At 36.7% G+C, this 144,179-nt stretch overlaps 1 protein-coding gene across 1 annotated transcript; it reads left to right on the top strand.

Moving 5' to 3' along the window:
* The first annotated feature begins 28,808 nt into the window (after window positions 1-28,808).
* LOC150091396 (uncharacterized) lies at window positions 28,809-132,815 on the top strand. Its single transcript, XM_090383651.1, has 4 exons — window positions 28,809-28,960; window positions 74,687-74,865; window positions 91,645-91,966; window positions 132,546-132,815. The coding sequence occupies exons 1-4, from the start codon at window positions 28,859-28,861 to the stop codon at window positions 132,615-132,617; spliced, it is 675 nt and encodes a 224-aa protein (XP_090239777.1). The 5' UTR covers window positions 28,809-28,858; the 3' UTR covers window positions 132,618-132,815.
* Window positions 132,816-144,179: the final 11,364 nt, after the last annotated feature.

The raw sequence follows: 144,179 nt of genomic DNA, 5'->3' as shown, positions 1-144,179 counted from the left end.
AGTTCTGTTATTTTCAAAAGAATTATACAGTTAATAGTGGGGGAGAGGAGGGAATGCAGGCATCTGAAAATGTCTGCATGCCATATTCAATGCACAGTCTAGAATTACAAATTACCTTTGGGAAGCCATTATTCTGTTAATAATTCCTCAAGAAATCTATGATTTTTCCCATTATAGGTAGCTGCCAGGTGAAATTGGGGGTTAATTCCATGATATTCTGCAGAAAAGTTTCCTAAAACCAGTTGAACTTAACATGGAATGACCTAATACATAAATTAAAATAATATTCTATGAAATATTATAAAATAAATATTGCAGTCACATAAATGAAAAGAAAAAAAGAATCTTTAAAATAATATCCATTAAATTCTAATGAAAGACTTGAAGTACTGCAGTAGGGTACAGTAAATTAGGAAAGACAAAAATAACCCTGGCTCTATGTTGTACATTAATACTGTTAATTAACGAGAAATAAGACATCAATAAAAAATAACTAAATGAAAATATATGTATATCATCCACTGTACTATAATCATCTTTTTTGTAGATAAAGAGTAATAGCAATTAAAATAACGTTCACTGTTGTTACTTATGTACAGGTGCTCATTAAGTACAGTACCCCACCATTCACCCACATAACCATAAAACATTATATGCAGGGTGTTTCGAAATTACACAGGACAAATGTAGGAGCCTATGCTACAGATAAAAATAAGGGAGAAAAAATCTCCTACAAACATGTCTAAGTCTATTTTCAAGATATTAAACAATCATAAAAATATGACTATGTCAAATGAGTTTTAAATAGTACAAAACATATGCACCAACCATGATGCGAATTAAGGTTGCTATGTTCTATCATAACAATTATTCAGTACATACTGTTACAGTATGAGCATGACCCTGTGGGCAGTATCAACATGTCTTGTTTCAGGTTCCACGACTGCCTTGTTGTTTACAGTACAGTACTTATTAAACTGATATTATGGTAGACATTAAAAATTAGTTTACTTTTGTCAAGCTAACTGATATGATTTTAATTTACGATGAGATTCCTAAGTATACCTGAAAAATTTCCAACTTGACAAGAACTATCTTTTCAAGGGACACAAGCACTTCAAACAGGGATCATATTTCAGGGTTTTAGTGTTTCTGGACTCTGCTTCTGTTATTTCTGTAGTATTTCTTAAGTGGTGCTTATTCTTTGGGGATGGGGATGTCTTTGGGTGAAGAGCCAAGAAAGACCAAAATAAACTTCTCCTCCTCCAGGGGTGACGTTTATTTTGGTCTTTCTCTTTTCTATTTTTATATTTATTTATTGTTGTTTTGATATACGGTGGTTAGGTTCACAGGTGCAGAATAGCACCTTGCCTTACCGATAACCTAGCTAACAGCATTAATTTGTTGTTTATTTTGTGGTTCAAGTGTTTCCCAAACACTACTTGCCAACAATTGCATATGGAGAACTCCCTAAGTGACTGCTTTTATACTGAATAGAATAGGATGTCCCCTAGTGAAAGTAACTAGAGCTGACTGTTAACTCGTAATATTCTTGGGTGGAGGGTATGTAAATTTGTATTTATGTTATACCTATTTAACTTGAAATTAAATAAAATATGGGTTAAATTCGGTTATTATGCAAGAAACTACCGAAACATTAATGGTTTCATATACAGACTAGTTGACTGAAATATCGAAATGTGGCACACTGAGAAGATATCATTTCCCACATATTGATTGGCTGCCATTATTATAGTAAATTCAGCAAAATAAAATAATACAGTAAATTAATCCATTCCTCTATGGGTCATTTTTGATACAATACAATATACAATATTCAGGGCCATCACTAGCAAAACTAATGCTGGAATAACAAAGTGGTTGTACAGTCATCATTATCATCAGCCATTCTTAATCCACTGCAGGATGAAGGCTCTCCAGCAACTTTCCAGTTCCTTCTGTTTTGTGCTGTGGCCATCCATTAACTGCCCACGAACTCTTGAATTTCATCTGTCCATCTCTGTTTTTGTCTTCCGGGTTTTCTTTTAGCTCCTTTTGGGTACCATTCCGTTATTTTCTAAGTCCATCTCCTGTCATCATGTCTTCAAGCTATGTGTCCTGCCCAAGTCCATTTCAATTCTTTAGTTTTGATAAGAATGTCCTTTACTTGAGTTTGCTGCCTAATCCAAGTGTTTCTCTTCTAATCCAACAGTCTGATTCCTGATGTAATTCATGCCATTCTTCACTGTGTAGTTTTCAGCTTCTCTTCCATTCTTTTGGTGAGTGCCCAAATTTCACTTCCATATGTCATGGTGGGGAGTATACATTGGTTCATTATTTAAAGTTTCAGACAAATTGGGATATTGCTCCTCAGTATGCGAATATATTTCCTGAATTTATTTATTTTTATTACACAGAGCATTAAAACTATGATAAATGAATTAGCTTTCGGCTGGGTGGCAGCCTTCAACAGTGACGAGTCTTCCACGAGGGCATTCATCCCATACTACCCCAACCTGTCACAGCAGATCGGTAGAATCCTAAGATCGCATGGGGTAAAGTGCATCCAACTCCCAGGCAAGAAACTGCGTTCTCTCCTTTCCAACATAAAAACACCCGTCCCCACCCTTCTACAGAGTGGTGTGGTCTATCGCATCTCTTGCCGTGACTGCACGAGCTGCTACTTTGGAGAGACTGGTCGTCGTCTCGAGAAACGCCTCTCAGAACATAAAAGGGCGATCCGTTTGGTGGATGTAGAACACTCAGCTATTGCCGAGCATGTCTGGACAACCCACCACGACATCGACCCACACTGCGATGTCGTGGTTGTAGACAAGTCCCACCATTACCTAAGGCGCACCTGGTTGGAATCGTTAAGTATAAAATGCTCGGATACCTCGTTGAACAGGAACAGTGGTTGTCAACTTAACCCCATCACAGAAACAGTAATTCTGTCCATGGACAAACGCTGGCCACGTCACCACCATACGTCACAGCCACAAACATCAACAAACAATTAACCACGTGTCTCACGCACCATCCTGGCAGTGCATCTCTATTCTAACTGCCATTCAAAGTATTTTAATCTGATGAAGGCTGCCACCCAGCCGAAAGCTAATTCATTTATCATAGTTTTAATGCTCTGTGTAATAAAAATAAATAAATTATGAATCCAGAGCACGCAGGCGTGTTTTATTATATATTTCCTGAATGCTATCCACCCGAAATCTTTTTTTTTCTCAAGACTTCCAGCCATTTATTATTATTACAGCTAATGACTTATCCAAGATAAGCATGAATATACCTTTTCAATTTATGCTCCTACAATGATTATATCCCTTTCTGTGGCATACTTGTTCATCATTACTTTTGCTTTAATCATATTCATCTTTAGTCCAAAATCCTTACCAGCTCTGCATAACTGATTAAGATTTTCTTCTAATTTTTTGAGATCATGGTTTATAATCACAATGTCATCTGCAAATCATAAATGGTTTAGGTACTCTCCATTCAATTACATGTGCTGTTTTCTTTTGTCGGCAATGCAAGACATCTGCGCTGTATATAGACATCCGATCTTGATGTGCCGTTAGCTTGAATGTTCCATTATTTCGACAGTCTACTCTATTGCTTAGGAAGGGGTTTATGCCATACAAACATCATAGCTTCAAAGATTTTTGCAATGACTAGAAAGCATATTTCTCTATTATATTCATGTTGCTACCAAAAATGTGAATTAAACATTTTTTACTATTTTTATCTCTATGGCACAAATTGTCTTTAAAAACCATTATTTTATCAGACAAAAAAATTTTTTCTACAGTCATTACATCAATAGCATATAATACTTTAGAATTTCAGATAAATTTTTACAACATTCATTATAGGTCTATCAAACTAACACTTTATCCACAAATATTTCTAAAAATGATACCAAATACACTTTATGCACACACTAACAGATTAATAGCAGGTGCAAGCAGAGGTTAAAGTTATTTTTGCACTGCTTCTATTGATACATGCAGCATCCTGGAAAGCAAGGTGTTGGAAGTTACAATGCCTACTGGGTGTTTTCATGTGACAAACAAATACACTGGCTGTGCTGGAGTGGTTAACATGTTAACCACCATTTTATGCAATTTCAAGCTATTAGTTATGTAACGATGACATCTACATTACGTTACCAATCAAAATGATTATATAAAATTTTTGCTCTTTACTAAGAGCAAAAACAGGTGCATACGAGGGGGTATCAAAAAGTTCGTACCCTTACCTAGAAATAATAGCCCTAGAAAGGTGAAACTTCACAGGAACTTTAATCCTTTTTTTATGTACTCTCCATGTATAGTAACACATTTCTCCCATCTATGGATCAGTTGTTTAATGCCTTGATCATAGAAGTCTGCACTTTTTGTCTGAAAACACGATTCAACTTCATTGATGACTTCCTGAGATGAAACAAAGCGGCATCCACACGATGGTTTCTTCATTTTGCAAAACAAGAAGTCTGATGGCGTTAGGTCAGGAGAATAGGGTGGGTGCTGCAGTATTACAAATCCAACAGTTGGCGAGAACATTGCATTAGACATTGCTTTTGCAAAGGCCTCGGCAATCAAGGAATGCACTGTGCGGAGACTTCGGAAATGCTGTGGGCAGACCCATAACTAAATCCCATTGTATTTGCAATGAAATGAATCGTCACACGTCTGTCACTCAGTACCAGCTGCTCAACCTTTGCAACCATCTCGCTGTCTGTGGATGCTGATGGCCTTCATTCTTTTGGCTTGTCAAAGACATTTGTACGACTGCACTAGAACCTCCATTTCCACTTTTTTACAGTGTCACAGGATTGGCAATTCTGCCCATACACAGCTCTCACTTCATCAATTTGCTAAGTTTTCTTGCCCTGCAAATGCAGGAACTTGATCATTGCTCAATACTCCACTTTGTCAATCAAAGCGTCCTTCCTCATATACCGGGCTCCACCTATGGTGTACGATCACCTACAAGAATGAAATTTCACATGTTAGTTAATGAATATATAGACAACTTATATTAAAAATGGCATCTTCCTATTGATGTTTTATATAGGTCAGAGTACGACTTTCTGATATCCCCTCGTATATACTCAGAATATAATCAGGTTATACACTAATGCAAACAAATTTAAACCAATGTAAACAAACTTGATTAATTTAAAATACAGGTTAAGTCCTTCAACCCATGCACGGTACTGAGTACTATAGGTTTTGATGCCTTTTGTGTTTGGGGTTTTCATAAAAAAAAAAAAAAAAAAAAAGTCATCAAATATGGATATTTTAGGGATATCTGAAAAATGGTACCATTTCAAGCAATGGAATGAATTTGAATATGGTGGATACAAATGTGTATAAACAGGACAGGAAGAAGAGCAATGCTCTTGGTTAAGAAGCCCATAGAATCAAAGGCAGCACACCCAGTTGATGTAGATGGCCAGTGTAATGTTAAGTCAGTTTGGAGTGACATAAGCAATGGAAAAAACAAAAATTTTTGTGGATTTATTGAATGACCCTTTTCTACAACATCATGTCAAAGAGGCAACAAGAGAAAGTAATATCACTGATCTGATTATCAGCATGATTATTCATGCAATAAGAATTTACCAATAAAGGAACAACTAGGTGGCAGTAATCACAATATGTTAATGTAGGATTTACTTAAAGATGTTAACTGCTATCAAAAGTAAAGGGAAAAAACTTTGCTTTTGCAAAGGTGACTATAATAGTCTTAATCTGTTCGTAAATATTTTTCAGGCGGACTAACTACAAATTCTAATGGGAAGAATTCAAGGAAGTAATAGTAAAAGCTACTACTTGTTATGTCACAACTAAGAGATATTGTTCAAAGTTCAGACTAATTAGATGTGAGATGGAGTAGTAACACTAGTGGCAGTGAAGAAAAATGCATGGGATGATTATAAATTATTAGAGGGCACAGATACATACAGTAAGTACAAACTAGTTTGTAATCAAGTCACCCCAGGGGCTCACATCTGGTGAGTACATGGGCTTGGCACACCCAGGGTCCTGAGCTGGATATCATCATTCTTCTCTTTCTTGGTGATTCCCTTCTACTTCTGACTCTTGTTCTCTCTCTCTCTCTCTCTCTCTCTCTCTCTCTCTCTCTCTCTCTCTCTCTCAGGGTAATTCAAATTTTTTTTTTTTTGGGCTGGTGCAGCATAAGCCTCAGGCTTCCTTGCACCTTATGACTAATAACAATAATAATAAAAAATAATAAGTCATTAAGGGGTTTAAACAAGTTAAGGAAAATTACAAGAATTCTTTGCTTACGTTAACACTAGCAGGAAAGGGATGAACCACACTGACCCACTAGATATGGATGGCATAACTACTGATGATCCTGTTCAGGCTGCTGACAGACTGAATAAATATTTTGCACGTACATTCATTCCTCATTAAAAACTTTACAAAACTGTTCGGCCTTTTTATGGACGTTCTTTTTTTTTTCTTACAAAAACACTCAAATTAAAAAACAACAACAACAACAACAACAAAAAAAAAAGGCTTGAATTTAAGTATAAGTTACATTTTTCATCTCTCTTCTGCTGCTAAGGGATTGGGCATGTTCTAACTGCTTCAAAATTGTATCCTTATTTTCCAGGACAAAATTGTATCCTTATGTGGAGAGCATATTAGGAAGAAATCAAAATCCAACAGCAAATTATGACTTCTTCAAAATCAAAACCAAAACAAACTAAATATAAAAGGAACTGGCGGTGATGTTCACTGCATCAAATTACATGGCAATATCATGCAGCCTTTTCCTGCACATGTTGTACAGTAATAACTGTCATCTTAACACTAGAAAATTGTGAAACAGCTCATTCTAAACAACCACAATAACTACTTTTTACTAATACTACATACATTTCATGTTTACTGATTGCCAGACCATACAATTTTGTCAGAGAGAGAATGACATCAATTTACATAATGCACATGCCATTAACACACTCTGCCTACTTCTGTTTGGATTTAACCCAGAAACAATATGTTTGCCTAGTTTCATGGAAACCTTTGCCTAGTATTATGACAAAAGGTCACATTATTCAGAAATGCTACAAATAAAGACAATTTTTTGGTATTATTCCTATGAACATTCTGAGAAGCTGAAAGAGTGTGAAAAGTTGAAAATTCAATTATCAATGTTCATATTATTGACAGTCTACGATATTATGCAGTTCAGAGCTTTTCATTACTTAAGAACTACCCTCTGCTATCTTTTTTTTGCTTTATTCATCCAGTTATGGTTCAATTCAAAGTACTACAGGTGGTAATAATCTGTCTACTAGGGTGACACCTTGGATTATACAAAATAGTTTTTCCATGTCACAGCTCTATTCATTATGGCTTGAACAAACATTCATATCTGTTTGCAGCATTTTATCACACCTACCTATTTTGCTTGTAATGTCACAGGAAATTTAAATGTTGCATTTTTTTTAATGTCATATCTGTCTTTGATGCCAATATGTATTTCTTCTATTCTATGGATTTTGCATTCCATATATGAACTTTTTGGTTCTGTTTTTAATCTTCTAAAGGATATTTCAACCTCAGACAGGGCTTATTTTCTTTAATGATGAGTGGCAAAAACTCCTCAGAAAACACGGTATAAGGCAATAGTCAAGTCGCACCTTGAGTACTGCACACAGGTCTGGAGACCTCATTTTAGGAAACATGTAGAGCTGCTGGAATGAGTAGGAAGGGCAACGAGACTGGTGAGGGGAACAATGGGTTGCTCTCACCAAGAAAAGCACTTAAGTTCTACAAATTGCAGTTCCTACAATTTGTAGAACTGATTGAGAACTGATGGTGAGCTGATTGAGATGTATAAGACCTTGAATAGCTTCAGAAAGCTCAGTGCTGATGCGATTCTTCCTCTTGCTTAAATTCTAAGCAAGAGGAAGCAATTTGAATTTAAGTTCCCCTCAGGGGGCACCTGAGGGGGATTTAAATTCAAATTGTAGAAAGACAGTTGTAGAACAGATGTGTGGAAATTTGCCTTTAGCCAGCGGATGGTTGATTGCTGGAACAAACTTCCATCTGTCATTGTAGAAGTTGATAGCTTAAATAGATTCAAGGTAGAACTACACAAACATTTGGACCGAATGGATGGGTGAAATGAGAAGGCTTTTTTTTTTTTTGGCTGATGCTGTATAAGCTTGCTTTCTTGCATCATATGCCACTACTAATGCTAATATTCCTCGAAGCAGCACTCTTTTTTTCTCATCTTTATAGAAATATCCTGGGGTTTATTACTTACGACAATGACACCATCCTGACAGTTCAAAATTTTAGCAAGCAGTATGAATAACTTCCTGTCATTTTGGTGCCAGAGAATAAAGATTTACAAAGCTCTATAGAATTTTAAATTAGACACATCCAAAGTTTCAGATTCCATGGTTATCATGAAATATTCCTTTCTTTATGTATGTAGCCACTATCTATACATCTTTGGCTTCTACAAATTTGAGGGCCATTAAGCTTGAAATACTGGATTTCATGTTGGTGCCAGGCAAACTAAAGCAGTCAGTGTTACATTTCGACTTCTGCATCTCCAGAATCTCCATATTCCTACAATTTTCAAAAGCTTTGTGAGGCTTCAGATGAACTATTTAATGGCAGATAAAATCATAGTGGTTGACAGTTTCAATCACTATGATTTTATTTTTTGATGTGTTCCATATCCAGCTCTTTGATTGTCTCCTACCTTATGTTCTATGATCAACAGATGCAAAGAGTATGAGAAATTCTTCTTGAATAATGCATTTAACCATTTCAGATACAGATCCTGATTTGTGGAGTCACAATCTGAAAGAATGCCTTAACATCAAGAATGGAATTTTATAATCTAAGCATTCAGAGTCAGTTGCTTTAGATTTAGAAAGACTATAAAATTCTGTGAGTCACCAACTATCAATCATTATAATTTATTCCAGTGATAGTCCAATTGGTGAAAGCAGAATGCTTTGCTGATTTTCCAGTTTGAGGCCAAGTGGGGATCCTCTTCAATTCTCTTTGTTCAGTAGACACCTTGAATTTTATTTGTTCAAGCAACGCACAGTTCTATTTTTGTGATCTATATGGAATTTTCATGCCTGTATGCCTGGACTAAATTATAGCTGATGACTATTTTAATTTTGTTCTTATATTTCTATTTTTAGAATTGCACAAAACCTGTGCTATGTATTTTTTTCTTTATTTATAGAGCCCTCTACATTCTTTGTACTGGGGGATCACCTCTCGCAGTTTTTCTATATACAGTAAACCCCCGCTATTCGCGGGGGTTACGTTCCTGAGAAATTCCGCGAATACTGAAAACGCGAATACTGAGTTATGGCGCCCATGGTAATAAAAGGGTTCCGTTCCAAAGTATGAAATATATAACAAAAATTAGTCTAAAATTTTGTCTGTACGTATTATGTGTATTTACCTACATAATATGACTATGTACATAGACAAACGTAGAGAGTAAGTACATAAAAAAAAAAAAAAGCATAAGGTATCGAAATGAAAATAAGAAACAATTTATTAAATGTAATACTGTACATATTTATTAGACATTTTAAAGAAACTTTTCAAAAACATATCAAGAACATGGGTTGCTGGGCGAAAAATAACCATATCGATTTTTAAATCTTTCAAACCAGCCTTTGCTGGCTAAAAAACTTATCCCGCGAGTGCTATCACCAGTTTCACTAAAGTGTAGTGTTGATAAAGGTGTTTTGCCTTTTCACGAATGATAAGTGAACTTAACGGAATTTTATTTTGAGTTCGGTCTTCTATCCACAGATTTAAAGCCTTTTCCATTTTTTCTAATTTCACATCACGAGTTATAGAGCAAATTTTTGATGCAATTAGCGCGTTTTCACGGACACTACGGCGGATTTTTTCTTCCGATTTCTTGATTGATCGTACCGTTGACTCATTGATTTTATAATGTTTTGCCACTGAGGAGACACTTTCACCATTAGAAATTTTGTCTAACAATTCAATTTTACTCGCTAATGTCATCACCTTCTTTGATCTTTTCACAGTTCCCTTTTTATTCGCGGCCATATTTTTGTAGGATTAGAAAAGAACTTGTCCACAATAAAATCACTTTCTTTTAACTTTAACACGCTCGAAAAAGTCTGTTTACATCAACACACTGCAAAATGGTAGATTTTTCACTTTTGTAAACGTATCAATTAAAAGCAAGAGATGAAACCTTCTATGACAAGCGCATTACACATACTGAACAAGGATTAGCTTGAAACATCCGCGCTCGCGATTTTGTCACCCCCCACCCATTGAGCGCAGGACACTTCCTTTTTACACCTTTTAAGTTATTTTTACTCATTTTTAGAGAATAAAGCACAATTACAAAATGAGGAGGCACACTTGATACACATAAAGCTGTGAGCGTGTAGCAAAACGAATAAACAACACCATAAAGGCAGAGACAACTCTATTAACACCTCACTAGCTCACATTTTACATTTCTGGGGGTTACTACCATAAAACAATAAAAACAATTTCCAGTTGCGTTCCTGCTAGTGGAATCTGTTATAAACTGGTAGTGAACTCTATCTAATTGCATTTGCGATAATACCGATAGCTGTAATTGTGTTGGTTTTTAAGTTATTATGGTGAAATGTGTTTCCCCTTCACTGCTATAAAAAAATAAATACATTTTCAGAATCTTCTCTTCATTTCTATCGTGTTGCGTTCAGTTGGGGTGATTCCGCGTTCGACTGCCATTTCTTGTAAACACAAAGGCGAATCGTGCATATGCGAATTCAGTTGGTGTTATATACAATATCGTTCCCCTAAATTGTGTAAGATTGAATTAGTGTAGTGTAAACACGTGTTATAAGACGACTGACTGTACTACTCTGTGGACTGGGCAAAATGATTTTAGCCACACCCATGTTTTTTTCATGGCGGAAAATGTTCCGGCGCTTTAAAATTCACATTTTTTTAGGTTTAAATCAGCGACTGCGAATACGCGAAACCGCGAATACAGATACCGCGAATAGCGGGGGTTTACTGTATATTATATTTTTTGAATCAATAAATTAAGTTTATATATATATTTGCAGCTTCCATTCAGCAATTTTAAGGTTGTTTCAAAATTTACTTGCTTTCAAATTCTCCAACCTCCCAGTACAGATCATGCAACATCTTACTGTCATAGTCCCATTTCTTAAAATTAATACCTAAAATTAAAATTAACAAACTTCATTTTAATTATATTTTAGCATGGTCATTAGTAGCACTTTATATGTGAACAGAAGGTTGTTGCAGAAAATGGCAGTATAAGGATAAATGAGGAAGAGGAAAAATTGATTCTGTGAATTTTTTGAGTTAGACAGTGAATGGATGCTGACATTGGGGCATGTGCTTGGTCTGGTTTTGAAGACAGTGGAGAAATTACAGATGACAATTCAGAAATACAGTGTCCAGGGAAGTATCGTTAATTAACCTCACTATTCTCTTTTGAATAGAGTCTAGAAGCTTATGAAAGAGATCTTGGCATAAAGGCGCCTCCGTAGCCAGGTGGGCAGGAGCAGCAGTGCGTAGCACATGCTTCTTGATTAGACCGGGGTTCGAGCCTGTGACCACCAAATACGGAGGATGTGGAAAGGTCAGGGAATGACCACCGCATATCCCCGAAGCAATATGGCCTTAGTTGCTAATGCTCCAAATAACAAACAAATCTTGGCATAAACACATCACATCTCTCCAGATGTGATGTGTTTATGCCAAGACAGATTAAAAATAAGGGTAATCCCTAATAAACATATGTGATCTTATTTAGAAATCTGTCATCGACATGGGCATAGGAGCAATAGACTTTTTTTCTTTTCTTTTTTTTTTTGAGAGACATAAGACAGGACTGGATTTTAGAAGAGCTTAAATTAACTAAGTTTTCTTCATCCTCATTGGAGAATTACCAAGACTTGGCATTTAAGGAATTGATGGTGGATATTAAAGCAGTTGAGGTTTTTTGTGCAGGGCAAAGTTACTCATAAACTAGAAGGTGAAATGTAGTGTGTTATCATCAGCAAAACTATGAATAGGATTTCTAATCAACAGAAGAAAGTCATTAATATACAAGAGTAAAATAGTGGAAGAAAGAGCTTACCCTGAAGAATACCAGCATTACTTACTGGAAAAGTTAGAAGACAGAGCTGTCTATCATCAACTGCAATGAGCAGGCAGGGAGAAAAATTGATACCAAATTACAAAACACAGTTGGTAATCCATAAAATGGTGCTTGTTTAAATTGTTTTTCCAAGCATGATCACATGAAATGTCAAGAGCAATTGCTAGTTTCACAAAACCTTTCCACTGAATTTATTTAAAGTAATATAAGCCAATATATCAAAAGTGGATCAACAGTGATAGAATCAATATCGGCAATCATCAGATTGCCGATATTGATTTCATACTGATCAGATGAAAAGTTTTGAGACAGTAGCTTCAGAGTTGCAGTTCACGGATTTCTCCATTATTTTGGAAAGAATACAAGAAGATTATTTTGGGGTAATACAAGAAGACAACAATTGGGAGGATGGGATTTGTCGCACTCTTTAGGAACTGGCTGGATGTGATCAAATTTCCATGCAAAAATAAAATACCAGTCGAATAAAAAAGCATAAAAAGGTGACAGAACAGGAGCAAGCTCATGGGCAGAGGTTTCAAGAACAAGTGAAGATATGCTATCAGAAGCTTTCTTGGCATAAAGATTGTTCAGAATTCTTGTAATATCCTTGTGTTGGAAATGACAGGAGGTGATTTACCAAGATTGCTCGTAAACTACCTCGGGCTGGTTTACCAATCTGTTGCCAATAGCTTTCACAAGAGACCACAATGCTCAACTATTGTTTTGACAAGAAGCAGTGTAGGCAGAAAATGAAACTGGAGATTTGTATGCAAGCTAATTGCAATATGCTACATTCTCATCTTGAACAGCCTTAGCAAATTTATCGGAACACAAGGTTTAGAAAAAGGATAACATTTTAGAGTGAAATGAAGAATAAACAATTTCACCCCTACAAGAATAATTTCACTGACACAATTTGAACAAACACAGGGATCAGAAGATTTAAGATATAAAAGCATGCAGAATATCATCTGAGTGAGTTCGATTCCTTTTTTTCTTCAGAAAAAGCAGAATAGAAATCATATGGATATCATGTTTGCACTGTTGTAATGCCAGATGACACAATGCTGAGAAGGGTCATGAGAAGGAGTTTCCACTGGAGAAGAGGCCATCACTAAATTGTGATTTTAGGTGTCTAGAAGATCACTAACATTAACTGTGTACGTACTTTAAAGTGAGGAAAAGATCAAGAGTATTGAAATGGTTAGAATTATCAGGTATTCTGGTAGGCAAATAAACAAGTCAGCATTAGTAGTGGCATATGATGCAAGAAAGCAAGCTTATACAGCATCAGCCAAGTTGTGCAAGGTCATTAGTAATCATAAAAGCCTAAAAATCTCAATCAGCTGGGCCTGCATAACTAGAAAATTGAAGATAGCTGGAGTTGTGAACATTAAAATCAAGAAGGAAAATTATCTGATCTTTAGGAAAGTTGGACTAAAGAAAGCAAAGTTTCAGGTTTGCTGAGTTGAGAACTATAGAGAGAGAGAAGCCATTTTCACCATTTATGGTTATCTGAACTAAATCTAGTATGTAATAATACTATAGTTTCTAACATCTTTCATGTTTGAATTTACATAAAAAAATGAACCTCTCAAAGACTCTCTAATTTATTTTATAAATATATGTCAGTCTCAGATCTAATTACAGCAATGTCCATTTCTATTTCTGTCTGCTATTTTCTCAGTTCACTTAGTTGTTCTAACAGAATCTCAACTATCAGTTTGTGACTACCACTCATCTCATTTGTTATAATTAATCATGATACGATACCCTCTACTAGGAGGTGTTTATGCATATGCTTGCTCTGATATTCATTATCAGACTTCTATTTGAAATCTTATTTTTCTGATCTCTTTTGGCTAGAAACATCTTCACCTAAATTATGTAAAATTTATTTTCTGCTTCTGCTGCTCTCCCAACTCAACCAATCACTCAGAACCTTTTTACTTTGTTTCCTTTATTCATTCTAAATTTCTTTACAGTTAAATTGTCAATTTAAATATTACAAAACACCAACTGGTTTCTATTGTCTAGTTGAAAATTAGATGTGCCAAGGCCTTTGACATTACTAAAGACCTAACATATGTTCATTTACCTACAAGAATACCACATAATTCAAGATACATACCCAACATTCTCTCTTTTACCTACCAATCCTGAGTATGCAATGTTGGGTGTCCTCCATATACATCAGAACACAACTTGGTGATGGTTTCTTTTCCCAGTTGAGTTCCACTCCCATGGCCATACAATGATAAATGGGATTGTGTGTGATTTCTATTCCTGTTTTTCCTGGTTGAAATACTGTTTTAAATCTTTTTATCTTAATACTTGGTCACATCACATCAATGAAATTGCTCTTATAGGAAAGAAAGCCTGTATCAAAATCACAGTTTTCTAGATGTGCTAAGAATAAACACAATACACATTATGTTGGGTATACAAAATGTTAATGCACTAACATTTCAAAAATTATAACGCAAATTAGTTTAATCTACTATAAAGGGTTTTATAGGTAACATCAGACCTTCAGAAACTCGTGTAACCAAACTCTTTTGATAAAATGTGGTTATTTCTTCTGTTCAGCATGGAGTTAAGATGAATTACTGAAACCTTATTAGGATGAAAAGTGGAGACAATAACAATTCTGTCATTTTGCTATTTTTGCCAGTCCCCCCCCCCACCAACTAGGGCTCAAGTTGGTTGTATTAACTCCATGCTGGATAGGGCAGACTTCAGCACATGGAGGTCCAATGACATCACTTACAAAACCCTTTATAGCAGATGAAACTCTGTAAACTCCATTGAATCATTCTAATAGGGAATCTGCATTATAATTATTGAAACTTTAGACATTAAAATTTTATGTATACCCAGAGCTATGTCTATTGTATTTATTCTTAGTATGCGCCTGCATGTGTTTTTTTAATGATATTCCCAAACACAAAAGGTATAAGAACTTACAGTATTTTAATACTGTACATGGGTTAATGCTACAGTTAGCAGTTTCTATTTAATATCAATAAAAACTGATATAACTGCTAAGGCTATTTACAATAAGAATAAAGCATAGCGCAAGTGGCTTGTGTCAAAATCTCTGCATTCATTGTATGCCAACTCTAAAGTTTGCACCAACTATAAACAAGGTACTTGAATTAATAAATCCAGATAAGTACATCATTTGATTTTCATAGCCCTTTGGGAAGTTTAGAGGTAAATGAAGTTCTATGTTCCTGACAAGATTAGGTCCCAGTATATGAATCTTCTATTGCATCATATATTACTAATTATCAATATGTATTTAATCAATTATCTTTTGCAGAGTTAGCTCACAAATCCAACAACTTGAACACATGTTCCACAAAGAAAACAAGATCATTTTGGCAAGCTATGTGTATCCTCTGTGATACCAAAAATCATTTCTTTCTATCTCAATGTAGTGCATTGTTATGCGAGTAGACTATATTTCCTGCATAATCATTTCCTTCGCTCACACCACACTTAGGAAATCTTGCTCTCCCTTCTATTTATCAGCCTCCAATGACTGTCAACATAGATTTGATTAGTGAAGAGATGCACTGCTGATTCTTCAGCTTATGTCTGTAGACAAATTCTATGAAACATCTGAAGAAGAATTTAGTTGCTCTTGGCATTTCTAAGGTTTTTATGAGTGTTTATCATTAAAAAGGGTTTTCAAGCAGGATTTCATCTTATAGTCTTCCTTCAAATGTTTACACAAATGGCTTACTGGTATTCTCTTTGACCACTCACTATGTCTAATGGTAGAGAACATATGTCTTTTAACTTCTCAGCTAATGCTGGCGTTTCCACAAGTTCCATTCTTTCATCTACTCTTTTTCCTTTGTGTATTAATGAAAGTGCTCTGCTGATGAAAGTACTCTCTACTTCAACAACAATTTTGCAAACACCCACCAACAGTGATATGCTGGATGCTGGGTAATTCTCTATTAATGAGAAAAATTAACTTCAGTTTTTCTAAAATTAACTCCTGTCTTTATTTCTCACAAAAAGAGAATCTGCTACTCCCATGCTAATGACCTCTAATCTCTCTTGGCATAAGCATATTGTAATTAACTGCTTCCTCTCCTGCTCTTGACATTACTTTTCTTCTGAGCAGCTACTAACCCAACCAAATCTGCCAAGGCTATTGTTCCTACATCTAGGATGATACTCAAAGAACCTCCCTTAAACTATCAAAAAGAGAGCAGTCATTAATTAACTTTTCTCTTACAAGCTCACTTCACATCTTAACACACAGACAGTTTCTGCTACATGCCTTTAATATAGATTTTATTATGAACTATTATTCAGAATTAGTATCTGTAGTCTCCCCTCTTTCTTCCAAACCAGTCTGAACACATTCAACTAATCAATATCTATTTACTTTTCAACTTAGCAAACTAATTTTTCATTTGTTCATAACTTCCACTTTTGTTCTTTGGAACAACCTTTCTTCTTATGTATTTCCTGAAATAATTTACAAAAATTCAGGTCCAATGTCAACAATTATCTTAATCATTCATGATGCCAGATAATACTATAGATTCCAATGACTTCAACAACTCAAGCATGTACAGCATATTTTGAGAAGTATGGTATTTTGAGAAACATTCACTTAAGGTGGCAACACTACCAGACAAATGGTGGTAGTGTTGCCACACCTTGAGTGAATGTTTCAACATGCACTGGGTTAGCCAATACACTGTTCATTGATATTTTTCAAACGATGTAAAATGATTACTTTACTGACTGACCTAATAAAATTTGTAGAAAAAACTGATGGGCTTTCACAGAAAATTATAACATAGTGCATGCAATGAGCAGGGTGGGGGATGCAAAATCGGTGTAATGCACTTTTGACACTGGAATTGGTTTTAGGAGATAAGCTGCTGACTGGGATCAAAAATATATCCACTGCAATGCAATAAGACTTTGATCTTTTAGCCGATACTACTTTTCAATTATTGCCATATCTCAAAACATTAGTTGACACATATAGAATTTATAAAAAACTAGGTATCTAAAAATCAGCAGTCAATCTGATTGTGTTTGAGATAAATGATTTTTTCTCAACACAAAACCCAAAAGTATATACTTTCAGTGGAATACCTGCACTCCTCACTGTTAAAACTTCTTCACTAAAAAGAATGGACCCATGTACCCAACAATTTGCATTTCAAACTGATCAGCATAGTAGACCTGTCCAATAATGTGCCTGTTATAGTCCGACAGAGGAAACTGAAGGTGCTCTAAAAATGTGTGTAAATGTTAGCAGCAAACAGAACAGTAAGTGAATGACCACCTAAGCGTGTGCAGTGCATTCAAAATGCCCACACAGCTGATTAACTTTGAAAGAGGTCGCATCATTAGACTGCCAAAAGCAGGATGGTCAATATAACAACTCAAATTTTGATGGTTAGAAACCACTGGTAACAATGGATACAGGATGGCACATTGATTTTCACCAGAACTCTAGTTATATCAGAATGCCATCTCTGGCTGTGACTGAGTTGGGGAGCAGGATTAGCAGACAACTACATGAAGATGTGATGCACTGATTCTTGACGTCTTGCCTTATCTGCCATCCCATTATCATCGGCATCTACAGGAATAAGGCTGCTCAGGAAGAGCAATAGTACTGTGTTGTCTTTAGCGACAAATAATCTTTCTCTTTGGGATCCAGTAATGGATGCATGCACATCTGGAGACATGAGAGGGACAGAAGTGATCCAGTGAGAAAGCATTGACTAAGAGCAAAATATGGGACAAGGAATTTTTCATGTATGCTAATACAACAAAGAAGAAAGGCTAATCAGATCAGGCCTTTATACACTGGCTCTGAGAAAGTCTTGGATAACACAGGTGATGTTGTGGATGAACTGAATAAGTACTTTGCATCGGTCTTCACTGATGAAAGATCCTTCATGCTGAGAAGAGGCTGTACGAGTGAGGCTGAGCCATATGAAATTAGTGATGTCGTAATTATAGATGATTGTTTATTAGAAAAACTTTTGAGCATAAAGGCAAGTAAGGCTCCCGGAGTTGCTACTATACCCTGTAGTTTTGAGGAAGAGCGTAAGGGAGTGTATTGAACCACTGAGGTTAATTGAGGGCATCTTTGGACTCAGAGAAGATTCCTTTGAATTGGAGAAGTGCCAATGTATTGCCAATACATAAAAGCGGTTCTAAGAGTGAAGTTGATAACTACAGACCAGTTAGTCTGGCTTCAGTGGTAGTTACAATATTAGAAGCAATGATTAACAGTACAATTTAGGAATATTTAGATAGACATATCATTCTGAAGGACACATAACATGGCTTTGTTAATGGTAAATTGTGCTTAACTAACTTAGTAGGCTATTTTTACACAGTTACTCATGAGCTGGATTTACGGAACAATTTTGACATTTATTTGGATTTTAGCAAAGAATTTGACTCATTCCTTCATGAGAGGTTACTATATAAGCTTTGAATACGTTGGGATTACTGGTAAAGTTCTACGATGGATTGCTGGATATTCACCTTTATATTGACATCAGTCACGCAGCCCTCTAATACTGTTGCCCAACTCATATTACTACAAGTATGTATGACTCGATGTTCACGAAGACAATTTTCATCTTTTCGACTACCTGCCACAAAGTTTGGACACTTCTGTTGCTGTTCACAGAGACCATACTTCAAACTGATGCACACTTTATTTTTGTCAGTAAACACTGCTAAATTAATAAACAAACTTAAACATTTCTTTTCTACAATAATAGCTGTCCCTTCACTTACTTTGCATTCAAAGCACACATCCTTTTAAGTGTGGGCCATTTTATCCTTTTAGACCATTTCAAATTTCAATGACAAGCAAGAGTATAATTTATTCAATGTGCTACATTTCTTCAGACGAACAAATATGCATAATACATATATTCCATCAAAAATATGTATTTGTAAATTTAGTGTCAACAAAGATTCACTTAAATCTTTAACTTCTTTTAACACATCATACCAACTCTCAATTTCATTCATTAATAGATATGTAGGAGATTTACACATTTTGGAGATAAAAAAGCATTTTGAAAATTTCAATGTACTACTAAGAAGGCTTGTTAGATATAAATTCTACATCAGAGACATCCAATGATTTTGGCTAAATGCCAAAAAAAAAAAAAAAAAAAAAATGCTAATTTGTGATAAAGAGCTGTTATTGTGGCCTGTTTTTATGTCTGAAAATTTCTTCTGGTAATTTTTTTAATTCACTTGTATAATTCTTTTTGTGTAAAAGGAGATCTACCACTTGATTAGAATGTTGAGTTTTCTTCCTCCTCCCAGTTCCCTATTTACTTTATATAAGGATAGACTTCATTTATCTCCTTTAAATTTGGTATTACTGATTTTAAAATAAATTTTAGCCTCCCTCCACAGTTTCTGAAATTCTTGGAGTCAGTGACTGCAAGAATTTCACATTAATTTTTAAACAACTTACTTTAAGTTTGCATATGGTTCAATAGCCTTTCTCTGTATTAATATTATTTGCTATGAATGGCTACATATCACCTCATTTCAAATAAAACGTGAGATGTTTATTGAATAATATTAATACATGCAAAATTTACATACCCATACCATTAACATTAGTATAATTATCATTACCATTCTTTCTCCAACAGGATTTAAACTCAGAATTCTCCAAAAGATACATTCAAAATTTGAACTGCATTGCAGAAACTAAAGAAAAGGTTTACAGATGGTGTGACGCTGCTTATTATTTTTTTTTTGAGTACTTCAACTACTTTGATCAGTGCATACATACAGTCACGAGCCAATCTGCATGTAGGGCAGGCAGAAAATAACACAATAACTCATGAGGAGGAGAACCCACTTCACTTCAAAAGGCCTTTAAGAATTTCTCCATTTTCCAACAGTATCATTTTTTAAGGGCACAAAGGGTGATACTGTTGTACATGTTAGCACTAATGACAAGGGTAGGAGACTGCAGACTTACTTAACAAGTACGGGTCAATGTTAAAAAAAAAGTCACGAGTTAGGGCTAAATTTGAAAGTGTCTGCAATTCTGCCTAGACATGATAGGAGGGAGTATACAATCAGAGCCTTGTTAAATGAATTTGGCCCTGGAGAGATTGTGCAAGGCTCACGGGATAGAATTTTTCTCAATGTGGTCTGTGCTCGTTAACAGGAGAGATTGTTTCTACAGTGATGGAATACACTTAAATAGAAAGGGTGCAAGAATTGCCAATGCTCTCGACGCAGTGTTAGGTGGGTCAGAAAACTGCTAGCTTGGGGGAATCACAGACTAATAGAAGCCGTAAGCAGAGGTGAAAGTGATTCTTGAACTGCTTCTACTGAAATGAGCAGCAGCCAGGAAAGCAAGGTGCTGGGGGGGTCATCATAGAACAAGTAAATACATGGGCTGTAGTATGGTAACCAACAGTAAGAATAGGTGCATGTACACCAATGCTATAAGTACAGCAGCGGTTCCCAACCGGTGGTTCGCGAAAGTGTTCCAGGGGGTTCGCACTATAAATTTTGTAATGGCGGCTGCTTAGTTTACATAGATAAATTATTGTAAACTACAAAATATAACTAATAATAAACAATAAAGTACAGAATTGGCAAAGAAAGAAACCATGTCTCTCACAATTCTTTACTATCTTACAGTATATCATGTAGAATAAATGTTTTCCATACTAATTTTTTTTTCATTCTCAAGGATCATTGTTATGTATAGGTCCCTTTTTTTTTTAGAACTTATAGTACTTAGTAATGTGCATGGTTTGAAGGTTGAAAAGATGAAAGAAGATACTTATTGACTTGAACTTCTGTAGATTGCAATTTTCAGGAAATACATATGAAGGAAGGTTGTTTCAGAAAACAGAAGTTGAATAAATAAATGAAGAAGAAAAGTTGATTCTGTGAGTCTGAACTAGGACAGTAAAAGGATGTTGACTGGTTGTGGCACATGTTCGGACTACTTTGAAAGAGAGAGTGGGAATTGTAGAAGCCAATTCAGAAGAACAGTGCCCGTGTAAGTATCTATAGAAAAGGCATGCAACAGAAACAAAGTCTTTTTGAGACAGAGAGTGGAAAGACTTTGTTAGAGATGAGAGATTAATCTGAATGGAATCTAGAAGCCTGAGAAAGGTTTTGGGGGCACACCCCAGATGTGGGAACAATATTCCATGGTAGGCCGGATTTGCGATTTCTACAGTCAACAACTGTTTGGAAGAAAAGTAACACCGAGAGTGAAAGAGAAAACCCAGTTTTTTTAGATGCAGAGGAAACAGTATTTGTAATGTGCTTTATGCCAATAGAAATTAGGAGTCAGGGTAATCTCCAAGATCTTGCATAGAAATAGTCATCGAAGATAAGCATAGAAGCACAAGAATCCTTTTTGCGAGATATAGGACAGGACTGAGTTTTAGGATTGAAATTAAGTTGTCTTTGCCCCACTGGAGAATTACCTGGAGATCAGAATTTAAGGATTTGGCAGTGGATACTCGAGAAGTTGAAGCTGATTGAGCAGGGCAAGGTTTCTCAAACTGGAAGGTGGAATGACCTTCCAGTTTGAATTATTTTCAAATTCCACCTATAATGTACAAAAATGTACAGCAAAAGACCACCTGGAAAATTATGAATGGCACTGTGGAGTCCATATTGTAAACATGGCCATGGACACATTTGCTTGAAGGGGAGGGGAAGGAAGTTTTAAGATGGGGGGAAAAAGAATTCATTACCAAATCTTTTATTATGTTTTCTGCCTTTCTGAATGTTTTTTTCTTATTTTTATGTCTGCAGTAGCCACCTATTTTGAATAATGTTAAAGCTGAAGTTTTGCATTAGTGGGGGGGGGTTAACATTAAAAAACAAATCTAATGTATTCATATATGAAAAGTAATGTTTTATCTACTGAATGTGTGATTTTATACTCCCCAATCACAATATTTTTACTTTTGTAGTAATCAATTTTCATTTTATTTAATTATTACCTCTATATATTAAAAGTATAACAGAATTCATTAATACAAAAAAAAAAAAAAAAAAAATTTTTGAAATAATTTTCAGCAATACTTAACACAGCACAATGAAATAATTTTTATACCCCAGAGAAAATTTATTGACATGGGATTTTACTTTACTTCATACTGAAAATTATTTATAGGCAAATGTATGCCTCCACTCATTCAAAGCTACTATGAGATAAATGAAGAACAACATTATGAAACAGCAATGGAATTGGAATTTGTTTAAAAAAGATGCAATTCAGAACTGTCTGTAACTGATTAAATTAATAATTATTAACATTAACAAAATTATTGGTTTGCTGTTTTTAAAAAATACTGTATTAGTGTTGGCAACATGATGTAAGGAAGCAAAGCTTATATAGCACCAGCCAAAAATAAAACCTACCCATTTCATTTGTTAATAATCCGAATAAACATTCTTTAAATTTATTCACACTACCTACTTCTACAGCACCATGTGAAAATTTGTTCCAATTATTCTTTGGCTGGATGCAAATTTCTGTACATATATTCTGCAACCATCCTTTTACAATTTACATCTTGTTGTGTACAAATCAAGATGCCAGTGGCATTTAGTTTACTTAACCTGGAGCTGGGATTGCAGGATCTTCATGTTTTCTGTGATTTCTCCAATGAAACTTTCAGAAATATCTGTTAGTTATTGTGCAAACAGGAAAATGTAGGATAAATTTAAGGCTATTCCTGATACTCTCTATACCTTTTGTGTGTTTGCCATTTGCATAATAATTAAGATGTCATCAGCACTTAGTTTACTAACCTTTAAACCCAGTTGTGGGAGTGCAGATCAGCATGTTTTCTTTGATGAAAATTCCAGAAATCCCTATTAGTTATCATTCAAACAGGAAAAAATTGTAGGATCGAGTTAAGACTATTCCCAATACTTGCTGAAAAATATAAGACCTTAAAATTAGCAGCAGCTCTCATGTCCAGCTATTGAAGTGTGTGTTTTACATTCTATGGCAGTACTTCCAATTGTTACTCCCCGGTTGCATTGAAACTAGACATAGTAACAGAGTATAGTATAGTAACATATAGAGCAATGTTTTTCAACCTTTTTTAATAATGGCACCCCTAAGTAATTTATTTTATTTTGTGGCACCCCTACTCAATTTTCTGCCTGTTAGATCCAATTCTCTCTCTCTCTCTCTCTCTGCATATATATATATGTCATATGATATTTATTATAATAATATAATTATAAAAATTACATTTCATAATACAAATTATATATATATACAGTATATAATTTTATTCTTTATATAGAGGTACTAAGTAAACATCAATTATAGATCACCACAAAATTAAAAAGATACTATACGGTACACCTTTTTATAATGAAATAAATATATAAATTAAAAAATAATTAGCATTAGCATTAGAAGAGGCATATGATGCAAGAAAGCAAGCTTATGCAGCATCATCCAAAAAAAAAAAAAAAAAAACACTTCCATTTCACCCCTCCATTCGAAACACCTGTCCAGCCGAGCCTTAAATTTATTTAGGCTATCAACTTCCACAACAAGGGATGGAAGTCTGTTCCACCAACCAACTATCCACTGGCTAAAGGTAAATTTCCACACATCTGTCTTTCCTCAATCTGAATTTATGCCTTCTCAGGTGATTATTCTGAGCAAGAGGAAGAATCCCATCAGCATTGAGCATGCTCAAACCATTCAAGGCTTTATATACCTCTATCAGATCACCTCACCGGTACCTAGTCTCCAGACACTGTAATTTGTAAAACTTAAGCCTTTCTTCATAAGAGCAACCCTTTGTTCCATTCATTAATCTTGTTGCCCTTCTCTGTACTCATTCCAGCAGCTCTACATCCTTGAAATGAGGCCTCGAGACCTGTATACAGTACTCAAGGTGTGGAATGACCATTGTATACAGGTCTGGAGGCCTCATTAATAAGTTTAAGTAACTTAAACCCAAATTACATGGTACCCCGGTTGAAAACCACTGGTATAGTATAGTACAGCATAGTAACAGTTTTTCGACTGGCATTTCACTTACTATCGGTCAAGATAAAAAGGGAGATAATATTCAAAACTCCCATATAAAGCGATGATAAAAAAAACATATATAAAGTGCTACAGAGAGAAGTTTTATTTTTAAAAAATTCAAAATATGTTTTTAATATAAAAAAATTCATTTTTTTACTTGTGTTCATAATTGATTGAAAATAAAGTGACATCAAAAAGTAAACATTTTTTTATTATTTCTTTCCAATTTCTAAGGTCATAAATGGGGTACATTTTTTGAGTATGCATGTGATCCTCAAAAAATATTAACACAGCCAGTTAAGGGTTAAATATACAATTGCAATTTACAAAAGCCCATTCTTTCTTCATAAGAATATTCTTTTGTTCTCCCTAATCTTGTTGTTTCTCTGCCCCCTTTATAACAGATCTATACTGTACTTAAAAAAAATGGTTTCCAAACCTGCATGCAGAAATAAGCTATGCTCTTTACCCAAAAGCAGAAGAATTTCAATTCTTTTCTTCACATGTGAGCTTCCCTTAAGGCTAATAGATATTTAACCATGGAACTATACAATACAGAAAGCAACTTATTTAGATACACTGGGGCATTAACAACATTAAAGGGCAAAAAAAATATTGAGTCAATAATTATTGGCAGAAAAATTAAATATTTATTGACATGTAGAAAGTATAAGTTTATGTAAAGAGATGTTTTCATTAATTGCATTAAGCCCTTATTATGCATTAAATTGGGATGGTCACAGCAAATAAACTGTTGACAATTTGTGCTGCTGTTTGACGATAGTATGTTCGTCAAAATCTGGTTCATTCAACGTGCCCCGTGGTTTTTCACCTATTTGTTTTGCAAAAAAAAAAAAAAAAAAAAAAAACCAGATAATTTTGAGAACTAAACAAAACAATACTGGCATAATGGGGAATTAACCCAAAGGCACATTGTAAAAGCAGTGTGTAAACAATAACATGATGAACAATGGTGACTGATGGAACCCTAAAAGAAAGATATTCGTATTTGGCTCCATTCCGTATTTATATACATAAAAAAAAAAAAAAAAAAAAACTTTATCAGGCAGAAAATTATGCAGTGTACCTTTTCACGTTGAGTTCACCATAATATATCTCACAATGCTTTTCAAGAAAAGCTTATTCTTTATTAAAAATTTTGGAACTCTCTGTTGAATAATGTCAAAAATTAAACCTCAAAAGTAATCCCTCCTCCATCCACTTAAAAATTTTGATACAACTACTTATAGATTAATATAACTTTAGCTAATCATTAGCTACAGTAATATATTAATTGTTATAGTTTTAAAGATCAATTTACCTTAACAAACAATGGTTAGGTTTCAGTGTATTAAGAAAGCTGACTGACAGGTGTCAATTACATTAAATGTAACAATAAAAAGCAGAACCTTTACTACACTCACAGAACACCAAATTATTAGCATTAGCATACCCTCAAGCTGGCTATTTTCTGACCCACCTATCTCTGCTTCGATAGCATGGGCAAATATTCTTGCACTCCTTCTATTTAAGGGTATCCCATCCCTGTAAAAACAGGGTCTCTGTTAACAAGCACAGACCACACTGCGAAAAATTTTACTCCATGAGCCTTGCACATTCTCTCCTGGGCCAAACTGATTGACATGGTTCTCAACATGTACTCTCTCCTGGCAGAATTGCAGACACTTTCAAATTCAATCCTAACTCTCAACTTTTTCCCAACATTGCCTTATACGTGTTATGTCCTCAGATCTTCACTCTTAATATCATTGGTGCCGTGTAAAACAATAACACCTTTTGTGCCCTTAGAATGTGATATCTGCTCTTCAACATTATCTACTTTTGTCCTGGCAGAACGACTCTGGTCCTATTTCACCTATCCTTCTTGCACAATACACTTCCTATTTCCCTGACAATAGTTGCCAACAATAACTGTCTTGGGGAATGCCACTGTATTGTTTGATGTACAAGTGTGAGCCTTATTAAAATGGGTGGCCAATCAAGCTGAGAGCTTGATTGGCCACCCATTTTAATTCCTTAGAGAGCATCAATCCTACTCTTCAAGCTCTCATAAACACCCATTAGAACGTTGAATTGGCACCTAATTTCTTCACACCAAATTGAAGATTTGCTTTCCATAACTAATGAAAATTCTCACTTGATTTTTATAACTGAAGCAAATTAAGCTACATCTGGTTATACAAGGTGTGCTGAAGTTCCCACTTTTTTTTTTTTTTCATTAAAAAATAAATACAAAGTACTTACCAGGTTAGAGCACCACGCTATAATCCTCAAAGTAGTTTCCTTGACTTGATGCGATGAGTCCAACGATTCTGCTACACTGATGAAAACAATTAAAACTCTTTTTTCTTTTTCTTTTAAACCCTTCAAGTATCTGCTACAATTTTCCTGGGTCTCATCATTAAATTTTTTTTCTAGATCTCATCATATCTCTACCCTTTCAGTGCAAGTCTAATTTCAAGAACAAAAAAAAGAAATCACAGAGCAATGTCTGAGGAATACAAACAGGACTCAGCAATGTTGCTCTTAACTGTTATACATTCATGCTTAAGTGAACAGGGCCACTTAAACCTCAAGAACAACATGATCATGTTTTATGATGCACACAGAATTCTGCATTATGAACTTGCTCTACCAAGCAAAACTATAAATCAGTATTTCTATAGTAGGTATTGGAAGATGGACTATGGGAATGTCTGGAGAATGGTTGCTACTCATATCAATCTGAAAATATGATTGGCCAAGAACAACTTGGCTGCAGTTTCCATCAGTTGCATTACTCACATCCAGCCCCTTGATTTCATCTTGTTCCCATAACAAAACATTACCCATTTGTCATTCAAATGGGTAATGTTTCATGACTTTTCATAGATCCTGAAAAACACTGAGAATATGCTGAAGCCAATTATTAATATGGGTTCTTGAAATGTGTTTCAAGTGTGTCAATTGCTGAACTCTGTAAAAATGTTGACATGTAATCCCTCATGCATGTCAACACTTTGAATACAGTCAGTGAACTTTGTTTACACCTACTGGCTGTTAAATAAATTCAATGGCTAACTACAAATTATATGATATATTTAAGAAGAGGCTCAAAAGTGTTAGATTTACATACACTTTGAAATGGAAATAATCTATAAGAGATTAAAAACATTAAATGTAACACTTATGCTGAAAATATGATGGCCCCAACTGACACTTATTTGACTGTATTTCAAATGTCACAATAACTGAAAAAACTTGGAATAATGATTATATGCTATCCCATTATGATATCAGAACCAGTGGTTAAATATTGTATTTTATCATTATTCATTTAATAAATTTCTTAAATTTATTTTAACTTTAATAAATATGTAAACAAAGTTCGTTGGCACAATCAAATGATATAAATAAATAAATACATACACACACACGTATATAAATTAGATGTAATGAAACATGGAAGTCATTTCACACTAGTTTTTTGACAAGTCACATCAGTTTACTATACAGCCAGTTAATACCACGTAAAAATGTGATCCCATTTGATGACTGGTGCCGATCCCAGGAATTCTGTCATTTGTTGACGAAATATATGACGGTTATAATACCAGACACAAACATTTAATTACCACAGCACAAGGCTTTCTTATTTCACATTAAAACACATCCCTGTAGTGCTGTAACTGTACATTAATAAGTAAACTAGTTTAATAAACTAGTTTAATTTCTCTCTAGTTTTTTGTTGGTAATAGTATTATTACACTTCTGCATTGTGATTTAGCACCACTGCTTACATGTCACAGTATTCTGGCAACGAAATAAATGCTACCTAAATATAATGTGAATGAGTTCTTTTTAACAACTCCTAAAACATTGCAAGGGTCATGAGTTTACGATTTTATGCAGACATGGCCAATTGTTATATAGTAATGATTGTTTCGTTAAGATCAGGGATTTAATTAACATGCAAATCGACTGACTTCAAAGTATTTTAATTTAATAAAGTCAGATAACTAAAAGCAAATGACAAAAATGCAACTTTCTTATAAACTGAAACAGTTTTTCTAGCATACATGTCAACATTAGTGAATAGTATAAAAAATCTATCAAATGGCTAAAATATTCACTAACCTACAGTAAATATAATTTTCTCCAGTTATGATGTTAATAAATTTGCATCTTGAATCGCAAAATTATGCTGTTAAAATATATTACTCTCTACAGAAGCAAACAATTAATTCCCCACATCCCAACACTTCAAACATTTCTGTTTTAGCCACATCGTCTGTGGGTTGCGCATTTGTAGTTGTTCACAGAGACATTTTCGCAATACACAAACATTCCGATGTATAATATACCTATCCTGTATAAAATTCATAACAAAAGAAACAAATATAAGATACCATTCTTTACGATTATTTTGACCTACACATAATCTTCAAGAAGATATTCAGTGTCATACGAAACTAACTTTGAGTTGTAAATAAGGAAAGTATTTCAGAAGTGAGGAGCTAGATAGATTCTAGCATCTGTGGTTAGGGCTGTGCTTCAAAAATGGTTGACAAGATGTTAGATTTTCGAATGAAGGAAGATGGTGTGGATCTTTTGCATCCCGAAGTTCTCCCGTTGCAGACTCTCCTTTGTTTATTGAAACAGGTAATAATATTGTTATACCCTTTGCGAACATTTCGCCATTTTGCGATTAAGTGTCAAATATTATTGAAAATGGATTACAAAAATTTTGTAACCTAATATCTATTTCACTGAAAATGTTTTAGAATTGGTTTTATTTGTGATGTTATTATTAATTCTGGCAAATTTAATGAGAATTGATTCTACATGTTCAGTAACTTTATGGATGTGAGTACCATTGATGCGGTACAAACAATTGAAAATTCACCATCAAAGTGTTCGAATATCCGAAAAAGAAGAAATATTTTTTTTGCTGTGTATATTAATGTTTTCAAGTAATGAATGCACGTTTTTACTTTTTCGCGATAATTACCCATGTATGGCGAAAAATGTGAGTGAATACGAACAGCTCAAAAAGTATAAGATATATTTTAATTGATCGAACCGGTTCGAAATATACTAAAATGTTTACAAACATAAAAGAAAAACGTTTTAAAAACTTAATTTAGTATTAGTGTTAAAATGGCTGAACAATGCAAGTAGGCATTGCTTATTCCTCATCTGACATCAATTATATATATATATATATATATATATATATATATATATATATAATTCAAAAATAAAAAGTGATATGAAACAAAATGTTTCTATAGTTTTTTATTTCATAATTTTTTCCCATTTATTTATTTAATCCCACTTGAAAGATTACCAAGAGCAAATTTTATCAGCAAAAAAAAAAAAAAAAAAACCTCCCACACCTCTCCACCCCCTACAGTGGTTTGCGTGGTTCTTTATTGAATTGTTCAAACCATCAATTTTCATAAAAAATATATGAAAGTTTACTCAACCACCGGCTGGCTGAAGGAAAATTTTTTCACATCTATTTTCAAAGAACCTTCCTTGATTTGAATTTATTCCCTATCATGTGTGTAATCTCAGGAAGAATCCATTCAAAACCTCAATCAGATCACCTCTCAGGTGCCCAGGTCTCTAGCTGCTGTTACAATTTGCAGAACTGAAGCCTTTCATAATAAGAGCATCCCTTCTCTGCACCGATTCCAGCAGCTGTATATCCTTCCTGAAATGAGGCCTCCAGACCTGTATGCAGTACTCGAGATGTGACCAAACCATTGCCTTATACAATGGGATAATCACCTCTTATCACTGCTAGCAAAATTTCTGTATATCATTGACAAAACCCCATGAATTTGCCTGGCTGCCTGTTTGTGCTGCTCAGAGAACTTCATATCTGACTTCACAATTACTTACCCCTATTTTTTCATTCTCCACTTCCATGAATGTGGCACCAAACAGTTGGTATGTTAATCTGAGATTACTGTTTTCCATATGAAGTACCTTTCATTTCTCAATGTTAAAATTAACTGCTACATACCAGCCCATCTGCCTAATTTTTATAGATCCTGTTGCAATAGCATACCTTGATCATTTCATTAATCATGCTGCCAATTTTTTCATCACTGCAAACTTAAAAATTAAGCCTGATATGCATTCATCAGTATCATCAATAAATATAGAAAATGGACCCAGAATTGAACCCTGAGGGACTTCGCTAATAATAGTAGTCTGTGAAGAGCAGTGTCCATTGATAACCATTTTCTGTTTTTACCAACTCAACCATCCCTTTATTCATAGCAGTCACTTGCCCTTAATGCCAAACTGCTCCAATTTGTACTGCAGTCTTTTATGTTTAATAGTATCAAAAGCTTTTCTGAAATCCAAGTATATGATATGAAAATTATTTCTTGCATCCAGTTACTGTGTTGCTGCATCATAGTATCCACTGAGATTGGTTAGACAAGATTTCCTCTTAACAAATCCATGTGGCAATTGAAGTATAATGCACTACTGTCTAGATGGTCCTCCATTACTTTAACAAATGACTCCATTATTTTTCCTGGAACAGCAGTTAAGCTGACAGATCTGTAATTACTCATGTCACTTTTTGATACCTCTTTGTGAATTGGGATACACATTTACATATATCTAGACTATAGGAATAGGCTATGGGTATAGGTTTGCTTACCACTTTTTCTGCCTCCAGTAATATAATTGGATAGATCCCATCCACCCCGGGTGCCTTTTTTTTATGTTTTGCTTCAAAAATTTCTCTTCCACTTCCCTCTTAGTTGTTACAAAACCATTTAGCTCCCTGTTAGAATTTGATAAACTTCTGGCATCCCTTTCCCTAAAGAATTCCTCATGTGTGAATGTAGATGCAAAATACCTATTCACCCTGTCAGTAACCTGAGCAGGATCATCAAAAGTAAAACCATTGATATCAAGTGAACCAATGTGATTCTTCCTTCTAGTGTTTACATAAGTAAAGAAGTCTCTAAGACCTTTTAACACCGTAATCAGATCCCCATACATGGTTGCCAATTTTGCTGCTTAAAGAACTCTTGTAGAAATATTTCTTTCCATTCACAACTAGTTTTGTTGCTCCCCTTGTACCTTTCAGGCAAATTATTTTCATTGATACAAGGCCTTCACACTTTATTCAAGACCTGTTCTGACCATGGATTTGTATAGCATGATACTTCTGTACTCTGTTTGCTTTAACTTTAATCCAGACATTATAGGAGAGACTGTTTTTACAGGGATGGGATACACTTGAATTGAAGGGGTGCAAGAATATTTGCTGATGCTATCGAGGCAGTGATAGGTGGGTTGGAAAACTGCTAGCTTGGGGGGATACACAGTCTTATTAGCTTAACTAGTGAGAGAGAGAGAAGCAGAGGTGAAAGTGATTCTTTCACTGCTACTATTGGTACATGCAGCAGCCTGGAAAGTAAGGTGTCTGGGGCTTCAGACCCTGTCCAACGTTACCCCATCTTTGCGCCGTGGAGTCAGACCAGGAACCCAGTAGTTTTAGTGGCTAACATGGAGGAATAAATACATGGGCCATGTTAGGGTAAACTTGCACGTACACTAATGCTAGGAGCATTGTAAATGAATTTGAAGCTGATGAAGTCATCAAATGCAGACATTGTAGGAATACTGGAAACATAGTGTCACTCAGATATAAGTGATGCTGCTGAATTTGAATATGGGAAGTACAATGTATACAGGAAGGACAGGAGAGGTGGAGAGGTTATGCTCTTAGTTAAGAAATGTATTAAATCTAAAGCAGTGCATCCAGTTGACATTAGCAAGGGCACATGGTGCAAGAAAGCAAGCTTATATAGCATCAGCCAAAAAAAAAAACACACCCCCTTCTCATTTCACCCATTCACTCACTCCAAATGTTTGTCCAGTTCTGCCTTGAATCTGTTTAAGCTATCAACTTCAACGACAGATAGAAGTTTGTTCCAGCAATCAACCACCTGCTACAGGCAAACTTCTGCACATCTATCCTACAACTGCCTTTCCTTAATTTGAATTAATGCCCTCTCAGGCGATTATTCTGAGCAAGAGAAGGATCCCATCAGCATGCTCAAACCATTCAAGGCTTTGTACACCTCATTCAGATCACCCCACAGGTGCCTACTCTCCAGACACTGTAATTTGCAAAACTTAAGCCTTTCTTCGTAAGAGCAACCCTTTGTTCCATTCACTAATGGGTGACAGGTGCCATGTTAAGTCAGTTTGGTGTGATATAAATACTGGAAAAACAAAAATTGTGAGTAGGAGTGTGTTATAGGCCTGTTGACTGTGATGAGTATACAAAACAGCTATGAAGAGAAATAGTGGGCCAGCAAATCAGGATATCTCATAATGGGGGAGGATTTTAACATTCCAGATATTGACTGGAATTTGTGGGTTGGTCACTTACACACTAGCAAGACCTTTGTGGATTTCTTGAATGACTTTTCAACAGCAGTATGTTAGAGGGACAACAAAAGGAAGCAGTACTCTTGATCTTTTTATCAGCAGTGATTCTTCATGCATTAAGAATCTGCAGGAAAAAGGCCCACTGGGTGGCAGCAATCACTGTGAATTAATCTGGAATTTAATTAAAGACAACTACTGTAAAGGGAAAGGCTTTTGTTTTCGTAAGGGTGACTACAGAGGTCTCAGACAGTTTTTAAATTCTGTGCAGTGGAACCAACTGATGATGTTACCAACAGCAAATTCGAAATGGGAATTATTGAAAGAAGCTACATTAGTGAAGTTCCCCAGGGTTCAGTGCTGGGCCCATTGTTGTTTTCAATATTTATTATATGAATATCAATATTGATTTGTTTTCGATGACATTGATGAAGGTATATCAGGCTTAATGTCTAAGTTTGCAAATGATATAACGGTTGGAAGGGTGGTTAATGACACTCATCAGGATGAGCAATATCTAGGACAATGGTCGATAGTTGAGAAATGGCAGTTAAAAGTTTAATATTGAAAAATCCAAGCAATGCATATGATTAGCAGTAACCCCAGAGGAACCTATAGACTGTGGGGTACTACTACACAGGGTAGTGGAGAATAAAAAAGACCTGGGGGTAATTGTGCAATCAGACATGAAATTCTCTGAGCATTGCAGACATACTGCCTGAACAGCTCATGGAGTTTTGTCAATGATATATAGAAACTTTGCTAGTAGGGTTAAAGAGGTGATTATTTTATTCCTTTGTATAAAGCCATGGTTAGGCTGTATTTTGAATATCATATATAGGTCTGGAGGCCTCACTTTAAAAAGGATGTAGAACTACTGGAATGGATGCAAAGGGCAACCAGTTGCAGGAAACAAAAGGGTGCTCTTACTAGAAAGACTCCAGTTCTGCCAATTGCAGCAAGTGTCTCAAGACTAGACATCTGCAGGGAGATCTGATTGAGGTGTTTAAAGCCTTGAATGGATTGAATAAGCTGTATATTAATGGCATTCTTTCACTTGCTGAGACTAGACACATGAAGGGGCATAAATTAAAGTCGAGGAAGGATGGTTGCAGGATAGATGTGTGAACTTTTCCTTCAGCCAACAGGTGGTTGATTGTGAGAACCACCAACAATCCACCACCCACTGATTGTTGTGGAAGTGGATGGGTTAAATAAATTCAAGGAAGAACTAGACAAATTCTTGGAGGGTATGGATGGGTGAGCTGCTTAAGTTTTTTTTTTTTTTTTTTTGGCTGATGCTATATAAGCTTGCTTTCTTGCATCATTTGCCATTACTACTATAAACAGATATACATCATAGAGATAAACTCTCATTAGTCAGTTGATGAAGTATCACCATACTGTTTAGCACTAGCCATTGACAGCTATTTTTTGATGATATATATTATCTTATCTGCTCTGACAGATGCAGAAAAGGGAACAAAAGGGCGATTTCAGTTCTGCAAATTGCAGCATCTGGAGGTTAGGCACCTGTGAGGTGATTTGGTTGACATGGATTTGAATGGATTGAGCAAGCTGAATGCTGATGGAATTTTTCCTCTTTGCTCAAACAGCAAATGGGGGGGAGCATAAATTCAAATTGAGGAAAGATGTGTAGAAGTTTGCCTTTACCCAGTGGATGATTTATAGTTAGAACAAACTTCCATTTGTTTTTATGGAAGTGGGTATTTAAATAAATTCAGGGAAGTGCTAGACAATTATTGGATGGGATGGATAGGTTATATGTGAAGTGCGTTGGGTTTTGGTTCTTTTTCTTCTTAGCTTGCCTTGCATCATGTACCACCACTACTACTAATAATAATGTCACCATTAGAGTTTACAGGAGTACAAGGTAAAATCTGTTACACACTATCAAACCATTCTTTAGTGTATGTGTTTGATATTGACCTTCAATTTTGCATCTACAAATAATAATCAAAGTCTTAATGAGGATTTGAGTTTATGATATTTAACTCAAAATTTAATGAGTTAATTTAATACAGTATTAAGTAACTGAGTCACTTGCACAAATGACTAATAGTGTAAATCAGAATATAAACAGCAGTAACAGTTTAACCAGTAGGACAATGGCTAAAAGAATTTCATGTGTGTGTGTTTTCTACTTTGGGTATATGTAGATGATCAAATCCAGATGCAGGTGTTTCCTTCCCTCCACCTCCTAACCGTCCCTTAATTTCTTTTTGCAGAAAAATTGAACAAAGAAATATATGAGAGAAATATATTTAAAAAATGTCACTGGGAAGGGACTTTACTGATGAAATAAAGTAACCACTGAACATTAAACTGAAACCTTATTTTTGACCCTTATGATTAACCTCTATGACATTTAGGTATGACATAGTTTGAGTGGTCAGTGCAAAGGTGCAGTAACACGCAGAGTTTGAGTAGACCATGGTTCAAACCCATATGACTGCTAAATATATTTAATGATTATATTTATTGCCAGAATAATTAATTGTAAACTTCTTGAACCTAGTTGTTAGCTCAGAGTATTAACAAAAAATATTTTGCAATTCAGTTGGATCACAAATATCACGTACAAGTTGATCACAGAATCCAGCATATCTCCAGGTACATGTTTTTACCTCCAGGTGAAAACATTGTATTGTAGATATACTAAATAGCATTAGTAGAGGGATATGATGCAAGAAAGCAAGCTTATACAGCATCAGCCAAAAAAAAAAAACTCCTTCCCATTTCACTGATCCATTCGTTCCAAATGTTTGTTGAGTTCTGCCTTGAATTTATTTAAGCTATCAACTTCCACAATAACAGATGGAAATTTGTTCCAGCAATCAACTACACGCTGACTAAAGGCAAATTTCTGCACATCTCTTCTACAACTGTCTTTCCTCAGTTTGAATCTATGCCTTGATTCTCTTCCTCAGATTTGTAATCTGAGAAATAGGAAGAATTCCATCCACATTGAGCCTGCTTAATCCATTCAAGGCCTTATACACCTCAAACAGATCACATTGCAGGTGCCTAGTCTCCGGAAGCTGCAATTTGCGGAACTTGAGCCTTTTTGTAATAGCACCCCTTTGTTCCCCTCACCAGTCTTGTTGCCTTTCTCTGTACTTGTTCTAGCAACTCTACATCTAATATTTAAGCACATCAGCAATCCTTAACATCAGTAACATTCTTTTTGAAATTTCCTTGAAATACAGTTGACTTCTCAAAAATTTAACCTTTAATCTGACACTTTGCATATTTCTGTTTTTTAAATTTATAAATGAAATCAAATCCTGCCATGTACCCTTTTTTCCCCCCGCCAATGTTCTCTAGACAGACACTATATTTTCTGGTTTCATTTCAATATACTATGAAAACAGAAAATACAGTCTATTTATCTTTCTTCTATGCAGTTTCCATTCTCATGTGGTTCCTGTGCTATGCCAATGACACGTGTCTGATCTTGTTGTAAACCTTGATTTTGCTAGCTGTGAACAGATGACAATTGCATGGCCTTGTATGGTGTCTGGCAGATGGTTTCTGGTTTCATTCGGGAGATCAGTGACCTTAAATTCTAAAAAAATACAAAAACTATTATTAGTTTTTCTTATTTATTTTCATTCAATAGTTTTTAATTAGGTTTAGCAAATCATAATTAACAGATTACTGTTCTGAATTCAATAGAAGAGCTAAAAATTAATTTTTTATAGTAAAAATAGGGATATAACACAGACAAAAAGGGATATAACACAGACACCTGATGGATGTCTTTGCTAAACTGAGGGTGTGAGTGGCAGAAGGTTTTATTTACTATAAAGCATCTGATGCTTTAAATATTACTGTATTTTAAATTTATAAATGAAATTCCATGACCCTTTTTTTCTCCTACAAATATTAGCATTAGTAGAGGCTTATGATGCCAAAAAGCAAGCTTATACAGCATCAGCCAAAAAAAAAAAAATTTCCCATTTCACCCATCCATTTGCTCTAAACATTTGTCCAGTTCTTCCTTGAATTTATTTAAGCTATCAACTTCCAACAATGACAGATGGAAGCTTTTTCTTGCAATCAACTACCTGCTGGCTAAAGGTAAATTTCTGCACATCTGTTCTACAACTGTCTTTCCTCATTTTGAATTTATGCCCCCTCAGGTTTGTAATCTGAGCAAAAGGAAGAATCCCATCAGCATTGAGCTCAACCCATTCAAGGTCTTATACACCTCAATCAGATCACCTCACAGGTGCCTAGTCTCCAGATGCTTCAATTTGCAGAACTTAAGCCTTTCTTGGTAAGAGGATCCCTTTGTTCCCCTCGCCAATCTTGTTGCCCCTCTCTGTACTAGTTCTAGTAACTCTCCATCCTTCCTAAAATGAGGCCTCCAGACGTGTATGCAGTACTCAAGGCTTCTGGCCTGACCATTGCCTTATACAAGGGGATAATCACCTTGGTTTGCCTGCTAGTAAAATTCCTGTATATCATTGACAAGACCCCATGTCCTGCTCTGGCAGCCTGTCTGCACTGCTCAGAAAACTTCATATCTGACTGTACAATTACCTCCAGGTCTTTTTCATTCTACCACACAGATGGTACTACACTCAGGGTGGTAGAGAATGAAAAAGACCTGGAGGTAATTGTACAGTCAGATATGAAGTTTTCTGAGCAGTGCAGACAGGCTGCCACAGAGTTTTCTCTGGGGTTACTGCTACCCATATGCAGTACTTTACATTTGTCAATGTTATAAACTTCAGTTGCCACTTCTCAGCCCATATGCCTAACTTTTCTAGATCCTGTTGCAGTAGCATACTGTTGTCAACAACCCTGCGAACCTTTGTATCATCTGCAAACTTGGACAAAACAACAATGGCCCCAACACTGAATTTGGGGGCTCCACTAATAACATTAGTCCACAAAGAGCAGTGTCCAATGATTACCACTCTCTACCTTCTCCCACTCAACCATCCTTTTATCTATTGAAGCAACTTGCCCTTAATGCCATACTGCTCCCATTTGTGCAGTAGTCTTCCCAGTTTCTACGGTGTCAAACACTTTCCTGAAATACAAGTACAGTTGGGCCCACTCTTATGGCAGGTTAGGTTCCAGATCCCCACTGAAAAGTGAAACATGGTCTTTTTTTCACTTGTGAATGCATATAAAGGCCTAATAACATGTTTACACTATCATATGTTGTAAACAGTCTGAATAACAGACATTAAAATGGCACCCGACACCCTTCTCAGATTCGGTTGCTGAACGTGTCATGCCGAACATAATGAACTTGAATATAATTGAAAACTGCTGCATTTGCAGAACGCTGAAAAGCGAGGCTCTACTGTATATGATGTCAAAATTATTTTTTGCATCCAGTTCTTTTGTCAACACATCGTAGTATCCAATCAAATTGGTCAGACAAGACTTCCTCTTAAAAAAAACCCATTCTGAATTATTACTGCAGTTTTGTCTAGATGATCCTGCAATACATAATTGCTGCAGAAAAGAAGTTAAACCAAGAGGTCTTGTAATTACTCGCATCACCCTTTTCAATCCCCCTTTGTGGATTGGGGATACATTTATACATCTCAGTCTGTGGGGACCTCCCCTGAGTCCAAGGAAGCTCATAATTATGGCTAAGGGTTTCTGTTTTCATTTCAATATATTATGAATTATGAGACATTAATTTTTTTTGTGTGTGGAATTTAACAGATACCAGGCAAGCAAAAGCATCTATCTTTCTTCTCGGCTATTCTATCTTTCAAAAAATAAAGCCTAATCATACTGCAGGGGTTGGCCTTTATTACTAAATTAAAGATAAGTATATAAGTGGCAGACTTGGACACAGCAAGGAACGTTTACAGCAAAAATATTGCTTATTAAGAGTTTTTAAGAATGCACATAAAGGTATTGTGAATTATTTTTAAATAACTGTTTTTCTTATATTTATTAACAGTAATTACTCATCTTTAATATTTTTTAAAATTTGACTTTGTTGAAAGATATTTGAGACAGTGTGCTTATAAATGTTAGGAGTTAGTACTATAGTTACCAGTTTTTTTGGGAGGTGGGGGAAGTGAAATTTGCATCATCTTTTCATTAGTATTCTTTTTTAAAAAAAATTCATATGTAAGGCAGTACATCTGATTTTAGCCACTGTACAACTGGTTAGGTAAACTTGTTCCTATATATCATTGACATCTATACATCATCTATATATAATTGACATTATCTCTGTGCAGCCTTACTATACTGTTGACAGCAACTTTCCTGTTGGACAGTGTTACAGCATCATGCCCTTTACATTTTGAGCAGTGTTGAGTTTGTCAATCCTTAATTGATAACACTGGTTAACAGCTAAAATGTTTTGGTAATAATAAAATACTAATAAAATATTAGTCAATTTTGACTAATATTAATATGACAGTTAAAATGGATTATTACTACTGGTTTTGGTAATACTAGTTTTGATTTTTGGGAAAATTGGGCCTTGACATACAGTTTGTGTAGTGACACTGCAGCCATTGGTGCTGAGTCACCGTTTCTTGTCTAGGTGCATTAGTTAGTCAGTCTGAGCCAGGCGTCTGTTCTTGCTACCCTTGTTATTTTTTGACTGAGCAAAAACTTAAATTTAACATGCTGTGTAAATAGTGCAGATAATTTTTGTTATGTTTGTGGTGAAGTAAAATTTGTATCACAGAAGCATGCCATTACTCCGATAATAAAATAAAAAAAGCATACAACTTTTATTTTTCCTGCAAGGTTGGGGACCAAGATGTGAAAGCTGGGTGCTTCATATTTGCTGCAATACTTGTGTTCTAATCTCTGCAGCTGGTTAAATCACAAAGGTTTCTCGTTGCTTTTTGCTGTATACCTATGATATGGAGAGAGCCTTCAGATCATATAATGGACTGTTATTTTTGTATGGAATTACCTGTTCATCAGGGGATTTCCAAGAGGAAAACGTTAAGCTACCCGAATATACCACCTGCTTTCGACCTGTACCGACTTCCCATTTGTAGGCCACCAGCTGAATACATTTTAGAATCTGATAAAGAGTCAGGTGATTGCCGAGATAAATCAGCTGAACCCTCCACGTCAACAGATCCTGATTTTTATTTCCAATTTCCCCTCTGCAGAGCCACGCAAAATTGCACAAAATGAATTAAATTATCTTATCAGAGAAATTGATTTACCAAAAAATAAGGCAAAACTTTTAGGCCTAAGACTGCAACAGTGGAATCTCCTTCAAGATAATGGTAAAGTGTTACTAGTGCTGCCAAAAGTATTTAACCCAGCTATAAATAAAATGGAAAATAACCTACATTGATATCAATGGTTTAATGGGCTCACTTAATATTGACCACTACCCTCAAGACTGGAGAATCTTCATTCTTTATAGATTCTTCTAAGGCAGTGTTTCTCAACCTTTTTTTAATTATTGCCCCCTCCCCCATAAAAATTTAAACAATAAAATACTTTATACTGACTCTTTTTATTCAATGGCATGCCTGAGCCCGATGCTTCTTAGCTAAAAGTTCAATGTTCAGTATACTTTTAGTAAGTTTAATTCTAGTGTCTCCTCTTGAACACATATCAATTCTGTTTCTTTCCTTTGTTAATATTTTATTTACTGAACTAAAACCACTTTCAACCATATGAGATTAGCATTAGCAAAGGCACATAATGCAAGAAAGCAAGCTTATATAGCATCAGCCAAAAAAAAACCCACCCTTATTTCACCCACCCACTCGTTCCAAACGTTTGTCAAGTTCTGCCTTGAATCTATTTAAGCTATCAACTACAACGACAGATGGAAGTTTGTTCCAGCAATCAACCACCCGCTGGCTAAAGGTAAACTTCCGTACATCTATCCTACAACCGTCTTTCCTCAGTTTGAATTTATGCCCTCTCAAGCGATTATTCTGAGCAAGAGGAAGAATCCCATCAGCATTGAGCATGCTCAAACTATTCAAGGCTTTATACACCTCAATCAGATCACCTCGCAGGTGCCTGGTCTCCAGACACTGTAATTTGCAAAACTTAGATATTGGAAAACAAAGAAGTACTTTGGCCATTTCAGACCACATTGTTGGATAAAGAAGTTTAGTTGTTTTTTATCCCCCACAACTCAGCTGGCGCCTCCGTAGCCAGGTGGGAAGGAGCAGCAGTGCGTAGCACACGCTTCTTGATTAGACCGAGGTTCGAGCCCGTCACCACCAAATACGGAGGATGCGGAAAGGTCAGGGAATGACCACCGCATACCCCGGAGCAATATGGCCCTAGTTGCTAATGCTCCTAAAAAAAAAAAAAAAAAAAAAAACAACAACAACAACTCAGCTATTCCACCCTTTTCGAATTTATATTTGCATTCTTCCTTACATTTTAATTCAATGAGTTCTTGAATTTCTTCACTAGCAGACCAGGCATTGCATCCAATTGGATCTAACATCCATGGCTTCATTTCAAAAGAAAATAAATCTGAAAATCTGTTTTTCATTTCACCTTTTAAAGAACACAAATGATCTGAATAATTCTTAAACTAACTCTTGCATACCATGAAATTGCTTTCAAATATTTCCAGTTTTTCAGTGAAGGCTTTTTTAATAAGCTTTTGCAGTCTATTACCATAATTGATTTCCCTCGAAGTTGAAGTGATAGTTAATTAAGTTTTCGAAAAATCCAAGCCATATAGTATATGTTGTTTTTGTGTTTGGTGATCTCCTTTGCTTTCTAAAAAGGTTTACAAATCTTGTTACAGTTTCCTTTAGAAAGCCATCTGACTTCTGTATGTAAAAGAAACCTCACGTACTGTTCATTATCAACACAAAATTTTCCGAAAAGGTGATCATATTTGCTGTTTGACTTTATTTTATTGATGGTTTTAATAACTATACTGAGAGATTGATAAAGAACTGGACTAATATTTTTTTCAACCAGATGATGTTGGTGCACAATGCAGTGTATTGCAAGAATGTTGGGGCATACTTCATTTAGGTGGGATATAAAACCTTTGTCTTCCAACAATGGAGTTAGCACCATCGGTGGCACAGGATACCAAATTTTCCAATGGTACTTGTTTTTCAACCAACCATATTTTTATAGCAGCAAAAATTGGTGCTCCAGTACAGTCAGTTCTATAAATTTTACAAACAACACTTCTTCTTGCAGTTTACAATCATCATCCAAATAATGAACGTATGTCATTAGAAAGGCTTTTTGTCGTTAACGGTGGATTCACCAATCTGAATAGAAAATTTTCTCATTTTTAGTTTTCAATTAGCTGCTCTTCAATGTTAACTGACATCTTGTCGATTAGTTTTCAAATTGAATTGTTGCTCAATGTGAATGCTTTTAAATACTGGAAGGATTTTGATGCATCATTGTTGAAATTACAGTCTCTAATGTGGGTTGTATAATAGTCTCAGAAACTGTGAGCATTACCAGTTTTTCTGCAATTTTATAAGGTTCGGTCATTCCATCGTCATTTGTTTGTGTGGTCTTCTTAAATAGGGAGGTAACAGTGTTACGTTGCTCAAAATTTCTGTTTTAAATTTTTAAAATATTTGATATGTTCACCAACTTTATCAGGATGTTTCCTTATTAAGTGATCTAAAAGTCTTGATAGTTTCATAGCCTCATTTGAAAATGAACTATTACACCTAAGACACAGGCCGTTTTGAGTCAAATGGGCTTTCAATAAAACCATAAGCTAGAATTCAGTGATCCCAGCACATTGATGTGTCACGTCCCCTTTCAATCGTGCCACGAGATTAGTAAAAACACCATCAAGTTCAGTGGCAGTTACTATTTAGGTGTGCTGTGAATATGCGTCTTTTAACTTCAGGTGTGACTTGAGTGACAAAAGGTAGGGAATCACTGAGCTAGATATTCATCCAGATACTGTTGACACTTTCTTTTCAGTACTTGATGTGATTGTTGATGGGTTGAATAACTACAAAGAATTAAATAGTAAAATATAAACTATTTTTATTTAATTCTCATAGCCCCATGTCACTCACAAAACCACTGTGGATCAAAAATAAACAATAAATCAATACTAATTGTTGCTTAGAAAGTAGAAACAATAGACTGAAATATTCCCTCATCCCATCCATGCCGCTACCAAGGTCGCCACAGTCAGAAACACCAAGGATCACAGAGACATTACCTCTGAGAGCACTTAGGCATTTAATGCCTATGAAAAGCAAAGGTGGTTGAATTAAATCACGCCACACTATCTTCCTTTTATCAAAATTTCTCTCACTGCTAATATAATATACCTATATGTTAAAAATCAGTTGTCTCAGGGGAAAAGAAAATCCAATGAGAGAAATTAAATATTAAGGAATAAGATGTCGTTGGTTAGGGTTGAACTTTGGAGGGCCCAAACCATTGTAATACCCATGATTTTTTTGCCCCCTTGGGGGCGATATCGCCCCTGTTGAGAATCCCTGTTTTAAACTGAGTTTGAAAACAGTGCTACTACATAATGGCAACATGCTACCATCAATTCCAATAAGCCATGTAGTTCATATGAAAGAATCATATGATAACATGAATCTTCTTATTGAATCCATCAACTACAAGGATTACCAATAGCAGAGTTGTGGTGACATGTTATTGCCACCTTGTTAGGAATGCAGCAGGGAAACACAGAATTTTGCTGTTTTCTTTGCAAATGGGAGAGTAGAGCACGGTCTTCTCATTAAAAAAAAAAGACTGGCCTTCAAGGCGGTCACTTAATCCAGTGATAAAATATGTCCCTTACAGTCCACTAGTTGAGGCCAAGCAAAATCCTGTTAGTACCTACACAGAAAATTGGGACTTATGAAACAGTTTAAGATCATGGATACAGATGGATCAGCTTTCAAATACCTCAAGGAAAATAATTCCAAGACTTAGTGAGGCCAAAATAAAGGAAGCCATGTTCATTTGCCCACAGATGCAGGACCTCAAGGACAAACACTTTGACCAGATCCTCCATGGTTATGAGAAAGCAATCTGGAATGCTTTCAAACTTGTAGCAACAAACTTTCTGGGTAATAACAAAGCAGATAACTCTAAGCAGCTTGTGAGAATCTTTCTGTCATAATAATATAAATTAGGCTGCAACATGTCATTAAAAATACACTTTCTTCCCTCCCATTTGGATATTTTCAATTGTGGCCCATTAAGTGATGAACATGACAAGAGATTCCATCAGGACATCTCAGCAATGAAGAAACAATACCAAAGCAAATGGAACTCTGCAATGCTAGCTAACTATTATTTTGTTGTGGGGTACAAACAACAGGCAAAGAAGTGTAAAATATGAATCAAGTGATTTTATTTATTTTGCTGATCAATGTGATTTAATGTGTATTTTTCAATAACTAAAAATGTATCAATCCTCATTATTTTAAATTGTTTTGTAATTTTTTTTTTTTTCTACAATATACCATCTTTTTCAATATAAGATATATTAAAACAGTATAATGAATGTTCTTTATTTATCCTGTTTTTAGGCCTCTGTAGCATATTTTATAGAATAATAAGACAGTCAGGCATTTTCAAAACTTGAGCAAAATATTTTTTTTAATCCAGATTTCTCAACTCTGCACATGCAAAACAATACAGAAAAAATTCTTTCATAAACAAAAAAAAAAAAAATTTAATTTGTTGACCAGTCTAATTTACTGCAACTGAAATGCAGAACCTTGTATTAATCCTTTCACAAGTGATTTTTCAAATCTTACTGGGTTTCAGATAATCAGTTTCTGATATTTGTGGAATTTTTGTAATAATGATAACTCTGTAGATAAATGCTTTTAAATATTAATTTATTTTTAATTTGAATTTTTATACTATCACTTAATAAAATTATTATCAAAAATTAAATTATAATTTTAAATTTCATGAAAAAAACAAACTTGTTATCTGTTCTATGCTGTACATCTCTGCCATCTACATCCATTTCAAGATACTTCCTTTTAGCAAATACATTGGTTAAATGTGACCTTCTAAAAACGTACGTAGATCAATTTGTATACTTGTTAACCCTTACATACTTAATGTATGGGTTAAAGCAGTGGTTTTCAACCTTTTTTTTTTATAACGACACCCCTAAGTAATTTATTTTATTTTGCAGCTCCCCTACTCAATTTTCTGCCTGTTAGATCTGATTCTCTCCATGTGTGTGCGTACGTACATACGTACGTACTCGTATATATCTAATATTAAAAAATATATGTTATATGATAGTTATTACAATAATATATTTATAAAAATTACATTTCATAATACAAATTATATATATATATACAGTATATAATAATTTTATTCTTTATATAGAGGTACTAAGCAAACATCAATTATAGATCACTACAAAATTAAAAAGATGCTGTACACCTTTTTATAATGAAATAAACATTAAATTAAAAAATAATAATAAGTTTAAGTAACCTAAACCCAAATTACATGGCACCCTTGGAATGTTGTTGCGACACACCAGTTGAAAACCACTGGGTTAAAGCTTGGTTATTTTTTAAACTATATAATTTGTCTATCTTGTATCAGCGTTCATCAAAAGGTACATGGTCATATACACACTGATGTGTTTTGCCCATACAGCTACTGTTTTGCTGTGTACAAATTGAAAAAAATATTTTGAAGCTATTCTAAATAATCTCCATGTTTTTTCCTGAAAACTTTTTTTAGGTGTAACAACAGCCACTTAGCAATCTATTTCTTTTTAATGTCCATTCCTATCTAATTGTGCTCAGTATGTTTAAGTTTTTATACTATTTTAATTTATGCCTCTCCTGTATAAATTGATAATGTTTTTCACATCATAACCAAATACTGCTGCTGCTTGTTGACCAACTGTTCCCTACTTATCTTGATATCATCTGTAAATTTTAACATGATACTTGAGTATCATGTTAAAATTTAAAAAGTTTAAAATATTACTGATTAACATCAGTATCATTATAAACAAGAAAATTATAAACAAGGACACTATCATATTGATGAGCCTTACTTATAATACTGGTCCATTCAGAGCATTTCACATTTATAATCACTCTGTCTTCCATCAGTTAACCATCCTTTATCTGCTGCAGCAACCTACACCAATGGAATGCATCAACTTATGCATAAGACATTTGTATGGGCACTGCATCAAAAGTCTGTCTGAAGTATAAGTACAAAAAATTATATCAAAGTTTATAGATATTATAAGTGTTCACATAATCAGTTCACTTCCTTGTGACTATATCACAATACCAGATTGGTCAGACAGGGTTTTCCCTTAACAAAACTCTGTTGTGACTCTTAAAATATTATTATTGAAGCAACTCTTCACTGCATCACTAATTTTGAATTTCATTAATTTTTCTAGATCACACTTAGAACCCCTTTGTATATGTGGGAGAGATCTGCATATTTCCAATCTTCTGGAATTTCACTTCAGTTTAACAATACATCCATTATTGTGTAAATGGTTTTGGTGACCTCTTTAGTCATTGCTTTCAGTGTTACCTCCTTGTGAATGGGTATTTAACATCTGTTTTTACAGATTGATGTTCCCTTGTGAGGAGCAACTGTGCCAGTGAATCTCAGCACTATAAAATCAATGAGGAAATTAAGAGGAGTTACTATAAAAATTTGAGTGTAAAGGCAAGTAAGCATTAACCATATAATGGAAATAATAATCAACTGACATTTAGTGTGTGGATATATAAATTTTATGTGCATCATTATTATTCAGTTAAACATGTCTTAAAACAGTCATTTTATTTAAAAAATGATATTGTAAATAAAATATCAGTATACATGTCAAAATTTGCAGACAATGTAAAGATTGTAGAGTAGTTAATGATCAGTTCAAGTCTAGTAGTTAATGATCAGTTCAACTCATCCTGAAGGAACACTCCTTCAGGATGAGTTGAACAGGCTGCAAGAATGGTCTGAAAAGTGGTAGCTGTGTTCTAATGCAGCGAAATGCAAGATCTTACACTTGGGGAATGCCAACCCCAAAATAAATTATCTACTTGGTTGGTGGGGTTGAATTAAAAACAGTAGAGAAAGAAAGGGATCTGGGAGTTACAGTATTGGCAGATATGAAGTTTTCTGAGCAGTGTAAACAGGCAGCCGGGAAAGCCCGTGGTGTCCTATCGATGATTTATTGGACAGTATCCTGTAGAGATAAAGAGGTCATAATCTAGCTGAATATGGCAATTGTAAGACCGCATTTATAAATTGTCTATGTATGGAGGCTTCATCTGAAAAAAAGACATTGAGCTTCTTGAAAGGGTCCAAAGTGGCAACTTACATGGTGAGATCGGCAAATGGGTGACCATATGAGGAAAGACTCTGAATGGGTGGGCTACTGAGCTTAGCAACCAGGCACCTCAGAGGTGACCCGATTTGGCTTTATGAGGCTCTGAGAGCGGTTGCTAAAATGAACGAAGGCGGAATTTTCACTGTTATAGAGAATTACAGAACTCATGGGTATAAATTCAAATTTCAGGGGAACAAGTTTAGGTTAGATTGTAGGAAGTTTTTGTTTTGCCTTCACAGATAGTGAGGCGGATAGTTTGAATAAATTCGGAGGTCAACTGGGTAGTTACCTATGTGAGGAGAGAAGCAAATAATTTGTATTTTCTTATCTGCTCTCTTTTTTTTTTTTTTTTTTTTTTTTTTTTCTTGCTAGTGCAGCAAAAGCTTATGGCTATTACTATTATTGTAATAATTTTTATTATCATTAGCATTGAAAAATGAAATATTAACGTACTGGGCAAAGTCTCCCCCATTCCTCTCTTCTTGATGCTTTCCACAGAAGGTGCATTTTCAATAGTAACTTCAGATCTTGACTAAATCTCTGGTTTTTCAGCCTGTTTTTTGCCATTTTTGCGTTAGTTTCTTGTAAAGCTATAATGTGAATCTTAAAAATCTGCTGCTAAATGGTATTAATATGTAAACTAAAGTGTGCTACTGGCTGTAATTTATACCTATTTTATTCTAAGAAGTACCACTGCCTGAAGGTGGTTCTTAGAACAAAATAGGTACTATAGTCAGTAAGCCTTTCATTAGTGAGGAAAATTGCAGAGGTGATGATTTAAGAATGCAATGCTAAGCCATCTAGACAGAAATGGCTTATTCAAGGGAACACGCCATAGATTTATTAAAGAGAACCTGTTCAACTAACCTGACATGTTATTATGAAAATGTTGCTCACGAGTTTGATATTGGACATAACTTGGACATTGTTTATTTTGACTTCAGCAAAACGTTTGGCTTGATCCCAATAAGCGATTGCTATGTGTCATGAGTTGACATGCGTCCTGGTAATATCATTTTTTCTGGCAAGTAGATATTCCACTGGACTGAACCTATAAATAACATGCTAGGAGGTATTTGAACCAGCTAATATATATAAACTTTTAACCATTAATCTGCTAGCTGTGAATGGAGGGAGTAGTAGTAGTGTGTGTGTGTGTGTGTGTGTGTGTGTGTGTGTGTGTGTGTGGAAACACTCCTGAGGCAACCTTGTATTAAGAAGCTGGGTGTATCTTGACATGAATTAACAGTCAACCTAATGGAAAAAGCTTATCTGTGAAAAGAACTACTCCTTTAAATAAGCTTTCTAATTAATTCCAAAGAAATATTTGGTCTTACTTCTAATCTCTGACGTCCATTCCTATCTACAACTTACAAAGTATACCACTTACTTTTTCTGATATAATCATTATTAATTGCCTCAGCCACCACTCCTCTCATTTGTTTTAATTATTTTCTCTGATTCCTTATGTTTTAAACATGGTACTTATGCACCTATCTGTTTTGATATTCCTTATCAGACTTACTAAGCTGGTATCTCCTATTTTTTCTTTCTATGAAATATCTTCTGGTGCAGCTTAGTCTGCATAATACATCACCATCTACCACTCATTTAGATCGGTCTTGGTTATGTTTCCATCAGTGACTGAATGAATTTCTGAAGTCCTCTTCATCGGAGGTTGTAGTTAACCAAGTTAGACAGTGGAATTAGGATCTCCCATGAGTTATTCTTGGTTTTTCAGCCTGCGTGACATGCAGATTGGCCTGTGAGCATACACTTCTACAAAAAAAAAAATACATGATACAGATATGAGTAAAAAACTCTGATTCATATTAAAATAATATGAATTTATTTGAAACTCTGTAGTCTTGAAATTCATTTTGATGATTTTTTGTACACTTGCTTATAGAAATAGGAATGTCATAATCCTGATGCGTAAAGCAAAGGCAACTGTAGGACTGCACTTGGAATACTCTGTTCAAGTATGCAGATCACAAGTAAAGAAAGAAAGAAAGACATTGAGCCTCTTGAAATGGTTCAAAGAAAGTTCACTTGGTGAGATCAGCAAAGGGATATCCATGTGAGGAAAACACTTCCAAATATGTGAGCTGCCTAGTTTGTTAACTAGGCAGCTTAGGAGACATCATTAAGGTGTACAAGATTCTGAGAAGAGAAAGTAAAATGAATGAAGGTGAAAATTTTCACTGTTATGAATGATTGAAGAACTAGGGACCATAAATTAAAATTACAGGGGAACAGGCTTATACTGGATTGCAGGAAATTTCCTTTTGGCCAGCAAATTAGCCATTATTCTACTAATAAATGAATTAAAATGTGTTTTAATTCATTGATTAGTAGAATAAGTTGGCTCCATGAGTGGTTGAGGCTAAGGGCTTGTGGAGATTCAAAGGTAAGTTTTAAGTACCCTGTATGACAGGCCTAGCCAACCCAAATCGTTCTGTAGGCCACCTTGACAAATTACAATTTTCCGTGGGCCATACATAAAATAAAACAATCTTTTAAAAATAAAAAATCAAATGCCATAAAAATTTATTTTATTCATTCGTTTTTAATAAGTTTCACAAACATGTGTATGTGTATTCGAAGGTGCTCACAATTTTTTTTGCAAAAAATCTTAATCTGGAATACTTTTCTACTGTCACATACGTGTTGATTTTTGATGTCATGGCATGAATGAGTTTTAATTCATCATTGCACTGTAAATCAATTACTTCCATCTGCAGAGTTTCCGGTTCGAAGAAGGCAAGGAGCAGTGGGGATTTGGGGAAGTACAGCTGGTCTAGTATTATATTTCTTGTTATTTATCGTGCCTAGTGAATGATTTCCCCACTGATGTAGTCAGTAGTACAAAAATCATCTGGCCGGCTGCAAAAAAATGTAGTGTGCCACGGGTTGGCCAAGCCTGCTGTATGAGGTGGGGAGTGAAACAGGTGGTTTGTTTTATTTTCTGGCTGGTGCAGCAAACACTTCAGGCTTCCTTTCACCATATTGCTAATACTGATATTACTTACTACTTCTCAGCTCATCTGCCTGATTTATCTAGGTCTTGTTGCACTAACCCACCCTTATTCCTGTCATTAACCACCCTACCAACCTTTGTATCATCTTCAAATCTAGTCAGTAAGCTTGATATTAATTCATCATTTTGTTACTAAATATTGAAAACAGTAATGGGACCAGCACTGAACACTAAGGGGCTCCATTAATATCATTAGTGTAAGAAGAGAGTGTCCATTTATAACTACCCTCTGTCTTCTGCCACACACACATCTCTTCCTTTTTCCCAGTAAATTACCCCTAATGCTACCCTGCTCCAGTTTGTACAACAACCTTTCATTCAGAATGGTATCAAAAGCTCTACCAAATTTTAAGTATATGATGATGTCAGAATTATTTTTTGCATCCAATTTCCTTTGTTTTTGCATCATAGTAGCTAATCAGATTAATTAAGCACTTAAGATTATTAAATACTTAAAGATACGTTGCATTTTAGGGCAAAAGCCTCAAGTTGCGCAGTTAGTTAACATGCTTACAAGTTAGTGCAAGGCGCCTCCGTAGCCAGGTGGGAAGGAGCAGCAGTGCGTAGCACACGCTTCTTGATTAGACTGGGGTTCGAGCCCGTCACCACCAAATACGGAGAATGCGGAAAGGTCAGGGACTGACCACCGCATATCCCCAAGCAATATGGCCTTAGTTGCTAATGCTCCTAAAAACCAAATAACAAGTTAGTGCAAATGCATCAGATCTGCTCACAGTTAACAACTAAATAGTTATAAAATACTTAAAGGACTTTAAAACGCCAGGAGCTGATGGAACTGCAGAGTTGCTCAAGAACAGTGGAGTGACACTATGGAGAAGAATACATAATCTGATATTGTTAATATGGTCTGAGGAAAAAATCCCAGGTGAATGGACACTTGGAATCATACAGCCGATTCACAAGAAGGGTGATAAACTGCTTTGCTCTTACTATAGAGGTATTACATTGCTGAGTGTTACAAAGTTTTGTCAGGAGTTATTTATAACAGACTGGCAGCATATTCAGAGAAAATCATTGGAGAATATCAGTATGTTTTCAGACCCAGTTTTTCAACAATTGACCAGATTTTCATCTTGTATATACAATATACAAGTGTATATACAATATACACTTATTGTATATTGTACTCAAATACAAAAACACGCTTTTGATTCCCTCAAGAGAGAAAATGATCTCTTGGGCATACCTGCAAAGATTGTTAGGCTCATAAAAGCAACCCTGGCTGGCTTTAAAGCAGTGGTGAGAATTGACAATGAGTTGACGACTCCCTTTGAATTAATGCTGGTGTTAGACAGGCCGATGCACTCTACTGTGTTATTTAACTTGGTTTTAGAGGCGACTGTCAGAAAATTAGAAGTGACTGGACACATAGGCACAAAGACAGTGCAGGTCTGTGCATATGCTGATGTCGCTATTATCGGTAGGACTAAAGGAGCACTGGAAGAAACAGTGGCCAGACTGGATAGTGAAGCACAAAGAAGAGGACTTAGGATAAATGAAGTGAAGACAAAATATATGGAAGTCTGGAGAACGGCAGATAACAAGGAATATTCAAGAACCACCAGCTTCTTGTTTGAGAATGTTCGAAATTTCGCCTATCTAGGTTCGCAGATAAACCAGTCCAATTCTATTATTAATGAAATTAAATCCCTTATCCTGAGTGGAAACAGATGCTTCTATGCACATGAAAAACTAATGAAGTCCAGAATATTGAACAGACATTTAAAATTAAGAATATACAAAAAAGTCTCATTAGACCAGTTGTGACATACGGTTGTGAAGCTTGGACATTAACAAGTAAAGGTGAGCAATTGTTGAGAGTGTTTGAGCATAGAATTTTATGAAAAGTTTTTGGGCCCGTACAAAATGTTGATGGAGCCTGGAAGATCAGAATGAACCATGAACTTGACCATCTTATTAAGGGTGCGGACATTGTCAGATTTGTGAAGAGCCAGAGACTTGCCTGGTTAGGACATGTTATGAGAATGGATAACAGCAAACAAACTAAAAGTATAATGAAATGGAAACCTACTGGTAGGAGGGTGAGAGAAAGACTGCGGAAAAGATGGATGGATGACAAAGAAGAAGACTTAAAAGGTCTTGAGAATAAGAAGTTGGAGAAGTTTGACTTCTGGAAGGGCTTACTGATGGAACATCAGTGAGAAGGCTTAGACCCACCCTAGGTTATAATGCCAGAAGTAGCAGCTAATCAGATTGGTCAGGCAAGGTCCTTAAAAAATCCTACATTATGCTTTCCTCTCAAGATGATCCTGTAATACTTCTTTAGCAGCTGGCTTTATTAATTCTTCAGAACATAAATCAATCTTACAGGCCTGCACTTACTCACTTACCCTTTGATTTCCCTTCTCCTCCAATTTTTTTTAAATTGGAGAGACATTTGCACATCTCCAGTTTTTATAGGTAATTTCCCAAAATCAAAGAATACTCATAATCATGGCCAAAGGTTTGCTTGCCTCTTTTGCTGCTTCTTTTAGTATAATTGAATACATTCTATTGGCTCCAGCTGTCTTATTTTCTTTAAGAGAAATGTGCTTTCTTTAAGCACATTTCTCTTCCACTTGCTTTTCAATTAGCATAAAATCATCTAGCTTCTGGTTATAACCCGTTATCTGATATTCCCATCACTGAAGGCTTCACGTGTGAATGTAGATGCAAAATATTTATCCAGTTTGTCAACAATATGAGCAGGATCATCAAGTGGATATCAGAGTAGGTCAATGTGGTTCATCCTTCTACTTTGAACGTTAACATAAGAAAAGAATGTTTTGCTACTTTTCTTTGCATTTTTAGCCAGACTTCTGTAATCTTCCTCTGATTACCTTCTCCCTTAGTGACTTGACAGCAGGTTTCTGTGTCCTGGTGATTTATAAACATTCTGTGCATTCCTTCTATGCTATTTAGTCTCAGATATCCAGTTAGGTTGAGTCTCGAACGTTATCACTTAGTTGTTATAAAAAGCATAGTAGATTTTGTGATTACTTCTCATTTGGAACTGCATTTTGTAACATCATTGGATGGTCCCAGCAAAAAGAATTAAAAACGGTCTAAGATTATTGCAGTCGCCTTTTTGAAAGCAAAATCCTTTCCTTTTATTCTTGATAGTCATTATATCTTTAAGTAAATCTCATATCACTATACAGTAATCTCTGTAAAATACATCACTTTACAATCTGGAAATATTAAGCTGTCCAGCACACTTGTATCAACGACCACGTTTGTCTTTAAGAATACATGCAAAAATTGGCAAAATTTCTTTCTTTATAAGATGTTTTTAGGACTGTTTTTTGACAAGCAGGATTTCAAGTGCATTGATAATGCAATGGTCTCACAGCCGAACAAACTTGGTTTACGATGAGTTGCCCTGGTATTGTACTTCTTCTAAATACATAGCCTTGCAAAAAAAGGTTACTTGGCTATTTAGTTAAAAGGTGAGACTGCAAGACTAATTGACCCCTTATCAGATAGCAGGTGGTCTCTAGTGACAACATGTAGACAAAATGGTTTACGTTGTTCATTGTTACCTTCCCTGTGATTTACAGTGTTTTCAAAGTTGTAACATGGCCAAAGCTATTTGAAAGTAGTGCAATACCACAGCAACTTGCTACAAAGGTAAATTTGCTTTGCTGTGAGAATTAAGACCATTACATTACCCATGCAGTTTAAATCCTGCTGCCTACAAATACAGATGGAAGGACAAGATAGTTGTAAGAAATGTTTACAGATTTAAATAGGTTCAGTTGTTTGTGCTCAATATTTATTGAAATGTGCTCCTCTAAAACTGCTCATCTACTAGCTTTATGTCTCTAAAACCTGGAAAATTTTTAAAATCTGACACCTATCAATTTTAAAGCATTTACTGTATTACTATTACCGCCACTTAGTAGTTTCTTTATCGAAATATTCTTCATGCACAGTCACTGCTGCTAATCAGATAAAGGAGTATTGCTTTCTCTTGTTTCCTCACTAACATGCTGGTGCAAAAAAGCAGTCCTACAATATATCTAGAAACTCTACTACTGTGTGAGCAGCCAGTCCACAAGTTCCACTCAATATCCCAAAATTTAAAATCCCATTGTGAGACATTTTGACTTACTGTAGAGTTGTTTGGCACAGTCATTTGGCCTATAACATAGTCCTCTAATTTTTGTTTCCTCAGTGGTTATGTCAAACAAAAATGGCCGAACATCACACTGGCCATCCACATTAACTGGGCACGTTACTTTAGATGTACTCACCATATTCAATTTCCACATCCTGTATATCTGACTGGCACTATGTTTACAATATCCCCGAAATGTCTATATTTGATGACTTAACCAATACTTAAAATTTATTTACTATACTCCTATTATTATTGTACAAGCATGTATATGTGTGCCTGTTTTTGTACTTGTTAACACAGTCCATATATTATTTGCTTTTCTCATGAACATCCCCAGCATGTCCTGTAATCCTGCACTCTTTGTTTTTCAGGCTGCCGTGTGAGGTGGGGCAATGAAGTTCCCAGGCTGGTGCTGGTGCAGTTAAAAATGAGTTTGAAAATAAACCAAAGTGGTACGTTGTAGTTCAAACTTCCATCCAACAGATGGTGGTACAGAGATTGTCCATTAGGCTGGGTTGCAAGTAACAACCAGTTTCATTAGTAGCATTAATGTTCTGCATCCCGATTTTGCACTGGAGCAATGAATGAATGTCAAATTTTGCTTTAAACTGGGAAAATCTGCAACAGAAACTTATGAAATGTAAAAAATTGTTTATGGTGATGAAACTTTGTGCCAAACCAGTGTGTTTGAGTGGTATAAGCAGTTCAAAGACATACGTGAGGATGTTTGCAATAACCCAAGAAGTGGGCATCCATCAACCTCTTGAAATGAGAACAGAGTTGCAAAAGTTTGGGAAATTGTGGCAAGAGATTGCTTCACCCTCAGAATGTTGGCTGATGAGATGGATATGAATAAGGAAATGATTCATTAAATTTTGCATGAAGATTTAGGGAAAAGGAAGGTCTGCAAAATTTGTACCTCATAGAGGAGCAGAAGCAACGAAGAGTGTCGTCATGCAATGACTTCATCCAGACATGGTAAGACAGTCCTAATTTCCTTGACTGTATTGTCACTGGAGATGAGTGTTGGGTGTTTCAGTACAACCCAGAGATGAAGCATCAGAGCATGCTTCAAAAGCATCAACAAGCCCAAAAAAGTTTTGTTGACAGGTGTCCAGGATCAAGATGATGCTGATCATGTTTTTTCAATAAACAGGGTGTGATTCATAAGGAGTTTGTACCTGAAGGGGAGAGTCAATGCTGCGTTCTATGTACAGATGCTTCAATTGCCAAACTGAACATCATCTCTTTGGATGTCTTCACTGACTCTTTTCAGAAACTTTTAGAATAGTGTAATAAGTGCTTCGATCAGATGGTGATTACTTTTAATAAAAATAAAATCATTTTTGAGCTCCCTCACTTTGTGTTCTTTTTATTGCAGGATATACAGAATAATAATAATTTAACTGTGGCCACAAGCTACAATTAAATTATTATTTTATATTCTTCCCCCAAGTTACAGGCTTTATTATCAATATTATCAGCAAAGATTCTTGCACCTCTTATTTAAGTGTATCCCATCCCTGTTAAAACAGTCTCTTGTTAACAAGCACAGACTGTGTAAAAAAATTCTATCCCATATGTTTAGCACAATCTTTCCAATGGTGGGTTATTGCACAAGGCTGTCATGTCTGAGCAAAATTACTTAGAAATCCTACCACAAGCTCTTTTGCAACATTGCTCTAATACCACTTAAATAAATCCCCAGATTGCTTATTCTTAAGATCATTAGTTCTAACTTGTACAACATCACCCTCTGTGCCCTTAGAAGAAACTGTTGTAAAACACATCAACTTTGTTCCTTGGCAGATCATGTTGCACCTTTTGCACAATCTATTTCTTATTTTCCTGAGTCATTGCAATAGCTACTTCCTGTGAGACTAGTGCATTTCTACTTACAGAAATGCTGTTGTGTTTTCTGTTATAGGACTGTTGGTTCTACTGTTCAGTTGAGTGCTTGATGGGTTTTAATTCCTTTGAGGGCATCAATCCTGTTCCTCAAGCTCTCCTGTTGGTCCATCAGAAAGCTGAATTTGTGCTAAATCTATTTGCCATCTTTGAATCAAAAACACATCCCATTTGCCTGTATCATGTCTTGCTAAGATTCACAAGCAAGCACCAGGTTGAACACTGTATAAAGCATGATTTGTAAGAGAACTCGGGGGCTCACGTCTGGTGAGTATGGGCTTGACACACCCAGGGTCCTGAGCTGGATACCATCATTCTTCTCTTTCTTGGTGATTCCTTTTTACTTCTGTCAATCTCTCTCTCTCTCACTCTCAGGGTAACTTGGGAATTTTTTTTGGCTGGTGCAGCATAAGCCTCAGGCTTCCTTGCACCATATGGCTAGTAATAATAATAATAATAATAACTTGTCCTTTTATAGCATAATTATATACAGTTACATTATAAAATCATATTCATATTGTTATAAATTTATAGTTTACAGGCTTAATAAAAACAGTTCTAATATTAATTTTACTTCTACAGAATATTAAACATGGGCTTGGCACACCCAGGGTTCTGAGCTGGATATCATCTCTCTCACTCAGGGTAACTCAGAAATTTTTTTTTGTCGGTGCAGCGTAAGCCTCGAGCTTTCTTGCACCATATGGCTATTAATAATAATAAACACTAAACAATAATTGCAGAATTCTCTCTTTGACTCTTATTTTAGAGTATTTTACTTACTTTATCAGATAAATGCAAATAACTGCACCATTAATTTCAAACAATGATAAAAATAGTCTACTTAGCAAGTTTGAAAATTGCACTCACATCTTAGATAGCCTCATATCTAAGGGAGGATAGGAAACTGTGTGATATCTGATTAGTGTCCTTAATGATTGAGGCTGTGTGCACTTTATCATTATTGTGAACCTACGTTCACAATAATGATAAAGCCAGAGATTTTCAGATCGGGTCTTTTCTGGCTCACTTTCTTTAAACTTCACTGTAGTACTGTCGCGACACAGTACATTTTTCCATAGTGCAAGTATAAATCGTGCTGCTCATATATAAAAAAAAAAAGGGTGATGACCATATATGCCTGACTACCAGACTTAATGGATGTGCATTTTTTGGAAGATCTGTTCTGTGCTTTTACTGCAAACTTCATTGTTTTGATCCAGGATTCATCTTCAGTGAATGCTCTGCTTAAAATGATTTTAACCTTTGGCATATGGGGTTGATGAGGACTCCACACAGTATTTTATAAATTTGTTTCATTACCTTTCCATACAGTGAAACTTGATAGAATTAAGATTTGTTTTTCTTTGATTTCTCCACTGAAAATTCCAGAAATCTATTAATTGTTGCACAATTGGAAAAATTTCATGAATTACATGAAACCTATTTATATGTACATGTATCCTCCAATTGGTATCTCTCTCTGGCTTTGACATTGATGGATCATCTGGAATGTTGACGTGCATGCTTTGTTTCATGCAATGGATGCTCCTGTTACTGACAGGCTGTCATTTAATTGCATGCATTGAAGGTGCAGTTTTTAAATTTTCATTACACTTGCTGACAGATCTAAAGGACGTTTTTAATTTCAAAAATTAATTAAAAATGTATTTTTAATATAAAACATGGGTTTTTCACAGTTATATTTGGAAAATAGTGAAAATAAAGATGACATCAAGCAAATTTAACAATTTTCAATTATTTTTGCTGATTTTTCAAATTTCCACAGTGCATAGAGTAATTTCAGTTTTTCACACCATTTATGGGTTAAGCGGAATAATCACTGGAGATGAATCCTTGAATTCAGGAGTAAAGAGTCATAATATCTAATATAATATCTATAGCATTAGCATTAGTAGAGGCATTTGATGCAAGAAAGCAAGCTTATGCAGCATCAGCCAAAAAAAAAAAAAAAAACCACTTCCACTTCACCCCTCTGTTCGTTCAAAATACCTGTCCAGCTGAGCCTTAAACTTATTTAGGCTATCAACCTCCACGACAAGGGATGGAAGTCTGTTCCACCAACCAACCACCCGCTGGCTAAAGGCAAATTTCCGCACGTCTATCCTACATCTGTCTTTCCTCAATTTGAATTTATGCCCTCTCAGGTGATTATTCTGAGCAAGAGGAAGAATCCCATCAGCATTGAGCATGCTCAAACCATTCAAGGCTTTATACACCTCTATCAGATCACCTCGCTGGTGCCTAGTCTCCAGACACTGTAATTTGCAAAACTTAAGCCTTCCTTCGTAAGAGCACCCCTTTGTTCCATTCACTAATCTTGTTGCCCTTCTCTGTACTCGTTCCAGCAGCTCTACATCCTTCTTGAAATGACGCCTCCAGACCTGTATACAGTACTCTAGGTGTGGCCTAACCATTGCCTTATACAAGGGAATAATCACCTCCTTATCCCTGCTAGAAAAATTCCTATATATCATTGACAATACACCATGAGCTACTCTTGCAGCCCGTCTGCACTGCTCAGAGAACTTCATATCTGCCTGCACAACCACCCCCAAGTCCCTTTCATTCTCTACCACTGTCAGTGTAGTACCACAGAGTTGATACGTTGCTCTGGGGTTGCTGTTTCCCATGTGTAGTACTTTACATTTGTCAATGTTGAACTTCATTTGCCACCTCTCAGCCCATCTGCTCAACCTTTCCAGATTCTGTTTGCAGCAGCATAGTGTCAGTAGTGTCCTTGACAACCCTGCCAACCTTTGTATTGTCTGCAAACTTGGACATTAAGCTTGATATACCATCATCAATATCATTTATAAATACAGAAAACAATAATGGACCCAACACTGAGCCCTGAGGGACTCCACTAATAACATTAGTCCACGATGAGCAGTGTCCATTGATTACCACTCTCTGTCTTCTCCCCCTCAACCACCCCTTTATCCATAGCAGCAATTTGCCTCCAATGTCACACTGCTCCAATTTGTGTAGCAGTCTTCCATGTGCAACAGTATCAAAAGCCTTTCTAAGATCCAAGTATATAATATCAAAGCTATTCCCTGCATCCACTTCTTTTGTGACTGCATCATAGTATCCAATCAAATTGGTCAGGCAAGACTTCCCCTTAACAAAACCATGCTGTGTAATGTATAATATCTACTAATATAATATCTATGGCCTTTACAAGTTTTCTGTCTATAAGCATCCATCTTCAAGAATGTACAGACAGTCATCTCAGTTATTGATCTTGATGGATGTCCTAGAGACATGTTCTGTGCTGGTCCTCTGTCTTGAACTGCTTATGCCTTATGAAAATCTATTAATGCAATTTTTTATCTCTGCAGGCCTACAATAACTTCTGAAAACCAGCAAACTAAAATAATGATAATATATAAGGAAAATAATGAATGAATAGAAAAATGCCTATATGGGCTGCCACCCCCCCCCCCCCCCCAGATCCACTGTATTGTAACAGTCCATGTAGGCATTTTTCAAACGTTCTAATGTTTCTTTTGGTGTTTGTTCAGTAGTAGGCCACAATCTCACATTGGCTTTCTAATTATTCGTTATTTTCCTTGTATATTATCATTGTTTTAGTTTGCTGGTTCTCAGAAATTATTGTAGGCCTGCAGAGATAAAAAAAAAATTGCATTAATAGATTTTCATAAGGCATAAGCAGTTCAAGATAGAGGACCAGCACAGAACATATGGATGTCCTAGAGTCATGTTCTGTGCTGGTCCTCTATCTTGAACTGCTTATGCCTTATGAAAATCTATTAATGCAATTTTTTATCTCTGCAGGCCTACAATAACTTCTGAAAACCAGCAAACTAAAACAATGATAATATATAAGGAAAATAATGAATGAATAGAAAGCCAATGTGAGATTGTGGTCTACTGAATAAACACCAAAAGAAATATTAGAACTCTGAAAAATGCTATATGGACTGCCACCCCCAGATCCACTGTATGTAGCAGTCCATTTTTCAAACGTTCTAATGTTTCTTTTGGTGTTTGTTCAGTAGTAGGCCACAATCTCACATTGGCTTTCTAATTATTCTTTATTTTCCTTGTTTTAGTTTACTGGTTTCCTTGAAGTTATTTTAGCCCTGCAGAGAAAAAAATTGTATTAGTGGCTTTTCATATGGATTTCTGTCGGAGTAGACTTCTTAAAGCTTTGTGCACCAATTCCAGGATAACTTCCTCAGTCATTACAAACCTGTGTTTTTTTCAAAGGAGATATAAACTTGGGAAGAAAAAAGGGAAAAAAAATACAGAACTAAATCTGGTGACTGGAAAAAGCAGATCACGATGGAGTGCTTTGCAAGAAATCCTTGTATGGAAAGTGCCATATATGCAGTGGCTTTATGATGTTTTGAGTGGCTTTATGATGCTTTTCTCCAAAATTAGCAAAAATTTTGGAGAAAAGTGGATGGAGAAACCATTTTCTCTAAATAGCATCACAATTGCTATAGAATTTTTTATTTATAGTATTCCTTCTTCTTGTTGGAAATTTTATGGTGCAATGGTAGCTAAAGGCTATTCTCCCCAAACAATGGTAGAAAATAACAAGTATCAGCATTCCTGGCTCACTGATTGACCATGCAGGACATATATTCTTAATAAACGGTGCCCCATGATTTAAAAGTACAATAACATGATCTTCACATTTTATTGAGGATGTCTTGCTTTTTGGTGCCTTACAGATTGACTGAATCATAGCCATGCATGCACAGTTCATCACTAGTAATGTAGGGAGAAACAGTGTTAGTCAGCAGCAGCATCATGTTAATGTCGATCTGACACGACAGTTCTCTGTGGTTATCAATGAAGGTGCATGGCACAGAGGCTGAAAAGAGTCTCACATTTCCAAACCATTCGTTAAAGTCAAAAAAAAAAAGAAAGAAAAATTGGTTCCACTAGCAGCTTCACAGATATTTAAATGGCGAATACCACTAATCACCTCCCAAATGTATACAATTGAATCATTAATTTTTGAAGTTGAGTGCAGCCAGAGCAAGGATCATCCTTAGCAGAAAAGCGACCCTCTTTAAACTTTGCAAACAACTGAAAAGTCTCCAAATGACACAGCATTTTCACTGAAAATTATTTTTAATGTTTTGTGGCTTTCTGCACTTTACCCTAATTAGAGATAAAATTTTTATGCAAATTCACCTCAGTAAAATTACTCATTTTAAAATGCAGTGAAACATAACACCTTTTATCAGCACATGCTAATTCAGACTGGCTGCAAATAAATAGGTGACTTATGCATTACTATATCTAAAGGCCTCCGTAGCCAAGTGGTCAGGAGCGGGACCAGTAGTACACTCTCTTTGCGTAGACTGGGGTTCAAGCCTGACTGCTAAATACGGTTGATCTGCCAACCTGCACTGGACCGGCGTGGCAGATTATGGTCCTTTTCCCTCAACATGAATCATTAAGGAGGCTTCCATCATGCAGTGGATTGATAATGGCTGCAGTTTGTCTAGCTGAGCTGAGTTTGATGCTACCGAATGTGTTGTGATATGTTCTGCTGCATTGGATATGCCACAATACATATTTGGTGCCAACAAACATGTGTTTCACAAGTCTCGATTCACTGTGATGCTGCAATTTCAGGCTGTAGAAAGTCACTTCCTGAACTTTTTAATTACGCATATTTACATTTCTTATATATTTTTTGTGTGGTGAATTAAATGGTGTTGCTGTTTTTTCTGTAGTGTCAGTATTTTGGCAGTAGCCGAAGGATTTATATTTTTGAAAGGTATATTGCATAACTGTGTACTAATAACTAGTGTATTAACTGTGTACTAATAACTAGTGTATTACAGCCTGTAGTATTTTTGTGTGTTTGTATTTGTCCAGTTTGCTATGGCTGCCAAATGAAGGTGTGAGTTATCTCCAAATTTATTCCACTATGTTCGTGGATATTATATTCATCTGAAAGCATGACATTGTTGATAACACAAAGTTTTACAGTGTATGGGAGGCCTATGTGATCAAAACTAGTGGCACTGTGGTAGTTGCAGGTCAAGGTTAGAGAGATGGTTTTGGTGGTAGCCTTAAGTATATGCCTTTTGATTAATTGGAACAGGAGCTCTATGTAATTGTTCATCATTGTGAAATAATTAATTGAGACTAACTAGCACATGGTAGATTTAAGTAATTTTTGAAATGCTACAATTTGGACAATTAAAATGCCTCAATGGCAAACACCTAAAACAATTCTGGCTACCTTTTGGGGACTTGCCATTTCCTGTCTTCGGTCATGTGGAGTTAGCACATTGGTTTGAGGTACAATTTTCTAGAAAGTTTTACAAATTTTTTTAATAATCTAATTACTTTAATTATTTAAAGTTGTAGTGGTTACCAATGGGGATTACAGTTTCTTGAATTCAGCTTTGGGTTACAGAACTCTTATGGGTGATTTGATAAGATTTGACATGAGTCTTAATTATAATATTTTCCAATATACAATTTAAATATTTACAGCATTTTTACAGAAACTATTAGTATATCATAAGTAATTAATTCATATAGTTTAGCTGGAATCCTTAGAGTTACTCTCCTATGCTGTTAAGTTGAAAAAGCTTACATGTTTATACAATCCCAATAACATATATCCTGGTACCCAAAACCGTATCATAGAAAAAAACCTTCCCATTGGCCACAGCAAAATTAACCTCAGCTATGTATGAACCCATTCTCGGCCCACTTCAGGATCACATAAACAGATAAGCCTTTCCAGCTTAATAGCATAGGAGAGTAACTGAGGATTCCAGTTAAGCTATATGATTTTATTAATTACTTATGACATACTAATAGTCTTTGTAGAAATACTGTATATTATATAGTATATATTATAAAATATTGTAATTAAGACTCATAATAAAGTCGAATCTTATCAAATTATCCATAAAAGAATTATTCTGCTACCTGAAGTTGAAATCAAACAACTGTATCCCCATTGGTAACTTCTTTGGCGCCTCCGTAGCCAGGTGGGCAGGAGCAGCAGTGCATAGCACACGCTTCTTGATTAGACTGGGGTTCGAGCCCGTGACCCGGAGAAATATGGCCTTAGTTGCTAATGCTCCAAATAACAAAACATTGGTAACTTCTACAACTTTAATTTTCTAATTATTTAACGTAATTTATAGAAGTTTGTAGAACTTTATAGAAAATTGTAGTTCAAATCAATGTTCTAACCCTACATGCCTGAAGATAGGAAACAGTGCCAGAATTGTTTAAGTATTTGGCATTGAGGCATTTTAATTGTCCAAATTGTAGCATTTCAGTAATAAATTACTTAAATCTACCACATATGTTAGCATTAGTAGTGACATATGATGCAAGAAAGCAAGCTTATACAGCATCAGCCAAAAAAAAAAAAAAAAAAAAAAACTCCTTTCCCATTTCATCTGCCCATTTGCTCAAAAAGTTTGTCTAGTTATTCCTTGAATCTATTTAAAACTGTCTTTCCTCGGTTTGAATTTATGCCCAATCAAGTGCATTATCTGAACAAGAGGAAGAATCTCATGGTTAATTGCTGGAAGAAACTTCCATCTGTTTCTGTTGTGGAAGTTGATAGCTGAACTTGCTCAAACCATTTAGTCTTTAAGTTTTCAGATGCTGCAATTTGCAGAACTTGGTAAGAGCAACCCTCTGTTCCCCTCACCAATCTCTGTTGCCCTTCTCTGTTCTCATTCCATCAGCTCTACATCCTTCCTAAAATGATGTCTCCAGACCTGTATGCCGTATTCAAGATGTGGCCTGACCATTGCCTTATACAAAGGGATAATCACCTCCTTACTCCTTCTAGAAAAGTTCCTGTATACCATTGAAGACCCCATGAACAGCTGTGGCAGCCTGTTTCCACTGCTCTGAATCTTAATATCTGACTGTACAATTACCCCCAGGTCTTTTTCATTCTCCACTGCCCTGGGTGTAGTACTGCACAGTTGGTGTGTTACTCTGGGGATTATGGCTATCCAGTAATTTGCATTTGTCACTATTAAACTTTAATTGCCATCTCTCAGCCCATCTGCCCAACTTCTTTAGATCCTATTGCAGCAGCATACTGTCATTAACAACCCTGCCAACCTTTATACCATCATTATTATCATTGATATGTATTTGTGTAGTCTCAATTAATATGCCTTTTGCTTTACCATGAATATGGAGAGAATCCACAAACAATCATGATGACTACTACTTTTATATGGTGGATATGTGAAAGTTTAAAAATTCTGCAGGTAGAAGGGTTTATCTGTAGTATGCCAACCTCAATCTGGTTCCACACAATAAAGTTCTCCTGTATTACAATCCATTGTCTAGAAAGAGTGTTCTGATGAATTTGTTGAACCAGATAATTGGGTATAAACTTCAGAAGCTTATTCAATAAAGTGCTACATTTCCCTAATCAGCAATAATTAGAGAACTTAGTGAGGAATTGGGTCTAACAAAATCCATTGTAGAGCTCCTGAAGTCTCTGTATAGATAACCAGGATAGTTAAGCAACATTTTTCCCTTTTATGAAACTGCTCTGTGTCCTTGAAAATATAAGGGCGCCTCCGTAGCCAGGTGGGAAGGAGCAGCAGTGCATAGCACACGCTTCTTGATTAGACCGGGGTTCGAGCCCGTCACCACCAAATATGGAGGATGCAGAAAGGTCAGGGAATGACCACCGCATATCCCGGAGCAATATGGCCTTAGTTGCTAATGCTCCTAAAAACCAAAACAACAACAACCTTGAAAATATGGTGCCACATGATCTTTGGGACTAAAAGTTATAGATATGGGACATGTGTAAGTTATTATCAACAAACCCTGTTTTTTTGGGGGAGGGTGTAGTTTATTATAAAAACACAAACTTCGTGTTACCTAGAATTAAATTTTATTTAATTCACTGGGTTTTATTTTATTTTTAATTATGTGTGAATTAAATTTTATTTAATTTGGTTATTCACTATTGCGTTGCATGTTATAATTTGCAACACAATAGTGAATAGCCATGTGAAGCACTTATGCTAGCAGAGAGGAAATATTGAAGGGAAAAAGATAAACATAATATTTAAAAAAACACAAACGGGAGTTTGCTGATTATGTGTGAAAATGGATGTAAAACAAACAATTCTAATGTGAAAACAGTTATGTATCTTTCTTTTGGATTTTAACACAATGATAAGATGGATCAAAAGGAAAGATTGCTGAAAATTGAGAAATTAAGGTAGGAAAAACTGTTGTGCTGAAACAAGTGTTGAAAAATTGCTAAAAAAAAAAAAGAGAGAGAAGCAGGATATACCAGTAAGTGGCAGTTTGCACATAGTTCTTCATGTATTATTGTAGATTTAAATAGTATGTCCACTTATTGATTAATTTTAGCAGATGGACTATGATTTTTTTTTTTTTTTTTTTAGAGATGCGAAAAAAAATATTTTTATTGAAATAAGAGACATGCACTTGTGATCTGTATAGTAAACATTCCATGTATCTTTACAATGATGATTTTAAATAGAAAAAATATAGTGTTCTTTGTTGACTCATTTATGGAAAATGTTAGTGCTCAGTCTTCTGATGAAGTTGGATTTGTGTATAATTAACCTTCCACTTGCGCCCTCAATTTTAACAAGGACACTTTCGAGGCATCTGTATGATGTTTTTTTTTTTTTATATATATATATATATATATATATATATATATATTAATTATAAAAAAATTATTTTTAGCTTTTCAATGAATTGAAAATGGTAATCTATTAATTATGATTTGCTAAATGCAATTAAAAAATATTGACCAAAATAAATGAGAGAAGTCAGTAATAATAATGAAAGTTATCGTATTTTTTTGAATTTAAGGTCACTTGCTGTTCCCACTTTGAAACCCAGGCATACACATATCATCTGGCAGACAATGTGAATGAATGTATTTTTGCTAGCTGTTTGTATTTAGCCAGCGAAATCAAAGCTCTATTGCAAGATTAGAACTTGTCACTGGTGTCTAACTGATGCCATGTGGAAATGGGAGTTGCCGAGAAGAAAGGTAGACACTTTTGCTCACGTGGGTGTCTGTTAAATGCCAAACAAAAATTTAATATCTCATAATTCATACTATATTGTAATGAAAACAGAAAATACTGCATAACCATTTACAGAATATTGGTGAGCAAAGGTACATGAAGAAATTGATTTCATTTTTAAATTTAAAGAAACATAAATAAAATATATATGTTCAAGTGGTTCTTGTCAGATTTCATGATAGCAATGGAAGTTTAAAGAGAAAGCCAAAGACCAAAGGGACAATTGAATATAAGTACAAATCAATGAAAACATTTTTCAAATTAATGAAAACATATTCTTGGTCTTGTTTTTTTTTTTAGCGAGCTGGTTGTTAAAAATTTAACAACCAGGTTGGTATGTTTCTCTTCGGTTATTGCTATCCATATGCAATACTTTCATTTGTCAATGTGAAACTTCAGTTGCCACTTCTCAGCCCATTTGCCCAACTTATCTAAATTCAGTTGGAGTAGCATACTGTCGTTAACAACCCTGCCAACCTTTGTATCATCTGCAAACTTGGACATTAAACCTGATATACCTTCATCAATATCATTGATAAATATACAAAACAACAATGGGCCCAACACCGAACCCTGGGGAACTCCACTAATAACATTTGTCCACAATGCCTGGCAACATAAAGGTCGCAGGTTCGAATCCCGCCTCGAGCTGGGATCAGAGTAAAAATGCAAAAACCTTGGGAGGTGCATTATGGCCACAGAAGCCGATGTGCGAACAACTAACAAAAAAAAAAAAAAAAATTGTCCACAAAGAGAAGTGTCCATTATTACCACTTTCTGTTGTCTCCCACTCAACCATCCCTTTATCCATTGTAGCAACTTACCCTTAATGCCTGGCGCCTCCGTAGCCAGGTGGCAGGAGCAGCATTGCGTTACACACGCTTCTTGATTAAACCAGGGTTCGAGCCCGTGACCACCAAATACGGAGGACGCGGAAAGGTCAGGGAATGACCACTGTATATCCCTGGAGCAATATGGCCTTAGTTGCTAATGCTCCTAAAAACCAAATAACAACAACAACCCCATACCTCTCCAATTTGTATAGCAGTCTTCCATGTGCAACAGTATCAAAAGCTTTCCCGAAATCCAAGTATATGATATCAAAATTATTTTTGGCATTCAGTTCCTTTGTGACCACATCATAGTATCCAATCAAATTGGTCAGACAAGACCTCTCTTTAACAAACTCATGCTGTGTTTTAACTATTACTGCAGTCTTGTCTAGATGATCCTGCAATTCTTCTTTAACCCGTGATTCTATTATTTTCCCTGAAACACATGTTAAACTAACAGCTCTATAGTTGCTTGCGTCAACTTTTGAACCCCCCCCCCCCACTAACATTCATAAAATGTTTCAATAAGTGAATGAATTCATCAGTGACACATGACTTAGTTTTTGCACTGCAAATGCACAAAAGAGATGTTTTACACTTGCATTCTTTGATTGAGTCAGGCTGAAGTGTTATATGATTAATAGAACTACCTGCTCAAAGCGGTAAACTCTTACTCTTGCTTATTAGCATTACATTGAATTTAAATGGAAATCATGCACCAGACTAGATCAGCAAAGCAACAGGCTCAAAAGAGTGCTGTGGCTCAGTGGGAGGTTGGAAGGGAGATGGTTCTCCCATGAATCACAGCCTGATGAGATGTGCTGTTTGTGCACCTTTTTGGAACATACATGATACAACAAGGAGGGTGTTTTCATAGTATTCGATGTAGAGAGTGTGAGGATATTAGGTGCCAATTCAGCCTTCTGAATTGGCACCTAATTTGAGCTTGAATGGGAGTTTGACCAAAACTCCCATTCAAAAATGAAGAACAGGGTGGATGCCCCAAAGGAATTAAGTTGGGAGTACCCACCAAGCTCTCAGCTGCTCACCTCAACACCAGAACTTGCACATTAGCAACACAGTGGCAAACCCCCAAGCAGAATGTGCTGATCCCACAGGAGGTAGCTATTGTCAGTGACTCTGTTGTCAGGGAAATATATTGTGCAAAAAGGATAGGTGGAATAGGACTAGGATATGTCTGCCAGAGGCAAAAGTTGATGACATTGTAGAGCAGATATTATCCTTTGAAGACATAAAGGTTGATAAAGATTAATGATATAGGAGATCTGAGGACCTACTTAACAAGCACAGAGAAATGTTGAGAAAAAAAGTCACGAATTAGGGTTAAATTTGAAAGTACCTGCAATTCTGCCAAGACATGATAGGAGGGTATGACGAGAGCCTTATCGATCAATTCACCCCTGGAGATGTTATGCAAGGCTCATGGGGTAGAATTTTTCCTAGTGTGGTCTGTGCTTGTTAACAGGAGAGACTGCATCCCATTAGTCTTATAATGGGAGATTTTAATTTCCCAGATATTGACTGGAATTTGGGGGCTGGTTACTCACACACTAGCAGGGCTTTTGTGGATTTATTGGATGATTGTTTTCTACATCAGCATGTTCGGGAGGCAACTAGAGGGAGTAATACTCTTGATTTGATTATCAGCAGTGATTCTTCATGCATTAAGAATCTGCAGATAAAGGAACCACTAGGTGGCAGTGATCACAGTGTGCTGAAGTGGGATTTACTCAAAGAGGTAACTACCATTAGGGGTAAAGGGAAGGGTTATTGCTTCCGTAAAGGCGACTACGATGGACTGAGACAGTATTTAAATTCTATACAGTAGGACCAACTGATGATGTTACCAACAGCAAATTCAAAATGGGAAGCATTCAAAGAACTTATCTTGGAAGCTACTAGGCTTTACATACCAACTAAGAAATATTGTTCAGGGTTTAGGCCAAAATGGATGTCAGATGAACTAATGAGGCATATGGCAGAGAAGAAAAATGCATGGGATACATACAAATTAACACATGACACAGAAGCCTATGATAGATACAAGTTGATATGCAACCAAGTTACAAAGGAGGTTAGGCAGGCGAAGGCAGATTACGAGAAATCCTTGGCAAGGGATGCAAAGAAAAACAGCAAAGAGTTCTTTACTTATGTAAACTCTAGAAGGAAGGGGATGAATCAGATTGGTCCACTTGATATTGATGGGTCAAGTGTTGATGATCCTGCTCAGGTAGCTAACACACTAAATGAATATTTTGCATCGACATTCACGCATGAGGAGTTATTCAGCGAGGGGAATGCCAGAGGTATATTCAACTCTAGCAGTAAGCTACAGAATCTTGAAATAACTGGGAGTAAAGTGGAGGAGAAACTGTTGAAGATAAACACAAGAAAGGCACCCGGGGTGGATGGGATCTATCCAGTTATATTAAAGGAGGCAGCAAAGGAAGTAAGCAAACCCTTAGCCATAATTATGAGAGCTTCCTTGGACTCAAGGGAGGTACCCATAGACTGGAAATGTGCAAATGTGACCCCAATTCACAAAGGAGGATCAAAGGCTGACAAGTAATTATAGACCTGTGAGCTTAACTTCTGTTCCAGGAAAATTAATGGAGGCACTGGTTAAAGAAGCACTGCAGGATCATTTAGACAAGACTTCAGTTATAGCTCAGACACAGCATGGTTTTGTTAAGGGGAAGTCTTGCCTGACCAACTTGATTGGATACTATGATGCAGTCACAAAAGAATTGGATGCAGGGAATAACTTTGATATTATATACTTGGATCTTAGAAAGGCTTTTGATACTGTTGCACATGGAAGACTGCTACGCAAATTGGAGCAGTGTGACATTGGAGGCAAATTGCTGCTATGGATAAAGGGGTGGTTGAGGGGGAGAATACAGAGAGTGGTAATCAATGGACACTGCTCATCGTGGACTGATGTTATTAGTGGAGTCCCTCAGGGCTCGGTGTTGGGTCCATTATTGTTTTCTGTATTTATAAATGATATTGATGATGGTATATCGGGCTTAATGTCCAAGTTTGCAGACGATACAAAGGTTGGCAGGGTTGTCAAGGACACTACTGACACTATGCTGCTGCAACAGGATCTGGAAAGGTTGAGCAGATGGGCTGAGAGGTGGCAAATGAAGTTCAACATTGACAAATGTAAAGTACTACACATGGGAAACAGCAACCCCAGAGCAACGTATCCACTCTGTGGTACTACACTGACAGTGGTAGAGAATGAAAGGGACTTGGGGGTGGTTGTGCAGGCAGATATGAAGTTCTCTGAGCAGTGCAGACGGGCTGCAAGAGTAGCTCATGGAGTATTGTCAATGATATACAGGAATTTTTCCAGCAGGGATAAGGAGGTGATTATTCCATTGTATAAGGCAATGGTCAGGCCACACCTAGAGTACTGTATACAGGTCTGGAGGCCTCATTTCAAGAAGGATGTAGAGCTGCTGGAACGAGTACAGAGAAGGGCAACAAGATTAGTGAATGGAACAAAGGGGTGCTCTTACGAAGAAAGGCTTAAGTTTTGCAAATTACAGTGTCTGGAGACTAGGCACCAGCGAGGTGATCTGATAGAGGTGTATAAAGCCTTGAATGGTTTAAGCATGCTCAATGCTGATGGGATTCTTCCTCTAGCTCAGGAAAATCACCTGAGAGGGCATAAATTCAAATTGAGGAAAGACAGATGTAGGATAGACGTGCAGAAATTTGCCTTTAGCCAGCGGGTCGTTGGTTGGTGGAACAGACTTCCATCCCTTGTGGTGGAGATTGATTGCCTAAATAAGTTTAAGGCTCAGCTGGACAGGTATTTTGAACGAACAGAGGGGTGAAGTGGAAGTGTGTTTTTTTTTTTTTTTTTTGGCTGATGCTACATAAGCTTGCTTTCTTGCATCAAATGCCTCTACTAATGCTAATACAGGAATGGGATGCCCTTAAATAGAAAGGGTGCAAGAATATTTGCTGTGAAGCTATTGAGGCAGTGTTAGGTGAGTCGGAAAACTGCTGGCTTAGGGGAAAATACACAGACCAATAGATTAACAATAGCCACAGGCAGAAGTGAAAGTAATTCTTGCACCGCTTCTTTTGTAACGTGCAGTTTCTGGAAAAGTGAGGTGCCAAGGATTTCAATGAGTAAATATGATGAATTTGAAGGGCAAAAAGGATATCCCACAATGTCTGCATTTCAAGTCATGAAATGTAGACATTGTGGGAATATCAGAGATATGGTGTCACTCATATAAAGGATGCAGATTTTGAATATGGGGAGTACAATGTATAGAGAAAAGACAGACGGGGTGGGGAGGGGTTATACTTTTAATTAAGAAGCATATAAAATCTAAGGCAGTGCATTCAGTTGACATGGGTGGGCAGTGCAATGCTGAGTCGGTTTAGTGTGACACAAGCACTGGGAAAACAAAAATGAGAATAGGAGTGGGTTACAGGCCAAATGACTGATGGTACAACAAACTCTACAGGATATATAGGGGGCCATTAAATCAAAATGTTTTATAATGGGGGATTTTAACTTTGCAGATGTTGTCTGAAACTTGTGTGTTGGTCACTCACACACTAGCGAGAACTTGTAAATTTATTGGATGACTGCCGTTTTCTGAAGTAGCATGTTAGAGATAGCAATACTCTTGATCTGATTATCAGTAGCGATTCTTCATGCATTAAGAATCTGCAGCTAGGTGGCAGTGATAGTGTTTTGATGTGGGATTTACTTAAAACTGTAACTATCGTCAAGGGTAAGGGGAATGGTTTTTGCTTTTGTAAAGGAGACTACAGTTGTAAGTTCTGTACAGTTGAACCAACTGATGTTACCAACAACAAATTCTAAATGGGAAGTATTCAGGGAAATAATCATAGATGCTACTCAGCTTTTCATACCAAATAAGAAATACATTATGAAGCTTAGACCAAAGTGGATATCAGATGAACTGTTGAGACACATGGCTGAGGAAAACAATGCATAGGATGTATATAAATTACCAGGTGACAGAAGCCTAACATAGATATAAACTAGTCTGCAGTCAAGTTGCAAAGGAGGTTATGCAAGCCAAGGCAGATTGCAAGAAGTCTCTGGCAAAGAATTCCAAGAAAATCAGTAGACTTCTTTACTTTTATGAACAATAGAAGGAAGTGTTAATCATATTGATCCACTTGATATCAATGGTTCTACTGTTGATGATCCTGCTCAGATTGCCTACAGGCTGAATAGGTATTTTGCATCTACATTCACACATGAGAAATTCTTTGGGTAGGAGGATGCTAAAAGTTTATCAAACTCTAACAGGGAGCCAAATGATTTTGTGATAACTGAGAGGAAAGTTGAAGAGAGATTGAAGTTAAACAAAAAAGGGGGGGGGGAGAAGCATTTGGGCTGGATGGGATCTATCCAATTATATTAAGGGAGGCAGCAGAGGAGGGTAATCAAACCCCTTAGCCATATGTATGAGAACATCTTTGAATTCAGGGAGTACTGCAGATGTGCAGATGTATCCCCAGTTCACAGAGGGATCAAAGGGTGACATCAGTAATTACAAACTTGTTGGCTTAACTTCTGTTCCAGGGAAAATAAAGGAGTCACTGTCTAAAGAAGCAATGTGGGACCAGCTAGGACAGGAGTTCAGTTATACATCAGTCACAGCAGGAGTGTGTTAAGGGGAGACCTTGTCTGACCAGTTTGATTGGGTACTATGATGCAGTGACAGAGGAACTGGATGCAAAAGAAAATAATTTTTATATCATAAAACTTAAATTTCAGGAAAGCTTTTGATACTGTTGCATATAAAAGACTGCTGTACAAATTGTAGCAGTGTGGCATTAAGGGCAAGTTGCTGCTATGGATAAAGGAAGTGGGAGAAGACAGAGAGTGGTAATCAGTGAACACTGCTTTTTGTGGACTAATGTCATTGGTGGATTCCCACTGGGTTCCGGGCGCCTCCGTAGCCAGGTGGGAAGGAGCAGCAGTGCGTAGCACACGCTTCTTGATTAGACCGGGGTTCGAGCCCGTCACCACCAAATACGGAGGATGCGGTAAGGTCAATTAATGACCACCGCATATTCCCAAAGCAATATGGCCTTAGTTGCCAATGCTCCTAAAAACCAAAATAACCCACTGGGTTCGGTGCTGGACCCATTGTTATCATCTGTATTTATTAATTTATTGATGGGGTATACTGGGCTTAATGTTTTCAGATGATAGAAAGGTTGACAGGGTCGTTAATGACAGTTATGAAGGTATGTTGCTGCAACAAGATTTAGAAAAAAATTAGGCAGATGAGATGAGATGGCAATTGAAGTTTAACATTGACAAATGCAAGGTATCGCTTATCTGCTCACTGAAACCCACACCAACAATAACTCAGCCTGCAATTGAAGGAGTTTTGATCCGCTGCATCAAAAAGCAATGAGATCTGGGTACGATCTGATGTGTAAGCTTGCTTTCTTGCATCATTTGTCATTGATTACTACTAATACTAAGCATCAAAGAATGTTTCTTAAAATGTAAACTGGCATACTGGAATCAGTGGTATTGTTCCTTTCTCTAGTTGTCTCTCTAATGTTAATATAGAAAACAGTCATCCAATAATTCCAGAAATGTTTTGCTTCTGAGTGAGCGACTAATCACACAAATTCCAATCAACAACCAGAAAGTTTTAAAATCCACATTACATTCCCAAAAATCTTGTAAGACATTCTGATTTACTACCCTCACTCTGTCTGTTTTTTATACTCTTCCCACTCATTTGGCCTATAACATACTCCTGCTCTTATTTGTTTTCCCAGTGTTTGTCCCACACTAGACAGACTCTGTGTCACACTGTTTAATGGTTGTTATGTTTTAGAGTGTGCTTTTTAACTAGAAGTGTGTCCCATTCCCATCATGTCTCTCCTTTCTGTATACAGTATAATCAACTTATTCAAATTCTGCATCCTGAAGTTACTGAAATTATCAGGTAAAAGTAAACTATGAAATTAAAAAATATATATTAAATGTTGTAATATACTGTACTTCATTACAAATACTCCATTAATTAGTGGCACTTCAAATTTTGCCATCCTATAGTAGCAGTGAAAACTGACTAAACTTATTCAGTGTGATCAGGCTGACAGAAGGTGATGGTGAGAAAAATCTAAATACTCTGTTTTATTTTGAAAATATTTTAGCTGATGGCAAATGCTATCACACTGAGTTATGTTAATAGATCCTATATAGCAAAAACCTTGTCCAGTGGATGTTGTCTTATTTCCAAAGTCAAGTTAAATTCAGGTCCATTGGAATGAGGATTTACTGTAATTTATAAAATGTGCTTAAGAGCTTCACTTTAAAATGAAAATAATGTATGTAAGCACTTTATTGTGAATTTTATAACAGTAACTTATTAGGATAATTAAATGAAATTGTCTTTCATTCTTCAAGTAAACTATGCACGAATATTCAGTTTACTTCTGTAACTTTTTTACTAAATAGTCCTATGCAATTACTAGTTCTACTTTTGAAATTTTTCTAAATTAATAATTTCTTATTCCTGCTGCTCTGAAAGTAATTCTTGTTTCTTTAGAGACATGTAAATGTTGAAGACCAGTCAGGTAAAGTTGGTCTCCTTCAGCTCTACTACAAGACTGTACTGCCATTACCAAGACGAGATTACAGACAGAATAGACGAGGCCGACTCCTTACATGTAAGAGAAAAGTTGAACCACAGGAAACAAAAACAGAAGTTTCACCTGTTGGCAGCAGGTAAGATGTGTGAAATTAATCTTATGAAAAACACACAAATATATAATCAAAGTTTTCACTACTTTGCTGTAATGACTTAACTGGTTTAGAATGGTTAACAGGAGTGTAAGTGGAAGCACCCTTTCTCTAACTAATGCAAGTAATGCATTCTTGGGAAATGGCTGGTAAGTTGAATTGGAACCATACAAATATATATACAGTGGAACCCTATTAATAAGTTTTTCAAGGGAGTGGAGGTTTAGAACATCTTATGAGGGAAAACTTCTTAAAGGGAAAATCACCTAAAGGTGTGAAATATTAACTACACAAATAAAAATGATTTTTAAGTACTATTTCAGAATTTATTGTCATTTAATGCAAACAATATTTATTAGTCATGATTTAATAAGATTTCAAAATTATAAAAAGGATGTAATGAGAAGAAAGGTAATGAGAATGATAAAAATCAATTACAATAATTACAAGTAGTACAAAAAAAACTAAATTTTTCATAATTTTTTCAAGTAGCTATCCAGAGAAGACTGCTTCAAATATTTTGGGGAGAGCTTCGTATAGAAAAAATAAATTTCCCTGACACATTTCAAAACTGACTCAGGACCATTAGCCACACTATGAATGAATTGCTGCAGTGGAGAGAAGCCAATCATTGCATCGCAGAATGTTGGTACAGCAGGCTCATCTTGTTCAGACTTGTTATTAGTTGTTTTGATTTTCATTACAAATGTCTTCAATACTTTGTCACATATGATAACATCATTGTCTACATCAACATGATAATAAAAATTTACTGTGAATCCCAAATTACTCTGTAGGAAATCTCATTTGTCAAAAGGAATATCTTCCTGTTCTTCATCACTTGCAACACTATCAACATTTTCTTGTTTCTATATCATTATAGAACCCAGCCTTTTTAAAGGAATTAATTATAACAGTAGGCCTCCCTGTATCCCATGATGCCGCTAAATAATATATTGCATCTAACAAAGAAATTTTTGACTTCAGTTTTTCCATTCAGTTTTACAAGGGTAAGCAATTTATGTACAAAGTACTAGTACTTAAGAAAATGCATCTTTAAAACAATCGCTCTGGTCCATTGGTTGCACAACTGACGTAGAATCCCCTGGGAAGAACTCCACATGGACATTGTTTAAGTGTTCATTGTTTGACTGATGAGCAAGGCAGTTATTGACAAATAAAAGAATTTTTCTATTCTTTTCTTGGGTTTTCCTATCAAAAGCAATGGTATTAGCCTCCACTCTTCTGTAATTCTCTCCCTACTCGGTTTACTACCATGGCAATTCTGTTCTTTGAGTGCATTAGTCTTATTAGGAAGTAGGTTGTAAAAGACTCCTAATTTCTCAACATTAAAAATATCACACTTTCTATATTGTTTGATCAAAACTTGTAGTTTCCTTTTTCTCCATTAATGAACTTATAACATATTCACACTAGAAATAATAGTTTGCAAATATAATAAAAAAATATATATAATAAAAACAACACTGCAAATAATATAATAAAAAAAATAATACATTACTCTGTAAACTAAACCATATTTTTTCATAAATCTATCAATCCACCCATTAGAAGGAATGAAGTCCACTCCAAGCCTATCAGCAATTTCAGTGCTGATAGGCTTGGAGTGGACTTCTCTCTCAACAAATTACCATTAACTGGAACATTTGCAGCAGATATCTGCTTGAACCAAACCACTAATGCCTTCTCCACATCTTCATATTTTCTATTTCATCTCCTTTTAACTTTACGTGAAACATTAAGGGAATTTGAGTTCAACATGACATAATTCCATTTACTGTAGAAACTGCCATATTAAGTTTTTTTGCCAACTCAACTTGTGTGCGAGAGAGAGAGAGAGAGATTTCATTCTGCCATTTTTATGACATCAAGTTTTTCTTTTAATGCCTTTCTTTTTATTCCTTTGGAGTTCATCCTCCAACTATTACCTTCAAATTAGAAAAATATAATATGATTAGTATAATTAATAAATCACAATCTACTGAATAATTCAGAACTGTTCAGAACTTAACAACAAATGCTTCACATGGTCAGTGCTATCCAGTTATGGATATCAATGAAAACAATTGCAGTATGTCACTTCCATTATATCAACGTGTTTATGTTGTGTAATATTTTTTAATATAAAAAATAAAGAATTTCTATAGAAAAAAGGCCTACGTGCTCTGGATTCATTATGAAAATTTATTTTGTTTCTCAGAGCAAACTAAACATAATTACAATTAATAAGCTTTCGGCTGGGAGGCAGCCTTCTTCAGATTGAATACATGAATGGCAGTTGGAATAGAGATGTGCACTGCCAGGATGGTGCGTGAGGCGCGTGGTTAATTTGTTTGTTGATGTTTGTGGCTGTGACATATGGTGGTGACGTGGCCAGCGTTTGTCTATGGATAGAATTACTGCCTCTGTGATGGGGTTAACTTGGCAACCACTGTTCCTGTTCAAAGAGGCATCCGAGCATTTTATATTTAACGATTCCAACCAGTGCGCTTTAGGTAATGGTGGGACCTGTCCACAACCACAACATCGCGGTGTGGGTCGATGTCGTGGCGGGTTGTCCAGACATGCTCGGCGATAGCTGAGTGTTCTACATCTGCGAAACAGATCACCCTTTTATGTTCTGAGAGACGTTTCTCGAGTCGACGTCCAGTCTCTCCAAAGTAGCAGCTGGTGCAGTCACTGCAAGAGATGCGATAGACCAAACCACTCTGTAGAAGAGAGTGGGGACGGGTGTTTTTACGTTGGATATAAGAGAACGCAGTTTCTTGCCTGGGAGTTGGATGCATTTTATCCCATATGATTTTAGGATTCTACCGATCTGTTGTGACAGGTTGGGGTAGTATAGGATAAATGCCCTCGTGGATGACTCGTCACTGTTGGTCGTCACGTTGTCGCGTGCCTGTAGATCACACCTGTCAAGGACGTCGATGGGATAGCCACACTTCGTAAGGTCTACTTTGACTCTGGTGATCTCTTTACGTTTCTCATCTGCGGAGCTGGAGTGTGTCCAGGCACGAGTTAGCAAGGTTCGGGCAGTGGAGAGGAGGTGGCCCCGCGTGTGTGCTGACCGGAAGTTGGTAAATTGGCCAGCACACATAGGTTTGCGATAAACTGTCGTCTTCAAGCATGTGTCTTCGCGCCGGACAAGTGTATCTACGTATGGTATAGAGTTGTTCGACTCCAGCTCAATCGTAAACTTTATGAAGGGCGATAGTGAGTTGAGGTGGGTTAGGAGTCATTGACCTGAGTCTCTAGGGATGACAACGAACACATCATCTACGTAGCGACACCAAAAGGCGATGTGATCTGGCGCGTGTGTAAACACACGTCCCTCTAACTCCTCCATCACGATGTTTGCTGTGACAGAGCTGACAGAGGAACCCATGGCTGTGCCATGTATCTGCTGGTAGATTGAGTCATTAAACATGATTGCACCCCCTGTTAAGCACAGTCTGAGGGCGGCGGAAATGTCATCAGGCGTCAGCCTAGTTCTGTCGCTAAAGGTTTCATCGTTGTCCAAGAGTTGTTTTGCACAAGAGATGGCATGTTCCACTGGGATGGAGGTAAATAGTGATATTACATCGAACGAAGCCATGACTTGATCCTGTGAGATGGATATAGAGTGGATCCTTTCTATGAACTCAACACTGTTGGAGACGGTGTAGGTGGTCTTGCCAACTAGAGGAGAAAGAAGTCTCGAGACAAACTTGGACAGCTCGTAAGTAGGTGATCCACAGCAGGATACAATTGGTCTTAGTGGTGTGTCTTCTTTGTGCACCTTCGGCAGGCCGTAAAACCGTGGGATCTGACACCCGGAGGCACGGAGGTGATTACGGGTTGACTGTGTGATTTTTTTTTTCGTTTCAGCCAGCTGTTGATGAGGATATTCACCTCTGACTCCCATTGTTCCAAAGCTCTGTTGGGGTTAACGGCTAAGGGTTTGTAGACAGAAGTGTCTCGTAAAAGCAGTAAGGCTTTCGCCATGTAATCAGTGTGGTTCATTACAACCGTACGACGGCCTTTGTCTGCCGGTAGGATGACGATGGACGAATCCTGTTTCAGTGTCTTGAGGGTAGAAATCTGCATACGGCTGAGGTTTGAAGTGACGGGGCGAGCATGGTGTAGAACTGCTGCAGTCTTCAACCGGATAGTGTTGGCTATATCTTCCAGGAGGCGTGATAAGCTCGCTTCCACACCCAAGGTGATGTCGGTGATCGGTGGGTGCTTTGGAAGGACGGCAAATGTCATGCCAAGGGTCAATAAGCTTATTTGTTCTGCAGATAACTGCTTGCTGCTTAGGTTCAGTACAAAGTCTGTACAATTTTTGAGAGGGGTATTATGCTGGCGACGAAATTGTTGGGATTCATTAAATCAAGTATTGAACTTACGTTTCTGTCGGGCACAATAACAATCTGATTCTCTGACGGCCTGGTAACATAAAGTATTGATAACATTCGTGTAGACCGGATCGGGAATCAAAGCCTTAAGGTCGGCTAGTAGGCATGCTTTGCTCGCTGAAGCACGTTGTATGTCATGATGGAGGCAGCCAGTCCATATGCGCAGAATCTTGAAGCCGAAGTTCCGACAGGCACGTCCCATACGCTCATTAGAAAACGGTTGTTTGTACCGAAACCCTTTCGGTATAAATCTTGTTAGCTTTGCATCTGTGTGCAAAGCTAACAAGATTTTGTACTGAACCTAAGCAGCAAGCAGTTATCTGCAGAACAAATAAACTTATTGACCCTTGGCATGACATTTGCCGTCCTTCCAAAGCACCCACCGATCACTGACATCGGGTTGGGTGTGGAAGCGAGCTTATCACGCCTCCCGGAAGATACAGCCAACGCTCAAGTATACGTGCACCTGTTCTTACTCTTAGTTGCCCTAACACAGCCCATGTATTTTTCTTGTTCCGTGATGACTCCCAGCTATCTTTGAAACCATCCAGCACCTTTCCAGGCTGCTGCTAATTCTAATAGAAGCAGTGCAAGAATCACTTTCGCTTCTGTCTGCGGCTACTGTGAACCCCCCAAGCTGTCAGTTTTCCCACCCACCTAACAGTGCCTCAATATCATCGGCAAATATTCTTGCACACTTTCTATTTACGTATATCCCATTCCTGAAAATAGTGCAATTTCAAGGCAACTTGCTACAAAGGAAAGTTCATTTTCTGTGAGAATTAAGACCATTGTATTATCCGTGTACTTTATACCTGCATGGATAAAACCTGCTTGCCTCAAAAATGGGGGGGGATGAAGACAAGATCATTAAGAATGTTTACAGATGTAAATAAGTTCAGTTATTTGTGCTTGATGGTTAGTGAAATGGGCTCTTCTAAAACTGCTGAACTACTAGGTGCACTCCTCAGTATCTGAGAGTCCTGGATTTTAAAGAGTTCCAAATTGCCACTACAACAGTATTAAACTTTAAATACGTTATGAAAGGCTTACAGATGTATTTGATGAGCTCTTTGTTTATATATGATAACAAATTGCATCTTCAAATTATAAGTTGTCTGTGGAATCTCCTGTGAGCACAGAATCAGTATCGTCTAGCTGGCTATTGGAGACTTTGAGAATGTTATGTTGCGTAACTCACATTATCATAGAAAACCCTGGGAACATTATATGGCAATATTTTTGTGGTTATCCCCTGAATTAATGGTGTCCTTTTTCCAATGTCTCAATTCTTAATTAAATTTACTGTTGAAAAAAAAGTGAATCAGGCCCTGACATTTTTGGATGTGCCTGCTGCCAAAGAATATCTGCACACTTAACAACTTCATATTGTAAACCAATGTGCATAGGCCAGTACACAAATAGTGGTTCTTTTTATGCTTGGGGCTGGGATACACTATAGCAATGCAGCTGGGCAGAGTTGGAGTTAGAAGATTAGATGCAATCTTAGTCGATGTGGATTCCTTTCAAATTATTGAGAGATTAAATTCTCAATAATATTTTAGTACAAGAATTTAATATAGCTACAGGTAATAGCCAAACTTTCATGCAAGCCCACACGGCATATTTGCCTTACTGTCCAGATTTAGAGATGCATCTCCCCAAGATGCAGTGTATTTATGATATTTTATACTTGCGACTTCCTGGACAGAAACATAGTAATTTATATTGAGCAGTGAAGATGCCATCCTAAACCTAAAATGTGAAATTACTATTTATAAAATTTCCTGCCTGAATTATGTGGTAGATTTTGAGTAATACCTAGAAGATTGGTTGAAGGATTATTCCATAGCTATCCATGATGCTGAACTTTGATTTGGCAGGCACAGATTATTTTTAACAAGAAATTCATGTCAACTTAGACTTTTCACATTGTTGTTGCTGCTGCTTCCCATACCTAACAGTGCCTTTGGCTTGAAGCTATGTCTGGACAACAAAATAAAATTAATATTGATACAGTGCTTCTGATGCCCTATTTTTTTCCTGTACAGTAAACTCCTGTTATACTGCTTTTTAGGGGACTAGCCCTAAAGAGCATTATAAGCAGGATGGTCTTTTTTGGAACTATTTACATATTTCATCAATATTGGGATAGATTGTGAGACTAGTAGACGCACTGCTAATAGAAATGAGGGCACTAGTATTCATCCAGATTCAGAAACCCTCTTTATGCACTCAGAATAGCACTGAAAATGAGGATTAGGTATAACGAGGTAAACAATCACCTTTCATCTTTAGTCACACGGTTCTGTTTTGTATGCTACATTTAAAGGATTTCCCATGATGCCTTACATATTGTTACAAGCCTACCATTACTGCATGCAAGATTTTCAGACAGAGTCAGCCTGTACTGACTGCCAAAATCGTGTGTGTGTGTTATGTGCATGACAAGCACGGATATAACTAGGCTGCAGCTGCAGTGGGTAATTGCTGTATCTAAGTTAAGATTTCAAGCATTTTCATATAAAAATTTCATGGAAATAAGCAAACTTTGGGCACTTTTTTTTCAAAACATGGATCACTGAGCTGTTGTGTTCTCCTTCTGCAATGTATTCACTCATTTTAGACTATTACATTTTTATAAACAACAGGGACTCATCCAAAAGATATTCAGTTCTCATTATCTCATTCATTTAGAAATGCAACAAAAAAGTACATTAGTGAAACATTAATGGCATGTGGGGAACTTTCAGAAGTAAACATTTATCTCTGAAAGAGGAAAATCAGTTATTGTATTTGTCAATTATAAATTTTGATAAACAGTAACACATGACAAGGAGACACAATATCGCTGAAGTTGTTTACTGCTGCCCTTGAGGAAGCTTTCAGAAGATTGACTCCTTTCTGCGACCAGAATTAATGTGAATGGAGAGTACCTAAACCATTTACGATTTGCAGATGACATTGTGGTCATAAGCCACGATCCCAAAGAATTAGAGGAAAATCTTAATCAGTTATGCAAAGTTGTAAGGATTTTGGACTAAAGATGAATATGGCTGAAACAAAAGTAATGATGAACAAATATGCCACAGTAAGGGATATAATCATTGAAGGATCAGTAATTGAAAAGGTGGAGTCATATACTTATCTGAGACAAGTTATTAGCTGCAATAATGATAAATGGCTGGAAGTCAAGTGAAGAATAAATTTTGGATGGATAGCATTCAGGAAATATAGTCACGTACTGAGGAGCAATATCCCAGTTTGTCTGAAACATAAAATAATGAACCAATGTATACTCCCCACCATGATTTATGGAAGTGAAACTTGGACACTCACCAAAAGAATGGAAGAGAAGCTGAGAACGACACAGCGAAAAATGGAACGAATTATATTGTGAATCTTACTGTTAGATAAGAAGAGAAACACATGGATTTGGCAGCAAACTCAAGTAAAGGACATTCTTATCAAAACTAAAGAACTAAAATGGTCTTGGGCAGGACACACAGCTCGAAGACATGATGACAGATAGACTAAGAAAATAACAGAATGGTACCCAAGAGGAGCTAGAAGAAATCCTGGAAGACAACAACGGAGATGGATAGATGAAATTCATGAGTTTGTCGGTAGTAAATAGATGGCCATTGCACAAAACAGAAGGAAGTGGAAAGTTGGTGGGGAGAGAAACACATGGATTTGGCAGCAAACTCAAGTAAAGGACATTCTTATCAAAACTAAAGAACTAAAATGGTCTTGGGCAGGACACACAGCTCGAAGACATGATGACAGATAGACTAAGAAAATAACAGAATGGTACCCAAGAGGAGCTAGAAGAAATCCTGGAAGACAACAACGGAGATGGATAGATGAAATTCATGAGTTTGTCGGTAGTAAATAGATGGCCATTGCACAAAACAGAAGGAAGTGGAAAGTTGGTGGGGAGGCCTTCATCCTGCAGTGGATTGAAAATGGCTGATGATGATGAACACATGACATTGTTTTAGCAATATCAAGACCAGCAAAAAACATTGGGTTCAATTAAGCGCTTAGTGGAAACCGAACTTGCTGTAGCATATAGTGACAGTACAGTGACAAAAATAGTGGAGTAACAACAATTTCCCTTGAGTAACATGTTGAAGGGCAGAATTGTGAAAGTTGAGATCATTTGAGAGTGTTTGTGGTGAAAAAAATGTTGAGAGGTGCATAAAATTTTATTGGGATTTAACATCATTTTCTGATTTCTCATCTACAAAGTGATTACGTGTGCACTATAAAACAACCTCACTACAAAAAAGAAAATAAAACCTGAAACACCTTTTGGATGAGTCCCTGTTGAGAAACATTGGTTCCCACATTTACGGCTCCATTTTAAAGGTACAAGTAGAAAGATTGCAAAAAAAGAATTAAGGTACAAGAATTACACATGTAACAATAGATGACTTTATCATTTTAAAAATCAGCATAACATGTGGTACTGCAGAAGCCCTGTCAGCAGATTATGAAACAGCAAGTGAATGGGTAAAATATGTTTGAGTAGAATATAAGAAAGGTTACCAGAAGAAGATGTGGGGTTGGTTGAAGAATTATAATGCAGATGAAACCAGAGTGTTTTATAATTTTGGCACCAAATGCAATTTTTAAATTTAAAAGTAAAAAAATGGGTTGGCAACAAAAGAACTAAGAGTAATGGTTTTAATGTGTGTGAACATGAGAAGAAAAAAAAGACTTATTAGAAAATCACAAAAACTGTGCTGTTTCAAAAACATAAAATAGCTGCCTGTTGAATATGCAAATAATATCATGAATGAATGGTCTTTTTTAACGAAACAAGTATTGTTGAAAATGATCATTTGGAACAATGAGTTAAGGGAAAAAAATAGAAAAATTTTACTTCAGGTAGATAACTGTCTAGCACACTCTCAGGTGCAGAATTTATCCAGTTGGTTGGATCTATGTAATTCCCTCAGAAGAAGAAGAGAAAATACAACAGACATGCAGATTAATTTGTTTTATTTAGGTTCATTTAATATCTATATATCAAATAGTAAAGATAAATATTATATTTATAATATGAAGATCTGTGAATTATAACATATATATATACTTTGCAGATCATCTTGTAGAACATTAGCAGAGGCATATGATGCAAGAAAGCAAGCTTATTCAGCATCAGCCAAAAAAAACAAAAAAAAAAAAAAAAAAAACCCACTCCCATTTCACCCCTCCGTTCGTTCGAAATACCTGTCCAGTTGAGCTTTAAATTTGTTTAGGCTATCAACTTCAACAACCAGTGATGGAAGTCGGTTCCACCAACCAACCACCCGCTGGCCAAAGGCAAATTTCCGCACATCTATCTGACATCCGTCCTTCCTCAATTTGAATTTATGCCCTCTGAGGTGATTATTCTGAGAAAGATGAAGAATCCCATTGGCATTGAGCATGCTCAAACCATTCAAAGCCTTATACACCTCTATCAGATCACCTCGCCGGTGCCTAGTCTCCAGACTCTGTAATTTGCAAAACTTAAGCCTTTCTTCGTAAGAGCAACCCTTTGTTCCATTTACTAATCTTGTTGCCCTTCTCTGTACCCGTTCCAGCAGCTCTACATCCTTCTTGAAATGAGGCCTCCAGACCTGTATACAGTACTCAAGATGTGGCCTTACCATTGCCTTATACAAGGGAATAATCACCTCCTTATCCCTGCTAGAAAAATTCCTGTATATCATTGACAAGACACCATGAGCTACTCTTGCAGCTCGTCTGCACTGCTCAGAGAACTTCATATCTGCCTGCACAATTACCCCCAGGTCCTTTTCATTCTCCACCACTGTCAGTGTAGTACCGCAGAGTTGATACGTTGCTCTGGGGTTACTGTTTCCCATATGCAGCACTTTACATTTGTCGATGTTAAACCTCATTTGCCACCTCTCAGCCCATCTGTTCAACCTGTCCAGATCCTGTTGCAGCAGCATAGCGTCAGTATTGTCCTTAACGACCCTGCCAACCTTTGTATCATCTGCAAACTTGCACATTAAACTTGATATCCCATCATCAATATCATTCATAAACACCGAAAACAACAACGGACCCAACACTGAACCTTGAGGAACTCCACTAATAACATTAGTCCACATTGAGCAGTGTCCATTGATTACCACTCTCTGTCTTCTGCCACTCAACCATCCCCTTATCCATAGCAGCAATTTGCCTCCAATGCCACACTGCTCCAATTTGTGCAGCAGTCTTCCATGTGCAACAGTATCAAAAGCCTTTCTAAGATCCAAATATATAATATCAAAGTTATTCCCTGCATCCAGTTCTTTTGTGACTACATCATAGTATCCAATCAAATTGGTCAGGCAAGACCTGCCCTTAACAAAACCATGCTGCGTCTGAGCTATAACTGAATTCTTGTCTAGATGATCCTGCAGTGCTTCTTTAACCAGTGCCTCCATTAATTTACCTGGAACAGAAGTTAAACTAACAGGTCTATAATTACTTGTGTCAGCCTTTGAACCTCCTTTGTGAATTGGGGTCACATTTGCACATCTCCAGTCCATAGGTACCTCCCCTGAGTCCAAGGAAGCTCTCATAATTATGGCTAAGGGTTTGCTTACTTCCTTTGCTGCCTCCTTTAATATAACTGGATAGATCCCATCCACCCCAGGTGCCTTTTTTATGTTTATCCCCAACAATCTCTCCTCCACTTTCCTCTCAGTTATTACAAAATCATCCAGCTCACTGCCAATGTTTACTTTACCTACATCATTCTCCTTCCTGAATAACTCCTCATGCGTGAATGTAGATGCAAAATACTCGTTTAGATTGTTAACCACCTGAGCAGGATCCTCAACTGTTGAACCATCAATATCCAGTGGACCAATCTGATTCATCCCTTTCCTTTTTGAGTTCAAGTATGTAAAGAACTCTTTTCTGTTTTTCTTTGCATCCTTTGCCAAGGATTTTTCATAGTCTGCCTTTGCCTGCCTAATCTCCTTTGTGACTTGGTTACAGACCAACTTATATCTATCATAGGCTTCCATGTCACCCATTAATTTGTATGTATCCCATGCATTTTTCTTCTCTGCCACATGTCTCATTAGTTCATCTGACAACCATTTAGGCCTAAACCTTGAACAATATTTCTTAGTTGGTATGTAAAGCCTGGTAGCCTCCAAGATTAGTTCCTTGAATGCTTCCCATTTTGAGTTTGCTGTTGGTAACATCATCAGTTGGTCCCACTGTATAGAATATAAATACTGTCTCAGACCATCATAGTCGCCTTTACGAAAACAAAAACCCTTCCCTTTACCTCTGATGGTAGTTACCTCCTTGAGTAAATCCCACTTCAACACACTGTGATCACTGCCACCTAGTGGTTCATTTATCTGCAGGTTCTTAATGCATGAGGAATCACTACTGATAATCAGATCAAGAGTATTGCTCCCTCTTGTTGCCTCACGAACATGCTGATGTAGAAAACAATCATCCAATAAATCCACAAAAGCCTTGCTGGTGTGCGAGTGACCAACCCACAAATTCCAGTCAATATCTGGGAAATTAAAGTCCCCCATTATAAGACTCTCTGATTTACTGGCCCTCTATTTCCCTGTACAATATCTTATTATACTCATCAGAGTCATTAGGCCTATAGCACACTCCTACTCTCAATTTTGATTTCCCTATGCTTATGTCACACCAAACTGACTCGACGCTGCCCTGTCCATCGATGTCGACTGGCTTCACTTCCTTGGACTTTATGTGTTTCTTAATTAATAGCATAACCCCTCCTCCCCTCCTGTCCTGTCTATCCTTTCTATACACATTGTATTCCCCAAATTCCAGTTCCACATTACTTATATCTGTGTGACACCACGTCTCTGATATCTCAACAATATCTGCCTTTGATGTTTTGAGCAATACCTCAAATTCATCAAATTTATTTACCAAACTCCTAGCATTGGTGTACACGCAGGTATACATGCACCTGTTTCTATTCTTAGCTACCCTAACACAACCCATGTGTTTACTTGTACCGCAATGACTACCAGCAGTCTCTGAAATATCCTGCATCCTGTTTTTCAGACTTCTGCTCATTTCAATAGAAGCAGTGCAAGAATCACTTCCACCTCTGCCACTGGCTACTGTTAATCTATTAGTCCTTGTATCCCCCCCAACTAGCAGTTTTCCGACCCGCCTAACACTGCCTCGACAGCATCAGCAAAAATTCTTGCACCCTTTCTATTTAAGTGTATCCCATCCCTGTAGAAGCAATCTCTCCTGTTAACAAGTACAGTCCAGGCTGAAAAAATTCTCCCCCTTGAGCCTTGCACAATCCCTCCAGGGCTGAATTGATCGACAAGGCTCTCATCATATACTCCCTCCTATCGTGTCTGGGCAGAATTGCAGACACTTTCAAGTTCAACCCTAATTCACGGCTTTTTTTCAACAGTGACCTGTACTTGCTAAGTAATTCCGCCGGTCTCCTACTCTTAATATCATTAGTGCCAACGTGTACAACTATATCACCTTTTGTGCCCTTAAAAGATGATATCCACTCTACAACGTCATCAACCTTTGCCCCTGGCAGACATACCCTGGTCCTATTCCACCTATCCTTTTTACAAAGCATGTTCCCCGTTTCCCTGACAATAGAGTCACCAACAACTACTAGTTCCTGTGGGACCAGCGCATTCTGCCTAGGGGGCTGCTTCTGTGTTGCCTGATGACCAAGTGCAAGCTCTGGCGTTGATGTGAGCAGCTGAGAGCTTGATGGGCCCCTCAATTTATTTCCTTCGAGGGCATCCACCCTGTCCTTCAGGTCTCATAAAGGCCCATAACAACGCTGAGTTGTCGCCTGATTTCCTTGCACTCCTTACATCGTGCACACACAAAGACATTCCCCTTGGCAATATCATGTCCCGTACCCGACTGCTCCGCAAACATCAAGCAAACAGTGCATTTTAATAGACTGTGATTCAGAGGGCAACTGCCCCCCTCAGTTCTCCCCTGAACCACAGCACTCCCATTAGCTTGAGCCTTTTGCTTTGCTGCTCTGGTCAGAGTCATGATTCCGATTTAATTCAATAAAATTCAAAACAAAAATTAAATCCTTAAGTTATATCCCAAAACAGTTATGTTATATATATATTTTTTTCGGTATCTAGTGTTTTCTACGAGTTCCCTTTATACAACTTCCGTATCACGTGTACCACTATAGTTATGTATTAATTATTTGTTTTAATTAAAACACATAATTTGAAAATGGTCACTCTGCATTAATACTGCTGAAACCTGATGCACGTTAGGGCTACCTGGGTTAGGCTGGAAACCATTTTTAGGAAAACCAGAAAAGAATTAAGTTAATTGTGCTATTTCCTTTGTGACTCAATTACAGACTAGTTTATATCTACCATAGGCTTGTGTATTACCTGATACTTTATATGCATCCCATACATAATTTTCTTCTCTGCCACAAGTCAAGGGGCTCACATCTGGTGAGTATGGGCTTGGCATACCCAGGGTCCTGAGCACTGGATGTCATCAATCTTCTCTTTCTTGGTGATTCCCTTCTACTTCTGACTCTTTCTCTTTCCTCCCTAATCAATAATATTAATTATGAAATGTGGCCATAAATAACAATGCTACATATATAAAACAAGTGAACTTTAGCCTCTCCAAAGTAGTCTCATGAGAAGTTATACACTTTAACAAGAAAACTTGTTTAAAGAAAACTTCATAATTCACGTAGGTGCTGAGTTTTTTTTTGTTTTTTTTTGTCTTCAATGAAATATTTAATCATTTTTAGCATAGGTTGTTATAATACAGCATAAATGAATAATGAATTAAAAAGTGTATATATGTTTATTTATTTATTTTTTTGTGTGTTAACGTTAACACTCACAAAAAATAAATTTTTTTTTTGATGTTAACGTTATTGTGGCAGTGCCATAGTTCATTGGCATTTTATACTTGGCTGCCACTGGTAGGAATACATTGTTTGTCAATCTAACATTACTCATTTCTACACCTTTTCCCAGCAAATCCATATTCCTGAATTGGGATCTCTAAACCAGTACTTGAAATGGCTTTGCCAGTGCTTTATTTAACTGTAGAGTGGTTGCATTATATGGACTTCTTATTAAAAAAAGAAAGAAAAAAGTTATATCTGCTAGGATGATAACTACATGAATTTTAGTATTACTTCAGTATAGGTTATTGACTGTTGAAATTGCTTATTGTTAAAATAATTAATAACTAACAACTGCTGTTATTTCAAATGGAAGGAAGCAAGTTTATATAACACAGACAAAAAATAAATAAAGTTTAAATAAAATTAAATAAAGTAATTAACATCACCTTTTTATTTCTATCACGCTTTTATTCATTCCCTTCTTAAATATAGATAAACTTTCAACCCCTTAATATAATTGGATGCATTATATTAATATAATTTGCATTGCGTAAAGTACAAGTGTAGGTGCATATTGAAAGTTTTATCTAACAGGTTCCAGCATCCCGTCACTTTTTTACTAAAGTTTTTGGATATCTAATTTGCAGTTATTTTCTCTTAATTTAAATTTGTCATGAGATTTACTTAAAAACTCCTTCAACATTTCGTTTACTTAAATTTTTCAGTACCCTTAAACACCTTGATCAGGCTATCCCTGGAACTGACAAACACTGAACACTACTTGCAAATATCTGGTTTCCAAACAGTGTAGCTTACAAAACTCAAATCAAGAAACTTAAGAATTCTATTTACAACAATCATATATATATTTTTTTATTTAACAAACCTTTCAAAGCATTAAATACCTCTGTCAGTTCCACACACAAAACTGATCTCTCCCCTCCCTTCTTGGTTTTGCCACATTTCTGATTTGGAGATGTCTGAGTTTGAGTCCTGTTGGAGACTGGAGGAATTCTTAAAAGTCCTCTACAGTGTAGTTAGTTGATATCAGGTGAAGGGAGTATTATCCACTACCTGAGTTATTCCTGGGTTTTCAGCTAGCAGAACATGCAAATTATCTCATGAACATACATTGTGTACAAACCTGATACACAGTGCAATATGACCTGAGATAACTGATACATTATATAAATACTGGCATAACAGCAGTGTATGTTGTGTAGAAATACATCTTTATGATGTCAGTAGCTAAAATTGTTACGTCTGTCCCTCTTCCAGCAAATCTTCCTGAATTGAGATCTTGTAAACTTGTATTTAAGATATGTCTTCACCAGTGCTGTATTTAACTATAGGTGAATTCATGGTCTTTACAACTAAAAAAAAAATTAAATATCTGTTAGGGATGATGACTATGTGAATTTTAGTATTGCTTCCAGTATAGGCTATCTTTGGTATTAATTATACATGAACATCTGACATCTTAGATTTTTCTGTTGGTTTGGCTGTTAAGAGGCAGCTGAAACACAGATACTTGTAAAACACACACACACACACACACACACACACACACACACACACACACACACACACACACACACACACACACCTGGTACACAGGGGCGCCTCCGTAGCCAGGTGGGAAGGAGCAGCAGTGCGTAGCACACGCTTCTTGATTAGACCGGGGTTCGAGCCCGTCACCACCAAATACGGAGGATGCGGAAAGGTCAGGGAATGACTACCGCATATTCCCGGAGCAATATGGCCTTAGTTGCTAATGCTCATAAAAAAAAAAAAACCAAATAACCAAAATAACCTGGTACACATTCATTGTTGCATACAGTGAAGCTGCTTTTGAAGGGACCAACCAATTATAGACATCTTGAATAGAAAACATGTCATGATAGTTGAACTTTTTTCTCAATAAATTATATGCTGAGGCTCAGAACAGTAGGTAAGTTAGGCTAAACTTCCCAACTACTATGTGGCTGCTGATTTCTGTGGTCACTGGCCATATGCTAATACGATAAGTTGTATTTGTTATATGTTATCTATAGTCTTGGGATGTCTGTTTTACTTTCTGAGATGTTTTCTAGCTACTTTGAAACCTACAAAAAATACATAGATAAAAATATATTTATGCTTTTTTCTTGGACTATATGAACTTTATTTGATAATTCATACTTGGATGGATAATAGGATTTATTGTCCGAAAAACCAGAATAATCCAAAAACAAGCAGCGAGAAACTTTCAAAGTTGTTTTATGTGGGGATTTTATACCTGTGATATTAAATACATAATGAAAATAATTAAACGTAAAAATATCTTTATCAGTTTAACAAAGTAAGTGAAAGTTGAAGATTTTTCATTTATGAGAAAAAACTTTGATGGTTGTTTTGGTTTTTTTAATTGAAGTATGCATTTTTTTTTATCAGGTTATCTTCAGAACCTCCACACAAAATCTCACGAATAGTTAATTTGCCCATATTACCAGTAAATGATATTTTGCCAAAGCCATCGGCAATCAACCTGGAAAGAAAAATAATTAGGTTAAGTTCTCGTCCCTCTAATGGAGCTGATGGAGTGACACAAAAAGCTAGTGACATCAGCAAGTCATCACAAGAAAGTAGCAGAAAAATTATAAGGCTTATAAATGATACCCTCCAATCAAGTAATAAGAATGACAGTGCAAGAAAGCTTTCTATGAAAACTGAAAACTGTAAGGTCTTAGAAGATAAAGGTTTACTGGTAAAGAGAGTAAGTGTTATGTTGTCATTTTATTTAAAATTTAACTGTATTAAGTTATCTGTATCATATTATTGCCATTATGAGCACAACTTTTTTTCTTCATAATACTCCTTGTGTGGATGGGGTGCTGTTGGTAGGTTTCAGTACAACTTTATTGTCAGTTGTATCACCTACTGTCATTGCATAGCATAATACTATGCTACATTTATAATGTTAAAAAAAAAGCTTTCAGCCCGTGGTAATGAATGTATTTAGATACAGGCTGGCCTCGGTTAGCGCAATTAATTCGTCCCACGAGCACATTGCAAAAAACGGAAACACGTTAGTCAAATATAATGATCAATGGGAAAAATTATAATTGGTTCGTGACCTTCAGGAATGTCCATAAAGAATTTTAAAAATACCTTTTTAAATAAATTTTTAACTGCATACCATGTAAAAGATAATAAAAATAATTATAGAATTAAATGTCTATTGCATAAAATACATAATGAAGAAACTAACTATTTGCTATGGAAGTGTTTGAACAGTTTTGGCTTTCTTTTTTTCATCATACAATTTCCGATAGCCGACAACAAGCTTCTCTAGGCCCTGGCGAAATAACATGCTCCTTTCGATGTTAGGATCAACACCCATTACCTTTTGTTTAAGGTTCTCTGCGATACGAAAGATTTCACCTAGTTCTTTTCCCGTTATCTCCTTTGTGGTAACATTTTCATATTTTGAATGAGATCGTTGTCACTTAGCTGTTCTAAATGCGAATTCAGTGATTCTTGAACGTTAGCCGTATCCAAGCCTTTGAAACTAAGGTCATTACCAGTATTAGTTATGTCTTCAATAACTTTTTGAACTGCATCTTTGAAGCCATTAAAATGGGGTAAAAGGAGTTTGCACAATGGGGTAAAAGGTGCTTCCAAACTGCTCTCATATTGCTGGCTGTCACTTCTTCCCATGTTGCATGAATGTTTTCAGTGGCCACTCATATGTTATATTTTTTTCAAAATTCTTGTACAGAAATTGTATTTGTTTCCTGTTGTAGCTTCAAGTGCCTGAGCAAATGTTCTACAGAGATAGTAAGCCTTGAAAGTTGCAATTGTCCCTTGGTCCATGGGTTGCAATAACAAAGTTTTATTCACTGGTAAAAAAGCAACTTTCACATTTTCATTTAAGTTACCAAGTGCAGAAGGATGTCCAGGTGCATTATCTAAAAGCAAGAGAGCTTTTAAAAATAAGATTATTTTCTTGCAATAGGCTTCAACTGTTGGACAGAAATAAGATATAAAGCAATCTTCAAATAGGGCTTTGGTCATCCATGCTTTTTTATTTGAACGCAAAATGACTGGAAGAGTTAAATGGCTGTATCCTTTTATAAAGCCCTAGGATTTTGTGTACTGTACACAAGCATAGGCTTCCATTTAAAATCCCTTCAGCATTACCTCCTAATAAAAGCATTAGTTGACCTTTTGAGACTTTATACCCAGGTTGTGATGCTTCATTTGCAGCCAAATAAGTTTTAATTGGCATCTGTTTCCAAAATAGGCCCGTTTTTGTCTACATTAAATATTTGCCGATCGTCATGTTCACCATCCTGAATGATTTTTTGCAATTCTGCAGAAAATTTGGCCAAAGCATCTTCATCAGCACTAGCAGCTTCCCCTGTTACTTTAACATTATGCAGTCCTGCTCGATTTTTGAAATGTTCAAACCACGCTGAACTAGCAACAAACATTTTAGTCTCCCCTTGATGTTTTGTTTCTTTGAGCTTAGTAAAAATGTTAATAGCTTTGCTCTGAATATTGTCCTTAGATAATGGCATTCTTTTTTGATTGCAATCTTCCATCAAAATTGATAAAAGATTTTCCATTTCAATCATTATTGGAGTTCTGTTTCTGATATTTTGTAAAACAAAAGAAGTTGATAAAACTTTACCTTTTTCTTTATATTCGTCCTTACAGCTCAAGATAGTTCATACGGTGGACTCACTGTATCCTAGATCTCTTACGATTTTTGCATGGTTTGCACCACTTCATGTTTTTTAATAACTTCGTTTTTCAGCTAAGGTAATAACTTTTAAATTTTTTTTTTTTTTAATTGCAACCACGTTGTTTTTCACTCTTTCTTTTATCCATAATTAACAGGGGTAGAAAATTTAGAATTTTTAAATACGTCTACACATGACCTATTTGCAGGAGACAAACAAGTAACATGTCTACTTCCAATGGTTGACGGAACACACTGAGGTGGGCAGCGGGCAAACGCCTGTTTATTGGGTGTCAGACACTTAGTGCGTGATTCGAATCTTTTTCAACTATCACATAAAAAGGATCACATTAACTTGAAATTTGCATTGCATAAAGTAAAAAGTGGTGTCATTTTTTTTCAAATCACGGTAACTGAAAAATGCGTTAATCAAACTCGCGTTATGTGAGGCCTGGCTGTAGTTTTGTCATATTCCTTGGGGAGATAGTGCAAAATTGGGCAAGTTAAACAAATTTCTGCCCAAACCAGCAAAATTCATGTCATTGAAATTACAATATAATCCCATTTATCCAACAATTAGGATTGAAGGTGTTTTAGATTTTCCTGTCATTAATCTCTAAATGAGAGAAAATAGGTCATTTGCATTTTTTATATACATTTTATATGCTGCACATGCTTATACAGCTTTAAAATAATTGCTCATATTCTGCTGCTCAAAAGATGTCATTACCACCATAATCAAACACATTGGTTCTCATTCAGTCAATGCCAGATTACTAAGGTTTAGTGGTGTGGTTGTTCCAGGGCACCAAGATCACAGGGTCTTCAGAATTACAGTTTTTTTTTTTTGTTTTTTTTTTTGTTTTTTTTTATGAAAACCCCAAACACGAGAGGTATTAGAACCTATAGTACTTAGTACCGTGCATGGGTTGGAGGTTGAGAAGATGAAAGAAGATATTTGTTGACATTAGACTTGAACTTCTGAAGACTATAATTTTCAGGAAATACATATGAAGGAAGCTTGTTCCAGAAAACGGCATTAATTAACCTAACTGCCTTCTTCTGAATGGAATCTAGAAGCCTGAGAGAGGTTTTGGGGGTACCGCCCCAGATGTGGGAACAATATTCCATGGTAGGGCAGATTTGCTATTTGTAGAGTGAACAGCTGTTTGGAAGAAAAGTAACACTGAGAGCGAAAGAGAAAACTAAATTTTTTAGATACAGAGGAAGCGATATTTGTAATGTGCTTGTGCCAAGAGAGATTAGAAGTCAGGATAATCCACAAAATAGATATATCGTCTTACCTAGAAATCGGAGTGTCACCAAAGATAAGCATAGCAGCAGAAGAATCCTTTTTGCGAGATATAAGACAAGGCTCAGTTTTAGAAGGATTGAAATCAACTAAGTCGTCTTTGCCCCACTGGAGAATAACCTGAAGATTGGTATTCAAGAAATTGGTAGCGGGTATTCGAGAAGTTGAAGCTGATTGAGCAGGAGGACATTTCTCAAACTGGAAAGTGGAATACAATGTGCTATCATCGGCAAAACTATGGATAGGATTTCTGGTCGTTAAAATGCAAGAGGAAAAGAGTGGGGGAAAGAACTGACCCTTGGGGAAAACCAGCATTAGTGGAGAAGTTAGAAGAAGACAGAGAGCTATCTACCATCACCCTGAGTGAGTGATCAGAGAGAAAACTCAAAGTTTCTTGCGACAACCAACTAATTGGTTAAAATAAATATATTAAAATGAAAATGATTTATACATAAGATGAAATAAAATAAGATAAAAGCATTAAAATACATAGTTGCTTTCGAAGCAAAGTGCCTCTTGATCAGCTAGTCTGTGAATGGGGTATTTCAGTATATATTGACAGTTACAATAGCCCAAGTCGCTGGGCATGATCATGTATCACGAGTCTGGTGTCAGTAAAGCAGAATTACGTACACGTGATGATCACCAGCACTCATCGCACTGCAATACCGTACATTCCATAATAGGGTGTAAGTGTACTCCCCTCATCCGATTCATAGTACTATTATTGGTGGCTATTTGTAGTGCTTCAAGCCATGAGTGCTAGCTGTAATCATGTGAATAGTCGACGATTTCAATATCCCATTGGGGATCAAGATTGTGCTGCTCAACACAATAATGTTCGGTGACTGCGGGGCATTCAGAATTAGTGGTTCGCAGAGCCACCTCATGCTCAGAAACCCGATCTTTCAATCTTCTACCAGACTCACCTACATAACACCCCCCACAATCCGGACACGTAATATTGTATACAGGACCACTCTGTAGGAAAGGAGGAACAGGCGTTTTCACCTTAAAAATAATAGATTGTAATTTCCTCCCTGGAAGTAGCACATTGTATATGATGGAGATGCAAAATCCTAACTAGACGTTCCAATACACCTGAATAATAGCGGATGTAGGCGGTAGACATAAATTGATTGACGTGGGGCAGGTTAGATTTCGTAAGAAATTCGTGAGCCTGAAGCTCACATCTATCTAGAACATGAGGTGGTTCACATCTGTCAAGAACACTGACACTCTATTATAGAATGTATGGTATTGCAGTGTGATGAGCGCTGGCGATCATCACATGTACATAATTCTGCTTTACCGACACCAGACTTGTGATACATGATCATGCCCAGCTGACTTGTGTTATTGAACCATCAATATATACTGAAGTACACCATTCACAGACTAGCTGATAAAGAGGCACTTCGTTTGGAAAGCTACTATTTATTTTAACCCTTTTATTATATTGTATTTTAACTCTTTTATCTTATTGTATTTTAATGCTTTTATCTTATTTTATTTTTGTTTTATCTTATATATATATATTTTTTTTTTTTTTTTTATTTTAATAAATTTATTTTAACCAGTTAGTCGATCATCACAAGAAACTTTGATGATATAATGCAACCCAGTGCACAAGGCCTGTTTTCTAATGTTCATTTAATGTATGGTGTTACTGTCAGTTTGCAGAAATTGTTTGTCTGAAGCCCGTAATAGACAACATTTACACTTTGCCCATCGGTGTAAAGCCCATTGTATTTATTCCCAGAGGTTTTAGATTCAAGGAACCGTTTTCCTGTGACCGTATGAGGCGTGCCTGCTTTGGTTTGAAAACATTGAGAATCTGGATTGGTAGTATTCATTAAGAATTGAAAAGGATCATCATGAACAAATCCAGGCTCATGCAAGAATTAAGAGGTTTGGTCCCTCCTCTTATATTTTCTACAGTGGTTCATGTTTTGTGTTCCCAAACCATGCATGTGACTGAAGCATATTGCAGAATAAATTTAATGCTTTATTACAAGAAGCATATACTGCTAGGAACACACATATGAGAGAACTCGGTTTGTTTTGAACAAACAAACAGTTTTAGCAAACAATTATCTCAGGTGCAACATGATCTCTTGACTCTCAGCATGAGGTTTGCAGTCCTTCCTTGTAAACCTCCATAATCGTGCATTACACATTTGGACAAGCTACCTGAAGAGACTGCTAACATAATTCGCTTTAAAACAGCTTCGATTTTGCAGCACATCTGGCCTATTACTAATAACCTCAGACGATGTCAACGGGAAGCACTTTCTTCTTTGTGGAAAAATGACACTATTGTAGTTTTGTCTGCATATATAAGGGGCGGCGCACTGTTGTCCTGGACAAGTTGGAGTACATTCTTAAAGCCCTCGCTCTATTACAGGATCAGGTGGTTTATGAAACTACAAGACTCCCCTGTGAAAGTGCTGGAGAAGTTGGAAGTTAATAAACTTGTGCATTCTTGGTTTTTAGCTAATAAGATTAGCAAGAATGTCCGCTGGAAGCTTCATGCGACAGGTTGTCAACTCCCGCAGTTTTATGGACTTCCAAAGATCCATAAACCTTGATATTCCTTTACGGCCCATTGTTTCTTGTTGTAATAAACCTACATATGAACTTTCTAAACATGTTGCCAAGTTATTAGCACCTCTTGTTGGGAAAGCTGTTTACACTGTTTCCAGTAGCATGCATTTTCTGCATATTATTAAAGATTTTATTATTTCTGAGAGCGAGGTTATGGTCTCCTTTGATGTGGTTTCTCTGTTCACTTCTGTTCCTGTACAACAGGCTATTAACTGTGTAAGACGTCTTTTGAGCAGGGATACCACATTGGGGATAGAACCTTGCTCTCTACAGATGATATTTGTACTGTTCTCAATCTGTGTTTAATGGGGGGGGGGTATCATGTTCAATGACTCAGTTTTGCCAGATACAGGGCAAAGCTTTGGATGCCCCTGTTAGTCCTATCGTGGCCAATATTGCCATGGAGGAACTTGAGTTAGATTTTCTTGGACTTACCTATTCCTATCACTTTCTGGTGTCGTTATGTTGACGATATTTTTGCAGTTGTACCCCGGGGGTCAAAATCTGGGCAGCTGCAATATCTCAATTCCCTGTCGCCGTCATTCAGTTTATGATTGAACTAGAGGTTGATAATACCCTTCCTTTTTTTGAACGTGTTAGTCCAACGCGTGGATTCACATTTAGTAACTTTCATTTTTAGGAAGCCGATGTGTGCAGGACAATTTACCAATTATGGCTCTACACATGCCCCTGATCACTTACGTAGCACTACTCATACTTTATTCTCCCGCACTCTAGTTCGACTGGTGACAGACAATTGGAGATTTCTGAAATTAGGGCATAGCTTTCAAATTGCGGTTATCCACCTCATGTTCTAGATAGATGTGAGCTTCAGACTTAAGAATTTCTTACGAAATCTAACTCGCCTTGCATCAATCAATTTATCTCTACCGCCTACATCCCTATACACACTGGCCGGGTGTATTGGAAACGTCTTGTTACGATTTTGTGTCTCCATCATATACAATATGTGCAACTTCCGGGGAGGAAATTACAATCTATTATTTCTAAGGTGAAAACACTTGTTCCTCCTTTCCTACGGAATGGTTCTGTATACCGTATTATGTGTCCGGATTGTGGAGGGTGTTATGTAGGTGAGTCTGGTAGAAGATTGAAAGATCGGGTTTCTGAGCGTGAGGTGTCTCTGAAAACCGCTAATTTTGAACGCTCCGCAGTCGCCGAACATTATTGGGTTGAGCAGCATAATCTTGATCCTCAACAGGATATTGAAATCATCGACTATTCATGTGATTACCACCAGCGCTCATGGCTTGAAGTACTACACATAGCCACCAATAATAGTACTATGAATTGGACAAGGGAAGTACACTTACACCTTATTATAGAACGTACGGTATTGCGGTGCGATGAGCGCTGGCAATCACCACATATACGTAATTCTGCTTTACTGACACCAGACTCGTGATACATGATCGTGCCGAGCTGACTTGTGTTATTGTAACCATCAATATATACTGAAGTACACCATTCACAGACTAGCTGATAGAGGCACTTCACTTCGAAAGCTACCATGTATTTTAATGCTTTTGTTATATTATATTTTAACTCTTTTTTTATCTTATTGCATTTTAACACTTTTATCTTATTTTATTTCTGTTTTATCTTATGTATATATATCATTTTTATTTTAATAAATTTATTTTAACCAGTTAGTCGGTTGTCGCAAGAAACTTGGATGATATAATGCAACCCAGTGTACAAGGCCTGTGTTTCTAGAGAGAAAACTAGATAACCAATTACAAAAAACAGTTGGCAAACCATAAGATGGAAGCTTGTTTAGAAGACCTTTATGCCAAACATGATAAAAAGCCTTTGAGATGTCACGAACAGCTGCCTGTGTTTCACCGAACTTTTCCATTGAATTTGTCCATAAATGGGTAACATAAGGTAGAATATCACCAGTGGATCGACACTGGCAGAATCCATTCTGGCAACTGTTGATCAGATGGAAGGTTTCTAGATAGTTTGAGTTGACGGTTAATTTATTTCTCCATTACTTTAGAAAGAGTAGAAGTAATTGGATGGGTGGAATTTGTCATCCTTTTTATGAACTGGCTGGATATGAGCAAATTTCCAAGCAGAAGGAAAAACACCTTTGGAATAAGAAAGTGAAAAGAGGCAGCAAAGAACAGGAGTAAGTTTTGAGAACAAGTGGAGAAATACCATCAGGACCTTTTAGCTTTCTTAGCATCAAAGATTCGTCAAAATCCTTCTGATATCCTTTTGACGGAAGACCACAGGAGGAATTGAATGGAACATTATGGGAATGGTGGGAGGTATTTTACCAAGATTATTAATACATGAGTTGGAAGTAAAATGGGATGCTTTATGGGATAGCAGGTCAGCTTTATGCTTGGCTGAAGTGAGAATAGAACCATCTGGTTTTGACATAGGTGGGAGCAGAGATGGGCAAAAGTTGCGGCCAATAGCTTTGGCAAGAGACCAGAATTCTTGGCTACCATTAGGGCAAGAAGCAAATTTTGTACTCTTAGCCTGTTCAAAATCTAGTTTTGACTGATTAATAACTTCTTTACAATTGTTATGAGGTTTGGTGTGGGCAGAAAATGAAACTGAAGATTGGAAACAAGCCAATTATGATATGCAACATTCTTTTCTTGAACAGCCTTAGCACATTTATTGGAAAACCAAGGTTTAGATAAAAGACGAGATTTTAAAGTGGAGTGTGGAATAAAGGATTCCATTCCTACAAGAATAATTTCACTGACACGATCTGAGCAAATGTTGACATTAGAAGTTTTGAAACAGTAATCCGACCAAGGAAAAGAAGCAAAGAAATCACACAGGTCATCCCATTTTGCATTCTTGTAATGCCAAACAACACGAGGTTGGGAATATCCATGCGATAAAGGCTCCATTGGAGAAGGGACCACTCACTTCAACCATGTACTTAGAAGGGTTATTTATGAGAAAAAGATCAAGTGTGTTGGCTGTATGGTTATAATTGTCTGGTGTGCTGGTAGGTAAATGAACAATCTGTTCAAGGTCATTAGTAATTGCAAAAGCCTCAGCATCTCGACCAGCTGGGTCTGTGTGACTAGAAAATGGAAGCCAGCTGGAGTTGTGAACATTAAAATCACCAAGGAAAATTACCTCACTGTTAGGAAAGTTGGATTGGAGGAAGTCAAAGAGTTCCAAGTGATTAGTGGAGTTGGGAGAACAGTAGAGACAAGAGATGAATTGTGCAGCCAAATATGAAGTTTGCTGAGCAGTGCAAATGGGCTGCCAGGGCAGGTCATGTAGTCTTGTCAATGACATATAGGAATTTTGCTAGCAGGGACAGGGAGGTGATACAAGACAATGGTCAGGCCACACCTACAGTACTACGTACAGGTCTGGAGGCTTCATTTTAGGAAGGATGTAGAGTTGCTAGAACGAGTACAAAGAAGGGCAATAAGATTGGTGAGGGGAACAAAGGGATGCTCTTACCAAGAAAGGCTTAAGTTCTGCAAATTGCAGTGCCTGGAGAGAAGGCACCTGCAAAATGATCTGATTGAGGTGTATAAGGCCTGGAATGGGTTGAGCAAGCTGAATGCTGATGGGATTCTTCATCTTGCTCAGACTAAGAACCTGAAGGGGCACAGTTTCAAATTGAGGAAAGATAGTTGTAGAATAGATGTGCGGAAATTTGCCTTTAGCTAGCAGGTAGTTGATTGGTGGAACAGGCTTCCATCTTTTGTTGTGGAAGTTAATAGCCTAAATAAATTTAAGGCTGAGCTGGACAGGCATTTGTTCCAAATGGAGGAATGAAATGGGAGGGTTTTTTTTTTTTTTTTTTTTGCTGATGCTGCATAAGCTTGCTTTCTTGCATCGTATACCTCTACTAATGCTAATGAATTTTACAGAATGAGGTAGAGAGATTTTAAGCCAGAGAAGATCGAAGAGGAGATTCCGAATTACCAAGTCTCTGACAGGGAATATTGGAATGGACATATGCACAAGTACCACCTTTGAGGCAAAAGGAATCATATAGTGAATAATTTGTGCAATTGAGATGAGCAGTGATTGAATCAACTGATAACTGAGATTCTGTCAGAAAAAATACGAGGTTTGGCAGACTGTAAGTGGAAATGGACATCGTTAAGATTAGAACTAAGACCACGTGTATTTGTGAAATGAACTAGGAAGTGTTTGGGAGGTTTAGATCTTTTTGCAGATAAGTTTGCTCTATTAGTTTGACAATTCGTGGTGTATTCAATAGTAAGAAAAAGTGGAGGCAAGGGGACATGCTGTATGAAGTAATGAAATTTTGGATATGGCGTACATATGGTAAGAATATACCCAATCCCTCAACAATCCCCCACCCCACATACACACTACTCAGACTCCCTCCAGTCACTATCTGGCAGAATAGAGGTAGAAAGATTATATACTAGCTGATCCGGAAGCCTCCTAGAGAGTTACCAATAGGTTCAGTCCAGTGTTCTAACTAGCAGCTGGCCTGCGAACACAGTTTTAGAGCTGTACCCTTGAAATGTAAGGAAGTTTGGATCTCGCCATGGTGTTCATCATAACCTCAAAAGACATCAATCATACTGCATGATGGAAGAGTTGGGAGGGGTTGACTGGAACTTAGCTCTGGAGACTAAACATGGGTTCCACCACTTCAGGCGCCTCTGTCGCCAGGTGGGCAGGAACAGGAGTGCATAGTACACGCTTCTTGATTAGTTTGTTATAGGCTGTTTGTTATTTGGTTTTTAGGAGCATTAGCAACTAAGGCCATATTGCTCCGCGGATATGCGGTGGTCATTCCCTGACCTCTCCGCATCCTCCGTATTTGGTGGTCACGGGCTCGAACCCCGGTCTAATTAAGAAGCATGTGCTACGCACTGCTGCTCCTGCCCACCAGGCTATGGAGGTGCCTTCTTGATTAGATCAGGATTCGAGCCCGTGACTACCAAATACAGAAGATGCGGAAAGGTCAGGGAATGACCACTGCATATCCCCAGAGCAATATGGCCTTACTTGCTAATGCTCCTAAAAAACCAAATAACAACAACAATGCCACCACTTCAAGCCTCCAGTAAGCAAAGTGGTGGTATTGCATCGGTTGCTGAGAGTCATCTACCACCTAGCATTGCCTGGTAACACAGAGGGACAGCATTCCTCCCTGTGTTGTGGACACCACACCTCGACCCCTGCTTGCGTTGGTTCACACCTGGATGTTCACCCATAGTGTGCTTGCGCATGGCATTATACCCAGGATTACTAACAGGATTAATGTCGTTCCTCTCAACCTTATTTTTAGATCCTCCAAATATACAGTGGCATAAAAAAAAAGTAACGTTCGTAGTGAAACATATATTGTTTGATTACATTCATTTTGTTTGTTGCAAAGCAAAGGTATATTGCATCAGACAGTAATTGCAAGGTATTGCATCAGCTGTTTCTATAAGTACAGCATTGGAAAGGTACAGGGTTGTTAAAATTAAAGTATCCCTATGTATAGGGCTCGTCATTGTATGGTGTTGTGTCACTCTGGCTCGTAACTATCTTGGTTACAATTATGCGAATAACTTACATTATTTGCGTATTCTTAAGCTATTGCCACAGCACCACTACTCAGCTGTACTGTACTGTATAAAAGCAAAGCAGTCTCTTCAAAATCATACAGTAGATGTTTGCCTGCACTACAGCAGCAATGCCAACAACATTGCAAAAAAAGGCACTATTAGTGAAGTTGTACTATCAGAACAGCAGCAATTCAGCTGCCGATATTAGAGAATTCCAGCATAAGTCGTGGACCTATGATTGTTTGTGCTGTCTGCAAAGTGATTGCGAAATTTGAAGCAACAGGACATCTTGGTGGTAGAGGTCGAAAACGAGTAGATTCCTCGTGTTGAAGAAGTGGCTATGGCTGTCATGGATTTATCAAGTCAATCGCCATGTGGTAGCGTAAGTGTGCCAGGTGTTTCTTGTGAAGTGGACATGCCATATTCCACTGCAAGACTAGTAATGCGTCAGGTGTTGTGGTGCTACCTTTGCAAGATGCGCATGCTAAAGCATGGTGATACAGATATTCGTTTCACATACGCACTTCATTTCTGGCGCAAATGACAATAGATATCACTTGACCATGGAACATCCTTTGGAGAGATGAAGCCCACTTCTGCTTAAATGGACAAGTGAATACGCACAACTGTCGCATTTGGGCAACAGAAACCCCTCGAGTTATCCAAGTGATCCCGTTGCATTCTCCAAAAGTAACAGTGTGGTGTGGATTTATGGCCAAATTCATGATTGGGCCATATATTTTAGAACGGGTAACACCGACTGGATTCCGCACCTGTTCTGTCACTGGACAGCAATATTATGAAATGTTGGCAAATTTCACAATACCAGAGCTGCAATAACGTGGGTGCCTTCAGGATACCATATTCATGCAAGATGGTGCACCACCTCACATCCACAATCGTGTCCAAAGATTGCTAAGGCAACACTTTACAGACAAACGGGTCATCAGCGTTGTTTCCAGACATCTTGGCCACTCCAATCACCAGACCTCACCCTATGCGACTTCTGGTTGTTGGATTTTTTGAAGAACCATGTGTATCAAGAAGGATATCAAACTCTGGCAGATCTCAGGAACAGCATTAGACATTGTGTGCTAGCTATTCCAGTTGACATGTTGCGTTCTGCTGTGGAAAATGCCATTCTTCGAATGGAAACTGTTGTTGACCAAAATGGAGGACACATTGAACAATTGTAGTGCTGTGAAAGTGATTTGTATTGCCACAACACCATATAGTGACAAATTTTGTAACTAATTTTTTTTTTTTTTTCCAATAAATGGCGAGTGCATTCTTGATTGTACCTGTTGTCCAAATTTCTCTTCAGTACGAGCCTTAGAACTTGCTCCAGAGCCCTCTACATCATCATCAGCCATTTTCAATCCACTGCAGGATGAAGGCCTCTCCAGCAACTTTCCAGTTCCTTCTGTTTTGAGCACTGGCCATCCATTTACTACCCAAAAACTCATGAATTTCATCTATCCATCTCCGCCTTTGTCTTCCAGGTTTTCTTCTAGCTCCTCTTGGGTACCATTCTGTTATTTTCTTAGTCCATCTGTCATCATGTCTTCGAGCTATGTATCCTGCCCCAGGACCATTTTAGTTCTTTAGTTTTGATAAGAATGTCCTTTACTTGAGTTTGCTGCCTAATCCATGTGTTTCTCCTCTTATCTAACAGTCTGATTCCCAGTATGATTCGTTCCATTGTTCGCTGTGTAGTTCTCAGCTTCTCTTCCATTCTTTTGGTGAGTGCCCCAGTTTCACTTCCATAAGTCATGGTGGGGAGTATACATTGGTTCATTATTTTACGTTTCAGACAAACTGGGATATTGCTCTTCAGTATGTGACTATATTTCCTGAATGCTATCCATCCAAAATTTATTCTTCTCTTGACTTCCAGCCATTTATCATTATTACAGCTAATAACTTGTCCCAGATAAGTATATGACTCCACCTTTTCAATTACTGCTCCTTCAATCATTATTTCCCTTTCCGTGGCATACTTGTGCATCATTACTTTTGTTTTAGCCATATTCATCTTTAGTCCAAAATCCTTACTAACTGTGCATAACTGGTTAAGATTTTCCTCTAATTCTTTGGGATTGTGGCTTATGGCCACAATGTCATCTGCAAATCATAAATGGTTTCGGTACTCTCCGTTCACATTGACTCCTTTATGCGACCAGTCTAATCTTCTGAAAGCTTCCTCAAGGGCACTAGTAAACAGCTTCGGAGATATTGTGTCTCCTTGCCGAACTCCTTTCTTGATTTTAAATTTCCTACTGTCTTTGTCTAGTCTAATAAAGGAGGTAGCACTCTCATATATTTTCTTCAAAATCATAATATATGGGGTACTATGCCTTGTCTTTCCAGTGCCCGAAACATTGCTTTATGCTGTATGGAGTCAAATGCCTTTTCATAATCCACAAATGCTAGGCATAATGGTGTTTTATATTCATTTGCTTTCTCCATTAGCTGTGATATTACGTGAAGGTGATCCATAGTTGAGAATCCTGTCCTAAAGCCAGCTTGCTCTTTTGGTTGATTCTCATCAAGTATTCTTTCTAATCTGTTAGTAATGACCCTTGTGAACAACTTGTAGATGTGGGATAACAAGCTAATTGGTCTATAATTTCCAATTTCTGATTTATCTCCTTTCTTATGCAGCAAAACTATGATTGCATTATTCCACTGCTTAGGCGTCACACCTTTTCTAATGCACTTTGTGAAGAGCCTTGCCAGTTTTTGTGTTATGTCTCTTCCTCCCAATTTTAACAACTCTACAGTAACTTCATCTTCCCCCGGAGCTTTCTGATTCTTCATTTTCTTCAATGCATGTTCTACCTCATCAGGAAGAATATCGGGTATGTTGTATGTGTTGCTACTTTGCAATCCATCTTCCCCACTGCTGGTATCATTCCCTCGCTCCTTGTATAATTCTCTATAGTAGTCTTCTGCTATTGGAATTATGCTTTCTCTGCTGTTTATAATCCTCTCTGAGTCTCTTTCTAATGGCTTTGCATAACTCAGTATACTCAATTTTCTCCCTGTCAGTGTTTTTCTTGCTCTTCATTTGTCGTCTTCGGTTCATCATGACAGGTGTTTCTTGACTAATTTTTTCTTCTTTGGATTTCTTTTTCCCTATAGGTTTCTTGGGCTTTATCACTTTCAGAAAGTTGTAATATTCCTCGTCGATATCTTGGTTCTGAGCAGTCTGCAGAAGCTCAAACTTGTTCTTAAGTTCCAGTACATACTACTTTTTCTCTTCCTCTGTTATCTCAAAGACCTTTGTATTATTTACTCGAGTCAGTTTTTTCCTTTCCTACATCTATATCAAGTGTACATCTTACCATTCTGTGATCACTTCCAACATTTACCTTATTCAGGACAGTAACATCATTCACAATATATCTTCTGTTAGTTAGGATGAAGTCGATTTCATTAGTTGTTAATCCATTTGGACTCTTCCATGTCCACTTTCTGTTCACCCTTTTCTCGAAAAAAGTGTTCATTACTGATAGTCCTTGAGATTCTGCAAATTCCACGTCTTTCACCTCTTTTATTTCTTTCATCAATTCCAAAATTTCCTATAGTTCTTTCTGCGCTGTTTTGCCTTTTTCCAACCTTAGCATTGAAGTCCCCCATAATAATAGTGTAGTGGGTTTTCTGCTCATCTAGAAGACTCTCAATTTCGGTGTACATTTCTTCAACCTCTTCATCATCATGGCTCAATGTTGGTGCATAAATCATTATAATCTTTAGCTTGTACCTCTTAGAAATCTTGTGTATTAGTCTTGACACCCTTGGTGATGTACATAGGGATACTTTAATTTTAACAACCTTGTATACACACTAATTAACACTAATTAGTATCCTGTTTTGCAGAGGTGTAAGCATGGCTCCATGTGTTCAGTTGACACCAAGAAAAAAAAAAGTGTAGCTGTTGTTCTGTTCCAGGAAGGGCTTTCTGTGTGTGGTATCGCTGATAAAATAGGCTGCCACTAGTCAACAGTATCCCAGGTGCTGAAATTAAAAGCATGGAACCGGTGATGTGAAGAGAAGACCTGGATCAGGCCGTACAAGAGTTACTATGCCTTCCCAAGATCGATATTTGAAATGGCTATGCCTTTGTAATGGCCATGCTAGTGTTCCTGATCTAAAACTAGACTTTGAGATGCCCTCTGGTGTTGAAACATGTGCATAAACTATCCAAAGATGGCTTTCGGAATGTGGTCTACGTGCCTATCGGGCCAAGAAGAAGCCTTGGTTTTCCCAACAAATGAGGAAGAGGCGACTTGCTTGGGCTAAAACACTTTTCATGGAAAAAAGAGCAATGGGACACCGTCATCTTTTCTGATTAATCGAAATTTAACCTGCATGGCTTGGATGGGAAGCGATATGTCAGAAGACGAAAATCAGAGGCATACCATCCTGACTGCATAACACCGACTGTAAAGTTCCCCACCAGTCAGATGGTCTAGGGTTGTATAACAAGCAAAGAAGTGGGGCAAATTAAGTTTATTAACAGAATGGTGAATGCAGAAATCTACACTGCTACTTGGAGGAGTGCCTGAAACCTGTTATTAGGGATCACCATACAGATGTCCAAAACTGCATTTTTCAACAGGACTCAGCACCTTGCCATAATTGCTATTTAGATTTAATGATGAGTTTGTTTTCTTGTCTCACAAGGCTTAAAACATACTTACACCAATGCTTTCCCTCATTTTTCTCCCTTAACGTTGCAGTCATACCTCAAAAATGCTGGCATTACAGTGTTGGACTGGCTCAGCAACAATGCAGATTTGAACCTTATTAAAAATTACTGGTGCATAATGTTGTCTAAAATTGCTCAGAAGAAGCCAACAAGTAAGATTCAGGTGCAGGAGAGCATTGTAAAGGTGTGGTACCATGAAATTGGGCACCATGATGTCAAGATTCACTGTCTTATTCATTGTGAAGCCATTGCCAAGTCTTTGCCATATGCTCTGAAGGTTGTGCAGGACGAAATAGTAAAAACTTCATCAAATTGCAGCCCCTTTTTCCACAGCTTTTTTCCGTTTTGTGTCAGGAAATGGGATCTGAACACACCACACTCCTGCTACAAACAGAAGTACGGTGGTTGTCATGTGGGAAAATGTTAACGTGCCTTTTTGAACTTAAGGACAGGGTACAGGCATTTTTTACGAGTGTGGATAAGATTCAAGGCTTTCAGAATAAGTGGGATTTGTGGATACAACGCATTGCAAATGGGTCGTTTGAATGTTCCCAACTGTATGGCCGCTTGCTGCTGGTAATAAAGTGGTGATGGACGTCATTAAATAACATTTAGATAATTTGCAGCAGAAGTTCAAGGATTATTTTGGAGAGAGTTTTGAAGATTTCGACTGGGTTTGTGATCCGTTCGTTGCGGATGCAAAATCTCTCCCGATGTACAAGAGGAACTAACAGATCCGAAGGCAGACAGAACATTGTGAAGTGGAGTTGGACACATTTTGGTTGTCAATAAGGAAAGAATACCTGACTAGCTCCAAGATGACAATTAATGTGTTATTACCATTTTCGACTACATATTTGTGTGAACTGGGCTACTCAACCTTTACCGAAATTAAAACATCAAAGAGAGAGAGAGATTCAGATCCATCAGTGAAGAAATGAAGTTTGTATTGTCAATGATTCTGCCACATCACCCATCTGTGTTCAGCAAAATAGGCACAGGTATCACATTGAAGGTCTGCGTAGTTATTTGGTTTAATACTAATAGAATTTTATTTATTATTATTTTTTGCTCTGTTTTTGTATAGTAATATAGGGTTCATAAAAGGTTAATATATGCATGAGCCAATTTCTGTTGGGTTGTTGGAACAATAATAATTGATACTATTGTGACTTAAAGCATATTGATATTAACATTGCCATAAACTGTGCTTTTTGGAGATTAACATTTTGATGTGCCATGTTGTGTCACAGATAACATAAGGTGTGCCATGAAGAAAAAAAGGTTGCAGAACACTGCCTTATACAACAGGACAATCACTTCATTGTCCCCTAGCAAAATTCCTATATATCATTAACAGAATCCTAAGGCAGTCTGGCTACACTATTCAAAAAACTTCATGTAGTTTATACAGTTATCCCCAGGTCATTTTCTTTCTCCAGTAGCTTTTGTAGAGAAAGAAAAATACCACCCCATTGGTATGTTATTCTAGGATTACAATTCAATTCCCATATACAGTACCTTGCATTTTTAAATGTTAAACCTCAATTTACACTTTTCAGCCCATGTGGCAATTTTTCTAGATCTTATTGTAGCATCATACCCTGATTTTTCTTTTAGCCCCCTTGCCAACTTTTGCATCATCCCCAAACCTGGACATTAAACTTGGTACGTTTTCATTAATATCATTAATAAATGTTGAGAACAGTAAAGGGCCTGGCATGGAACCCTGAGAGACTCCGTTAATAACATTAGTCTGGGAAGAGTAGCACTCATTGATAATCATTCTCTGCCACTCAACCATGTATAGCAATAACTTGTGCCACGCTGCTTAAATTTGTATAGCAGTCTCTTCCTCTCAATTGATCACAAAAGCATTTGGCTCCCAGTTTTTCCTCTTTATGTGTAAATGTAGATGCAAAATATTTATCCAGTTTTTCAGCAACCAGAACAGGATCATTAATAGTTGTGACATCATATCTAGAAGACCAATGTGGTTCATTCCATTCCTTCCCCTATTAACATAAATAAAGAACCCTTTGCTCCTTTTGTTCTCCTTCTTAGCCAAAGATTTCTCATGACCTGTCTAATGCCATCCGTGACTTGATTGCGGGCAACTTAATGTTTATGTGTCTCGTATAATTTATAATCAACCCGTACATTTTTATTCTCTGGCACTAGGTTCATCTGTCATCCATTTAGGTTGAAATCCAGAATAGTATTGCTTATTTGATGTGCAAAGCTCTGAAACTTCTACAATTACTTCCCTGAATGCTTTCGTTTCGAATTAGCAGTTGATAATTATATAATCAGTTGGTTCCAAATAAAAGAATGTAAACTGTCTAAGACCATTATAGTTACCTTAACAAAGCAAAATCCCTTCCCCTTACCCCTACAGTAGTTACATCTGTATGCAGATCCCCAGTGAGCTGTGAATATTTTAACAATGGGCTTGCAGTTTTCCTACTTCTACCAAGAAGTAGGAAAACTGCAACCACTGTAACCGATCAAGTAAATTTGATTGGTCACAGAAGTGACGTCATCCGTGACTTCCACCAGAGGCGCTTCCCATGCTTGCACTACTAGTAGTGTGATTAGAGCATGTGATGGATTTTTCGTGACCAGTATGATATCACGAGTCGGGACGGATTCATGGGGGTGGACAGATGGGGCTTATTATCCCCTTAACCATGCGTATAAGTGAATGTATAAAACATTTCTAGGTCTATCTTTAAAAAAAAAACTTAAAAACCTGGTTGCCATGCCTCCCCTTACGATGATAACTGGATATGATAGTGTCGGAATTCTATTTTAGAATCCTTGAATAGTATGACGTCACAGTCATACTTCCTGAAGTTACTACTGCAGTAAGTATGACTGTTACAATACAAATATTTGTCAACAATTTCTTTTTTTCGTCTCGCATTTTCGTTATATTCCATTGTTAGATGCCTCCAACAGCTGTGTATGCCATTTCATCTGCAAGATCAGTACTTCAATCGACGCTGTTTTCCAGAGACATTTAGATATGTTGCAATCGCAAGTATACATCTCTTACTTTGGTTATTATAAATCCATTGTATCTTGTCTTCCAGAAATTATGATAATTTGTGAATGATCAATAAAATATTTACAATAAAAAAGCTCTTTTATTTCATACTCAATATATACAAATCAAAATACCTAAAAGAAACATGAAGGATGTTTCATATAAACCATCTACCGTGCGTGCTCGGCATATGCACAACTTTTTTATTCATCTTTTTTTTTTTTTTAACAACTAGGGAAATATAATGAATGCATTTTTTTTTTTTTTCATGACAAAATTTTAATATTGCGAATAAAAAATAACATGAAATATTTCCCATATAACAAATAACATAAAAACTATCACAAAACATTCCACAATATGTTGTTATTTGGTTTTTTAGGAGCATTAGCAACTAAGGCCATATTGCTCCGGGATATGCGGTGGTCATTCCCTGACCTTTCTGCATCCTCCGTATTTGGTGGTGACGGGCTCGAACCCCGGTCTAATCAAGAAGCATGTGCTATGCACTGCTGCTCCTTCCCACCTGGCTACAGAGGCACCTATTCCACAATATAAAAACAAACTTTCTAGAAAAAGTACACAAAAATCACAGATTACATGAAAAAAAATTATTACACAAATATTCAAGAAACATTTATTCTAAAAATTGCCATGTACAATTTACTTCTTTATTAATATTTGTTGTCAATCTGATTTGCTCAATAGCTGAGCGATGATTACAAAGGAATGATTTGACGTAACGATCCGAATCAAATTGAAGTAATGGTTTTCCATTTAGATGTATGGTCATCATAATCTGCAACGTGTTTAATTGTCAACATTATTTATTTATTCTTTATGATGAAAGCTCACTCAACTTCAGCACTGGTAATCACAATGGTTTCAAAGATATTTCTGGCTTTCTTAATTGAAAAGGGAATTTCATTCGGTTTTAAAGATAAACTGTCTTCGACAAAATTTCTAAAATCATTAATTTTTATTTCATGTTTTATCAGAAATCTTCAATTTCTTATTTGGGTTTCACCATCTTGCTACCGAGACGAAAGTTCTTTCACATTCCACAATTTCAGGTAGCATATGTTTAAAATTTCTTTCAGTCAGGGGCGGCTCGTTGGTAGGCACTGCGGAACTGCAGAACCTCCTGCATTTTAAATCTAAATATACAGTCAATGGAGTTATATGAAGAACAATGCAGCGCAATGAATATTTTTATTAACAGGTCCTGCGTATAGTATACTCATGCTCAATTTCCAATAATCATAACCCCAGGGGCTCACATCTAGTGAGTATGGGCTTGGCACACCCAGGGTCCTGAGCTGGATATCATCATTCTTCTCTTTCTTGGTGATTCCCTTCTCTCTCTCTCAGGGTAACTCAGAAAGAAATTTTTTTTTGGGTGGTGCAGCATAAGCCTCAGGCTTCCTTGCATCATTTGATTAATAATAATAATAATTTCAATAATAAACAAATAAAGACACGAAATAATTTTTAACTTTCAAGTTTAACGATAGGTGGAACTGTGCGCTACGCAGTTCTACCGTCCACGTTTTGGCTCCAGTGTTTGAGTCAATGCCTAGTTGGCAGGTTGCCAATACGCATTTTTTAGAGGTGATAAAATGAGTCAAAGGAACTGTTCAAATTGGCACACAGTGCCAATTTAAACAGTACACCAAACTTGAATAAAAAAGTTATTAATCTATTTTCAACAAATAAAAACCAAATAATGGATTTTATTTTTAAATAAAATTTTGAGATTACCCAAGTCTGTTAATGGTAAGTATCCAGTTAGTCTTGTAGTATTTTTAACTTGCTTATTACCATCTATGTCTATATGTCTTATAACCAGGGCAATTTAATGTAACTTTAAGAAGCAGCACCCCCATACATCAGAGTCATGAGCCGCTACTGCTTTCAATGGTATCGTTATTTTCTTTATTTAATTTAAAATCACTCTGTTGCATTAATAACTTATCCTTTAAGGATAAAACAATGCATTTAATAACTTGTAACAAGGTAATTTTTTTACTTTCGAATTTGATTCCTTATATTCCTTTCCACTTCAACATGCTCTCAATTTTACCTTCAGAATTTTTCAAATTAGTAATAGCATTGATAGTTCAAATAATTAATTTATTTGCTTTTACCATAGCGATTCTGTAAAGCTTCTGAAAGGTAAGAGAGCTCCTGCAGGATGTTGATCATTAGTGCTAAATGGTTAAGAAATTCCAGATTTAAAAGTCGATTTAATAATCCAGAATATTTAACTTCTGATTCAAAATGTTTGTGCAAAGCGGGATAATTCCTCCAACCCACAATTGCTGTCTGCAAGCTACAAGCTGCTCATCGTGCCCCGAATACACGACCTATCTTTATAGTTTCCACATCAAGTTCTTTAGCAATCATCCTTAATTCGCGCTGGTTTTTTGGAGATTGGTGATACTTTTTTTTATTAATTATTGCCTGTATACCATTATATTTTAAAGCATTTTCTACACAGTGAAAGCCTCGACGAAGATTCAAAATCTGCCAAATTTCGTCTTTGTAAAGTTTATATATCTTAGTTGCCTCAATCCCCCACCCCCATTACATTGCTACTGTTGAATATTGTGCAAAATGTCAGAATCACGCGGATATTCAGCTACTGTGACCAAGTAAACATAGGCGGGAGAAATTTACTGGAAGGCGTGGACACTCACTTCTCTGAAAAACATGTGCCTGTTTGTTGGAGTAAGGGGGAACCACAACACAAGTTGACCAGAGGCTATTATCCATGTCGGGAATCTTCTTAATCCTCTGACTGGCTATGGAAAGCATATTGATGAGCGAACTTCTCAGTATGTGACCACATAGGTTTTACAGACACCACTAACATTGTGAAATAGTAATCCATTCCCCCTTAATTCGTGCTTTCTAATTACCTAAATTGCCTAAAGGTCAGAGGTGAGAACAGTGCATACAAAGTTGTCTCTCCTAATCTGTTTGTTACATAGAAATTTTCTTTGTTCAACAGAAACCATTTTAAATGTATTTACCAAGGGGGATTTTTAAAAAAATCGCTATAAAGAAGTTGGTTAAACAGGTCCGATTGTAATTAAATCAACAATGAAGCAATTTTAAAATACATAACTGATTGATTGCGCCATTAAAATGCTGGGGATGTGGCTCTGCTTATCCCACTGTAGTTTCGGCTCTGAATACTCAATAATTGAATTCAGGATTTCATTTGTAAAATAAATGATCATCTCAACAATGGGCTTGCAAATTTTCAAAAAATATAACAATGGGCTCTCGTGAGCCCACCACTGCAAATCCCACATCAGTAGACTGTGATCACTGCCACCTAGTCGTTCTTTATCTGCAGATTCTTAATGCATGAAGAGTCATTGCTGATAATTAGATCAAGAGTATTGCTTTCCCTTGTTGTCTATCTAACATGTTGATGTAGAAAGCAGTCATCCAATAAATACAGAAAGGTTCTGCTGTTGTGTGAGTGACCAACCCATAAGTTCCCCATCTTTGGCCCTTTCAAAAGCTCAATGTCTTTTTCAGACTTGAACACGGTATTCCAAATGTGGTCTTATAATTGCCTTGTACAGTGGGACTATGACCTCCATAAAGGACATGTGGAGTGCAAGGCTAAAATGTCTTAAAATGGAAATTAAGGATTACGAGTGGTAAAGGGCTGCCCTTGCAATTCTACACAAATGGACGGCGATAGATGAGTTGAAAAAACATGACCAAATTGTGTACGATGTGTGGAGTAGCTTACCAGGCATATATATAAATTTGAAAATATTTGTGTTTGGATTTCTCTCTGTTTTTGGTTCAACGAATATCTGTGGGCAAATATTTTTGAAAATGAACTACATTAAAAATAAATCAAGAAACCATCTGAAAAATGAGTCTCTCAGCATGTTTAAAGATGAAAATTACTGCATACATCACCTGATGTTGTGAGACGCACTCGAGAAGTTCAGCAGCAAAAGTCACATTAATTTGTACCTAATTGAATTTTTGTAATGTGTTTTTTTTTTTTTTTTTTTTTCAGTATTAATAAATAATATTTCAAAATATATATTTTTTTAATAAAACACCTTCCCACTATTCCATTTCTTAAACTCCCTCTCCTACCAGATTGAGCTGAGGTGTGGCCCTTCAGATTCCCATTTTTTTTTTTAATTAGTGATACGACACAGTGGGCTTTCCTGGCTGCCTGTTTACACTGCTCAGAAAAGTTCACATTTGCCCATATAGTAACTTCCAGATCCCTTTCTTCTTCCATTGTTTTTAATGCAATCCCATCAAGTGTATAATTTATTTTGGGGTTGCTATTTCCCAACTGTAAGACCTTGCATTTTGCTGCATTAAAACATAGCTGCCACTTTTTGACCATTCTTGCAGCCTGTTCAAGTCATCCTGAAGGAACACTGCTTGTTACTGATCATTAACTATTCTACCAATCTTTATTGTTTGCAAATTTTGACATCAAGCCTTCTATCTATCCCATCATTGATGTCGTTTATAAAAATCATAAACAACAGTGGTCCAAGAACCGATCCTTGGGGAACTCCACCTCTGACTTTACACCAATCTGAAGAATATTCATTAATCAGAACCCTCTGCCTTCTGCCTTGCAGCTACCCAGCAATCCATCTTAGAAATTTTCCAGTAATCCTAACATGTTCCAGCTTATTCTAACCTCCCATGAGGGACTGATTCAAATGCCTTGCTAAATCCAAATAAACTATGTTGGAATTGTTCTCTATGTCAAGCTCACAAGTACCTGTGTCAAAATAGCTTACTAATTTAGTTAAACATGATTTTCCCTTAACGAAACCATGTTTTGTGTTATTCAGAATGCCATATCTATCTAAATGTCCCCGGATTGTACTCTTAATCATTGCTTCTAAGATTTTCTCTACCAATCGTTACATCAGACTAACTGGTCTGTAGTTAGGTAAAGTGCATGAAGTAAAATTTAATTTACACCAGCATATCAGGCAGTATTAGTAAAAACCAATGATAGATGTGTTTTGTGTAGGTTGTACTGGATAATGAACAAATCACAAAGTGCTGGAAAGTTTTCACTAGTATTGCTGAATAGCCTTTCAGTATGATAACAATACCCTGGGTAAGTTTAGAAAGAAAACTATAGTGATTTAAGCTAATTGATGTAACGTCTTTTATTTGATAAATCAGGTATGCAACAAGTTAAAAATAAACACTAACCTTAAGTTGTGGGTGGGAGAGGAATCTGTAGCTGATACTGTGTCTTTCATCATGTAATGATATCATCATCATCAGCCATTTTCAATCCACTGCAGGATGAAAGCCTCTCCAGCAACTTTCCAGTTCCTTCTGTTTGTTTTGAGCACTGGCCATCCATTTACTACCCACAAACTCATGAATTTCATCTATCCATCTCCGCCTTTGTCTTCCAGGTTTTCTTCTAGCTCCTCTTGGGTACCATTCTGTTATTTTCTTAGTCTATCTGTCATCATGTCTTCGAGCTGTGTGTCCTGGCCAAGACCATTTTAGTTCTTTAGTTTTGATAAGAATGTCCTTTACTTGAGTTTGCTGCCAAATCCATGTGTTTCTCTTCTTATCTAACAGTAAGATTCACAATATAATTCGTTCCATTTTTCGCTGTGTCGTTCTCAGCTTCTCTTCCATTCTTTTGGTGAGTGCCCAAGTTTCACTTCCATAAGTCATGGTGGGGAGTATACATTGGTTCATTATTTTACGTTTCAGACAAACTGGGATATTGCTCTTCAGTATGTGACTATATTTCCTGAATGCTATCCATCCAAAATTTATTCTTCTCTTGACTTCCAGCCATTTATCATTATTACAGCTAATAACTTGTCCCAGATAAGTATATGACTCCACCTTTTCAATTACTGCTCCTTCAATCATTATTTCTCTTTCTGTGGCATACTTGTTCATCATTACTTTTGTTTTAGCCATATTCATCTTTAGTCCAAAATCCTTACTAACTGTGCATAACTGATTAAGATTTTCCTCTAATTCTTTGGGATCGTGGCTTATGATGACAATGTCATCTGCAAATCGTAAATGGTTTAGGTACTCTCCGTTCACATTGACTCCTTTCTGCGACCAGTCTAAACTTCTGAAAGCTTCCTCAAGGGCAGCAGTAAACAGCTTCGGAGATATTGTGTCTCCTTGTCGAACTCCTTTCTCGATTTTAAATTTCCTACTGTCTTTGTCTAGTCTAATAAAGGAGGTAGCACTCTCATATATTTTCTTTAAAATCATAATATATGGGGTACTATGCCTTGTCTTTCCAGTGCCCGAAACATTGCTTTATGCTGTATGGAGTCAAATGCCTTTTCATAATTCACAAATGCCAGGCATAATGGTGTTTTATATTCATTTGCTTTCTCCATTAGCTGTGATATTACGTGAAGGTGATCCATAGTTGAGAATCCTGTCCTAAAGCCAGCTTGCTCTTTCGGTTGATTCTCATCAAGTATTCTTTCTAATCTGTTAGTAATAACCCTTGTGAACAACTTGTAGATGTGGGATAACAAGCTAATTGGTCTATAATTTCCAATTTCTGATTTATCTCCTTTCTTATGCAGCAAAACTATGATTGCATTATTCCACTGCTTAGGCGTCACACCTTTTCTAATGCACTTTGTGAAGAGCCTTGCCAGTTTTTGTGTTATGTCTCTTCCTCCCAATTTTAACAACTCTACAGTAACTTCATCTTCCCCCGTGGCTTTCTGATTCTTCATTTTCTTCAATGCATGTTCTACCTCATAAGGAAGAATATCGGGTATGTCGTATGTGTTGCTACTTTGCAATTCATCTTCCCCACTGCTGGCATCATTCCCTCGCTCCTTGTATAATTCTCTATAGTAGTCTTCTGCTATTTGAATTATGCCTTCTCTGCTGTTTATAAGTACACCGTCACTATTCTTCAGTTTCAGTATCATTTGTCTTTCTGTATTACTACTCATGGCTGCCGATTTAAATCCTTTGTTTTCCCTTAATGCTTGTTCTACTTTTCTTGTGTTAAATCTTCTTATGTCCTCTCTGAGTCCTTTCTAATGGCTTTTCATAACTCAGTATACTCAATTTTTTCCCTGTCAGTGTTTTTCTTGCTCTTCATTTGTCGTCTTCGATTCATCATGACAAGTGTTTCTTGACTAATTTTTTCTTCTTTGGATTTCTTTTTCCCTATAGGTTTCTTGGGCTTTATCACTTCCAGAAAGTTGTAATATTCCTCATCGATATCTTGGTCCTGAGCAGTCTGCAGAAGCTCAAACTTGTTCTTAAGTTCCAGTACATACTGCTTTTTCTCCTCTTCTGTTATCTCAGAGACCTTTGTATTATTTACTCGAGTCAGTTTTTTCCTTTCCTTTCCTACATCTATATCAAGTGTACCTCTTACTATTCTGTTATCACTTTCAACATTTACCTTATTCAGGACAGTAACATCATTCACAATATATCTTCTATTAATAAATAAATAAATTTTCTGTTTATACTCCGGGACGACCAAACAGTCAGAGGAGTTAACAAGATAGACAGAATACAAGAAACAGCACCGTATTCAGCAGTCACGGGCTTGAACCCCGGTCACTCAAGGCACATGTACTTATGCACCCGCGCGCCTGACCACTAGGCTACGGCGGCCTTTAGTGAGGATGAAGTCGATTTCATTAGTTGTTAATCCATTTGGACTCTTCCATGTCCACTTTTTGTTCACCCTTTTCTTGAAAAAAGTGTTCATTACTGACAGTCCTTGAGATTCTGCAAATTCCACAAGTCTTTCACCTCTTTCATTTCTTTCACCAATTCCAAAATTTCCTATAGTTCCCCTTTCTGCACTGCTTTGTCTTTTTCCAACCTTAGCATTGAAGTCCCCCATAATAATAGTGTAGTGGGTTTTCTGCTCTATCTAGAAGACTCAATTTCGGTGTACATTTCTTCAACATTTTCATCATCATCATCATGGCTCGATGTTGGTGCATAGATCATTATAACCTTTAGCTTGTATCTCTTAGAAATCTTGAGTATTAGTCTTGACACCCTTGGTGATGTACTTTTGAATTCCAAAATGTTGTTTTTAAAATCTTTATGGACCAGAAACCCAACTCCACCTCCACTCACTTGGTTTCTAGCAGATTTGCACTTTATAAACTTATAAGTGATTCATTTCTTCTTCTTGTTTCAGCCAAACCGATGATATTCCAATTCACGTTTTCTAATTCCTTTTCCAGCTCTAATATCCTGTCTTCACCGATGAGTGATCTTACGTTATAACAGGCCAAGTTCAGTTTCCATGCACTGGCCATCCATTTATCATGAAGATGATTTTAAACTTCATGATATCATGAAGTTTAAAATTTAATTACTGGATAATGTACTTTGATGAGTGGATGGCAAGTAATTATATTTTGTGACTTGATTTAGTTTATGTATAACTGCTGATTTTTTTTTTTTTTCATTGGTAATCCTAATGGCTCTGCTATATTTTGGTAACCCATTAATTTCTGCAGGTTTTGCTGATGAAAATTGAAAAAAATTTCCCATTCATATTAATATTAGAGAAAAAGGCCTTGGGTGTCAGAATTAGACATATTAATAATATACTGCTTCCACTGACGTGACAGTTTATTAAAACAGAGGACTAATTACAAGAATGTTAAAATGGTAAAATATCAATAATTAAATCTGAAAATATGTAAAATTAAGAACAAAATTATCTTCTTAATTATACATTTTATTGCACATCTTAATCATGGACTATAAGATATGCAATAAAATATACCTTAAAAACTGAAAATATATACAGTTCAAAGTGTTAAATGTAAGATAACCTAAAATAAAATGCATGACAAGAAGCTTTCAAGGTGATGAGCCTCTTCCTCAACTTAAAAAATACTATTCAAGGTTTAGGCCTAAATGGATGGTAGATGAACTAATGACACTCATTATTATTATTAGCCATATGGTGCAAGGAAGCCAGAGTCTTATGCTGCACCAGCCAAAAAAAAAAATTCCCGAGTTACCATGTGTGTGAGAGAGAGAGAGAGAGAGAGAGAGAGAGAGAGAGAGAGAGAGAGAGAGAGAGAGAGAGAGAGAGAGAGAGAGAGAGAGGAAGAAGGAATCACCAAGAAAGAGAAGAATGATGATATCCAGCTCAGGACCCTGGGTGTGCCAAGCCCATACTCACCAGATGCATGGTATGCATATAAATTATCAGATGACACAGAAGACTGTGGTAGATATAAGCTAGTCTGTAATCAAGTTGCAAAGGTGGTTCGGCAAGCGAAGGCAGACAATGAGAAATCTTTGGCAAAGGATGCAAAGACTTCTTGAAGGAAGTCCTTGCTGCTTTTCCCCTTCCTTCTAGAGGTCACTTCTTGAACTTTAGAAGGAAAGGGATGAATAAGATTGGTCCACTTGATATCGATGGTTTGATTGTTGATGAACCTGCTCAGGTAGCTGACAAACTAAATGAGTATTTTGTATCTACATTTACACATCAGGAAGTCTGTAGGGAAGTGGATGCCAGAAGCTTATCAAACTCTAGCAGGGAGCTAAAAGATTTTGTAATAACTGAGAGTGAAGTGGAGGAGAAATCGTTGAAATTGAACATAAAGAAGGCCTGGGATGGATGGGATCTATCCAGTTATATTAAAGGAGACAGCAAAGGAAGTAAGCAAACCCTTAACCATAATTGTGAAAGCTTCCTTGGACTCAGAGGAGGTCCCCATGGACTGGAGATGTGCAAATGTGCCCCCAATTCACAAAGGGTGATCAAGGCGTGATACAAGTAATTACAGACCTGTTAGTTTAACTTGTGTTCCGGGAAAAATAATGGAGTCACTGGTTAAAGAAGCATTGCAGAATCAACTAGACAAGACTGCAGTAATAGTTAAAACACAGCATGTGTTTGTTAAATGGAGGTCTTGTCTGACAAATTTGATTGGATACTATGATGTGGTCCTAAAGAAACTGGATACAAAAAATAATTTTGATATCATATACTTGGATTTCAGGAAAGCTTTTGGTACTGTTTCACATGGAAGACTACTGTACCGATTGGAGCAGTATGGAATTAAGGGAAAGGTACTGCAATGGATAAAAGGATGGTTTAGTGGAAGAAGTCAGAGTGGTAAACAATGGACACTGCTCTTCGTGGACTAATATTATTGGTGGAGTGCCCCAAGGTTAGGTATTGGGCCCATTGATGTTTTCTGTATTTATCAATGGTGTTTATGAAGGTTTATCAGGGTTAATGTCCAAGTTTGTAGATGATACAAAGGTTGGCAGAATTGTTAACAACAGTAAAGACATTACTCCAACTGAATCTAGAAAAGTTGAGCAGATGGGCAGAGAGGTGGCAACTGAAGTTTAACATTGACAAATGAAAAGTACTGCATATGAGTAGCAGTAACCCCAGAGTAATGTACCAACTGTGTGGTACTACACTCAGGGTAGTAGAGAATGAAAACGACCTAGGGATAATTGTGCAGTCAGATATGAAGTTTTTTTGAGCAGTGCAGATAGGCTGCAAGAGTACCTCATGGTGTCTTATCAATGATATACAGAAATTTTGCTAGCAGGGATAAGGAGGTGATTGTCCCCTTGTATAAAGCAATGGTCAGGCCACACGTTGAGTACTACATACATGTCCGGAGGCCTCATTTTAAGAACAATATAGAGCTGGAATGTGGAACAGAGAGTGGATAGTGGAACACGTGGGTTGCTCTTACCAAGAAAGACTTAAGTTCTGCAAATTAGCATTAGTAGAGCTGCCTTTTTTCACTTTCTTATTCCAAAGGTGTTCTTCCTTCTGCTTGGAAATTTGCTCATATCCAGCCAGTTCTTAAAAGGGTAACAAATCCCTCCCATCCAATTATCGTCCCATTGCAATTACTTCTACTCTTTCTAAAGTAATGGAGAAATCAATTAACTGCCAACTCTTAAACTACCTAGAAACCTTCTGCCTGATCAATGATCGCCAGTATGGATTCCGCTAGTGTCGATCCACTGGTGATATTCTGGCTTATGTTACCCATTTATGGACTAATTCAATGGAAAGGTTCGGTGAACCACAAGTAGTTGCTCTTGACATCTCAAAGGCTTTTAATCGTGTTTGGCATAAAGGTCTTCTAAACAAGCTTCCATCTTATGGTTTGCCAACTGTTTTTAGTAATTGGTTATCCAGTTTTCTCTCTGATCACTCACTGAGGGTGATGGTAGATGGCTCTCTGTCTTCTAACTTTTCCACTAATGCTGGTGTCCCCCAAGTTTCAGTTCTTTCCCCCACTCTTTTCCTCTTGTATATTAATGACCTTCATCCATTGACTGGAAATCCTATCCATAGTTTTACCGATGATAGCACATTGCATTCCACTTTCCATTTTGAGAAACCTTGTCCTACTCAATCAGCTTCAACTTCTCGAAAATCTGCTACCAATTCTTTAAGTGCCGATCTCCAGTGGGGCAAAGACAACTTAGTTGATTTCAACCCTTCTAAAACTCAGTCTTGTCTTATATCTCACAAAAAGGATTCTTCTGCTCCTATGCTTATCTTTTGTGACACTCCAATTTCTAGGCAAAATGATATATCTCTTTTGGGGATTACCCTGACTTCTAATCTCTCTTGGCACAAGCACATTACAAATATTGCTTCCTCTGCATCTAAAAAACTTGGTTTTGTCTTTCGCTCTCGGCGTTACTTTTCTTCCAAAAAGCTGCTCACTCTGTATAAATCGCAAATCTGCCCTGCCATGGAATATTGTTCCCACATCTGGGGTGATGCCCCCAAAACTTCTCTCAGGCTTCTTGATTCCATTCAGAAGAGGGCAGTTAGGTTAATTAATGATTCATCTCTAACAGAGTCTCTCCACTCGCTTTCTCATAGACGTACTGTTTCTGCTGCATGCCTCTTCTACATATACTTCCATGGGCACTGTTCTTCTGAATTGGCTTCTATAATTCCCGCTCTCTCTCTCTTTCAAAACAGTCCGAACACGTGCCAACATCCATTTACTGTCCAACTTCAAACCCACAGAACCAACTTTTCATCTTCTTCATTTATTCATTCAACTGCCATTTTCTGAAACAACCTTCCTTCATACGTATTTCCTGAAAATTACAATCTACAGAAATTCAAGTCCAATGTCAACAAATATCTTCTTTCGTCTTCTCAATCTCCAACTCAAGCCGGTACTAAGTACTATAGGTTCTAATACCTCTCGTGTTTGGAGTTCACATAAAAAAAAATATATATATATGATGCTAGAAAGCAAGCTTATACAGTATCACCCAAAAAAAAAAAAAAAAACTCTTTCCATTTCACTGATCCATTCATTCCAAATATCTGTCTAGTTTTGCTGTGAATTTATTTAAGCTCTCAACTTACACAAAAACAGATGGAAGTTTGTTCCAGCAATTAACTACCAGCTGTCTAAAGGCAAATTTCTGCACATCTATTCGATAACTGTTTTTCCTCAGTTTGAATCTATGCCCCTTAGGTTCATAATCTGAGCAAAAGGAAGAATCCCATCAGCATTGAGGCCGCTAAATCCATTCAAGGCCTTATACACCTCGATCAGATTGCTTCGCAGGTGCTTAGTTTCCAATTGCTGAAATTTGCAGAACTTAACCCTTTCTTAGTAAGACCACCCCTTTGTTACCCTCACCAATCTTTTTATCCTTCTTTGTACTCGTTCTAGCAACTCTACATCCTTCCTAAAATGAGGCTGCCAGACCTGTATGCAATATTCAAGGTGTGGCCTGACCATTGCCTTGTACAAGGGGATAATCACCTCCTTATCCTTGCTTGCAAATTCCTGTATATCCTTGAGAAGACCCCATGACCTCCTGTGGCAGCCTGTCTTCACTGCTCAAAAAACTCCATATCTGACTGCACAATTACCGTCAGGTCTCTTTCATTCTCCACTACCCTGAGTGTAACACCACCCAGTTGGTACATTTCTCTGGGGTTACTGTGACCCATATGTAGTACTTTGCATTTGCCAGTGTTAAACTTCAGTTCTCAGCCCATCTGCTTAACTTTTCTAGATCCTGTTGCAGTAGCATACTGCAACAACCCTGCCAACCTTTGTATCATCTACAAACTTTGACATTAAGCTTGATATACCTTTATCAATATCATTGATAAATATACAAAACAACAAAATTTGGACAGTAGTCTTCCTTGTGCAATGGTATCAAAAGCTTTATTGAAATCCAAGTATATGATATAAAAATTATTTTTTGCATCCAGTTCCTTTGTGACCGTGTCATAGTATCCCAGATTTGTCAGACAAGACTTCCCCTTAACAAATGTATCAAAATTGCAGCATCTGGAGACTACAAGGTGATCTAATTGAGGTATATAAGGCCTATAAGCTCAATGCTGATGGGATTCTTCCTTTTTCTCAGATTACTCACCTGAGGGAAGTTTATTGTAATGGAGGAGACATAAATTCAAATTTAGGAAAGACAATTGTAGAATAGATGTGTGGAAATTTGCCTTTAGCCAGTGGGTGATTGATAGTTGGAACAAACTTCCATGTGTCATAGTGGATGTCAAAAACTTAAATAAGTTTAAGGCAGAACTAGACAAGAATTTGGATTGAATGGATGGGCGAAAAGGGAAGGATTTTTTTTTTTTTTTTTTTGCTAATGCTATATAAGCTTGCTTTCTTGCATCATATGCCTCTACTAATGCTAAACGAGACCAGTGAGAGTGAACATAGTATATTGTAAAGTGACGGCACCAGAGGTTCCCCCCCCCCCTCTTCGCATTGTATTTTTTGTACATGTGACACAGAATTCTGTGAAGGCCAGAGATTTAAAGGTGTATATGGAGTGGAATGTTGTGTACCATTCTATCTGACCATTTAGCTGTTGGGCCCCTAGTGGGACCCAGCATTATCCACACTTTGCCCTGGGAAGGCAAGTCAGGCACCTAGTAGATTTTTAATGTTCGGATACCCTATCACAGTCTGTTTAGACTTATAACAAACTGCATAATCCAGGCAAGTAATACGATATACCACTTTTGCCCACTGTAATTTAGGAACAGTCGGTTTTGCCCTAGGCAACATTGACTGTAACTTCTTGCCAGGAAGCTGCACACGACCAGTATGGTGGCAATACGTCTGGACAGTGTGGAATGTAAGGTGTAGCAATAAGTCATTCATCTTGATGGGAAATGAAAGATGTCCTCATAGTGAATATTACTGTCGAAGCTCTTGAAGAGTGCATATTTGCAGGTCTTCCTATTTCCATTAGACCATGGCATAGATATGTTGATGTCTTTGCAGTAGTTTCTCGAGGATCAGACATGCCGCTCCTCCAATATCTTAATCCCTTGTGTCTGTTTATTGTAATGGAGGAGGAAAATGCTCTACCATTCTTGGATGTTTTAGTATGTTGTCATTTAGTTACTTTGGTGGTTTGTAGAAAACCCATGCCCAGGGACAGTTAAATAATAAATCTGCACATGCTCCTGGGCATCTACATAGTATAGCTAGGGCATTGTTCAACCATGTATGCTCGCATTGTGACTTTGCTGTTGATAGGGAAGCTGAGTTTGTCAGGGTCAGGTCGGATTTGTCTAAATGTCCCTGTGACTTACATTCTCCACTGTCCAAGTATTTCTGCACATATCACCAGGATGTTGTGTGCCACTACCTGGCAAGAAATTACAGTCAGTGAATGTTGCCTAGAGCAGTTTTAATTGTAACCTCGTGATCTGATATTGGATTATGTTCAAGACACAATATCTCATATGGTGGAAGGCCCTCCATATAGTGGCAGCACCAACAATGAATTGTAATGTATGGAGGCCATTGTCTTACCACGATGAGAGATGCCGAATCAATGGTACAGTAATAGACACCTCAATATACTCCCAGAGTCGATGAATGAATGTCTCGTGTTATCGTTTCCTTCCCCCTCCCCATTCGCCATAACTAATTCACAGTTGTAAGCTGTTTACAATGTGTGAGTTTTCTCTGTGTAGTATATTTTGTTCACTGTCATTGGTCTCATATAAGTTGAGAAAGAGGTTCGTCGCGTTGAAAGGTTCTTGTTTTATAATTATTTTATCGCTTTTAACATCCATGTAATTAGTCTGCCGTTTAATAAACTATGAAGTCAGTGGAAGCAGTATATTATTAATATTCATATTAATGATATAAAAAATATTCTGTAGCTTGTTTTGCTGATGAAAATTTAAAAAATGTATTTAAATACAGTGATATTTAACAGATTTGCTGACCTTTCTTACTAAAAACATGAAGCACATTATTGTGACAGCAATTTAATACATGTAGACATTACCTAAGAATGAAAAATTAGGATTCATCACCATTCTTACAGCATACACAGGGAATGTGTGAAATCAGATCTTTGGCTTCTCACCAGTGAGTTCCAAAGTGGCCAACATTATTGTGGAGTGCTTAAAAATGTTAACCACCCTCCCCATGTCCCACTTGCAGATGTCAAAATATAATGATATCATTCTTATTATTTTTTGAGCTTATGCCAAATATATGCTGCTACAAGTGCAAATAGTGTGTCCTCAAATTGCTCATCAATGTTCCTATTTACATGAAGTCTATATTCTGCCTGGTTGCCAATCAAAAGATAGTTTATTTGTTATTTTCTTTTCGGGAGCATTAGCAAGTAAGGCCATATTGCTCCAGGGATATGCGGTGGTCATTCTCTGACCTTTCCATATCCTCCGTATTTAGTGGGCACAGGCTCGAACCCCGGTCCAATCAAGAAGCGTATGTTACGCACTGCTGCTCCTGCCTACCTGGCTACGGAGGCACCTCAAAAGATAGATGCCATAATCGGGGTACTAGCTAGTCAATGATATTGATGCATTGCAGCAACTCTCATAGGAAACAAGGGATGGGCAGTGTCAAAAAATATTTACACAATGCCATTATCTTTACAGCATCATAAACTAAGCTGTAATATGCCCAGCTCATGTCCTAGCCGTCACCCGGGATTAAGAGAAGAGTGTAATCATTTATGAAGTGGATTATCTGGATTGCAGTGTCTAGCAAACAGGAGAAATGGGCTGCAATCAAAGGACAAGATTACTTAATGTGTCAGCAGTTGGTAGAATGTTACTGAGACTGGCCACCAAAGTAATTCAAGTGGAAATAGTCACTGATAGGAGATGGTTAGAGTCTGTGAAGCATAGCATTCCATAAAATTGGCCCTTGTAACAATATAGTGGGCTTGAATGTTCCCAAACACTGAGGAATTTTTAAAGGCCTCTTTCCCGTCTTATGTGTTACTATATGCCCTCAGAGTTGTAGTTAGCTGATGTCAGGTAGAAGAAGCTTATGTTATAATCTGCCCTTGATACAGCTAAACTACCAAGTTTGGCAACAGTTTTAAATTTGCAGAAGGAAGTACAAACCTCATATTCAGTAATAATCTGATATTAACTTATTCACAGATTTAATGTTATCTCAAACATTTGCCTAACTCGAATCTTTGTTTTGGAGAATTTTTGAACTCGACAGTGATTATTTTGTTTTATTTTTTGATCAAACTTATTTAAAAGGGCAGTGTCAAAAAAGATATTTGTTACAACTACTGAAGTTAATTTATTTGTTCATGCCGAAGACAGTGCATCATTGGAAAATCAGACTTCATTCTTATTTTAAAGGAAGTAGAGTATTATGGTGAATTCTTATTCTGTTTATTTTTTCACGCTGAAGACAGTGCATCATTGGAAAATCAGACATCTCATTCTTAAAAAGTATTTTGGCATCTCGTAAAAATACTTCTTAAGAATGAGGGACTAACTGATGTACCCATGTCAGTTAGTTCCCTCGCTGGCATTGTGTCAAGAATATAGGAAAATTCCTGCAGTAGGTGGAGTCACATCATAGAGCTAGGTTTAAACTCATGGTCTTATGTGTTACTGTATGCACATGGTGATACACAAGTTACATCATTTATAAAGACATACAAATGGATGAAGCAGTATCTGTATCAAAGACAAAAAGAGGAAAATCTGTACATAGCCAAGGTAAGAACATTGTATTCAATGTTATTAAACATTTTGATGAAGCATTAAATGATAAAATGTGTGTATCAACAGGATTTTCAGAAAAAAATCATAAAAAGGATTCAAAGTTAAATAAAAGATAAACATTCTCCAAGTTTCTTATCTCCCACGAAATATTGTAAAAAACTTTTTAAAGTTTTTTCTCTAATCCAGTTTGATTGCAGTGTCATTAAGGTGAACAATCCAGGATTATTTTTTTTATAAAATAAAAAAAAATGTACTGATTATACCTAAATTAATCTGAACAGTATAAAATAAAAAAAAAATGTACTGATTATACCTAAATTAATCTGAACAGTATTAAAATGCAATAAAATTTAATTGGCAAATAGAAACTTTGCCAATTAAAATTAATCCCATCTTGTGGAGAATTATTGGAAGAAACTTGAAAATGGAGAAGGTTTTAATGGGAAAAAAAATATCATACTTAAGAGAACAAAGTATTTACGGGAAATGAAACAAATAACAAATGAAAACCAGACCTGTTCTTTATGTTTGTGAAACCTGGATTGATGTTTAATTTTGATATGCAGATTTACAGTTAATTTGTTTTACATATTAAAGGAATTGTTATGGCTGTATAAAAAGTAAAAGTAAAGTGCAGCCATTATCAACCCACTGCAGGATGGAAGCCCCTCAACAATTCATGCTGAGGGAAATGGACCATAATCTGCCACACTGGTCCAGTGTGGGTTGGCAGATCGACCGTATTCAGCAGTCAGGGCCTTGAACCCCGGTCTACTCAAAGACGTGTGCTACTGCACTTCTGCTCCTGACCACTTGGCTACGGAGCCAACCCACCAAATCAAGACCGCCAATTGAACGTACTACATCTGATTGCATATGGGTAGAAGTAACCCTAGAGAAATGTACCAACTGTGTGATACTACACTTAGGGTGGTAGAAAATAAAAAAGACCTGGGAGTAATTGTGCAGCCAGATATGAAGTTTTCTGAACAATGCAGACAGGCTGCCAGAGTAGGCCAATGATATACAGGAATTTTGCTTGTAGGGAAAAGGCGGTGATTATCCCTTTGTATAAGGTCAGGCCACGGCTTGAGTACTGCATACAGGTCTGGGGGCTTCATTTTAGGAAGGATGTAGAGTTGCTTGAGCGAGTACAGAGAAGGGCAACAGGATTGGTAAGGGGAAATAAGAGGTCCTCTTACCAAGAAAGGCTTAAGTTCTGCAAATTGCGGTGTCTGGTGACTAGGCACCTGCAAGGTACAAGGCCTTGAATGAGTTGAGCAGGCTCAATTCTGTTGGGATTACTAATCTGAGGGGACATAAATTCAAATTGAGGAAAGACAGTTGTAGAATAGATGTGTGGAAATTTGCCTTTAGCCATTGGGTAGTTGATTGCTGGAACGAACTTACAGGTGCCTCCGTAGCCAAGTGGGAAGGAGCAGCAGTGCGTAGCACATGTTTCTTGATTAGACCAGGGTTCGAGCCCATCACCACCAAATACGGAGGATGTGGAAAGGTTATGGAATGACCACCGCATATTCCTGGAGCAATATGGCCTTAGTTGCTAATGCTCCTAAAAACCAAAAAAAAAAAAAAGCAACAACGAACTTACATCTGTCATGGAAGTCGATGGCTTAAATAAATTCAAGGATGAACTGGACAAACTTTTAGAGGGAATGGATGTATGAAACTTTTTTTCTTTTTGGGCTGATGCTACATATGCTCATACACTTGCTTTCTTGCATCACATGCCTCTACTACTATTGGGAAGTGTTCTGACAAGACTGTATGAAAAAATTCAAAGGAAGAGACCTGAATTGTGGAAGAATGGTTGAGTGCTCCATCAAGATGATGTTCCAGTACACAATGCGCTCTTTGTTTGCCAGTTTCTGGCCAAAAACAAATCCCTGTCTGTGAACATGCCCTAGCTGCCTGACTTAGCCCCTTGACATTATTTTTAATTCCTTAAACTAAACAAAAAGTGTACTTAAGGGAACCCATTTTCAGTCCATTGAAGACATTCAGTAAAACACAGCCAGTGTGTTAAAAGGGCTTACAGTAGGTCACATTTAAAAATGTTTCTGTACTTGGAAGAAATGTATGGAACAGCATGTGCAAGCCCAAAACAATTATTTTGAAGGTGATAACTTGTAAGGTATGAAATATTTCATCATATTTATTTTCTTGCAACAGGCTCGTTATTTAATAGCCAAACCTCATATCTCTGAACACCTAACAGTAAAGTTTGTTGTGAATGTTGTACTACTGAACAGTTGCCATCCATCATCCTGTGCATTTATGATATGTTTCTCATTGGCTTAAATAATTGTAATTTAGGAGAGGTAGAGATAGCCACAAAAGTTTAAGGAAATTGTCATACCTCTAACCCTTTTATTTTCTTTGAAAATAAATCTTTATTGCTTTTTCAATTGGAGGGTATTATTTTCATTGCATCAGAAATGAAATCCCACAAAAAATAACTTGCTTGATTGCTAAAATATTGTTAAACGTTTTTTTTTTTCAGGTGTTTATACAGGCTGTATTTGTTACTTTTGACTTTTTATTTCATACTTTATAGCTGTTTAATATTTTGGTAAGTAAAACAAGGAAACTCATACAAATTAAAGTATACAAATACAACGATTGCTACTTCTTGGTGATGTTCAAGCGTGCATTGGGTCAGTGGTACAGTACAAAGGATAAGTATTGTTCTTTTGAAAACTAGCTTGTCTCATATATCAAGAATCTCATCTTGATATATGAGACTAGCTTGTCTCATCAACTAGCTTGCTGGATATATAATGCCTATACTAATGCTAAGAGATAACAACCAAAAGTGCATCCTGAATAAAGCATGCGCATTCTTCCATGGAGGGTCTGTTTTTGTGCAGTAAGTTTAGCGCAATGAGAAGCATTGTTGATGGTCACAGAACACTTTTTCATTGCCACCAAAACAGCAAGAGCGTTCTATGTTGGTAGTGTAGTGGTGGGGGATGGATCTTAAAAATATCTCATGCAGTATTTGTACATCAGTTTTCTTGTTATTCTCATTATTTCACGTTCTTTTGCATGAAACATTATTAAATTGATTTGAAAGGTAAGTATTTCAGTAACCTTCTGCCTGAGTTTCTAGTTTCCAAATGTATAAGTTGGTCATGTGAAGAAATTGGCATAAAGTATGCAGCTGAGCTGAAGACATGTTCTCCATTTACTTCTGTTCAGATTTTGTTCATGCTTTGTTAGATTTATTGTGCAATCTCCAGATCTGGAAAACCAGGTTTTCAGATATTGCACTGTATTAATTTTATGTTATTACTGCACTTAGTTAGTTGAAATTCGACTTAATGAGAATAACAGCTTAACTGACGGTACTCACCTCTATTTAAAGAACTCCTAAGTTCCCATGATGCATTTTAGGACACGTGGGAACTTGACATGTGCAAGGTTCCAGACCTTGCACATGAAAGGTTTGTTGGGGGTTTCAAGTACTGTCACTGACTGACAGTACTTAAGCTGTTATTGTTATTATTCTCATTAAGTCGAGTTATTACTGCATTATTAATAAATGCATTGTGTCTAATACCTACCTACCACCGATGAAGGGCCAAATAGCCTTCATAGGTATCTATCCACCTTCGTAGGTGGATAGGTAAGTATCCCGATGGTATAACAGTTCAGTTGTAAAAATAATTCCACAATGTGAAAGTTGCCAAATGGTGTTTAGTAATTTAATACTTAATAATAATATTTAAAAAAAAAAAAAAAAAAAACAGGGTTAAAGCCTCAGGCTGTGGGAAAATTTACAGACATATAAGTTAGTGCAAATGCATCGTGTCTACTATATTCACTAAATCAACTGAAAAAATTATAGTGCCATTATTAACATACATCTCATATTGTGAAAATCTTCACAGTGAATTGTCTGTTCAGTTTTACTTTGAATAAGTAATGCTTCTTTAATAGAGAAGACTGTTCTTACTTATTCTCAATGGATACCACTACCCAGGCGACCAAACAAGCAACTTGTGAAGGTTTTACACAATATGAGATATAACCCAGTGGTACCACTATAATAGCTTAGGTTAATTCACTGTATATAGACACGATGCATTTGCACTAATTTATGTCTGTAAATTTTCCTGCAGCCTTGAAGCTTTAGCCCTGAATTTTTATTAAGTATTAAATGGTAGCTATTATATTTAATAACTGTGGACTTAATTTTTAGTGTTTGTTAATTATCTAAATATACTTTAATTTTAGCAGAATTAGTGTGGTTTTGTATGATAAATTACAGTTGGAATTTCTTTTATAGGCAAGCACTGAAGACACACCAGATGAAAGCCCACCCAAAAAGAAGAAACACAAACCTATTACATGGCCATGAGTGGATATATAATAGAACTTTCATTTATATCATGCTGTAGTTGTGCCATTCTGTACATACATGGTATGACCATGTTACGTGTTTTAATTTGTATGACCGAGATAAAATGTCAGTTTATACATTATCAGTCCTTTAAAAAATTACTGTTTTTAGCTCTTAAAATGTATGCAAAAATAAGAACATAAAAACAAATTCTGTTATTTTCGACAGGCATATTTTATTCAAATCATTGGAATTTTTTTGCAGTTTTTATAACTTGGTTATCTAAATTCTTAAAGTTTCTCTGGCATTCATTTTAGTTTATTGGAGGATATTGTTCCTAATTGATACATTTTTGTTGTTTAGAGTTAGTGTAATTAATTTTCCAGGACTGGTGGTCTAGAGATATCCATTTTCAAAATTTGTTCATAACTTAAGGATTGCCCACTTGCTGCTCTAATTTTGTGCATATCTTCAAATCCATTTTTCAGAAAGGCATTGCATATGAGTAAACACAAGTATTCAGCTTGTTTATCATTGTTCCATGTTTTGATTTGGCTATAACAGATACTTCAATGATTGGTGAAGATTTATAGGTAGCATTTAAAAATTCATTGGCCAGTTTTGTTTTTTTTTTTTCTCTCTTCCCTTGATGTATATAATTTGAAATTATGGTTGGAAGAAGGTTAAAAGGTTTCTTGCTAACCTGTAGCATATTTTAAATCAACAGATCACATATGGGGATATTCTTTTTTTCATTCTTATGCTGCATTACTCTTGCGATCCTTTCTAAGGGGGATTATTTGGGTTTTTTGTTTTTTTTAAGTAGTATAAAAATTTTCTAATTATTTGTTTCCATTGTTACCTTTTCTAGTAAAGGCATTAGACTTTTTAAACTATCACCATTTTTCTCTCTAAATATGACATTGTTTTACGAACAAATGATTACATAATATCATCTTTGCGGATGCAACAGAATTGCATTTGATCAGCTTAAATCTTTTCACTAACAGGATAATTTAAGAATTATGATAAAAGGAACCATCTTTTACTTTGTAAAGGAAAGTTGCTTTTTTGCCTAGGTGCATCTAGGAGACAAGTTTAATGTTTAAAATTTAGTTGCATATGACGCAATTAATTATTGAATAATTTGTGTTATTGCATATAATTTTTTTTCAATTTAACGTAAAAGGAAAAAGTAGGGAAAAAAAGGTAGAAATGATCACATGGAATTTGAACATTTTCTGAAGATTCATCTTTTGTCAGTTTCAAACCTAAAAAATTATTTTAAATATGATTCTGAAAATGAAGAGATTTGTTTAAGTTGCACCTTCTTATAAGAAAAGCGAATGCGGTGCTAACTTATGATGTAAACTTTGAAAGATATGATCCAAGCAAGTGTAACTAAATGAAGACACATCATTGCATTGATAACAGATTTCTGTTATAATTCACTGCACACACTAGCACATAAAGCTTGATACTGGTACAACAGAAAACTATGATATGATACTGGCTGTTTCAACTAGATATAGGACTAGTCTTTGTCAGCAAATATAAAACATTTTCTTTGTTATGCTGGTTACCTATTCATACTGGAGTCAGGGAAACACAAAAGAACTGAATTCACATGTTTAGAGTGTAGATTTTGGCTGGTGGAGGTCATTGGCTACACTGGATTATGTGAATGACTGATAGTCTCACAAAGGACACATTCTTTCTTTCTTACCATTTTAGCAGAATTACATCAAAATTGCATTTTATTTTTGGCTCGATCTAAGAAATGTGATATGAAGGGGGACCCCAGATATATGATGGATGTTGTGATTTTTGGTTGTTTTTCCTTTTTGTTGTGCTGGGGTGGGGTGCATGACAAGTTGTTGGCTATCCCTATGAAATTTTAGCTGATTGCTCTATTTGTTATTCTGTACCTGAAGATGTCAGTACAGTCCTATTTTATTTGTATGTCTCTTAGTTGTTTATGGAAAGGGGATGGATGCCTTGATATAATAGGCCTGCTTCTACTCTGACTCTGGATGTCATCAGTACAGAGAATATGAGCATGTGTCTACACATGGTTACATTTTCTGAGGTATAAATACTGATCGTTTTTTTCTTACATTTGGCCAAAAAAAAAAAAATGCTTTGTCTTGAATACAGACTGGTATTCAAGACCTGATCATCTCCTTGTTGTGCTCCTTTACTTATTGTAGCGGTGCCTGATTTTTTTTATCATAGAAGAGCAAAAATATGCATCCGTGATTTTAAATCAGAACAAGTGAATGTTATAGGAATGAAGTGATCTATATAAGTCAGTGTTCAAGTGATTGGAAAAACTGTTCATAAGGTTTAGTTAGCACATTTGTGACTTGTGTACTAGAAGGCTAAAGGGAAAAAGAAAATATTTCACAACTTTTAAACAGAATTCGAATTAATATTTATCATACAGATTATATTCAAGAAATTATTAACTTCTTTATCTTCCTCTTCAAAAATTTTTATTAACTTATTTACTAGTTGCTATCTGTGTTATGTTCCAAAATTTTTCACTTTGGCTAAGATGGGGGGGAAAAGGCTATATTAAAAGTTTATTGCTACATGCAAAACTTCCTTCAAAGTATAACTAGGTGTTTTAGAGATAATATGCAAGTAAACAGAGTGTAACTCCATCACTTATGTAGATTGAAAACAAGCAACCTGTTTCCTAAGCGTGGAAAATGCCCTGCTTATTTTTAAACTTGCTTTAATAGAAATTTTATTGAAGTTATTCAGCAATACAACTTGGATTTTTACTGAATCATCTCACAAAAAGTTAATTGCACAATATTCAGCCTGATGGCTAAGTGAAATTTAAATCCAAAATACTTGGTCAGTATTTACAATTTTTGCCTCATAAACATGAAATTATAAATGAAAATATTATTTTTGAAATGATTTTCTACTTATGATTTACATTTGATTATGTAACTTTATTTTCATAGTTTTACTTAGTTTATAAAGAGAAGCACAGAAAAGTTAGTTCATCCTTTGTAAATAAAATTCCTCCCCGTTGGATTTCTCAGCTACTAATCACGTGTCTATCTTATTTCTGCAAGCATTTCATTAAGGTAGGAACACCAAAACTGAGTGAAAAGTTGTTCTTCATTACACAAGCGAAACATTTTAAACTTATAATTTAAAAAATTTATTTTAACTGCTTCATTCCTTCTAAACAATAGAATTAATAATAACCTTTTGGAGTATATATTATCCATCTGTAGGATGTGGACATCACTTCTTCAGTTTGAATTTAGAACTTTAAACAGTATCTTCAGATATCGTTTCTTGATGCTAATGCATTTTCACTAATGAGACAAATGTTAGAGTTTTATTTATCACTGTTTTTGTAAGGAATTTTGACATTGCTGAACGCTCTTAAAGGTTCATATTACCTTTTTGAATTTGGATATTAACTTGATCAGAGTTAGTTCCTTCATTGCTTAGGTATTGAGAATTATAATGAGCTTTGTTCAAATTTTTAGGGACTCTGAATAATTTTTATTCTTTACGCATTAGTCTGCTTTTTTTTTTTTTTTTTTTTTATGATTCACTTAACATTTTCATTTTGTTCAAGAATTGGGTATGATTTAAAATTTTTTCTTTTTCCCTCATCCCTTTTTTTTTTTCTATTTTGCTTTCTTCATTGAATTCTCCCCTTCTCTTTTAGCAGTCTTTGTACATGAATGACTTTTGTATATTATACAACATTTGCTTAAAGTGAGTGACTTTTTTTTTCTTTTTTTTTTTTTGACAAGGTAAGTATGATTTAAACCTAAAGTGAATATTATATCTAAAGGATTATCGTCGTTTTTGGAGATAGAGTTATTTAGAAGTTTTAATTTGGTTACCTTTGGAAAACTTTATCCACATTGAATTTCATCTTGTAGAGCTCCCTCCCTCCTTCTCTCTCTCTCTCATGTTCATGTATTCTAAACAATCCAGATATTTCAAACTTGAAATCACTTTAGAAATGGCTGTTTGTTTTTCAATTTTTAGTTTGCTGTACTCGAGAAATAAAATTTCTCTTTTCTGTGACATCCCTAAGAGCTAACAAACTTTCTATATTTTTATGTTTTGTATTATTTGCTCTGGGTTTCTTTTATTGGTGGCTTAAATATTAATGCAGACAATGTTTCATTGCTAATCAAAGATATTTATCTTGTTTTGTATCCTTTCTTTTCAAGGAGCTGGGGGAAAAAGAAGTATTGCAATGTACTTTTAATAGTGAAGAACTGGTTATTCAAAGAAAGGAAAAATGAGACACACAACTCAAGTAGTTATTACATTTCATTAAATTTTTTAGGCAAGTGGGGATAGCTCATATTTTGAAAATATGTATACTTGTTTTGCAATCTTAGAACTTGATTTTGTGATGTTCTTGCTGCACATTAGAAAAAAGGAGTCATGCTGCAAACAGTAAAGTAAGGTCTATGTGGTGTTTCTCCTCCATTAAATTGCTTTTTTCTGTTTCGATTTTTTTCCTTTTTCTCATGTTATTGCTGTATATTATGCTATAAAGTTTATCTCCTGAATATTTTTATCCATTTCTTCCTCATTTTTGAAATCCATGGAATTGATATTTTTTTTGAAGGTTAAATTGATTTCACATGAAAATTGTCCGTTTTACAGGAGCATTTTTTTTTCTTTTCCACCCCCTTTTTTTGTCCTCATTGCATTTGTCTGGTCACTTCCCTTTCCTTACACTTCTTCAATCCTTGTTGGGTTTTGTCATCATGAAACTAATGTTGCATTTTTCTTTACAGCTACAGAACTGCTACATTTTATTTTAGCACTACAAATGCATCTTACAGGTAATGTATTCATTAATAAAAAAAAGATGTTGAAAAAAATTACAAAAAATATTTATGTATGTATTTAAAAAATAAAAAATTTTTTCATAAACTATTGTTTGGTATTCTTGAATAGTTAAGTGTTTTGAGCAATCAAATAGTCACTAGTAATAATATGGTCAGTGATGCAGGGAAGCAGCCTTTTCCTGCATCGGCTAAAAAATTTAAGTCATTCATGATTTCCAAAAAGTGACCATCAGATTCTACTTTGAACTATAATTGCTGCCTACTGCCATGGGAGTAACTATTGATCTACAACACACTTCCTGAAGACAAACTTAACAAGATCCAGTCTTCTGCTTAAGATTTGTGTCTCTGGTTCTTATCATCTCTGTTGGTGAAAATCTTATTTCTGTTATTTATTGTACTCTTACTCTTTTTGGGATGTTGCTCAAATTAGTTGCTCTTTGATCTCTCTCTCTCTCTCTCTAGGTTCTGTCTTTTTTAGCTGTGGCTGTTCAAACCTGTATACAGTATTCCAAGTGTGGTCTCACCATCCTATTATATAGGGGTGATGAAAACTTTGATAGGATACCATGTGCCTTCCTTGCTACCTCCTTACACTGCATAGTAAACTGCATGTTTTATTTTATCATAATCCCCTCCCCCCATTTGTATATTACATCTGTTCTCTAGGTGTATGATCTGACATTAGAAGCATTTAAAGTTTAATTTCCATTTTTAGAACATATGTATAGTTTGAATATCCTTTTGAAACAGTATTGTGTTTTTTACACCAAAACAGAAATTTGTCTATTAAAAATTGAATAATATGAATTTTAGTATGAATTGGAAATGAATAACATATATTTCACTTCCAATCTGCATTACTATTTTTTTAATTAAAAGGTATAACCATAAAGAAACTTCTTTTACAGCCATCGTTATGTGAAAGGAGCACTATGTAAATTTTTTTTTTTTTTTTTTTTTTGTTCAGATTGTTAATGTTTATATGATAAAGTAGGTGAATTTTATTTTTACTTGAGCTCCGAAATTGCTCAACAAAAAGTGTGCAAGTAAGTATGAAGTATTTTTGGGTCTAACGGCACCAGGGACTTCTCTCATCTCCACGTATGTTCATTGTATTGAGGACAGTACGCTGTCAAAGCCATAGATTTAAAAGTGTGTGGATCATGTGGTGTGTAATATGCTGTTGGTTGGTTTTTTTTTTTTTAGGAGAATTAGCAACTAAGGCCATATTGCTCTGGGATATGCGGTGGTCATTCCCTGACCTTTCCGCATCCTCTGTATTTGGTGGTCACGGGCTCGAACTCCGGTCTAATCAAGAAGCATGTGCTATGCACTGGTGCTCCTTCCCACCTGGCTACGGAGGCGCCTGTAATATGCTGTGCCCATTGTTCATCTGGCTTATTAGCTGCCAGGCCCCTAGTGGGAACCAGCGTTTCCATACTTCGCCACAGGGAGGCTAGCCAGGTGTACCAGTTGTCAATACAGGCAGTTCTCGCTTTAAGAGTTTTTTTTTTTTTTTTTCCCCCAAAGTATCAAGTATCAACAAAATTGAAAATATGAACATTAATTGCAAAAAATGAATATTAAACATTCATAAATACAGCATTTCAAACCACGCGCGTAGTTATACAATATAGTGTACCCAACTTTACGATATTAATCCCTTCCAGAGACACCATGTTGTGAAAATATCGTAACACAAACCCAGTAACACATTGTTTTTGGTAATTTGGTCCACGACCTCGGAAGTTGAAATTTTCACTATATAACTCTCTAAAAGGTCGTTTTTATAGTGCAAATTGTATTAGTTACCAATTCAAATTAATACAATGCACTACACTTTCATCGTTATCATATGTTCTGTTGTTGTTGTTTGGTTTTTAGGAGCATTAGCAACTAAGGCCATATTGCTCCAGGGATATGCGGCGGTCATTCCCTGACCTTTCCGCATCCTCCGTATTTGGTGGTCATGGGCTCGAACTCCGGTCTAATCAAGAAGCGCGTGCTATGCACTGCTGCTCCCTCCCACCTGGCTACGGAGGCACCCATATGTTCTGTTATTTATCCCTAGGGGCTCAAACTGGTGAGTATGGGCTTAGCTCACCCCGGGTCCTGAGCTGGATATCATCATTCTTCTCTTTCTTGGTGATTCCCTTCTACTTTTGACTCTCTCTCTCTCTCTCTCTCTCTCTCTCTGAGGGTAACTCGCGAATTTTGTTTTGGCTGGTGCAGCATAAGCCTTAGGCTTCCTTGCATGCACCATATAGCTAATAATAATAATAATAAAAATATAAGAACCAATTTTGAACGTGACATTTTTCTAAAGCACATTGCTGGAGGTCACTGCCACAAAACAATAAAAACAATTTTCACTTTCCCATTTATTGGGCTTTTCTGTTACTGCAAGCAATTATAAACGGGTAATAAACTCAATCTTCTTGCATTTGCGAAAATACCAATAGCTGCAATTGTGTGGTTTTTTGGGTTATTATGGTGAACTGTGTTTCCCCTTTACCGAAATATTCAATCGTATAAAAAACATAAATAAATTTTCAGAATCTTCCCTTCATTCCTTTTTTTAAGCTTCGTAAACTTGTTATCCGCACAAATCATGTTAGTTGCAATTTGTGTGTGCCGTTAAAAAATGCCTATGCATGCTATTGAAATTTATAAAGAAAATAGAAGATTATCTTGGAAACAAACGCCTCTTGAAGCATTTCTGAAGAAAGCGACTCCTTGTGCAACAAACCGAGTGCCAAGCCAATAATAAGTGATCAGCGAGTGTGTATTTAGTCGATGATGAAGAATAAACATTTGTTAAAATTTGTAAGTCATAAATAATTTCTTTATTATTATAATTTGCTTGATTTTACAGTCTGTTTTCATTTCTTTGGATAAATCAATCATTGTTTAAACAAAGTAATTAGCTAATTAATAAAATGAAATTAATTAGCTAATTAATTTCATTTTTGAGAACGTAACCCCTATTTTTAACATTATGTCTATGGGATTTAATTCCTGCTTTACGAGTGCATGCTAGGAACGAATAAAGTCGAGAACTACCTGTATATATTACTCTGGCAGATCCTGCCACCTATTTTCCTGAGGTTTCTGTGTGGCTAGGACCTAAATAAAATAAAGATAAAATGATCGCGGTTGGGTTTTTTTTTTTTTTTTAGTAAGTAGTTATTAGAAACGCTATACAGGGTTGTACGCTAAAACGATAAATTCTAAGAGCCTAAAAGGTCGGGCAGGAATTTTGATGTTATTTAAATTTGGACTTGTTGGACAATACACTCTGTAAGGAGAAAGTGTTGGGAGGGGAGGCAGAAGAAAGGGGTCGACAGAATAAGACCCTCATGAGGCAGTAGGGCATGCCTCGCCAGAAGGAAAAGTGGGTGGTAGCAAGTGGGGAGAAGACAGATGTCACCTCTCCCCCTGCCAGGGAAAGGAGTGAAAGCAGACTGAGCCAGATGTCTAGCCTTGGGTTGCCTAATGGCTTGCTGCAGTTATGGTCATGTATTGGTCCAGTTTGGTCCTAGTTTGTGACGTTCCATTTTTCTTGCTCTAGGATGGTATTTTGTCTAGCCCCTGGTGATGGCACAATAGCGTCAATGCATGGGCTCTTGTGTACGGCATTCCTCTCATAGGTTGCATTTATATTTGAGGTGATTAAGTTTTAGTCATTGTATTGTCATGTTCCAGTTTCCTTATGTTGAGATGGTCCCAATGATATGCAGGGACATATCCAGAAAGTTAATTTCACCGTTTTGCATTCCTTGATATTAGGATTAGGTGATTTGTCACATTTGAATTTTCTTGCTTCCAGCAGAAGGTAAAGCAGATCCAGATGATGTTTCCATGTTTGCATTTCTTGGTGGAAGGTTCCAGTCTCTTTTGGTCACTGCTGCAGTTGAGGTTGCGGGAATGTCCTCCTTTCAAAGGGATCTTTGGCAAACTGTGCAACGCAAATGCCCAGTATGTGTCCTCCTCTGTTATTACAAGGTGCTCCTGGTCTCGGAGGGAGAGACAGATCCTAGTGATTAGCCTGTGGTGCAGGTCCTCATACAGAGGACAGGTGTAAAGTAAATGTTCCCACATTTTTCAGTGACACGGTGGAGTATCGCTGAGTCCAAAACCCTGAAGCTTGTCTCTAAAGGCCCCATGGCCATTGAGCAGATAGGTGGTATAGAGCCCAGGGATGAGCCATGACGGGTATTTAGGATATACCATTTGTATTGTAGGCAGAAATTTGCACATGATTTGTCCTTTGCTGGATGCTTCCCAGCGGGCTTTCCAAGTCAGCTGGAGGTGAGCAGAGAGGCATTTCCTTTCATTTTTAAGATCATTTGAAAGGGTTGGTTGTAAAGTCAAGGCAAGTGGCCACCTGCCAGCTGATAAAGTAGTCCACGTTGGATGATTTCCAGGTCCATGGGGGAGGGATCCTGTAAGGGCTTTGAGTGAAGAGTGCTGACTGTGTTACAAGCTCTTGAGGTGGTTAGTAATATACACCTTTGTATTATCTACAGCTTTCTCCTGTTTACGGCTGTTGTGGCCTTGTGAAACCAGATTTCAGCTGCGTACGATATTACTGGTAGAAAGATGGCTTTATAGTAGAGGCTAAGGGTTTTTCTCCTCAGACCCCAGTCCTTGCATGCTATTCTTGTAAACAGTGCGGAGTAGACTCTGATTTTCTTGTGTATATACTTGATATGTGGTGTATACGATAGATTTTTATCAAGAATCACTCTGAGGTGTTTCAATTCAGTAGTCATCTTGATAGTTACACCCTGAATCCTGATTTGTGGCGGTTGTCTGATATCCAAGGTTCCTCTGAGCAGAATGGATCTTGTTTTCTCTGATGAAATTTTTAAGTTATTGCTTGCAGCCCAATTCTCAAGGGTGTCAATTGCCCAAGTAGTGGTAGTCTCCAGTTGGCTCTGGAATCCCCAGGAAGCATCAGAATCAAGTCATCTGTATAGGCCAAGGAAATTACGGCACCAAGATCCAGGTTCAGGAAGCTGTCGAGAACCATGTTCCAGAGGAAGGGGCCTAAGACAGAGCCCTGTGGGCAGCCTTTGAACACCTCTTTTGTCACGGACGAATATGGAGCTTGAACTGTTAGATAACTATGATTTCATACACTGGAACAGGTTTTTTGGAAGGTTGGCCTTCCGGAGCTGGCTGAGGATGGTTGGCCACCATAAGGTGTCAAACACCACGGCAAAATCTATTGCAATAACAAGGAAATATTTGTGATTTGTTGAGGTTGGAGCTTCATTGATGTTTTCGAGGACATTTAGGATTGTACAGCTTTTCTTAAAGCGAAACTGATTTTGCAACTGTAGGCCCACTGCATTGTAATGAGTTTCAATCCAGTTTTTCTAAAGTTTTTCAAACAGATTGGTCTGTACAACTCCGGAAGGTCCTGTTTCTTACTGGGATTTTTGAGAATGAGATGTAGTTTGCAGTTTTCGAAGCCTGTGGGAAGAGGCCCTCCCTAAGGCAATGATTGAACAGATTGAGTATCACCTCTGGAATGGCTCCAGCGGCCCTTTTAATGATCTCTGGCTCTAGGAGGTCAGAGCCAGGAGACTTCCTGTTCTTGATCTTCAATGCTGCTATGTCCAGTTCTATTTTGGTGAGTGGGTCTTCATAGGTAGTTGTGTGATAAATGTCATTATCCTGACATAGGATTTTCTGTTCCTGACTGGAAGGAGCTAGGGGTTCCAAAAACAGTGTTTGTCACAGAATCTTGCCAAGTTCGGGTATAAGTTCCTTGCTGCGTTTTTGTAGCAGGGATAGCTTCACCCCTGGGGAGTTTGTTTGTAGTTACCCTATAGACAACACCCTGGGGATCGTTACCAGTTGCAGATACAAAGTTCTCCCAGCAGCTTTGTTTGTGATGGTGGGGGTGGTTGTTTTCTGGCCATGTGGAAATTTTGTCTCAGTACCACTATCTCAGCAGCTGGACAGGAGTGCCATGCTCGCTGAAAGAGTTTTCTTGTCCTAATGACTTCTTTCCTCGGGTGTGTAGGTCCAGGGACCACCAGGGAACAGCTCCCGGGGAAATATTTTTTATTTTTAACAGAGTTGTTTGGAGCTGCCATGATGAGGTCAACCACTGCAATCTGGTGCTGATCTGGGGTTAGTCCAGCAACACATAGGGATTGGGCTGCAGTGGTCAGGGATGTTTGGAATAGAGGCCAATCTGCCTTATCAACAACATATCTAGGTTGGATGTATCTAATCACAAGCTGTCGGGTCAGAGAGCATCTGAGCTTGAATGTAATTGCCCTATGGTCCAACGTAGTCCAGTGTTCTTGGACTGTCCAAGGGGTTAGGTGTCCAGCAATAGATCTTGAAGCCAGGGAGACATCAATAGTAGACTCCCACATCAAGCTGGAAAAAGTGGTTGGGTTATTTGGTTGGTTTAGTATTATGTATGGGCTACTTGCCGGGTAGTTCTCCAGTCGCAGTCCATTGTGTTCTCCGGGGTCTCACTGAACCACGCCGGGGACCGATAGTTGACTTCCGCTCCCACAATGATCTTGCTATTCGGGAAGTCAGTATATAAGCTTTGCAGGTATGATATCCTCTCCCGAGCGACAATATAGCAAAACTGCATAGAAATCTCCCAGGTAGGTGATGATGTGGGCACAAACAGCCCATGGCATGCAGTAATTGGAGATTTTTGTAGCAGTGATAATTGGATTCCTCACTA

Source organism: Mastigoproctus giganteus, chromosome 1, assembly GCF_048544385.1.
Source record: "Mastigoproctus giganteus isolate SK-2022 chromosome 1, ASM4854438v1, whole genome shotgun sequence".
NCBI lineage: Eukaryota > Metazoa > Arthropoda > Arachnida > Uropygi > Thelyphonidae > Mastigoproctus > Mastigoproctus giganteus.
The sequence above is the reverse complement of the archived record's forward strand: the minus strand, read 5'-3'. Positions and strand labels throughout refer to the sequence as shown.

Coding starts and splice junctions, on each gene's coding strand:
- LOC150091396 (XM_090383651.1), top strand. CDS start 28,859: ATGGTTGACAAGATGTTAGATTTTCGAATGAAGGAAGATGGTGTGGAT. Junction 28,961..74,686: donor TCCTTTGTTTATTGAAACAG/GTAATAATATTG, acceptor TTGTTTCTTTAG/AGACATGTAAATGTTGAAGA. Junction 91,967..132,545: donor AAGGTTTACTGGTAAAGAGA/GTAAGTGTTATG, acceptor TTTCTTTTATAG/GCAAGCACTGAAGACACACC.